This window comes from Magnolia sinica, chromosome 6 (genome assembly GCF_029962835.1).
Source record: "Magnolia sinica isolate HGM2019 chromosome 6, MsV1, whole genome shotgun sequence".
Taxonomy (NCBI): domain Eukaryota; kingdom Viridiplantae; phylum Streptophyta; class Magnoliopsida; order Magnoliales; family Magnoliaceae; genus Magnolia; species Magnolia sinica.
Genome location: NC_080578.1, coordinates 97701396 through 97838407, shown reverse-complemented (window position 1 = coordinate 97838407; position 137012 = coordinate 97701396). Strand labels below are relative to the sequence as shown.

At 40.2% G+C, this 137012-nt stretch overlaps 4 protein-coding genes and 1 long non-coding RNA gene across 11 annotated transcripts; 2 read left to right on the top strand and 3 right to left on the bottom strand.

The window, feature by feature from the left end:
• Nucleotides 1-30616: 30616 nt before the first annotated feature.
• LOC131250157 (inactive protein RESTRICTED TEV MOVEMENT 2-like) lies at nt 30617-33739 on the bottom strand. The gene is made up of 2 exons (XM_058250774.1): nt 33450-33739; nt 30617-31018 (listed from the first exon to the last, which is right to left on the bottom strand). The coding sequence occupies exons 1-2, from the start codon at nt 33547-33549 to the stop codon at nt 30648-30650; spliced, it is 471 nt and encodes a 156-aa protein (XP_058106757.1). The 5' UTR covers nt 33550-33739; the 3' UTR covers nt 30617-30647.
• A 1960-nt stretch (nt 33740-35699) lies between these two features.
• LOC131250156 (inactive protein RESTRICTED TEV MOVEMENT 2-like) lies at nt 35700-38022 on the bottom strand. Its single transcript, XM_058250773.1, has 2 exons — nt 37784-38022; nt 35700-36093 (listed from the first exon to the last, which is right to left on the bottom strand). The coding sequence occupies exons 1-2, from the start codon at nt 37881-37883 to the stop codon at nt 35723-35725; spliced, it is 471 nt and encodes a 156-aa protein (XP_058106756.1). The 5' UTR covers nt 37884-38022; the 3' UTR covers nt 35700-35722.
• A 7636-nt stretch (nt 38023-45658) lies between these two features.
• On the top strand, nt 45659-48171 carry LOC131250155 (uncharacterized). 3 transcript variants are annotated; one of them, XR_009173095.1, is made up of 5 exons: nt 45659-45870; nt 46756-46839; nt 47102-47175; nt 47560-47639; nt 48076-48171. It is a non-coding gene; the product is annotated as an uncharacterized LOC131250155 (long non-coding RNA). The 3 variants fall into 3 exon arrangements; XR_009173094.1 differs by lacking the exon at nt 48076-48171 and adding an exon at nt 46503-46590 and having other exon boundaries at nt 46695-46839; nt 47560-47830; XR_009173092.1 differs by lacking the exon at nt 48076-48171 and having other exon boundaries at nt 45661-45870; nt 47560-47830.
• A 3020-nt stretch (nt 48172-51191) lies between these two features.
• On the bottom strand, nt 51192-54092 carry LOC131250154 (inactive protein RESTRICTED TEV MOVEMENT 2-like). The gene is made up of 2 exons (XM_058250772.1): nt 53911-54092; nt 51192-51532 (listed from the first exon to the last, which is right to left on the bottom strand). The coding sequence occupies exons 1-2, from the start codon at nt 54008-54010 to the stop codon at nt 51192-51194; spliced, it is 441 nt and encodes a 146-aa protein (XP_058106755.1). The 5' UTR covers nt 54011-54092.
• A 14757-nt stretch (nt 54093-68849) lies between these two features.
• LOC131249199 (uncharacterized) lies at nt 68850-119709 on the top strand. 5 transcript variants are annotated; one of them, XR_009172711.1, is made up of 15 exons: nt 68876-69476; nt 73708-74466; nt 78662-78868; nt 78982-79347; nt 80346-80476; nt 80693-81868; nt 82073-82214; nt 82335-82494; nt 82621-82784; nt 96547-96617; nt 99931-100030; nt 103321-103382; nt 107015-107174; nt 118319-118641; nt 118808-119709. XR_009172711.1 is itself a non-coding variant. In XM_058249822.1 (14 exons), the coding sequence occupies exons 1-14, from the start codon at nt 69297-69299 to the stop codon at nt 118487-118489; spliced, it is 3849 nt and encodes a 1282-aa protein (XP_058105805.1). In that variant the 5' UTR covers nt 68876-69296; the 3' UTR covers nt 118490-119709. The 5 variants fall into 5 exon arrangements, 2 of the variants coding, with proteins under 2 accessions (XP_058105806.1, XP_058105805.1); XM_058249822.1 differs by having other exon boundaries at nt 118319-119709; XR_009172712.1 differs by lacking the exons at nt 96547-96617; nt 118319-118641; nt 118808-119709 and having other exon boundaries at nt 68850-69476; nt 107015-107093.
• Nucleotides 119710-137012: the final 17303 nt, after the last annotated feature.

The window sequence follows — 137012 nt, the reverse complement described above, 5'->3', positions numbered from 1 at the left end:
TAATTATCCTCCCAACCACTAGTTGCGCTCAGCATTTGGGCGATTTGTGAAAGAGTAGACGTTACCCCTTCCGATTAGATTTTTTTTGCCTTGTGACAATAGACTTACATTTACAAACTTAATGACTTGTTCTTTCACCGGTAGTTTAACTTAACATTTCTCAGAGGAATAAGGATGGACAGATAAATAAAAGAAGGATAAGCAATGTTGATTTTAGTAATATTTAAATGTAGGACCCATTACAATCAACAATGTATCAAACAACCACATAAATAAAATAAACGAGAGATAATTAGTTGATTCGTCTATCGGAACCGACGATCAAGGCGTATGGTCGGAAAGATGTGGGTATGATCAGCTAAATTGGAACGTGGAACTCAATTAATCATGATCCTACAACTTAAGATTGTGGTTGTTTAACTCTACTCCTAAGGCACTGTAGCAGAAGCCATTAAACAGTAGCGATCAATGCTTGAACTAGGATGGGCTATGCTAAGATAAATTGAAAAGTAGATAAATGTGTTTGGCGTAAGGCCTTGAGCTCTTCTTCATTTGCTCCTCTTATAGCATGTCAAGGCGGTAAAATCCTCACTAGGTTTCCTCGTTGATTATGGATCCTTTGTGTATACAAAATTCTTTTCGAATAAGTAAGTCTCCAAATAGATCCAAAATTGTTGGCTTCTCAGATTTTTTTTCTTAACTGGTCCGTTTGATGGGAGATGTTTGTGGCCCACTAATCAGAGTTGGGATTAATCCTGAGAACGTCATGATCCCTCTGATGAAGACAATCAGGCTAAGATTAAGGATCCATTGTAAGGCCTGTAACCCAGTCCATACTGTTCCGTAGAATCCCGGGATCCTTCCGGTCGAATTCCGGCAACCCGCAATGCGTAAATAGCATTTACACATGACTCTGAGTAGCATCTTGTCAACCCGAGACTTGTACCATTCCGACCGCACCATTGCCGCGTCTTGCGCACCGATGCGATACCCAGGATAAGAGATGTGGACCCGTGCATATCTCGAGGAAACACCGCACATTGCGAATTCTGAGAGAATCTCTACCCAAACATCACATCAATCAATCAAGTATACATCTCATCACAACCCATACCCAACCCATCCCTCTCTTACACAAGCCTTCCCAAAGTCAACTCTCTCTCTCTCTCTCTCTCTCTCTCTCTCTCTCTCTCTCTCTCTCTCTCTCTCTCCACCCATCCCTTTCTTATATCCATCATTTCATCCCATCCCACTTCCCTACCCATTCCAAGCAATCCAAGGAGAGCAACCGTCCAAGTATTTCCAAGAGATGAGCATAGTGTGGCCTACTTCCTACCCCATAAACTCTCATCTCCACCCTTCGATCTTCATCATCCTCCATCAAAGTTGAAGCCAATGAGCTTAGCATTCCAAGGAGCCTAGAAGAAGTGGAATCGGTGGGTGATCTTAGAATTTTCACCATTGATCTTAATGATTTGAGGGCCCACATGTGGTGGGACCCAATTGATGCATGTATTGAGGGGCCCATTATGTGTGTTCCACATTCATCACGTCTGTCCATTTTGGCTAGATCACGGGCCCACCTTGATGACGGTCATCCAGACCGTCCAGCCTTAGGACGTCCAGCAGCAGTTGCTGTTGAACTGTATGAAAGTGTTGCTGGACCGTATGAAGGGGAAACAAATATCAATTTTTTTCTAAAAGCTAGTGGGTCCCACACATGTGGACCCACCTTTAATGTATGTATTTCATCCCTGCCATCCACGTGGGACGGTGGATCCAATGCAGCAATGTTGCTGCTTTGACGCCTGCAAGTTCCGTGGTTTGATCACAAGGTATGTGTTATGTCCATGCCGCCCATCCATTTGGCAGTGGTGTGGGGGCCACCCCACACGTGCTACATGTGTGGGATGGACCCACCTTGATGTCAGTATTCTGTATCTGCACCATCCATCTCTGGACGGTGCTGTGTGGGATCGACCATGATGTATGGGTTTTATCAACACCGTCCATCTGTGTGGACCACATGATATGTGTGTTTTATATGTGTTGTCCGTCAAATGGGACCCACATGTGATGCATGTGTCTTATATCCATACCGTCCAGTGGTCCGAACAGTGGGACCCACCTTAATGCATGTGTTTTATACCACGCTGTCCATCTACCTAGCCGATGTGACCCACCGTGATGTATGTGTTTCATACAGGCCGTTCATACGCAGGGCCCACCTACAGCGTGCAAGGCCCATCTGTAACGTCCAGGGCCCACCTGCTGGTGTATGCAAGGCCCACCTGTTGTGAGGCCTATTGTGATGTATATATGGCCCATGTGATGAGGCCCATTATGATGTATTTGTGGCCCATTTGATGAGGCCCAATGTGATGTATATGTGGCCCATTTGGAATGTGCAGGGCCCACCTCAATGTAATGTATATGTGGCCCATGAGTGAGGCACATTATGATGTATATATGGCCCATGTGGTGAGGCCAAATATGATGTTTTTATGACCCATATGTGCGGCCCAATATGATGCTTGTATGGCCCATATGTGCAGCCCATTGTAATGTATGTGTAACACCCAAGATTTTTTTGAACCTGGAATTAGACGTCCTTGGGCAATGAGTCGATCATAACACCTTAATTGACTTCTCAGAACTCAATCCTAAAGCTTTAAATCCTCTTTCAACCTATTTCCTTCAAAAATCTCACCTTTCACTACCTTATTCTTCAAAATTTTTTAAGTACTTTCATATTAGATACTAATCTTAAAGTTTAAATGGTGAAGAACAATACTTAAACTAAAACTTACTATGCATGGTAAAATACATAAATAAAATGGGCTTTTGACCATTAACCTTTTTGGAATCTCATGATATAAATAGGTTATTTGGATAGATTATCTTCTCCTACCCCAAAATCATATATTGCATGCCGCGTAACCCATTCCAGATTGAAAGATGCACCTGTTTCAAATCTCAGATCGGCGAAACCACATCAAACGGAGTCGGGGCCCAAACAACGCAAATCGGGGGGACCCCAGGTGGGTCCCGCATATTCCCAGCACCCCCCGGGGGGGGGATGGCATCACCCTTGGGGTGAGCCATCGCCCCAGGGTCCAGCGAGTGGCGATGCCCTCGCCGGATCGGCGAGGCCTCGTAGGCCAGCGGGCCGCAGCGCATCAGGCGGCCCGTTTTCTGCCTTTTTTCTGCATTTTTTATCCAACTTCAAAAAGTCATATCTCCCTCTTTATAACTCCGATTTAGGTGATTCAAAAGCTAAATTGAAGATAAATGAGTATAGTTTCATATAAAAATAAGTGAAAAATATAATAAAATATTTAATATAATTAAAAGTAGGTCGTTGTGACAACTTTCTGAAAATCATTCGTTGGACAGCTACTGCTTCTAGAATTCTTAGAATTTTTTGACAACAAGAAATCTCATGAAATTTAGTGAAGACCAAGTAAACTTGATGATGAATTATTAAAAAAATAATTAAAATAACATACTAACTAAAAGTGCCAAAAAGGGGGCATAAAATTGCCCTAGGACCTTATTCTGTCATAATTAGGGCGGAGTTTGGTTAAGTACTGAACTAGACAATCGATGGATTTAGCTTGAACTACTTTTTATACGAACTGTAAGACCCAAAACTAGTAGAATCACTAACTCAATATTATCTAAAAATCTAGGATCAATCTCAAAACCCAGTTGCTCTCGAGAGCATCATGAAACTCCGTATCGGACCTGGACTACACGTCGAAAGTTCAATTACCCCAAAACTATACGATTATGACCGCCTTGCTAGACTTGACAACCACCTCGAAAATCAAGTCCTAATAGTACCCAGAAGTGCACAACTTGAGCTCGGAGTGAAGTGTGTGAGAAACTTGAATATCTTTATGAAATGAATTGAAACTTAAGTAAACTGAGTCGATCACTTGCAGGTCCAAATATAAAGATTCAGACCGTCAGAATCTGACCCAATTACACCCTTGGATCAGGAAAAAATTTCAATACATGTCAGTACACTCTATGGCCCTGATCGAGTACCGGTGACCGTTGAACTGAAACTGGTCCGCCACGATCGATCTGTAAATTCGATTCAATCGAAAACTCAGCTTAACCTAGATCCAATGTCAGGGAGCTTAAGTCTGAGCACACACAGAAGAAGGGCCACCAGAAGTGCTCCGTTAGGCTGAAACAGATGCCCTTTGGATATAACCTAAGTATACCTTGGCCCTGGGGCCATTTCCATCAGACCTGGGCCTATATAAGGGCCTTAAACCCTCTCTCTCTCATCTCATACGAATTTGGGAAACCCTAGGAGAGAGAAGAGAGAAAAGAGAAGGAAAGAGAGAGGAAGTGAGAGAGTGTGCTGGCGTTTGTTCTTGGAATTTAATCATACCACTCCACATGCTTATCTATCGCGTCTGTAGCGATATACGAGCGATTCCGATTTCCGTTCTTAGGTAAGAAAACCTAGCCCTAACCTATTTTAGGGTTTCAAATTGTGTAAGTGATGAAATAGCTAACATATTTCGTATTGTAAGTTGCCGTTGTGCCGTAGACAAACACTCAGTGTACAAACTGAGTTCGATACTTGTTTACCGGCATAAGGTGTCGATTATAAATATTTAGGTTATGGTTTTCAAGGCTTTCAATGTCAGTAATGATTTATGACTGCCTTGATTGCTATCACATGTGCTTAGATACGAGGGTTTTCGTATATTACACATATATGTGAACTATATTGATTTTAAATACATTTCATGTGTTTGTTGAAATGTCTGAATGAGTATGAAATTATGATTTATGCTTGCCATGATTTCTGATTGGGAATACTTGATTGTTGTACATATGGCAACTCATATATGGAAGGATTTGTTGTAATATGTGTTATAACTAATATATTATATGTATGTAATATATAGTCTAAGTGTTTGATAAAATGCCTAAATGAGAAAATGCTTGATGTAATGTATCTAATGAGGGTGTTGAGATAGGATTTTCGATCCCCTCATACGTAGTTACAGTTTTCTGTGTGAAGCTTATCTTACTACTATGTGATTATAGATGAAATGCTTATGTGTGATGACATGTGGATGATGTGGTTGTTCAAATGCTTAAGTAAGATTTATATTTACACTGGTTGTCACATGCTGTTTTGGATTATTATATGTGAGTGCGATTGTTTAGAATGTGAGTGGGGCTACGAGATAGTCCAGGCAATCAGTAACAAGTCCTGGGTTAGTGGCTAAGGTTGTTTCGCCACACCGGCCATGTTTGACGAATCCGATTCGTACGTCATTTGACGGCAGTGGTGAGGCCACGCGGAATGCTTACGCACTCCATGTCGATCAAGTCAAAGTGCGCTCGTACCAATCGAGCTCGTCAAGTAACCCGATTGACCGGATGTATGTTCACCATATATGGACGCTACTGCTTGAATCTAAGGTACCAAACTTACCAGTGGAAACTCCTTTAACCTTGGTACCTTGATCCGCTAAGACTCATAAGCTAGGTATGGTGGTATGGGACACCATGGTCGAGCTCTCGGCTTACGCTGAGGTGACGAGCCTCCCCGTAGTGACCAGTGAGCAACCCAAACTCGTGAGCCGAATATGGTGGTATGTGACACTATATTCGAGCTGTCGGCCTACGTATAGGTGACGAGCCATTCGTAGTGACCTCGAGTATACTCTAAGACTGCGCTGAAGTGACGAGTCTCGCTGTAGCAAACAGGAGTATAAACCAGGCATGCATCGAGGTGACGAGCCCTTTGTAGCGACCTGTAACTGTAACATCGTATGAGATTTACTAGGACTGATGACCCTAAAATGGATCATCATTTGCAAAATGATATAAGAGAGGTACCTTAGCTTCCCAATCCTGCTGTATGAATAAACTTAAGTAAGCAACCTAGCTAATCACGTGCATGCACCGCATTACGTATGCCTTTGGCGTAGCAGGTCAAGCACTGAAGAAGTGTTTCATGCCGCGATCGTGAGATGAAGTCGCTGAGGGAGCGGAGGCGAGGGCATGCATCATTATCCCATATCATTCTTGCATTAACAAGAGTACTTAGGACCTGATGGTTGTATTGTGTTATCATTACTGCTTGACTGAATTGATAACATGTTAACCTTTGCTTTATTGTTCCATTGAGTTGATCACTCACTCCCACGTTTCGGGACGATGTTTTAAACACCAACTAGACCCTGTTGTAGTTTCAGATGATGGTGCAGCTTACAAGGAGGAGCCGGACTTTGAGGATGATGAGGAGGCATTCTCATGCATGCAATATTCAGGCGGGTTTCTATAAACTGTTCTGATCGACGGGGCTTCAGGGCTTATACTTGTAGTGGACCATTACTTTTTGGACATTTTGTATTTTGAAATAATACTTGTAACTATTTGACCTGGCAATGCGTTCATACTTTGGGGACCTACAATGATTTATATATTTTATACACCGATCACAGTCTTCCGCTTGCGTAAGTTCAACTGTCCCTGGAGTATGATTTGCTTATTTAGCTTAATCTCATTCATATTTTATGCACTAACATGGACAACATCAAATCATCATTATCTATGTTGTATAAGTGATGCGTTGGAACTCGGGAGTTGGGTGCCTGCTCAACCCTCGATTTTCAACGCATTACAGTATGAGTGACCCATATGATGAGGCCTAATGTGATGTATATGTGGCTCATGAGTGAGGCCCATTATGATGTATATGTGGCCCATGAGGGAGGTCCAATGTGATGCATATGTGGCCCATGAGTGAGGCCCATCGTGATGTATATTAGGCCCTTTGTGTGAGGCCCATTATGTTGTATATGGGGCCCTTGTGTGAGGCCATGGGCCTACTATATGTTAGGCTCTATGTGGGACACTCCTTGGGAGCAGTGTTGGTTAAATGTCCACATTGATGGGCAATGATAGTTAAATATCCACATTGTGACCTTTCCCTTAGGCCTTTGTTAGGCTCATTCTCATCTAGAGCTGGGCATCGAACCGAGTCGGATCAGATTGGGTCCAACTCGACTCGGTCCGAATTCTGCATGGCCCAACCCGAACTCGGACCAATCCGGGACCGAGTCCGGGTCATCTGGCTCGGACCGACCCGAACCCCTACTGGCTTGAACCAATCTGAGTCTAACTCGGTCAGGAAAACCGAGTCAGATCGGATTGGGCAAGGTTCGGATCGGTCCTAGAAAACTTGAGATTCCCAGCCTCATTATCATGATCTTTACCCATCTTCTAAATACCATTTGGGTTACCTTGATTATCATCATCAACTATCCAAAACTCAAGTTTTAGGGGCGGCCATGATATTCGTCAGAAATCCATTCCATCCATCAGTTCTGCAAGCTTAAAATAGTGTAGAGTCTAAAAATGAGGCAGATCCAGAACTCATGTGGACCATATGATAAAATAGTGAAAATGGAAACTGCACCATTGAAGAATCCCTAGGGCCCACCATGATGTTTATATGCCATCCAAGTCGTTCATAGGGTTATTACTATTCAGATAAAGTGCAGCAACAAATATTATCCTGATACAATTTCTGCACCACCTCCCACAAAGTTTCCAATGGCGGGCATTCAATCCCTACTATTTGTGTGGTATGGCCCACGTGAAGTTTAGATCTGCCTGATTTTTAAATACATGTCTGGTCTTCCAAAACTGATGGACAGAATGGATTTGTAATAGGCATCTCTCTTTAGTAATTAGATTGGATTGGAGAAAATGCCATTGGTCTTTTATCATCAATGGCTATGATTGATCGACCAGCTTTATTTTGTGATGACAATCAATCTAAAGCAGGCCCCACAATTAAGACTATTTATTTTGATTTGAACACATGCAACGTGATTACTTACTCAATTCGATGTAGGCAGGCAACGATGGCCTGGGTTCGGGCGTCGGACGAGCGGAGGGACGGATGGATCGAGCGTTGAAGAAGAAGAAGAGGAGAGGAAGAAGAAGAGCAGGGCAACGCTCATTCGTTCGAGCGGGAAAGGGAGGGTAGGGTAAGAAAAGAGAGAGGGGTAAAAATGATTTGGGTGAGTTAGGGTTTAGGGTTTAAAAAAATAGTATTTATACTACCCGACTACTCGCTCCGGGTTAGTTCAGGTTGGATCGGTCTGGATCATTTAGGTTCGGGTTTTCGGATTGGATCTGTCCGGATAGACCACTATCCGAACCCGACCCGAAAAACGATCGGATCTAGATGGACAAACTCGATCAAGCCTGATCTAAGCCGTCGGTTCTGTTCGGAATGGGTCTGATCGGGTCGGATCCATCGGATCGGGTCAGACATGCCCACCTCTATTCTCATTCATCTCTAAGTGGGTTGACCCTAATCATTGGGCCCCATTGATAATTGCATGATCCATATATTCTTATTGGGCTAACCTAAAATGTTGGGCCCCTATTGGTTACTAGTAGGGTTGTTTTTAATCTTGGAGTCCATCTAGGACTTATTTGGGCCCCCTAGGGCATCTAACGAGCTATATGATAGTATGGTGAAGGAAGCCCATTCTGGATCCTTAAGATTATAAGTAGGCCACCTAGGCCCAACCTTGATATGAGGAGAGTTCGTCATCACCGTAAACAGAGGGATCCATGCTATCAGATTTGGTATATCCACAGTTGAGGATTGACCCTCATGTTATGGATCTCCTGTCCATCTATGGACCACGCCTTGTGTATAGGCCGATTATCGATGCCGACTATAAGTTCGTGATAATATAACATCATGATACAAGTCATTGAGATGGTATGAGGCCCATTGTGATTGTATTAGGCTCATTCTCATTTTCTCTTAGTGGGTTAACCTAAATTGATGGGCCCCTATTATTATTAGTATATGATCCATCTCACCTTATTAGGCTATCCCAATTCTTTGGGTCCTCATTGATGCTAGTAGAAGTACCCAAACCTGGAAGCCCACTCTTAGGCCCATGAGTATGCCATCTAGCCCCATCCTTGTTATGAGGGGGATACATCATCACCTCTAGCCATAGGTAGAAGAATCTGTGGTATTGGATTTGGTATATTCACTGTTGAGGACCGATCCTCATGTCATGGATTAGATTTGTTGTCCTTCTATGGACCCCGCCATATATAGGCTGATTATTGATTACGACTATGTTAGTATATGCACTGAGTATGTGTTAATATAGCATTATGATTGTATAAGGTCATTGTAAGACTAATTGTGATTGTATGAGGCCCATTGTGATTATATGAGGCCCGTTGTATGATTACATGAGGCCCATTGTGATTGTATGAGGCCCATTGTGATTATATAAGGCTCATTGTGTGATTGCATGAAACCCATTGTGATTCTATGAGACTCATTATGATTGTATAAGATCCATTGTGATGATACGAGGCCCGTTATGATTGTATGAGGCCCATCATGATTGTCACGCTCCAAACCTAGAAATCGGATTGACAGGAATCTCAATTGCCGAATCCGGTGCCGACAGCCTCCGTAGTGCCCCATTCTCGGCTCCCAGTGCCCGTATGCCAAGTTTCCATCCTGAGACCCTACAAGGAGAATTTTCCAACGTGCATTTATTTCGTAAGAGGCATAACCACAAGTTTACCCAAATCACAAAGGCAACATCATCATCACATATCCACTAATATAAATATTTGAATACAATGCTGAAAGGGAAATACATATGTTAAAGTCAAAACTCCAGAAGTCAGCTACATACTCCAAGCTCCACGCTACTGCAACCTATCATCTCCTGCACGCATCTATCGTGCATAAGCTTATAAAAAGCTTAGAGGGTAGTGAAAGTGTGTGCACAAGATAAGTGTCAAGCACACAAATACAACGTCATAATCATACAATGTTGGAAATACAGGTAAGATCATGAATCATACGATATCAGAGTAAGCGGAAATACTGACAAGTCCATGAGTCAAACAATATCAGAGTACGCAATACAGATTAGCTATGCAAATGAGGAGTCATAAATAACCAAATATCAAATGTTGCATCTAGACCATATAAATGCAGAAACACAGTAACCCAAAATACCATATGCCACGGATGTAATACAATATGCGATGCTTATGGATTGACCATGCTGGAGTGTGAAGTCGGGATGATGATATGTAGTATCGCAGGCTATGAGGTCCATCACAAGGGACTTCTATCCAAACCAGTCTCATACCTAAATTTAGATAGTCAGACTTAATGTGGTAAACTCCTGATCTCAGGTTAGTCGGGCGCCCCAACCGAAATCCTAGTCATTACGAAGATAAACATAACAAATAGTTGCGTACCACCAGCCCGAGTGAATAGTGAATGAATGAATATGCAACTCCTGCCCAATAAGTCCACATATCGGTACTGTTCATCTCTGGGATCATCACCGGGGTCTAGTACACTCTACACCAGTTTGCCGCCCCATCAAGCGCACAACTGGGTAAGTGGAAAAGACTTTACTATCCGCCTGGCTAGTAGTCGACCAATATCTACCTGGCATGTCGATAGCGGACCCATTCACGAGCTGGTCAAACTCAACCTAGCTATGCCTACTCCCTCAGGCGGGTAAGGCCACATCCTCTCCCAACCGACCACAACACAGTGGGAGACGCGGCCTACTGGTATATGGCCCTCATGCGCTCATATATATCCACTCGATTTTGACGCTGGGGCATCCTCTGGTACTAAGAGAGTTTAGAAATTTTCACTCAGGGCCATCTATGACAGCCCGATGCTAATAATATATTTCCGGTGTCCCATCTGGCCATCCATGATATGCCTGTGGAGGCTACGGCCCTGATGTCACTAGGGCGTACAGTAATCACAACACACAATGCATGAGTCATACAATCCAATCATGCATCAATCTTGCGCATATCGTGCGCTCATGTGAGACAATCTCCGTCTATCAGGGAGTCTCATAACAACCTGCCTAATGATATATGCAATGGTCAACCACATCTTATAACAAACATGCAGATGATACGTATGAGCATGTATCATGATGTTATGCTGTCACATACTCATAATTGGTATCAATAACCGACATTGACAATCGGCCTTGACAATGTGGACATTTAACCAACATTGCCTCCAAGGAATGGCCCGCATAGAGACTAACATATAGTGGACCCATGGCCTCACATAAGGGCCTAATATACAACACCATGGGCCTCACTCAAGAGTTTAATATACATCACGATGGGCCTCTCTCATGGGCCTAATATATGACACAACGGGCTCCATCGCCTAACCCTCAAATGCACCACAATGGGCCTCATCACATAGACCTCACATATATTACATAGGCCTCAAATGCATCAAGCCGAGGCCGAATGCTCATCAGAATGGGCCTCAAATACGGGTTGTATATACATCACAATGGGCCTCTACAATCGGCCTCGATATCCGGCTTCGACAATCGGAGTCGGCCTTGATAATCAGAATCGGAATCAGCCTCAACAATCGGCCTTGACAATCGAAATCGGTAATCGGCCTCTACGCAAGGCGAGATCCATGGATGGACAACCGATGATGGACCAAGCAATATCAATGGGGCCCAATTGCTTAGGGTAACCTACTAGAGAATGACGAGAAAGGGCCTAACCAGGCCTAAGGGAATGTCACAATGTGGACATTCAACCAACATTGCTTCCAAGCAGTGGCCCACATAGAGCCAAATATAAAGTGGGCCCATGGCATCACATAAAGGCCTAATATAAATCGCAATAGGCCTCATATAAAGGCTATATACACAACAGGTGGGCCCTGCTCATGGGCCTCAGATACATCGCATGGGCCACAACCCATGGGCCTAATGCACATCATAATGGGCCTCATTAAATGGGCTACAAAAACATTACAATGGGCAAGCCATATGGGCCGGAAATACATCTCATTGAGCCTTACCAAATGGGTCGAGAAATACATCACAATGGGCCAAGTCAATTGGGCCGAATTAATTGGGCTGAATCAATTGGACCGAATCAATGGGCCGAATCAAATGGGCCAAGTTGAATGGGTCGATCAAATGGGCTGATTCAAATGGGCTGGGTTGAATGGGCCGAGTCGAATGGGCCTATTCGATGGGCGGAATCAAACGGGCGAGTCAAATGGGCCGAATCAATGGGCCAAGTCAAACGGGCCGAGTTAAACAGGCCGATTCAAATGGGCCGAATTAAATAAGTCGAATCAATTGGTCCGATACAAATGGGCTGAGTCAAATAGGCCGAATCAATTGGGCCGATCAAATGGGCCGATACAAATGAACCGAGTCAAATAAATTGAATCAATTGAGCCGATACAAATGGGCCGAACAATTGGGCCAATTAAATGGGCCCAAACTTGGTAGTCCATGGGTTTAATGGTGGACGTTCAAACCCACTATTTTCTGCAATTTGGTCCACCTGATCCTAGATCTGTCTCATTTTTATTCCATCACAAACCTTAAAATAATCTCCCAAAATGGTTGGACGGTTTGGATGCAACACATATATCATGGTGGGTCCCTATAGGGATGGACAACATAGATAAAGCACCTACCTCATGGTGGGGCTCACACTGATGAAAGGTGTGGAATACAATACATACATCAGTGGGTCCCACATGGGGCCCTCCATAACGTTTATTTTCCACCCAATCTGTTAAGGTCACACAACCAAAATAAACAAATAAATATTATATTTATCCAAAACTTCTCAACTCCAAGGGAGTCAATGGCAGACGTTCAATCCCTCACTGTTTCTTGCAGTATGGACCACCTGAGTTCCACATCTGGCTGATTTTTGGGGCGGCCCACAGTTAGAAGGGGGGCCCACCAAATGCACGGTGTTGATGTTCAACTCAGATCATGGTGGGGCCTGAGATGGGGCCCACGGACCAGCGCCATCCAAAGCAGCGGACGCTGCTTGCTGCAACGTCCAGAGACGTTGACAGCAACAACGTCTGCTGTTGTTATTATTATTTTTTTATATTTTTTTGAAGTTCTTCATAGATGAGGCCCACATCAAGGGGATCCAGTCCGTCAGCTGGGTTCCTAGGCTCGGGACGAGCCTAACAAGCCCAATATTGGGTATGTTCTGACGTATAGAAACATCACAGTGGGCCTAATCAATTTCTCACTATCAAAAATGATATTTAGATGGTGTGGCCTATCAGAGTTTCTGATTAGCCTCATTTTTTTTAGCTCAACGCCTAAAATAAACTGAGACATAGGATAGACAGTGTGGATTATATACATACATTAAGGTGGGGCCTGCATGAGCGGTCCACACTTCACTATTAGCCACACACCCACATCAGCTCACACCTCACTCTATGTCCAGCGTCCCTATACGTTGGACAGTGTGGAAACAACACAGGCATCATGGTGGGTCCCACATAGATGTGGCCCACCCAAATACATCCTATAATGTATTATATTATATAATATTATATATTATTTATATAATATAATATTATATTGAGAATCTGGGAGCTCTGTTGAGGGTCAAATATTGCATATTAGACCCCATTTATTACATGGATTTATGAACATGATACATTTAACGCCCTATTTTAATCGTGTTTGTGCTGCAATGAGAAATTACGATCTTGGACTGAAATGGGGTGTTAAATGCATGGAATTGATGCTCTAGAGTCACCAAGGCAAGAGACGGACCCCAGGGGACCAACATCGAAGAAATTACATACCAGAGATCCGAAAAAATCGAGAAACTGAAGTTCAAGTGGCATGAAAAGCGTCCAGAATGTGAGATCACAGGGTTCTCACTATCTGTTCGGCTCGAGACTTCATATATGGCTTGAGGACCACAAATTAACCGTACACATAAAATTTCAGTCCTTGGATCCCTGTGAAAGTGGCCCAAAGGCTAGATCAGCCCATAAAATCTTTATTTAGGGCCCACCTGATATATGGATGTACTTCAAATTTGGTCTAAACCCCTTAAAAAGTATGAGAGAGAGGATGGACAGAGCAGATTTCTCACAAACATCACAGGGAACCCTACATGTACAGTGCGTGTATATTATAGACACGCACTGGACACGCACCGGATGGTCAGCCCGGTCAAAGATGGGCTGACCCGTCATTCTTCTTGCGCAGGAACAGCGGGTGGACGTGGGTCCGCCGGTTTCACTCAGTGGGGCCCACTCATCACTCCTTTGGAGGATCTGAACCATCCATCTTCTCCAGAGTGGGGGAAGGACCTTCTCCAAGCTTTCTCTCTAGACTCATGCAAATGTAAACGTGTAAGAGCACCTTCAAACGCTGAATGAACGGTTGAAGCAAATATTCAAGGGGCCACATCAAAGGACGTCCAAAAATAGTCTTTTCCAACATTTTTTTCGATTAGAACGTAATGGACGTGGTGGATTTCTCCTATGACATCAATAATGAGCCCCACCATCTCACCAGCGCGAATCGAGCTGCGTAAGCTCTGTTCTGCAGGTGGATCTGTCGACCCAGGTGGGCCACCACGGCTAGCTGATGAAAAGATCTGATCCGTTCATCGTGTAGGTCGTAAAAAACCGTCCCAAGATATGTTAATTCTTTATAAATCCTTTGGAAATAAAGCAGGGAAAAGGAGTCTTCTGCGCCGCCTTTCGCTGTAAAAGGTGTTGTGTGTGCGGTCTGTCTGCGTAAAAGCTTCGCACGACGTCCGATTTTCACCGACTCCAGCAACCCTTATGCACTCCCAGCCGACCTCACCACTATTATAAAGAAGAGAGAGAGAGAGAGAGAGCAGGGGATTCATTCAATTTCCAGGCATTCAATTTGCAGTCGGGACGTGGGGCAGGGAGAGAGAGTAGTATTTCAGATTTCTTTTATTGTTAGTGTTTGTTTTTACAATTTCTTTTAAGATGTTTAGCTTAGTCATGTCTATGCTAGGCTAAACCTCTTAGCTAGGGCTAAGAGGTGAAGCTTGTAGCGTGATGGGAGATTCTTTGCTTATGCCTTTTGTTTAGATTGAACTGATTTTGATGTTAGTGTAATTAAGGAAATGTTTTCAGTTTTTAATGGTATGTTGTGACTAAAATTACAATGGGTCTGCGATAGCTTTGAGCATGTTTCTTTTCTTATTTTGATTATGACGTCAGGAAGCCCCGTTGTTCACCATCGTCTCCTGGGCCCATCGTCTCCTGGGCATGGTCAGATGATGGTACCCTTCCTAACCTTCATACATCTTATGATTGGTTATTAATTAGTTTAATTCTGTTGTTTGCTTTGTCTCTTGGGCATGGTTTGGTGATGGAATCCATTCTAATTCATACACCTTTCATCTCTTGAAAACTATATCAAAGGAAGTTCAGTCTTGATTTCCATGGTTACATTATTCAACTGGATGAAGATGGGACTCTAAGTCCAGTTGAGTTCTTGAAGCAAGCATAAGATCTCCTTGATCTCTACAAGTGGATCCTCTAAATCCCTAGTTTTCTACATCTGAATTCTTTAAGTTTTAAATTAATATTTCACCATTATTCCTCAAATTACAATCAATTTAAATTACATCTTATTTTAGTGCTAGTTCTGGTTACTTTCAGATTACGTACAGGTTTCAGTCCCTGTGGATTCGACTTCGGTCTCTCCAAGTTTGTTACTACATCACAACCCTATACTTGGGGAGTGAACAAGCTCCCAGCGTCCAGAGAGTCTGGATGCTGGTAGGGTCTCCACGTTGGCAGGATGGGTCCACATGGTGTGGTCCACCAGAAATTCTGATGTGGTGTGTTGCCTGGATGGTACTCGTGCACGTATAAATGGTGGGGTCCGCACGAGTGGATCACTCCACTTATCAAACTGATATATGGGTTTTCCTTCAATCAAACCCGTCTAAATGGACCGCAGGTGGGTTCACACGTGGTGGACGGTGCAGATAAAGTACTTCCATCACCAAGGTGGGCCATCAATAAAAAGGTGGAGAAAGAGAGAGAGAGACGTGAAGAGGGACCCCACCACTATTGGGCCCTCCCTTATTCAATGCATACATCAAGTGGGTCCCACAACAAGTGGGCCCTTAAAACAAAAATCGACGGTAGATCACCCACCTGTCGGCCTTGTTCTTGGTCCCTTAGCCTCCTTAGCTCCTATGTCCAACTTTTGACGGTGGATGATGGAGTTTTGATGGTGGGGATGAGAGATGAAGTGAAAAAGTAGGCCACACTTGATGATTTGGGAGAGCTTGGGAAGGCTTGGACATGGGGTGTTGCTTAGGAGGTTTTTTTTGAGAAATGAGAGAGAGAGAGGTGATGGGATGATATGGATGGGTGTTGTAAGGAAGGCAATAGGGAGGTAAGGTCTTGTTTGAAACTTTTGTAAAAGAGGGATGGGTAGGGGAGAGAGAGTTGACTTTGTGGAGAAAGAGGAATGGGTGTTAGTACTTGAGGTATGAAGTGTACTTGACTTGGTTGATTGATTGATTGTTGGGACACATTATAGAAATTCCCTCGAGATTCCCAACGCGCAGGGTTTTTCTCGAAATGAACGCAGGCCCACATCTTCTAACCTGGGTATCGGATCAGTGCGCGAGTCACGGCGTTGGAACCGCGGCGACGGCGCGGTCGCTAGGGTACAAGTTTCGGGTCGAGCCGACTTTGGTATGCAAGACTTGGCTTAGGTTCACGCGCAAACGTCGGATACAGGTCCAGGGTTGCCGAAATTTGACCGAGAGGACCGTGAAAGCTTACTGAACGGTACGGACTAGGATACGGGTCTTACAATGATTGTATAAGGCTCATTATGATTGTATGAAACTCAATTGTAATGTAAGAGGCCCATCATATGTGTGAGGACCATTAAATGCGTGAGGCCTATTGTATGTGTGAGGCCCACCATGTGTAGGTGATTATTACACACCACCCATTCACCTATACGGGCCATGGGCCGTCTTATACCGGCCCACCATGATGTATGTGATTATAATCATGCTTGGTATACTTCATGATACATGCCCATACACATCATCTGGGTGCTTGTTATGAGGAGTGATTGAGCATAGCATGTGCCATTGGGCATATTGTTTATGGGACTCCCTGAGAGACGGAGTTACCCCACATGAGCGCATGGTACGCGTAGGTTTGAAGCATGATTGGATGGTGTTACTCATGCATATCGTATTTTGTGATATGACCATTGTAACATCCTGGATTTTCACTGTTTTGGATTTTCAAAATTTCGCTAATTTTTTTATTTATTTATTTTTATATAATTAACTTATAATATTACTTATTGACCATTAGGACTCAATGTTAGTGTATACAGGGGTAGTACCAGTAAAGAACCGCACCAGTCCGATTAATCAGCCGTAGGAAGCCAATGAATCCGCCCGATCACTTGAACATCAGGTGTAGTGTAACGACCCGCCGAACCAGAACAATGTCTTGGGGCGCCCACGAAGGATTTGCCACAGGACCATTCGTTTAAGCCACTCGTAGTGAGGTATCACAAATAAATTGGATCAATATTAGCCCAATTGAATAGACCAGACGAGTCCTGATAGACCAAGTGCGGGCCGCCAAGCCGGATGGCCATTTATATGGAGCTACAGCCCGTGCGGGCTGTACCGCGACGCCGGAGGGTCAGAAAAATCTAGAAATTTAGGAGATTTTAGGACTCACTGGGCTTGTGGACCATCGTGGACCGCAGGCCCGGCAGGCACTCAGAAGTGGGATCTGGCACTGACTTAGTGCATCCCACCCTCGCCAGGGCCAGAATCTGGCGCTTGCGAATGAAATCGAGATTTCAGGCTATCTAACCATTGGATCTCTTCCATATTTATGGTGGAGGTCTAGTGGATTTTCCTACGCACGTCCACCAACTCTGGGACCCGATCGTGGGTCGGTGACCGTCGATCACAAATCGGACCCGTACGACCAAACCCCAGGTCCGATCGTCCCTAAATTTTGCATGGCCCTTCATCGGGCCATGAAGCATCCAACCTAGAAATTTCATGGCCAAGGGACCACTAAAATCTCTCCAATCACCGGAATGGGCCCCACAGGGCCGTTTAAAGATCAGGACCTTTGACTCAGACCCCACTTTCGTCCGTCCATTTATTCCCAAATTTTACACGGGCCCTAATCGGGCCATAAAGCACATCCCCACCAAATTTGGTGACCAAAGGAGCATTAGGGCCACACCAACCCCAAAAATGCCTCCTAAGAGGCTAATTTGGAAAATTGAGGGAACTTGAGGCCAAGAGGGCCTAGTCCAGGGAATAAACCCCATCCCTCATAAAACCCTCTCCCATTTGCTACAACCACCAAGAGAAAAGGAGAGTAAAGAGGAGAAAGAGGGAAGAAAGAGATTTGTGGGACCCTAGATCAAGGTGGGGCCCCAAGAAAAGCCAACCCTTCCAACTCGTTGCCTCTCTTGCAAGGAGAAGCTCCTCTCCTTAGCTTCAACAACCGTCCGCGGGTGGCCTAGGTGAGATTTTCCCCCATCCTTCTTGAAATCCATGTAGCAAGGTGGGTTTGGTTTGGAATTCTAACATGCAATAACTTGATTTAGGAATTCCGACTGATTAACTCGAAAGCCCTCTTTCCTAGGGCGTTTCCGAATCTCCAACGAACCATAGGTGCGGACTATTACTCCTAGGTGGTCTAGCACCAATTTCAATATGAGATTAATGATTTTGTTTGCTTGGTTGATGTGATTAGAAGAATATAGAGGAAACTTAGGATTACATGCTTATTGGAGTGGTGTGGAATTATATGCCTTAATTGATTTCTTCGCATGATGTTTGTTCTTGCTTCTTACATGATTTGGTGTAAATTTGTTGATTACTTGTTGACGTTTTGTTGGATTGCTTTTATGATGTTGCCCTATAGCTTGCATGCCTTAATCGTTTTCTATGCAAATTTGTTTCCCATGAGTTATGGGAAGTGAGCAACTTCTTCACTAACACACACACCGCACATGCACCATCACTCATAAATCATGATGTTCTGCTTAGTAGATAAATTTGAATTGTATGTGGATGTATGAGATTGTGATGATGATTTTGCCAGTTGATAACCCTATCCGTTGACTTGTTGTGGACCACCATCCAAACCCTAGGGATTGGTCAAGAAAGCATGGAGAGTCGAGGTGGACTCGTTGGTAGGACCGCCTTGAGGTTAAACCCGCGGATTTGGGCGAGTGCGGGAGGGCGACAGTAGTTGGACTACATGGGTTGCTTGCACCCGATGTCGTACCGCCATGTATTCGCCTAGACTCGTGCGGTTTAGCCTACCGTTGACCAACCATGATTGTTAACCCTGTTTGCTCACATCTGTATGGAACCTGTGACACCCTACAACCGAGGTAGCCCATCAATAATCCACCTAGAAATGGTCCACAGCCTCGTGAGCCGGGCATGGTGGAATGGGACACTATGTTCGAGCTGTCGGCCTACATTGGGGTGACGCGCCTCCCCGTAGTGACCGCGAGTGACCCCATGTTCAGCACCCCCATGTGCTTGAAGTCGGGGATGGGGGAAACCCGACGGGGTCAAGGACCGCGGGGTCTCGGCCTCACGCATTGGGGGGCCTTGGCCCCGCAACTAGTTCAGGGCATATGATATGTGAGGTGTGACAGATTCTCAAACCTGCTGGATGAATGGACTTAACTAATAACTCGGCTAACACGATCGCATCGCATCGCACTAGGTAGGTTAGCGACTCGACAGTCGAGGTCGCACTGAGGGAGAGTTGGCATTGGCGATTGTTAGATGTTGTCGCACGAGGGAGCGTTGTTGTGAGGGCATGCATCATATCATGCTGCATACATGCGCATTAATAAGACTACTTAGATGTACGTGATCATATGCTTTTCATTAAAACTGTATTAAAATTGATGCTTATGATAACTTGAGATTAATAGCTCCCACTGAGTTGATCACTCACTCCCACTCTGGGACGGTGTTTTAAAACACCAACCAGACCCTCTTATAGTTGCAGGTGACCCGGGATCGGAGGAGCCTGGCGAGACAAGCTGGGACGAGGAGGACGAGCTATCGTACTTCCAGCTTGATCGGCAGGATTGGGTCACTGAGCAGGGGGCTCAGTCCTATTCTTTTGGTCTTGCTATTCTTTTGTGATTTTATTGGGTAGCATCTTATGCGACCCATGTATTCTTTTGGACATGTATATATATATATTTGTATTCAGTCTCTTTCATTTCAGTGGACTTGTGTGGACGTACTTCATGTTCCAGGAGATTCCAGGCTGCGCATTTAGATTGGATCGCATATTAATGAAAATTGGCTATAAGTGACCTCGGGAACTTGGGAGTCGAGTATATGCACGACTCCCGATTTTCAGGGCGTTACAAGACCATCGTACGCCCTAATGACATCAAGGTCGTGGCCTCTACGAGCAATTCTTGGATGGCTAGATAGGACACTGGAAATGTTTGGTTCTAGCGTACGGGCGCGATAAATATCCCTGGGTGAAAATCTCTAAACTCCCGAGGCCAGGGAATGCTCTAACATCTAGACTGAGTGGATATATATGAAAGCATGATGGTCGTATTCTAGTAAGCCGCGTCTCCCACTGTATCGTAGTCGGTTGGGAGGGGGTGTTGCCTTACCCGCCTGAGGGAGTAGGCAATGTTAGGTCGAGTCTGACCAGCTTGAGGAATGGGTCCGCTATCGACGAGCCGAGCCGATATTGGTAGGTGGATGGTAAGGTCTCTTTCACTTACCCAGTTGTGCACTTGATGGGGCGGTAAGCTGGCGTAGAGTATACTAGACCTCGGTGATGATCCCAAAGACGTATTGTACTAATATGGGGAGTTGCATATTTATCATTTGACTCATTCATTCATTCATGCACTATCCACTCGAGTTGGTGGTGCGCAACTGAATCATTATGTTTACCTTCGCAATGACCAGAATTTTGGTTAGGCACGCGACCAAGCTGAGATCAGGAGTCTACCACATTGAGTCTAGCTATCCAAATTTAGGTATAGGATTGGTTTGGATGGAAGTCCCTTGTGATGGACCCCACAGCTTGCGATACTACGTACTATCATCCTGACTTCACACTTCAGTTTGGTCATTTCTTTCACACCGTGTATTGCATTGCATCATCAGCACATAACATTTAGTTTACTATGCTTTTGTATTACATAGCCTGAAGAAGTTGATGATGTTATGGACTCGCTGGGATCTGCATATTACATTACATCCGTGGCATATGGCATTTGGGTTGCTATTTTTCTGCATTTATTTGGCCTAGATGAAGCTGATGGTATTCGTGGCTCTTTAGAATTGCATATTATATTGCATCCTCGATATCTGATTTTTGGCTCATTATGACTTCGCATTGCATAGCCGATCTGCATTGCATACTTTGATATTAAATGACTTATAGCCTTGCCAGTATTCCGCTTACGTTGATATTTGTGTGCTTAATACTTATCTTGCGCACACACGTACACCACCCTCTAAGCTTTCTATAAGCTTATGCACGATAGATGCGTACAGGTGACGATAAGATGTAGTCAAGCTGAGAAAGGAGCATGCGGCAGAGCTTCTGAAGCTTTTAACATTTATCTTGTATTTCCCCTTCATGTATTGTACTCAAGTTTTTTATATTAGTGGATATGTGATGATGATGTTGCCTTTGTGATTTGGGTACACTTGTGGTTATGCTCCTTTATTTACTTAAAAAAATTCACACTGAAAATCCTCCTTGTAGGATCCCAGGATCGTAACTTGGCGTATGGGCGCTGAAAGCCGAGAATGGGGTACTGCGGAGGCTGTCGGCACCAGATTCGGCGATTGAAAATTCTGTGAGCCCATTTTTCGAGTTTTGGGCATGACACCCATCAAAGAAATTAAGGCCGATCCCAGACTTGAAGTTGATCATGGCCGCTCATTTGGTGGTTCACCTCCTGCACTTCTAATCGAGGTGTTGGATAATCTAAATTGAACCACCTCCTACATTTAACCTTGATCCCCGATGATTTGAGGATGTTGGAGAGATTTGACACTTGATACTAGTTTGTTATCGAACCAGATAAGATCTAGTTCTCCCATTCTCTTATCCCAATAAAACCATGGCCACAGGATCAAGTCATCAGGTGTTCTCCCATTTTTTTTAAAAAATTCTGATCAATGTATGAAATTGGAACCTGATCTAGCTGATGTGTCCGTCTCTCCTTATTTGGGTTCAAACCAAAGTTAGATTAGGTTGGATATTGGTCCGATCTCCTGATATTCGTAACCTTTTCAAACGTTGCAGACTCTTCGAATGTCTCTGGGAAGATCTCTCATTTTGAAATGACTGTGAGAGATGGCCTCGCTGAGTGTATCATAGCCAAATATGTGATAAGATCCATTCTCTCAGCGGGTCTTTTACAGATGTGTTGGGCACGCTGCCTCATTGACTAGCACGATAAACATGGTCACGTGGTATCCTTCAATTCATTCTCCTAAAGGCAGGCATGAGGGTTCGTGCCTCTGCATTAATTACAGAATGTGTAACGCTGAAGGAAGATCAAACGAAGATACTCTCGAGCGTGAGTAGTGTCAACACGTGACAGTCTTTCATTGGTCAACGTTAGGGCACCAAAAATGGGTGCAAAAACTACAACCTTCTTCTTCAATGCACGGAAACAAGTACTGATAGAGACAAGAAAAGCCTATGACAGATTTAATACCCAATCATAAGAAGGAAGAGAACACTATACACACCCGTAGGATCTTTAGGTTTGGTGAATTGGAGTTTTAGAGGGAATGATCTCTTTAGGGATAGGGCTTGAGAAGAAAGAGAGAAATATCTCAAATAAAAACTTTACACATGTATTCATAAGCCTCCATCATAGAGAAATCACAATTAAGGCAAACTCTAGTATCTCTTATGTTATGGTGGCAATGAGATAGACCGAATTACTACACTTCCTCCTAATTTGAGAACCCAATCTACACCTTCTAAACAAGTAGATCGAGTAAAAAACCTCTAAGACAAAACTTTCCTTCATGGTGAATGACATTAGACCAAATATGTAAGTAGACTGAAAACAACTCATCCTAAGCTCCAACCATTTTGTCTTAGACTATTGACTTACTCAAACTCAATCCAGGACTATTGACTTGGTTAAACTCAATCAAATATGCTTGATTCCACATGTGCATACGAATAAATTTCAGAGCTCGATTATGACCCACACTTATCTACTTTTGAGATTGAATATGTTGATAAAAAAATTTTGTTAAAAACATTAATATGATAATATGTAAATAATTATTTCTAAAATCATTCGCAATAAAATCGTATCATCCATTCAATTTGGTGCCTTGGATAAGCTTCCTATGCATCATCACTACTATGTAGCTATCTACGATCTTCCTTTAACTCATCTATGTGGCCAAATCTTGAGTTTGTCGCTTTCCTAACATGCCTTTAACCCAGCCAAGTTTGTGTACATAGCTTTAAGAATGCATACTAAGGTAGCATCACCTCATCATGACCTTACTACATAACATAGAGTAATAAGGATAGTAGAGTCACCTACGGGACTAGTGTACTCACGAAACAACTGGATTGAAATTAATCCATCATATGTGGATAATTTATCTCGCTACACATGTGACTGAACTCACACATATGATTAAGCGTTCATTGTCTATGCAATCATCATGCGAGATTTATATTATCAAACAATGATTTGTCTCCACTGTAATATTTAGGCTTACACGATCTATCATGTACTAAGTTAATAATGTCGATCCGTGTGAGATATCATTCCGATCATCTTATAAATTAAAGAGGAGGTACATCTCATATTCACGTGCATCTCATTATGCATCACTCATATTGAACATACCTATGCATTGGTCTACATCATGCGAGAAGTGAACCAAACCTTTAATTAACAAATATTGGCTATATCTCATTTTGATAGTCAATCTAAATATTCGTTTAGACACATTGTCATGAAACTATTGTATTCACATACATAAACGCAAAATTGAAAATTTTCAATATAATCCTATGAATAAATATGTACGTGTGTCAGTAACAATCTGATAGGTCACACAAAGTTTAACGCTTCCTATTTATGGTATTCCACATCTTATTTTTAAAAATCCAAAGATACAGTTCATTAATAATATTTGGCTCTCAAATGTGTATTAAATATAGGCAATATGTGATTTTTCCTTCCAATTGCCCTTCCTTGTAGGAGTCTAGCCTATCTTAGGAGTTCATTGAGATTGAGAAAAACACGAAAGATTGGTCCTACTAAATTATTGGACTAGATCTCTTACACCTACACATTTAATGCCATTTACCCTCTTTCTACTTACATAAATCCTTATAGCATTCTTTGTCATGTAAAACCCCGCACATTATTTACCAATGTGACAAATATCATGCCAATTATGAAAATCTCACCATTTTATTGTCAAAAATTCTTTTAATGATATGATCATCATGTTATTATAAGACTTTCAAAATATTGAAAGATATAATTAAAATATCATATGTTTTTCGTGATATTATATAATAAAAAATAAGGAAATTATTTAAAAAATTGTTATATATATATATATATATATATATATATATGCTAAGTTTACTTATTAATTTATAATAAATAATTTTATTTTTAGTAAGATTTTTCATTAATATTACAAGAATTCCCTCAAATTTTTAAAATTTCTAAAGAAATTTTTAAATTGATTGATTGATAATTAAAGTTGTAATGATGAGCCCACTGACTCATGGTTTAAAATATCATTCGATGCAACTCGGTATTGTCCAAGTTATTTCTCATGAGATTTTCAAATTTTGATATTTTTCTTATAGTATTATAAAATCTCCCTATAAATAAAATCTTAAAAAATACTTTTTATAAATTAATAGATTATTTTAAAAATTAAAACCATCTAAATGGTGAGATTTATTTGATCTTTTCAATCAATTTTCTAATAAAATTGCAAATAAATCATGAAAAATTAAAAACCAGTTTGATTTTTATAATATCAAGGTATTATTGTGGTAATATTACTTAATTAAAATGTTTCGATAATATTGCAATATTTACAAAATCTCAATGATATTTCTTACACTTAGCAATTCTACTGTCTGTACTTCAATTTAAAGCAGGAAACCAAAAAAAAAAAAAAAACTCTCTCACAAACCGAAATTCTCATTTTGTGATGCAATTCTAAAAATCTAGTCATAGAGGGTTTGTTTGGTTCATATGGGTAGTTTAACCAATTATGTGTCAATTATAAATGTTGGGAGAAAGATTCCTTCTGGATCACATGCACAACAATATCAAAATCAAAAGAAAGTGAAAAAATGATACAAACTACGACATGAAGATTTAAGTGGTTCCCTTTCGCTACATCCATGAATTCACACCAATCCACTATGCTCAAAGGCAAAAAATAATAATAATAATAATAAAATCGAATAAGTAGCTCTCAACGCAATGACATTTCTCTCTCTCTCTCTCTCTCTCTCTCTCTCTCTCTCTCTCTCTCTCTCTCTCTCTCTCTGTCGGCAAAATATATATTACCCCGAATAACCTAAGGTTTACATGAAAACTCCATGTGAAATTATGAAATTACCTCTCTAAACTAGGAGCATGCCCTTTCACCCCTAAGCAAGGAGGCAACGCCCCCTACAACCCCCACAAAGCTTAACGCGGAGCTCTACCCATAAAAGTACTAGATGGATGAACAATACACCTCTTATTACCAGGCTCAATAGCTCCCAATCAGAAATATATATCATTTTTCTTTTAATTATCTATACTTTTTAAAGGTAGAAACACCATAAAACATTTAGATCTTGATCATGTATGGCAAACACTATAAGAAAATGAGGCTTTAGTGGCGCATTTGTCACCGGCGGCCATTATCTAATTGTTGGTAATAACAAGAATCACCGAGAGCCTTCAAAACACGCCATTGATTCTAAAATGCGGGTGCCTATGTATGTCTTTATACCCTTTTTTAAAAAAAAGTGTTCCCACATTTCATTTCTCTCCTTCGTCGTGCATCCGCTTCTCCCTCTATCTTCCTTGATCTCTCTACTGTCTCCCTTCCTTGTACTCTCTTAATCTCTCTCCCTCATATTCTCCCTTCCTCTCCCTCCCTCTCTCAATCTCCCTGATCTCCCTCCCTCTCTCTCTCTCATTGTCTCTCTCCCTTATTCTCTTCGTGTAAACAAAGAGAAAACAGTGAAGGCTTTTAGGAAAATGATTCTCCTTTACTTTTCTATGTGTTTGAGACAACCCTGAAGGGTTGAATATATAGAGCTTTATAACAACTATACAAGTTAAGATGATAAATACAAAATCTTCTACTTATACATCGTCTATCCATAGAATCAGTTATACATGACATGTGGCCTATGTAACATCCCCCCTCCAACTAATACGGGTCATCGACAAGTAATAGTTTGATAACTAGAAATGAGTGTCGTACAGAAGTGAGGGACTTCGTGAGAATGTCTACAATCTGATCATCGGATGCAACATGTGATAGCGAAATGAGCCGAGACTGAAACTTCTTGCGGATGAAGTGACAGTCAACTTCAATATGCTTTGTCCGTTCATTGAAAATCGAATTAGAGGCAATCTGAATGACACCCAGATTATCTACATGAAGTGGAGTAGGATCTTATAGATGAACGCCCAAGTCAGAAAGAAGTCCACGTAACCAGATAATCTCACTACAAGCAGCGGACATTGCTCTATACTTGGCTTCCGTGCTTGATTTCGAAATAGTGGTTTGCTTCTTACACTTTCAAGAGATGAGAGAAGTGTCGAGAAAAACACAGTAGCCAGTGGTAGATTTGCATATGAGAGTACAACCGGCTCAGTCAACATCGGAATAAGCACGAAGGTCCAGATGGGCCGTGGAGGAGAAGAACAGAGATCGATCCAAAGTTCCACGTATGTACCGTAAGATGCGTAATACTGCAGTCATATGAAGAGTATGAGGAGTATAAACAAATTGGTTGACAACTTGGACTGCGTAGGCAATATCAGGGTGAGTTATTGTTAAGTAAACCAGACTCCCAACCAAACGGCGGTTTAATGTGGGATCCACAAGGAGTTCACCATCGTCACGGCCATATTGAACGTTAAGTTCCAAGGGAGTCTGAACTGTCTTCTGATCTGTTAATGAGGCCAAGGCGAGAAGATCCTTGGTATATTTATGCTAGCTGAACAGGATTCCACGGATAGAACCCGAAAATTCAAGTCTAAGAAAGTATGTCAGATATCCCAGGTCCTTCATCTTGAAGGATGACTTCAGAACTTCTTTTAATGTCGAGATATCAGTATCATCACTACCAGTCAGAAGTAGGTCATCAACATATACGAGAACAATGACGATTCCATGCTCAGTGGTACGCAAGAATAATGATGGATCATGACCACTTTGAGTAAAGTCAACTCCTGTAACAACATCATGAAATCGTTGGAACCATGTCCGAGGGGCCTGTTTGAGACCGTATATAGCTTTCTTCAGGTGACAAACTTTATTGGCAGGGATTAAAGATCCAGGAGGAGGTTTCAAATATACTGTTTCTTAGAGGTCTCCATGAAGAAAAGTATTTTTCACGTCCATCGGAGTGAGTGGCAAAGAACGAACTGATGATACTGTCAGAAGAGTGCGAACAGTTTTCATCTTAGCCACAGGAGCGAATGTCTCATCATAATCAATTTCGTGTTCCTGTTTGTATCCCTGAGCAACAAGCCGACCCTTGTATTGATCCAATGATCCGTCAAACTTGAGCTTCACAGAATAAATCCATTTACTGCCAATTAATTGTTGGTCAGTAGGTCGAGTGACAATGTCTACATCTGGTTATCATCCAATGCCGCAAGTTCTTCTACCTTAGCCTTCTACCAACAATCATGACTGGCTGCCTAATGGTATGAAGTAGGAATAAAGACAGTATCCAGGGTAGTATTCATGGTAAATATAGAGTATATCTTTTACAACGACTATACAAGGTAAGATGATAAATACAAAATCTTCTACTTATACATAGTTTATCTATAGAATCGGCTATACAATGCATGTGGCATGTCTAACACTTCGACGCACGATCCTTTCATCAATCACTCTCCAAAAGTTGAAGGTACTCTCTCTGTCTCTCTCACTTCCCCTTTTGATGGCAGAATTTGGGCGGCAACCATGGCAGCAGTAGCCATATTCGTCGTTGTCCATGGCCGCCAACTTGTTTATGTTAAATGTTTAAAGAAATGCTTCAACCAAGATTATTCTTGGAAAAACTAGATTGATGTTGTGTTGTTAATTGTTTGAAGATATGCAACAATATTCTGATGTTGGTATGGATAAAGGGTTGTGAAAAAAATTGATGCATCTTTACAACCAACGATGAAAGAAAATAGAAGAGAGTGAAGTCATGCAGCAACAACAAGTCATGTGGGGCTGTCAATGCCCACATCGAAAATATAACATGTCTAGGCCCCAACTCTGCTCACAAGATGCAGTCACATTCTTCCCATCTGGTAGTGCATAAGGGAATGGAGGAAGATCCAGAAATGTCCACGTGATTTTATTGAATTCCTTGCTGCTTAATGCATGAGTTCCTGGCAAAGCAGGGCATTTCAATGCCCACATCACGTTCCTCTAACTGCTCACAAGATTCAGTCACATTCTTACCACAATGCTTTTTATTGCAAAAAAATAAAATAAAATGCAGGGTTGTCAATGGGCTAGAATGCCCTGAGGGCTTTTGAGCCTACCCTCTTCCAACAGGCTTGAGCAGGGACACTAGGTACATCGATATGTTCTGTTTAGGAGTCATCAGCCGGTCGGTCTAAGTCTGGCCTGGTTAGGATTTCGATGGCATTTTTATCATACATTATGCAATGATGGGGCATCCTTAACAAACAACCCAAATTTTACACATAAGTGGATAGCTGGCTTAAGCTCGGGCCATGCATAATTATCGCAAGCTGGGCTAAGCCCTGCTTGATATGCATTACAATTTCAGATAAGAGCAATACGAGCATATGTCATTTGATAGATAGGTAATGGCAGCCTCCTTCTACTTCTCTTTGAAAGTAGTAGAAGGGCAATCTGGTATGACCAAGTCCAATATAAAGGATTCACTTATCCATCATGCTCTAATCACTTGGGCCATGATTAATTAACCAGACTTTAAGGCCTATCTCCTTAGAATTCAAGGTTAGAAATACGAGTTTATTGACATGTTTAATTGAAGGGGTGAATCGTTGCAAACTTCTACTTGTCGATGTTAATTTGAAGGTTGCAATGGGTTCTGAACTCTTCCCCTAGATCGTCTCATTTATGTTTCTTAAAATCAAGTGTGAACATCTCTCTCCCAACTGCTTACCATGCTGTGGCCCAGCCAAATCACAGGTCAGCCTGCTTTTTGGCTTGGATCCCAAAATGGGTTACACATCAAATGGATTGGAATTTGACCATGTTGCTTATAATGAATGGGCCCCTCCTTTCATTGACTTGTATGGGAAGGAACGCATTCTTACTGGGGCATTGATTGTCATAGGATATACTATTCAAATCATATGAAATAGTTGAAATGTAATTAATTTATTTTTATTATTTTGTATTGCAGGTTGCAGGTCCGGACAGATGATGGCTGGATGAAGGGATTTCTGTTATATGTATTCTAAACATTATTATAAATATTATATGTTTTTCAATGTAAAGTAATACAATTTATTTAGTATTCATTTTTAATTGTGTTGTGCAACATTTTTTAGGTTCTAAATATTTAAAAATAATATAAGTTCCAATTAAATATAAATAATCAAATGTATTAAGAAAAAAATTAACTCGCGGTCAGCACTTTTACAAATGGTCAACAGTTTTTACTTGCGCATATTTAAAGGTTTTCCATGGCATATGTCGGCGTTTAATGACATTTGAATTATGTTTGGCTTGTCGGGAGCCTTTTACTGATGTCATCGTAGATTTGAACCGACGTATACTGGCGCTTTGATATGTCTAAATGACGCTTCGGCAAGCTTTTTTCGGCATTTTTGCATATCTTTCCCAGTGTTTTGGCAACCTTATTGCGGCGGTCAAAAATACTTTTACCGGCGCTTTGATATGTCTAAACGACATTTCATCAGGCATTTACCGGCATTTCTGCATATCTTTTCGTGGCGTTGTGGCAACCTTTTGCAGCGCTTTTTCCATCTTTTACTAGCGCTTTTTTCATCTTTTACTGACGCTTTTTCCATCTCTTACCGGCACTTTTTATAGCTTTTTACCAGCGTTTGTTACAGATTTTACCGGTGTTTCTTATAGTAGCGTTTTGTTACAACTTTTAGCGGCACTTCCTACAGTTTTTACCGGTGCTTTTACAGTTTTTACTGGCAGTCATCAGAAGCCCCAACAAAGGATAATAAGTGCTGGTAAAAGTCTCTATTTTAGCAGCGGCTATAAAAAATGATGGTAAAGAGGTGCGACCGCCGGTAAAAGATACAGCGACGCCCTCCTTTAGCGGCTTGAGTACGACCGCCGTTAATTCCTTTACCGGTGACTTTTTGAACTTTTAGGGGCATTTATGGCCGCCAGTAAAGCCCATTTTTTTAATTTTATTTTTTGTAGTGAAAGTACAATCCAATTATGAAACAACTTAATCAAACATAATGCCATTTTCAATTCCCAAATCTCCCTACACATCTAACATTGCATGCTACATAAATCCCAAGTGCCACCCCAACCAAACTAACCACCACCATGCCCAAAACCACTTTCCTCGACATGTTCAATCCAAAGAAAAAACCACCTCCACCGGGCTTACAACATTCCAATGTGGACCAGCAAACTTGTGTGGCCGTTCTCGGCATGGTCATGTTGAGAGTTCCATTCTCGAATTTCGCACTTATTTCACACTGGTTACAATTCTCAGGCACATGGAAATCCTTCTGGAAACGGCTCCATTTGTTGCCATCGATCTGTCGTTCCCCACTGATCTTCATCTTCCCACAGCTAAGAGCTTGGATTCTTAGTTGCTCTTTTTTAAATCCTGGAACCAAAATTTCATTGATTAGAGCTTACTAACATTGGTAGCATTGTGCTAAAAAAATAGAAGAGTTTTGATGGGCTGGCTCTCCGCTTGATTTGAGATTTGCTCATCATCTTATGGGCCTGACCCAAATCTAGCGTAGCCCGGCCCATCAATTTTTTTGGGCCTAAAACCATTCACTGGGCCTAACACTCTCCTCGAGCTGAAGATTTATTAATGGATTTTTACCACAAAATTCCTCCAAGATTTGAATTTTACCACATAATGCCCCCGTGGAACTTATAAATAACCTTAGATATAGTGCTTTTTCAAAAGAGAAGTTATATTTTACCCTTTTTTATTTTTTCTTTACAACAAAGTAGAGATTATGGGCTTACGTGGTATGTGTCTCATATACAAACCGTGCAATAGATACACACTAACATTATAATTAGATAAACTAAAAATATTATAAATCCAATCATAAGGTGAATTAATTTATAAAAAATAATTAATATTATTCAAAATATTCCAATTCAAGTGTAGCCTATTTGATTTGGTTGCGTGATTTCTGACACGTCCAAATTTGATGGTGGTGGTGGTGGTGGTGGTGGTGCGACCCCACTTGACAAGTTGAATGCCATACACCTCAATCGGCCCCACGCAAGCAACTCTAGTGGAATAAGCTTATTCTACAGCGACTTATAAAACCATGCTTGAGGTTAGCCTGTTTGGTACCCCCTCTTAAGTAACTTTTTTAGTGAAAATTTTACTCTTCTAAGTTAGTTTAGTTTGGAAGCACCTTCAGTAAAAGTAACTTTACATGTTGAAGTAGACTTTTTCGCTTTCTTTTCCTCTCTTTGGCATCTTTCTTTCTCCTTTCTTTACCATGGACAAAAAATATCAAATGTGGCCTTATATGATGGAGAACCAATATGAAGGTAAGAGCCCACACAATGGACAATCTGCATCAAAGGTGGATCCCTTTATGATGGTTGGGCTACATCAAAGTGGACCCATATAATGGACGGTCCACGTTAAAGTTCAGCCCCTAATGATGAAGGGTCCACATCCAAAGCAGGCCTTATATGATGGACGACCCACTTTAAAGGTGGGACCCACACGATGGACGGTCCTCATCAAAGATGGGTTGCACACAATGGCAGTGGACATTAAAGGTGGGCCCCACATCATCGATGACCCACATCAAGGTGGGCCCCACATAATGGATGGTCCACATCATAGGTCAGCACCTAATGATGAATGGCTCATGTCGGAGGTGGGCCCTACATGATGAAGAAACCACTTTGAAGGTGGGGCCCACACGATGGATGGTAAACATTAAAGGTGGGCTCCACATGATGGGTGGGCATTGAAGGTGGCCCCACATGATGGAAAATTAGCATTGATGGTGGACCCCACATGATAGATGTCCCACATCAAGATGAGCCCTGTAATGGACAATCCACATCAAAGGTCAGCCCCTTATGATGAATGGCCTACATCCGAGATGAGTTCTACATGATAGAGGCCTGCTTTGAAGTTGGGCCCTACAAATGGATGGTCTATATTAAAAATGGCCTTGCATGATGGACACTCCACATCTAATGTATGGCACGATGGTTAAACCACATCCAAGGTGGCCCTGCATGATAGATAACCCACATCTAATGTATGGCATGAAGGGTTCACATTGAAGACGACGAGGCTAAGGGGGCTCAACATAATGAATGGTCCACATCAAAGATTGGCCGCACAAGATGGATGGTGAATATATAAGATGGACCACACATAAATAAGTAAAAACTAGAACAGATTTTAACAAAAGATATTAAAAAATTTTGGGAAACAAAATAAGAAAGAGGGGAGAAAAACAGAAATTAATTGAATCAATTTAAAATTACTAATTTAATATAAAAAATTAAACAAACTTTTCTATTTTTTACTAATAAGCATGTGTTTATCAAACATATTTACCTATTAGATTAGAAATCAAGAATAGTTACTTGAAAGGAACAAATAGCTTTAAATATAAAACCAAGAATAATTACTTGAAAGGCATAAATAGCTAGAAATATAACCACTACTGTCCCACGCATGCCTTGTCAAGATCCTAATCTCTCATCTTGTGGGCCCACATGCATGTTCTGTGATTCAAAATTTCACCCCGACTCGGTCGTCATATGACATCTAAGAAAAAATGGAAAATTAAAAAAAATTTTAAAAAAGCAGAAAATTGACCAACAATGTACATGTGGCCCACATGATGACAGGGACCACCCTGAATTTTGGGCCATGGTACAACCAAGAGGGGCCCACCTGATCAATGGCCACAATCTCACTCTCTCACACACATGCCGCATTGGCACATGTTGGGTTAGTAGCTATCTATATGGCCAATTGAAAAAATAAATAAATTAATGGAAATCAATATTAGATGCCTGATTAATACCAGGAAGATTGATGGCGAGTGTATCAAATCCATCCTCCCGTTTCCAATCAAACAACGGCTGAAAATCCTCGTGAGAGCGGTCCGTCTTAGCTTTGGACATTGAATTCTCTCTCCAACTTAATTTTACTTCTTGTAATGTGGTATATATCCGCGTAATAAGAGAAGGCAAGAAATGTCTTTGAATGAGGAACTTGAATTTGCATGGATTTATATATGGAGTGAGACATTACCCGTCCATGTTTGGATGGCAAAATGCTTTTGGGTTTTCTTCCAAAGGGAACCATTCCTTTTCTATTTCTCTCTTTTGGGTCTCTTGGTATTGGTTGGACTATGCTTTGGTGTTGTGGTCACCGCTTTGGATGGGCTAAGTTCAAAATTCCTTGTTTAACTTATATTCTTTTGAAGTCCTATGATAGATGGTTCCCAAGCATTTTGAAAATAGTGGTGACTCTTCTGCTTCACGTGTAGCATTCACGTTGACTATCCAAACCATCCAAATTATGGTGACTCATCCCAGATGAGATTAGCAGACTCGATCCATAGATCTCGATCTCCTGATCCCCCAGTGGGAGCCATTAGGCAGCACTTACCAAAAATTTACTATCTTATCCTGGCAGCATTTCAATAATACTGCGTTTATCTGCTAAGGGGCGCCCAGGGTATTAGATGGGATTAGGTGGGATAGAATTGTATTTGGTCATGTGCAATTTCATCCAGCATTTGGAGGGGATGGGAAAGATTGAGATTAGGTGGGATGGAATTGCATTTGGTCCCATGTAGGAATTCTGTGGATTTGATATCCACCACACATGTGGGCCCAACATTGATGCATTCTTTTATCCATGCTGCCCATCCATATACACCGTTTACACGTGACATTCTAATTATATATGTGTACAAGTGAACGACATCCATTGTGAATATGATTCGTTGATTACAATTCCATGGTCCACCAAACATGAACGTTTCTCTCCCAATTGTTTACCTTGCTGTGGCCCAGCCAAATCACAGGTCAGCCTTCTTTTTGGCTTTGATCCCAAAATGGGTTACATATCAAATGGATTGGAATTTGACCCTGTTGCTTATAGTGAATGAGCCCCTCCTTTCATTGACTTGTATGGGAAGGAATGCATTCTTACTAGGGCATTGATTGTCATAGGATATGCTATCCAAATAACATGAAATGGTAGAAATGTAATTCATTTTTATTTTTTTTTTTGTCTTGCAGGTTGCAGGCCTAGACAGATGATGGTTGGATGGAGGGATTTCTTTTATATGTATTCTGAACATTTTCAACACATTATTGTAAATATTACATGTTTTTCATTGTAAAGTAATACAATTTATTTAGTATTCATTTTTATTTGTGCTGTGCAACATTTTTTATGTTTTAAATATTTAAAAACAATATAGGTTCCAATTAAATATAAACAATCAAATGGATTAAGAAAACAAATTAAACTCCTGGTCAGCACTTTTACAAGCGGTCAACAATTTTTACTTGTGCATGTTTAATGGTTTTCCATGGCATATGTCGGCGTTTACTGACATTAATTTGAATTATGCTTGGCTTGTCGGGAGCCTTTTATTGATGCTTTCGTAGATTTGTACCGACGTATATCGGTGCTTTAATATGTCTAAATGATGCTTCGGCATGCCTTTTTCGGCATTTCTGCATATCTTTCCACGTGTTTTAGCAACCTTATTGTGGCGGTCAAAAATATTTTTACCGGCGCTTTGATATGCCTAAACGACGTTTCGTCAAGCCTTTCTCGGCGTTTCTGCATATCTTTTCCTAGCATTGTGGCAACCTTTTGCGGCTCTTTTTCCATTTTTTACTAGCACTTTTTCCATCTTTTACCGACACTTTTTCCATCTCTTACCGGGATTTTTTACAGCTTTTTACTGCCGTTTGTTACAGTGTTTACCAGTGTTTTTTTATAACTTTTACCGGCTCTTCATACAGTTTTTACCAGCGCTTTTACAGTTTTTACTAGCAGTCACCAGAAGCCCCGGTAAAGGATAATAAGCACCAGTAAAAGTCTCTATTTTAGCGGCGGTCATCCAAAACGCTGGTAAAGAGGTGCGACCACCGTTAAAAGATATAGCGATGCCCCCCTTTAGCGGCTCGAGTACGACCGCCGATGATTCCTTTACCGGCGGTTTTTTGGACTTTCAAGGGCATTTTTGGCCGCCGATAAAGCCCATTTTTATGTAGTGAAAGAACAATCCAATTACAAAACAGCTTAATCAGTGAAAACATAATGCCATTTTCAGTTCCCAGATCTTCCTAAACATCTAACATTGTATGCTACATAAATCCCAAGTGCCACCCCAACCAAACTAACCACCACCACACCCAAAACCATTTTCCAGGACATGTTCAATCCAAAGAAAAAACCACCGCCACCGGACTTACAACATTCCAATGTGGACCCGCAAACTTGTGTGGCCCTTCTTGGCATCGTCATGTTGAGAGTTCCGTTCTTGAATTTCGCACTGATTTCACTTTGGTTACAGTTCTCGGGCACGTGGAAATCCTTTTGGAAACGGCTCCATTTGTTGCCATCGATCTGCCGTTCCCCACTGATCTTCATCTTCCCATGGCTAAGAAGTTGGATTCTTAGTTGTTCTTTTTTGAATCCTGGGACCAAAATTTCATTGATTAGAGCTTACTAACATTAGTAGCATTGTGCTACAAACAATAGAAGAGTTTTGATGGGCCGGATCTCCACCTGATTTGAGATTTGCCCATCATCTTATGGGCCTGACCCAAATCTAACCTAGCCCGGCCCATCAATTTTTTTGGGCCTAAAACCATTCACTGGGCCTAACACTCTCCTCGAGCTGAAGATTTATTAATGGATTTTTACCACCAAATTCCTCCAAGATTTGAATTTTGCCAATAAATAACCTTAGATAGTGCTTTTTCAAAAGAGAAGTTATATTTTACCCTTCTTTATTTTTTCTTTACAACAAAGTAGAGATTCTGGGCTTACGTGATATGTGTCTCACATACAAACCGTCCAATAGATGCACACTAACATTATCATAAGAGAAACTAAAAATATTGTAGATCCAATCCTAAGGTGATCCAATTCATAAAAATTAATTAATACCATTCCAAATATTCTAATTCAAGTGTAGCCCATCTGATTTGGTTGCCTGATTTCTGACATGTCCAAATTTGACAGTGGTGGTGGTGTGACCCCACTTGACAAGTTGAATGCCATACACCACGATCGACCCACGCGAGAAACTCTAGTAGAATAAGCTTATTCTACAAGGACTTATAAAACCAGGCTTGAGGTGAGCTGATTTGGTAGCACCCCTTAAGTAACTTTTTCAGTGAAAATTTTGCATTTCTAAATTAGTTTAGTTTGGGAAGCACCTTTTGTAAAAGTAACTTTACATGTTGAAGTAGACTTTTTCGCTTTTTTTTCCTCTCTTTGGTATCTTTTTTTCTCATCTCTCTACCACAGACCAAAAACATCAAATGTGGCCTTATATGATGGAGAACCATTATGAAGGTAAGAGCCCACATGATGGACAATCCACATCAAAGGTGGATCCCTTTATGATGGTTGGGCTACATCAAAGTGGACCCATATAATGACGGTCCACATTAAAGGTCAGCCCCTAATGATAAAGGGTCCAGACATAAATAAGTAAAAACTAGAACAGATTTTAACAAAAGATATTAAAAAATTTTGGGGAACAAAAAAAGAAAGAGGAGAGAAAAACAGAAATTAATTGAATCAATTTAAAAATTACTAATTTAATATAAAAAATTAAAAAAACTTTTCTATTTTTTACTAATAAGTATGTGTTTATCTAACATATTTATCTGTTATATTAGAAATCAAGAATGGTTACTTGAAAGGAACAAATAGCTTTAAATGTAAAACCAAGAATAATTACTTGAAAGGCATAAATAGCTAGAAATATAACCGCTACTGTCCCCACACATGCCTTGTCAAGATCCTAATCTCTCATCTCGTGGGCCCACATGCATGTTCTGTGATTCAAAATTCACCCCGACTCGGTAGTCATATGACGTCTATGAAAAAATGGAAAATTAAAATTTAAAAAAAAAAAACAAGAAAATAAAAATTGACCAACAATGTACATGTGGCCCACATGATGACAGGGACCACCCTGAATTTTGGGCCATGGTACAACCAAGAGGGGCCCACCTGATCAATGGCCACAATCTCACTCTCTCACACGCACATGCCTCATTGGCACCTGTTGGGTGAGTAGCTATCTATATGGCCAATTGAAAAAAATAAAAAAAAATTAATGGAAATCAACATTAGATGCCTGATTAATACCAGGAAGATTGACGGCGAGTGTATCAAATCCATCCTCCCGTTTCCAATCAAACAACGGCTGGAAATCCTCGTAAGAGCGGTCCGTCTTAGCTTTGGACATTGAAGTCTCTCTCCAACTTAATTTTACTTCTTGTAATGTGGTTTATATCCGTGTAATAAGAGAAGGTAAGAAATGTCTTTGAATGAGGAACTTGAATTTGCATGGATTTATATACAGAGAGACATTACCCGTCCATGTTTGGATGGCAAAATGCTTTTGGGTTTTCTTCCGAAGGGAGCCATTCCTTTTCTATTTCTCTCTTTTGGGTGTCTTGGTATTGGTTGGACTATGCTTTGGTGTTGTGGTCACCTCTTTGGATGGGCTAAGTTCAAAATTCCTTGTTTAACGTACACTCTTTTGAAGTCCTATGATAGATGGTTCCCAAAGCATTTTGAAAATAGTGGTGACTCTTCTCCTTCACGTGTAGCATTCACGTTGACTATCCAAACCATCCAAATTATGATGATTCATCCCAGACGGGATTAACGGACTGGATCCATAGATCTCCATCTCCTGATCCCACAATGGGAGCCCTTTGGCAGCACTTACCAAAAATATATTATCCTATCCTAGCAGCATTTCAACAAAACTGCGCTTATCGGCTAAAAGAACCTTTGAAAGCCTACCAAAAAGAAATTTTGGGACCAAACTCCCTTCCAAAGAGAATGAATGGTCAGGAAAAGAGACCATCCGCCCATTGCAAGCCGACGGACACACCTGGCACACCGTTTCTTACTAACCATTGATCTAGATAACTCCTGGCGGATCTTACATGGCAAATTTATGCTAAGTGTCCTCCAGTGTCCCGGTTTGATGGTAGTAGAAATGGTAGAAATCCCTTGTAGATCAATAATCATCCAAAGGGTGTTGCTGTATGGAGAGTCTATGATTCACCACACATATGCCTAGATCCTTCTCAACACAGGCCAACTATAAAATAAAATTTTTAAAAAAAAAAGTTAATTTTTCTGGAAAGTCAGTCCGTTCAAGAGTAGGGTCAGACATAAGGATGTTCGATTGTCCTTTTTAATAGAAATTTTCTTTTTCTTTCTCACATCTCAATCAAGCTTGGAACGTGGTCTATTTTGAACATTCCAACATATCGATTGTTATCTTATGAGTTTTAATTACATTTACTTCTACTTGGTTATTTTACTTATTCTGCTCGCTTGTTCGGTTCACTTGACTTTGCTTAGCAAAACTATGATACATTTTATTTTTTTGGTTGCCCAACCATCATACAAGGCTATGTGAGGCATGGCTAGACATGTATTATTATTACAAGTATGAAATTCTCTTGAAAGCCACATATTCCTTGAAGTAAAGACTGTACAAGTGCGGGTAGGAGAGGATGCCTAATCCTTCCATCTTTTGTAATTGACCCTTATCTAGACCTTTGTGATCTCAAACTGTGGGAGTCATTTAGGTTAAAAAATTTTAAGATTCCCCAATTGCAAAGCAAGCGCGTGGCCTCTAGCTCCCCGTGGACATATACTTAGCCTAATCGGCCAGTGACAACTCCAAATATTCAAACACACCATTTTACCCACCTTGAAAATGTATCGCACAACTAAAAAAGCAAAACCAAACCAAACTAGTCATATACACCTCGTGCCGAAATCAAATGGCGAGCACACAGATCTCCATCTTTTCTCTCCTCACAATGGACTCTATTAGAGGATGGAAGGGTCGAGCATGCGGGCAGCGTCCACATGATGATATTATCTTAAGACTTTCAAATTATTGGAAGATATTAAAATATTATATATATTTTTACGTTATTATATAATAATAATAATAAACGTTAAAGAAATTGTTGTATACATATGTGTGTTAATTTACTTATTAATTTATAATAAATAATTTTATCTTTGGCAAGATTTTTCAGTAATATAAAAAAATGCCTCAATTTTTGAAAATTTCTTGAAGAATTTATGGGCCAAGAAATTGCCAAAGAGTCAAATTTGTCACTATGCCATTAACATACTCATAGTTAGAAATCTCACTCTTAATAATATCTTATCTTAGGGTCGTTTCGATGGCTGTAATTTTATTTTTATTTTTTGTAAACACATTACACCTAAAAATAGTTCAAGGAATAATCAACTTACGTGCTATTTTATCTGACTTTTAATTAGTAAATTGTTTATAGGTAATTCATTGTGTGTTTACACTGCCTAGACTTTACTTTTCAATTCTAAACTCAAGACTTGAGAGTAAAACATTGTAATATTTATTTGCCATCTAATCGTAAGGTCACAGAAGACCCAGACGAAGGGAAAACACAAATATCAGCTTTATAAAAACTTGTGGCCCTAGTAAGTTTCTAATGGTGGATATTCAATCCTTATTGTGGGGTCCACTTAAGATTTGAATCTACTTATTTTTTAGCATAATACCCTAAAATGATAGGTAAATATTGATGGACCGGGTGGATATACAACATATACATCAAGGTGGGCCCCACGGTCAAGGCATCACCCGGAAGCGGATTGGCTAGCACACCAGCTATATAGCTGCTGTAGGTACGTGTCGTGCGAAGACGAGCGCTGACGCTCCTCGAGCTCGAGTTGTATGATCAGTTCAAATGAGATCAAAGTTGCATCGCCCCATGATGTATTTATTATATCCACACCGTTCATCCATTTTTCGAGATCATTTTAGATTACTATCAAAAAAATGAATCATATCCAAAGATCAACTCGACCACACCACAAATAGCAGCGGGGAGAATGATTTTCACCATTAAAAAATTCGTATGGCCCACCATAACACTTATTTTCCATCTGCTAATAAGATCAAAAATACCTACACGAAGAGTTAGAACAAATTTCATATTGATCCAAAACTTCTGTGACCCCCCAAAAGGGTTTCAATGGTATACGTTCAATCCCCCGCTGCTTTTTAAAGTGTGGCCCACTTGAACCTTAGATCTACAGTATTTTTTTCTCAAGCCTTACGACGAGCTCTCCAAATAGATAGACCGTTTGGATATAACACACACCTCATAATGGGACCCACATAACTTGGTGACATCAATACACCAGCTATATAGCTGGTGTGTGGTACACCAGCCAATCCGTTTCCCGGCATCGCCCACTGAGCTGTTCCACCGAGCAGTTCTCAGATCCAGAAAGAAAAACAAAAAACAAAAAGAGAAGGGAAATTGACCGTATTGGCCTCAACTATGGTCGAATTTCCTAAAAAGATTCAACCATTCAAATATTCCGAACGTGGTCTTGAGACGAGCTTCTGCAAATTACTTGGACAAAAATGCCCTTTGTCCTCGGTTCTTTGGTTGTATGGTTCTTCGGTGAATGAGAAGTTACGTTGTATTTAGTGCATTTAATGACACATACGGTTCACTTTATTGGGGGTGAGTAATGCCTAACTCGTGGGGCCCACACTCATATACGTGTATAATTCATTTCGCTCCTTCTTGCCATGTAATTTTATGGCTAGAACCCAAGTATCAGCCCGATCCAGTGTTCGTGTGGGCCACAAAATAGAAAATAATAGTGATTGTTAAAACTTTCCAAGCTCACTATGATATTTGTTAGAAGTGGACAGTGCCCTAGACAAGACTTTTCGGGCCCACGACAAGTTGGCCAATAAGGTGGATGGATCGAATCACCCCATCGTGGGCCTTAAGCTATGGTACTAATGGTTTGGTAGAAAAGTAAGTGAACACAGTTGAAAACCACGATCCATCCATGCAACATACCAACTACAACCCATGCAAACCACGACCCAAATGGACCCACATTGATGTATGTGTATAATCCATGTCGCCCATCCCTTTTGTCATGTTATTTTAGGCCCAAAATCAACTTGATCCAACACCCATGTAGGCCACAAAATAGAAAATAATAGTGACTGTTGAAACTTTTGAGGCTCACTGTGATGTTTGTTAGAAATGAAAACTGCCCAAGTTAGGACTTTTTGGGCCCATGGCAAGCTAGCCAACAAGGTGGATGGATCGGATCACCCTATTGTGGGCCTTAAACTATGATACTAATAGCTTGGTAGAAAAGTAACTGAATACGATACATGCAACATTGCAACCACTACCCGCATAACGTGGCAACTACTACTCATGTAAACCACTACCCAAATGTTTCCACATTGATGTATGTATATAATCAATGCCGCCCATCCTTTTTTTCGTGTCATTTTAGGGTTAGGGCCCAAATATCAGCTTGATCCACCGCTCGTGTGGCCCACATAATAGAAAATAATGGCAACTGTTGAAACTTTCCAGGCTCACTGTAATGTTTGTTAAAAGTGGACACTGCCCAAGCTAGGACTTTTTGGGCCCACGGCAAGCTGGCCGATGAGGTGGATGGATCGGATCAGCACATTGTGGGCCTTAAGATATGGTATGATTTGGTAGAAAATGAAGTGAACACATTGAAAACCGATCCATACAACATGACAACTACGACCCATATAATATGGCAACGCAAACCACGACCCAAATGGGCCCATATTGATGTCTGTGTATAATCCATGCCGCCCATCATTTTTGTCGTGTTATTTTAGGGGTAGGGGCCAAATATTAACCTAATCCAGCGCTCGTGTAGGCTACAAAATAGAAAATAATGGTAACTGTTGAAACTTTTCAGGCTCACGATGATGTTTATTAGAAGTGGACACTGCCCAAGTCAGGACTTTTTGAGCCCAAGGCAAGCTAGTCGACAAGGTGAATGGATTGGATCACCCCATCGTGGGCGTTAAGCTATAGTATTAATGGTTTAGTAGAAAAGGAAGTAAACATGTTGAAAACCACGGTCCATACAACATGGCCCATATAACAGGGCAACTATGACATATGCAAACCACGACCCAAATGGGCCTACATTGATGTGTGTGTATAATCCATGCCGCCCATCCTTTTTGCCGTGTCATTTTAGGGCTAGGGCCCAAATATCAACTCGATCCAGTGCTCGTGTGACCCATATAATATAAAATAATGGTGACTGTTGAAACTTTCTAGGCTTACTATGATGTTTGTTAGAAGTAGACACTGCCCAAGTTAGGACTTTTTGGGCCCACGGCGAGCTGGCCGACAAGGTGGATGAATCGGATCACCCCATTGTGGGCCTTAAGCTATGATACCAATGGTTTGATAGAAAAGGAAGTGAACACGTTGAAAACCACGATCCATACAACATGGTAACCACAACCCATATAACATGGCAACTACGACCAATGCAAACCATGATCCATATAACATGACAACCACGACCCATATAACATGGCAACTGCGACTCATACAAAACACGACCTATACACAACCAACGATAGGCCTTAGAAAGTTCCAACAGTGAAACTTTGTTTCCCTCAGTGCGATCCACTCATGACTCGGATCTGACTCATTTTTTGGCTTATATCTTGAAATAATATGGAGAAGGTGATGAACGGCATGGATTAAACATATACATCAAGGTGGGGTCTACATCACATGGCAACCTCGATCCTTATGAACTTCACATGTCACATTACAACCACAACCCATATAACATGATAATCACGACCAATATAACATGACAACCGTGACCCATGACAACCACAGCCCATATAACGGGATAGCTACGACCCATATATAACAAGACAACTGCGATCCATACAACTGCGACCCATATAACAAGACAACTGCGACACATATAACATGACAACCGTGATCCATACAACCGCGACCCATATAACAAGACAACTGCGACCCATATAATAGGACAATTGCAACCCATATAATAGGACAATTGTGATCCATACAATTGCGACTCATATAACAAGACAACTGCGACCCATACAACTGCGACTTGTATAACAAGACAATTGCAACCCATATAACATGACAATTGTGACCCATTTGGGTCGTGGTTTGCATGGGTCATAGTTGTCATGTTATATGGGTCGTGGTTGTCATGTTGTATAGATCGTGATTTTCAACGTGTTCACTTCCTTTTCTATCAAACCATTGGTACTATAGCTTAAGGCCCACGATGTGGTGATCTGATCTATCCACCTTATCGATCACCTCGCCGTGGGCCCAAAAGTCCTAACTTGGGCAGTATCCACTTCTAATAAAGATCATAGTGAGCCTGGAAAGTTTCAACAGCCACCATTATTTTTTATTTTGTGGGCCACACAAGCACTGGATCGGGCTGATATTTGGGCCCTGGCCCTAAAATGAAACGGCAAAAAGGATGGGCGGCATGGATTATACACATACATTAATGTCGGCCCATATGGGTTGTGGTTTGCATGGGTCATAGTTGCCATGCTATATGGGTCATGGTTTGCATGGGTCATAGTTGTCATGTTATGGGTCGTGGTTGTCATGTTGCATTAACTTCCTTTTTTACCAAACCATTGGTAAAAGTCTCTATTTTAGCGGCAGCCATAAAAAGCGCCGGTAAAAGATACAGCGACGCCCCCCTTTAGCGGCTCGAGTACGACCGGCAGTAATTCCTTTACCGGCGGTTTTTTGGACTTTTAGGGGCGTTCACTACAAGAAAGTAGGCCTTTAGCCTCAATTTTTTAGCCTCGGTTCAAAAAAAGGAGGCTAAATATGGTTTTTAGCCTCAGTTGTAAAGGAACTGAGGTTAAAAATTCACTTTTTGCCTCAGTTGATGAGAAACTGAGGCCAAAACTCTGCCCTATTGCCTCGGTTGGTGAGAAACTGAGGCTAAAAGTCTGCCATTTTGCCTCGGTTGGTGAGCAACTAAGGCCAAAAGTCTGCTCTTTTGCCTCGGTTGGTGAGCAACTGAGGCTAAAAGTCTGCCCTTTTGCCTTGGTTGTTGAGAACTGAGGCCAAAAGTCTGCTCTTTTGCCTCGGTTGATGAGAAATTGAGGCCAAAAGTCTGCTCTTTTGCCTCGGTTGGTGAGAAACCGAGGCCAAAAGTCTGCCATTTTGCCTCGGTTGGTGAGCAACTGAGGCTAAAAATCTGTCTTTTTGCCTCGGTTGTTGAGAAACTTAGGCTAAAAGTCTGCCCTTTTGCCTCGGTTGGTGAGAAACTGAGGCCAAAAGTCTGCCCTTTTGCCTCGGTTGGTGAGCAACTGAGGCCAAAAGTCTGCCCTTTTGCCTCGGTTATTGAAAACCGAGGCCAAAAGCCTGCCTTTTTGCCTCGGTTATTGAAAACTGAGGCCAAAAGTCTACCCTTTTGTCTCGGTTGGTGAGCAACTGAGGCCAAAAGTCTACCCTTTTGCCTCGGTTATTAAAAACTGAGGCCAAAAGTCTCCCATGTTGCCTCGGTTGGTGAGAAACTGAGGCCAAAAGTTTGCCCTTTTGCCTCAGTTGGTGAGCAACCGAGGCTAAAAGTCTGTCCTTTTGTCTCAAGTGGTGAACAACTAAGGCCAAATATCTACCCTTTTATCTTGGTTGGTGAGTAACTGAGGCCAAAAGTCTGTCATTTTGCCTCGGATGGTTGGTAACCGAGGCTAAAAGTCTGTCCATCATTTTTGGAAACTCATTTATGGAAGTGGGCCGAAAAATAATTTCTTGAAGACGTCTATCAGTGAAGCCTTCTTGAGGCTACCGGACTCATCACAGTGGGCCACGATAAGATTTCAAAGGTAAATAGTCTCATTATTACTGATCCATGCATTATGGATCATTGGAGTGTTGAATGAGCCTACTATTGTGGGTCCCATTCTAAAATAATCTGTCATGGGAGATGGATGGAGTGGATGCCGTGTCATGGTGGCCCTGCAGAGCTCTCTCGTTCAATGCCCTTTTTTCCTCGGTTATGGAAAATTGAGGCCAATATTGCCCCAGGCACGTGCTAATATACTGAGAAAGGAGCATGGGACGACGTTGCGTTTTCGTTATTTCCCGTAAAGCTCTGCTACAAAAGCAAGCCACCGTTCCTCTCACTCAGAGGCATTTCGGGCAAAAGGTGTCTCAGCGAATCCAAGCAAGTCTCCCAAAACCCTCATTTCTCTCGATTTTTGCTCGGAAATCGCCATTTCTTTCTTCAGTTCCAACCATTTCGTCGATTGATGGCGAAAGGAGCTTCGGAATTCTTGTTTCTCGGACGTGCAGGTCGGTATTGCTCTTATTCCCACATTTTCTCGTTAAATCTCGTCGAAGATCGGATGTTCTAGCTCTCAATTTCGTTTTTCTTGATTTGTTTGGAATTTCTTTGTTGTTTTTTTATTTTTTCTCGATCGAGAACCCTAGATCGTCTGGTTTAGAGAGGAATTTGGTTCCGTATCCTGTAAATCTGTAACCGGATAAGGATTTTAGGTGAAATAGGTTCAAATCTTAGTACTGGAACAAGATCTATTGTTTTTTTCCCCAAAATTTTGAGTCTCCCTGTTATCTAGATCTGTAGATAAACGGATTAGTGCTTTCCTAAAAAATCTCACATTGTAAAGAGCTCGAAGGATTGAAAAATCTGCTCCAGCGCCATCATATCTTTAACTTGGATTATTGTCAGTCTAAGCTTTTAGATCAGATCTGTAAAAATTAAAATAAAAAAATTTAAAATTTAAAATTTAAAATTTTAAAAAAAAAAATTTAAAAAGGAGAGAGAGAGAGAGAGAAGCAGAACGAAGAAGATTGACAGCCTGCAAATGCTTCGTATCATGTAAATTTAAACCTAAGAGAATTTGGGTGTTTGCAGAAATGTCAGATCAGAACTTTGTAACCTAAGAGAATTTGGGTGTTTGCAGAAATGTCAGATCAGAACTTTGTGAATGAAGACTGAAGCAGCGGAGCAGTTAAAAGAGAGGGAGGATTGCAATGGAGATTATAAGCAGTGTATGTATTTTCCTTCATTAGCCATCTCATATTTTAGATGAAAATCTCACTTCCTTGTTCCTCTTGAAGTCTCTTATGACATCTCTAATGAGGATCACAAGCAGTTAAAAGAAATGTTGCTGACTCAATTGTGTTTGGGAAGTTAAGAGGGAAAATCAGTAGAAGGAATCTGATATCGGTTGAAGTTCATGATAAGGAAATCAGTAGGAGGAATCTGATATTGGTTCATTTCAATCATCTTACTTTAAGGTATGGCTTATATTAGGTAGCCTCTCCCTCTTGTAAGCTTTTAATGATGCATACATGTAAGTGGTTCACTCCTCTGTGGCTCTACATGCCAACCTGGCACCAATCTAATTATAAGCACAATGTTTTAAGTTACTTGCTATGAATGGCTTTACTAATTATAAGCACAATGTTTTAGCTTTCGTTTTATTTGAAGTTATTATAATTTTTGTTGCAGGCCAATGATAATAATGTTGATGATGATTTATATTGCTATGAATGCCAGGTCAGCCAAGGTGGACTTGATAGACTAATCAAACTTTCATCTATAATTCTGAAGACCCATCTGTGCTACAAGAGGTACATTGAGAGATGAGTTGTGCCAGACTTAAGGTTGAATACATACGATAAGACAGATTGCTATGCACTTAATCAGAATGAAAGGAAGCATCTTAAAGGGACGAGAACAAGATGTCAGATTGTATTGGGGAAGGGCAAACATAAGGAACATTAAATATAGTTTAAAGTCACATAGCCCTAAATTACAATCTCTAAATGCAGTATGCAAATGATTCGCTTGTCAAGATCATCTAGGATAACAAATTCCTACTTATGATATCAGTGATCGTCATCTAATATAAATTTATCCAGATTCCAAATATTTGGTACCTTTGGTGAGAACATTTAATATATGATATCAGTGATCGTCATAGCATGCAAATTCATTTTTCTGTTTCTTTGTAGGCATGGCACAGTTTGTGAGCAATTTTGCTGAACCAGGAGATCCTGAGTATGCTCCTCCAGTCCAAAAGGGTGAAACTCCGGTAAGAAACTCTACTGCATGGGATATTCTCCTTCACATGCTTGGTTGTATAGATGCTACTTGTAGATATTTTTCTTGATGGAATCCCAAGTTGTATCCTGTGGATAGTGCAAGTTGTGCAGATTTGTTCCGCTTTTTAGACAAATAATTGTTTCCTTGAAATGGATAGGCAAAACATCATTTGATGTTTTTTACTTTTTAATTATATTGATGTATTATTTGTCTCCTTGAAATGGATAGGCAAAACATCATTTGATGTTTTTTACTTTTTAATTATATTGATGTACTTTATAATGTTTTTTTTGTCCTTCTCTTGTGTAATATATTTGTGCTCTGGGTTTTTATTTTGATGTTTTTTAGCTCATGGGTTTTCTTTTTTTTCTTTTTCTTTTTTGATGGAGCTTTTTTCCTGTTTGTTTTCATTTATTGAATATAAGGCCAAGCTGGTTTTTTGTCCCAAGGCGACCTGGCAAATTCAAGAATGGAGATTCTAGTGCAAAGGAGTTGGCCTCAGCTACCCAGGTCCAGGGTCCATACATGCCCATCAGGGAGACATTTATTGCTTTTGCTTACTGTTGGCCATTTTATTCCCACATTCAATGTCAAAATTTGTGATTTAATGTTAACAAGTCTAACAATGATTTGTTAGAATGTTAGACTGGGCAACTTAAGGCCAGGAATTTTTCTTCTTCGTAAAATTTTTTTATCTCTATGACCGTGGTTAATTTATATCCGTGTTTCATTTGGGGATTAGTTTTCTAGAATTGTATGTGAATGGCTGCCATGCATGTGGCACATCCAGTTTGTCTGTCTCCACATCCTTTCTTTTACGTATTGCCAGTCTTGCTGGTCAATCAGCAGGCGTGCTTGGTTCAGCCTGCTTGCTGTTGGCAATGGTTCTTTCATTTTTTAAAATTCTGCTTAAGGTCTGCTGGAGAGCCTCTGTTCCAAGCTGGAATGGTCATCTCACCATCTATAGAAAACGTGCCTTTCCTTGGCGTGTTTGCTTGTTTAATACAAGTGCTAACCTTTCAGTTTTATTCTGCCCCCTCATATGCAGTCTAGTTGTAATATTGGCATGTACAAGTTACTAACTATAATCAACAATGTTGAAATAACTTCCATGAATCTAATGACTGGTGCTTAAGGAAACTATGATAATGGGTAGAAAACAGTTGAGAGCTTTGTTGGGGACTATAATTTTATTTTGCATTTCTTTAACCTTAGCTGAGGTGCTTCTGGGACTTGACATTCTCTTATATTCCAATTTTTCTGCCCTTTCATTTTCCTGCAAATGCAAGCTTGCTTCTCACTGTTTTTTATTTTAGCCAATCATTTGGGACTGTTACATTATTTCTGACACCACTAGCTAAACATGTAATTTCTTCTATTTATCAAGATTGAAATTTCTGAATATTGAACATTAGATTCTGGGAACTCGCAGATATGCTAGAGCAATCTTCAGATGGTCATTCTGGCAACTGAGCCAGGCTCAGGAACTCAGGTCATGGGTCTTAAAAATTCATTCTCCCTAGAATTTCTGAAATCTATTTAGAAGCTTGCATTGCAAGATTGGGGTTGGTGATGTCAGAGGTCTTGAAGAGGAGTGGGTGATGTCATGTTATAATTTTGGTTATCCTCCAGCTCGGAACACAATGGCTTAATTGTATTTATTCTGTTGCAGAAATGCTGGTGAGGAGAGTCATGGGCTTTACTTCTCAGAAGCACTTCATCTTCTGATGACTGTGAGAAAAATGGGTATCCAGATGACAACCAGGAAAAAACCATAAATTCTTTTGCAGGATCAGATGTACCATTATCACTTTCTGTGGTTGATGATTTCCATTGTGAAGAACTAGGTCTTTTGGGCGTTAATAGCATGTTCCATTAATGGTCTTTTGGGAGGTCAAGTTTTACAAAATCATAGGGTCTGTGCTACATTTGAGTCCAAGTCTTCTGACTTTTATGCAACTGATGATAGTGGTTTATCTCACCACCTCTTGGGAATTAATAGCATGTCCCATCTATGGTCTTCTGAGAGGTCAAGTTTTACAACATCATGGGGTCTCTGCTACATTCAAGCCCAAGTTCTCTGAATTTTATGCAACTGATGCTAGCTGTTTACCTCATCACCTCTGAAAGGATCTTTTGCTCCTTTAGGTTCCAGAATTTCCCTGCCTTCAATTTTATTTTTTTTTGGGCTGTCGTACATCCAACTTGCATTTCCTCGACTAGTTTTCCCCATGAAGCGTTTGCATGCATTGCTGTTCCATCACCTTCCTATTTTATTCACTGCTCTATACAAAACTGCTGGACAAAATTGGCCTCCCCCCTCCCAATTTTTTTTGCTACTGCATAGGTTTGTGTCCAGCTCTGCATTAACAACAAATGTGATGCTTACTTAATAGATATCCAACATAGGATCTGGCTGCTTAAGATTTGCAGGTTGATCTTACATGGTGATAATCTACTTCCACATTTGGTTTTGGTACCCCGAGTAGCTTGGTAAGCTATCGAATTTTGGTGGCTTGATTGCTCAGTACATATCTGACACTATACGTACATATACATACGTGCGTGTTTGTACTCAACTACTAAGCGCTAAGTACAGGAATCACATGTTGAGAAAATTAAACAATAACCTCCAGTGAGTATTTTAAGACTGATCATGCTCTTCTTTCTAAGCTAATGATATTCATCATAATTTAGTTTTCTGTTTTCCTTTTTACAGGATTGATGGTAACTCATGGAAATGATGCTCCGATCCGAGAGAAAATAGTCACGTGGAAGGGGACCTTACTGAATGTGGAAGGCTATGTGGCAGTTTGTTTGTTTGTTTTGAAAACTTTAAATTGACCATTAATTATTTTGTTGATTGTTGTCTTGATGGATGTTAAATGGGTGAAACATGCACAGATTCAATCATTGGTTGGTTATAATATTGTTAGCTTTTGTTGACAGAAACTAGATTTAGCCTCGATTATTGATAAATGATGTTAAAAATTGATTTTAGCCTCGGTTGATGCCAACAAAGGCTAAATCTATCTTTAGTCTCAATTTTGCCTTAGTTGCCTAAACTGAGACTACAACTCCCGTGGCTAAAGGCTTTAGCCTTGGTTGTTGAGAACCGAAGTTAAAAATAGATTTAGCTTCGGTTGGAGGCAATTGAGGCTAAAATTTGGATTTAGTCTCAGTTGGAAACAATGGAGGCTAAAATTTTGATTTAGCCTCATTTCGAGAAAACTGAAGCTAAAAAGGTCTTTTTACCCTCACTTGAAGAACTGAGGCTATAAAAGTCATTTTAGCCTCTGTTGTTAAAACTGAGGCTAAAGCCTTTAGCCACGGGGGTTTCAACCTCGGTTTGGATAACCGAGGCAAAACTGAGGCTAAAGACTTTAGTCTCAGTTTTAAACCTTTTTAGCCTCAGTTTTGAACTGAGGCTAAAGCCCCTTTTTCTTGTAGTGGTTTTTGGCCACCAATAAAGCCCATTTTTTTCAATGAAAGTACAATCCAATTATATAATAGCTTAATCAGTGAAAACATAATGCCATTTTCAGTTCCCAAATCTCCCTACACATGTGCATGCTACATATATCCCAAGTGCCACTCCAACCAAAGTAACCACCACCACACCCAAACCAAAGAAAAAACCACCTCCACCGGGCTTACACCATTCCAATGTGGACGAGCAAACTTGTGTGGCCGTTCTCGGCATGGTCACGTTGAGAGTTCCGTTCTCGAATTTCGCTATGATTTTGCTCTGGTTACAGTTCTCAGGCAGGTGGAAATCCTTATGGAAACGGCTCCATTTGTTACCATCGATCTGCCGTTCCCCACTGATCTCTATCTTCCCATGGCTAAGAAATTGCACTATTAGTTGCTCTTTTTTGAATCCTGTAACCAAAATTTCATTGATTAGAGCTTACTAACATTAGTAGCATTGTGCTAAAAAAATAGAAGAGCTTTGATGGCCCGGCTCTCAACCTGATTTGAACTTTGCCCATCATCTTATGGGCCTGACCCAAATCTAGCCTAGCTGGGCCCATCAAATTTTTTGGGCCTAAAACACTCTTCTCTAGCTGAAGATTTTTTAAGGGATTTTTACCACAATTTTCCTCCAAGATTTGAATTTTACCAAATAGTGCCTTTTGAGGAACTGATAATCTTAGGTAGTGCTTTTCCAAAAGAGAAGTTACTTCTTTATTTTTTCTTTATGACAAAGTAGAGATTCTCGGCTTACGTGGTATGTGTCTCACATACAAACCGTTCAATAGATGCACACTAACATTATCTTTAGAGAAACTAAAAATATTGTAGATCCAATCCTAAGGTGATCCAATTCATAAAAAATAATTAATACCATTCAAAATATTCTAATTCAAGTGTAGCCCATTTGATTTGGTTGCTTGATTTCTGACATGTCCAAATTTGACGGTGGTGGTGGTGCGACCCCACTTGACAAGTTGAATGACATACACCACAATCGGCTCACGCGAGAAACTCTAGTAGAATAAGCTCATTCTGTAAGGACTTATAAAACCAACCTTGAGGTGAGCCTATTTGGTACCGCCTCTTAAGTAACTTTTTCCGTGAAAAATTTACTCTTCTAAATTAGTTTAGTTTGGGAAGCACCTTTTGTAAAAGTAATTTTACATGTTGATGTAGACTTTTTCACTTTCTTTTCCTTTCTCTTTGGTATCTATCTTTGTCATCTCTAGGCGGCGGATAATAAGTATCAAATGTGGCCTTACATGATGGACGACGAATATCGAAGGTAAGGACCCACATGATGGACAATCCACATCAAAGGTATACCTTTATGGTGGTTGGGCTACATCAAAGTGAACCCATATAATGGGCGGTCCACATCAAAGGTCTGGCCCTAAGGATGAATGGTCCACATCCAACGCAGGCCTTACATGATGGACGACCCACTTTAAAGGTGGGACCCACACGATGGATGGTCCTCATCAAAGATTGGTTGCACACGATGACAGTAGACATTAAAGGTGGGCCCCACATCATTGATGACCCACATCAAGGTGGCCCCCACAATGGATGGTCCACATCATAGGTCAGCCTCTAATGATGAATGGCTCATGTCGGAGGTGGGCCCTACATGATGAACAATCCACTTCGAAGGTGGGCCCACACGACGGACGGTCCACATTAAAGGTGGGCTCCACATGATGGGTGGTGGCCATTGAAAGTGGTCCCCACATGATGGACAATTAGTATTGATGGTGGGCCCCACACAAGAGATGTCCCACATCAAGATGGGCCCTATAATGGACAATCCACATCAAAGGTCAGCCCCTTATGATGAATGGCCTACATCCGAGACGGGTTACGCATTATGGAGGCCCGCTTTGAAGTTGGGCCCTACAAATGGATGGTCTGTATTAAAGGTGGCCCTACATGGTGGACAATCCACATCTAATGTATGGCATGATGGTTAAACCACATCCAAGGTGACCCTGCATGATGGATGGCCCACATCTAAGATGGGCCTTACAAGGTGGATGATCCATATTGAAGGTAAAACCCACACAGTGGAGGGTTCACATTGAAGACGACAAGATAATGAATGGTGCAAATCAAAGATTGGCCCCACAAGATAGATGGTGAATATTTAAGGTGGACCACACATAAATAAGTAAAAACTAAAATTGATTTTAACAGAAGATATTTAAAAATTTTGGGAAAAAAAGAAAAAAGAAAAAGAAAGAGAGTCTATAAAAATTATTTATTTAATATTAAAAATTAAATAATTTTTTTTATTTTTTTGTTAATAAATATGTGTTTATTAAACATATTTATCTACGTACTAGAAACCAAAACTAGTTACTTGAAATGAAGTAGTTACTTGAAGGGCATGAGTAGCTTGAAATATAACCGCTATTGTCCCCGCAAATGCCCGTCAGGATCCTAATCTCTCATCTAGTGGGCCACATGCATGTTCTGTGGTCCAAAATTTCACCCTGACTTGGTCATCATATGACGTCTATGAAAAATGGACAATTGAAAAAAAAAAAAAAAGCAAGAAAATAAAGATTGACCAACAATGTACATGTGGCCCACATGATGACAGGGACCACCCTGAATTTTGGGCCATGGTACAACCAAGGGGGGCCCACCTGATCAATGGCCACAATCTCACTCTCTCACACACACATGCCGCATTGGCACATGTTGGCTGAGTAGCTATCTACATGGCCAATTGAAAATGATTAATAATAAATAGAAATCAACATTAGATGCCTGATTAATACCAGGAAGATTGATGGCGAGTGTATCAAATCCATCCTCCTGTTTCCAATCAAACAACGGCTGGAAATCCTCGTAAGAGCGGTACTTCTTAGCTTCGCACATTGAATTCTCTCTCCAACTTAATTTTACTTCTTGTAATGTGGTATATATCCGCGTAATAAGAGAAGGCAAGAAATGTCTTTGAATGAGGAACTTGAATTTGCATGGATTTATACATATAGAGAGAGACATTACCGTCCGTGTTTGAATGGCAAAATGCTTTGGGTTTTCTTCCAAAGGGAGCCATTCCTTTTCTATTTCTCTCTTTTGGGTTTCTTGGTATTGGTTGGACTATGCTTTGGTGTTGTGGTCACCTCTTTAGATGGGCAAAGTTCAAAATTCCTTGTTTAACTTATACTCTTATGAAGTCCTATGATAGATAGTTCCCAAGCATTTTGAAAATAGTGGTGACTTTTCTCCTTCACGTGTAGCATTCATGCTGACTATCCAAACCATCCAAGTTATGGCGACTCATCCCAGGTGAGATTAACAGACTCGATCCATAGATCTCCATCTCGTGATCCCCCAATGGAAGCCATTAGGCAGCACTGACCAAAAATTTACTATCTTATCCTGGCAGCATTTCAATAAAACTGCGCTTATCCGCTAAGGAAGCGTTTGGCGCAGGGTATTAGATGGGATTAGGTGGGATAGAATTGCATTTGATCCTATGCAATTCCATCCAGCATTTGGAGAGGATGGAAAAAGTTAGGATTAGGTGGGATAGAATTGCATTTAGTCCCATGAAATTGCATTTGGTCACATGCAGGTATTCCATGGATTTTTGAAATCCACTTGTAACGTCACGGAAAAATCCGTACAAGGACCCGAGTACCACCTCAGGCAGAAATCACCCAGGACCAAAACCTTTAGAAATTAGGTTAATATTAACAAGTGCTAAGCTAAAGTACTTGTGAAATTAGCACTAATCGCTTTAAATATAATCTACAAGACCTAAAACGTGCAGAATCATTGACGCTACATTACCCTGAAATTTAAAATCCATCCCTAAACCCAGTTGCTCCCGGGAGCACACCGAAACTCCGTATCGGACCTGGACCGCACGTTGAGTGTCCGATGACCGCGAAACTATACAGTTACGACCGCATTATTGGACTTAACAACCCCTTCGAAAATCAAGTCTTAATTGTGTCTAAAAATGCACAACTTGAGCCCGGAACAAAGTGTGTGAGAAACGTGGATATCCTTAGAAATAAAATCTGAATTTAAGTAATCTGAGTCGAGTCACTTGCACGCCAAATATAAGGATTCAGACCGTCAAAATCTGACCCAAATACACCCTTGGATCAGGAGAAATGTCTCATACATGGCCATGTACTTGTGGCCCTAATCAAGTGATCGTGATCGTTGAAGTGAAACTGGTCCGCCACGGTCGATCTGCAAACCCGATCGGAACGAAAACTCAACCTAACCTAGATCCAATGTCAAAGAGTTTAAGTCCGACCGCACGTAGAAAAGGGGCCACCAGAAGTGCTTCGTTGGGCTGAAATAGACGCCCTTTTGATATAACCTAAGTATAGTTTGGCCCTGGGGCCATTTCCATCAATCCTGGGACTATATAAGGACCTTAAACACTCTCTCTCATATTTCATATGAATTCTAAAACCCTAAGAAAGAGAATAGAGAAAAGAGAAAAGGAAAAGGAAGAAAGTGAGAGAGTAAGTTGGAGATTCTTCCTGGGATTCGATCCCGCTATTCCTCCCACTCAACCGTCATTCCTGTATTGCTATACAAGCGATTCCGACTCCGTACTTGGGTAAGAAAACCCAACCCTAACTTGTCTTAGGGTTTTCGATTAGCGTAATAGATGAATTAGCTAACCTATTCCCTATTATAGGCTATTGTGGTGCCGTAGACAAGACTTAGCCTATAAAACTCACAGACCCAAGGAGGCCGAGTATTGGCTTGACCGCATCTCTAAGATGCTAAAGCCGCTGCACTACACAGAGCCCGAGCAGGTGGAGTTGATCACTTTCATGTTCGAGAAGGAGGCCAACTTATGATGGGATAGTGTCCTCCGTACTGTGGCGGTCGGACACATATGGACATGGGCAGATTTTGAGACCCGCTTCCACGAGAAATACTATCCCATCACCTATCACCACGAGAAGGAGAGCGAGTTTCTTCGCCTCCGACAGGAAGGGATGTCAGTGGCAGAGTACAAGAATAGGTTTACAGAGTTGGGCAGGTACGCCCCGTTGATTCTGGCAGAGGAGCTGATGCGTATGAGGCATTTTTCTGAGGGCCTGCGACCAGATATTCGCTCGAAGATGTGCTGCGCTAGCATACCTAGCTATGCTGAGCTAGTGAGCATGTCCATGAGAGCTGAGTAGGACAGGGACAGGCAATCCCGTACACGAGCATCGATGGCTCCTAGGCCGCGACCAGAGATTCAGATCAGACCATTCCTTAGGAAGAGGCCACGGACAGATTCACCGCCGAGGCTGACGGCTTCACCCGCCCCTGTAAGGCGACCTGATATGTGGTGTGCCTACTGTAAGAGGCCAAGCTACACGGAGGTGAATTGTTTCACTAGGATGAGAGATAGCGGCTTCTCACCACCCCAGAGGATCAACCGCCAGCTTTCCCAGGCTATATCAGCACCACCTCTACACTCGGCACCAGCTCATCCATCATTCCGGCCACCCGAACCTCGATGTAGGCCGCCTCAGCGACCTATGGCTCCTTAGCCCAACCGGTCTCAGCAGGCGCGCGTCCATGCACTTACAGCGGAGGCGTCTGATTCTACAGCTACCGTACCTTTGGCATTCGAGCTCACCGCCCACATTGAAGGTACCCCTATATTTCTGTTGGTGGATACGGGATCCACTATATCCGTGCTATCATGTTCTACAGTCCAGCGCTTAGGGCTAAAGACAACTCCGATGGTTGGGGTGCAAGTTATCGCAGCACCAGGGACTTTTACGGATGCCACAAAAATGTGTGAGGGTTGCTTGATAGATCTTGGGAGCAGGACGATATGCATTGACCTGATTGTCACCACGATATACCATTTCGACGTCATCCTTGGTATGGATTGGCTAACTGAAGTGAGGGCCGAGATTGACTGCAAGACCCGACTAGTGACAGCTCACGGGCCTGAGGGCACGCCCTTTACGTTTCTCATGCAGATCAGTTGCCCTTTTCGAGTTCTTTGTTATGCTTCCTTACTGAAGAATACTGACGGCCTGGTACTTGAAGACACACTAGTGGTTCGAGAGTTTGAGGACGTGTTCAGTAAGATACCTAGACTACCCCCTCGGCGCGAGATCGACTTCACGATCGACCTTGTGCCTGGTGCGACACATATTTCATTCCCGACTTATCGCATGGCTCCATGTGAGATGGAGGAACTGAGGAAACAGCGACAATCTGTTAGATGCTGGCTTCATACGGCCGAGTGTGTCTCCTTGGGGAGCACCCGTGTTATTTGTGAAGAAGAAGGACGGTTCACTGCGATTGTGTATTGATTATCGCAGGTTGAACCAGGTGACGGTGAAGAACAAGTATCCCTTGCCCAGGATAGATGATTTGTTCGATCAGTTGAAAGGGGTGCAGTATTTTTCAAAGATCGATCTACAGTAAGGGTATCATCAGTTACGCGTTAGGGATGAGGACGTGCAGAAGGCGGCTTTCAGGACCTTGTGATGTCGTTCGGCCTTACGAACGCTCCGGCTGTGTTCATGGACTTGATGAACAGGGTATTTCGGCCGTTCCTTTACCGATTTGTCATTGTGTTTATTGATGACATCCTGATATACTCCAAGAGTCGGGAAGAGCACGAGGAATACCTGCGAGCAGTCTTCGATACACTCAGGAAAAACTAATTGTTTGCACAATACAAGAAGCGCGACTTCTGGAAAAAATAAGTCAAGTTCCTGGGACATATGGTGTCCAAGGAAGGGATAGTTGTGGACCTTACTAAGATAGCCGCAGTTCAGGACTAGGAGCAGCCCCGTTCGGTTACCGAGGTGAGGAGTTTTCTTGGTCTGGCAGGTTACTATCGACGATTTATTCGAGATTTCTTGAAGATAGACAAACCTTTGTCTGAGTTGACACGGAAAGATCTGAAGTTCGCCTGGAATGAAAAAGGCACAAGCAGCTTTTCAGGAACTTAAGGACAAGTTGACATCTGCCCCTTTGCTAGTATTGCCAGAGCAAGGGGTCAAGTAGGTTATATACACAGACGCGTCTCGTGTCGGTTTGGGTTGTGTCCTTATGCAAAAGGACAGGGTGATTGCATATGCCTCGAGACAGTTGAGGAAACACAAGGAGAACTACCCTACACATGGCCTAGAGTTGGCAGCTGTCATCTTTGCATTGAAGCTATGGAGACATTACCTCTACGGAGAGGAGTTCGAGCTATTTTGCAATCACAAGAGTCTCAGATACATATTTACTCAGCGAGACCTGAATATGAGGTAGCGACGATGGATGGAGACCCTGAAGGACTTCAAGTTCGAAGTCTCTTACCATCCTGGCAAGGCCAACCTTGTGGCAGACACGCTAAGCCATAAGAAGGCATTGTCATTTGCGGCTCCATTGATGGTAGCAGAGTGGGACATGGTAGAGTTCGTGCGAGACTTTGAGCAGAAACTCACGGTGGAGGAGCCGTATGAGAGCATCGCACATATTCGAGTACAACCCCTCATTAATGACAGGATTATCGTAGCTCAGGCAGACGATGAACTATTGGCGAAGATGAGAGAGCAGGTTAGTGCAAATGAGGACTCAGAGTGGAGTGTTGGCACGGATGGGGGCTTACGTTACCGTGGCCGCCTATGCGTCCCGAACCTCCCTGACTTGAGAAAGGAAGTTCTTGAGGCTGCTCACGATTCAAGGATGACAATGTATCCTGGTAGTACGAAGATGTATCGCGACATGAAGAGGTCGTACTGGTGGGACAATATAAAGACCCATATAACAGATTATGTATCACGTTGCCTCACGTGCCAGCAGGTTAAGGCAGAACATCGCCGACCTCCTGGTTTACTTCAGCTCATGCCCATAGCTGAATGGAAGTGGGACTTCATCTCCATGAATTTCATCTCAGAGCTGCCGAAGACGAGGAAGGGTTATGACTCTATTTGGGTGATCGTGGACCGGTTGACGAAATCGGCTCATTTCCTCCCTATCAGAGTTTCGAACTCTGCAGACGAGTTGGTCAAGTTGTACATCAAGGAGATCATACGTTTGCATGGGGTTCCTTTGGAGATCGTGTCGGACTGAGGCACGTGATTTACATCCATTTTCTGGACTCGCATCCAATAAGCAATGGGTATAAAGTTGAAGTTCAGTACCGCGTTCCACCCACAGACTGACGGGCAGACGGAACGGGTGAATCAGATTCTAGAAGATATGTTGCGGGCCTATGTGCTGGATTTCAAGGACAGTTGGGATGACTGCCTTCCTTATGCAGAGTTCGCCTATAACAACAGCTTCCAGGCGAGTATTGGCATGACTCCCTACGAGGCACTGTATAGGCGTCCGTGTAGGGCACCGCATTGCTGGGCAGAGGTTGGCGAGAAGAACTTGATTGGCCCAGAGTTAGTTCAGGCGACTTCAGAGAAAGTCGACATTATCCGGTGCTAACTTCTGACAGCGCAGAGTAGACAGAAGAGCTACGCCGATACGAGGCGGCGACCGCTAGAGTTCGAGGTCGGAGACCATGTATTCCTCAGAGTTTTCCCTATGAAGGGAGTCATTCGGTTTGGAAAGAAGGGAAAACTTACGCCTCGATTCATTGGCCCATTCCAGATACTTGATCGAGTGAGGGTGGTGGCGTACCGCCTTGCGTTGCCCACGCCACTTGTGGGTGTGCATAACGTGTTTCATGTTTCTATGCTGAAAAAATAAGTTCTCGATCCTTCCCACATTATCAGATGAGAGTAGGTGCAGTTGAGCGAGGACGCTACATATATATTGCGACCGACGCGTATCCTAGATAGGAATGAGCAAGTATTGCGCAACAAGGTTATTCCACTTGTGAAAGTGCTGTGGACGCATCACACGGAAGAAGAGACTACTTGGGAAACAGAAGCCGAGATTTGAAAGAACTACTCTCAAATTCTCGAGGAGTACGAAAAGGTACTAATTTTGAGGATAGAATTTTTCTTTAATGGGGGTAGATTGTAACGTCTCGAAAAAATTCGTACAAGGACCTGAGTACCACCTCAGGCAGAAATCACCCAGGACCAAAACCTTTAGAAATTAATTTAATATTAACAAGTGTTAAACTAGAGTACTTGTGAAATTAGCACTAATCGCTTTAAATATGATCTGAAAGACCTAAAATGTATAAAATCATTGACGCTACATTACCCTGAAATCTAGAATCCATCCCTAAACCCGGTTGCTCCTGGGAGCACACCGAAACTCCTTATAGGACTTGGACCGCACGTTGAGTGTCCGATGACCGCGAAACTATACAGTTATGACCGCATTACTGGACTTGACAACCCCTTAGAAAATCAAGTCTTAATTGTGTCTAGAAATGCACAACTTGAGCCCAGAACAAAGTGTGTGAGAAACGTGGATATCCTTAAAAATAAAATCTAAATTTAAGTAATCTGAGTCGAGTCTGACCCAAATACACCCTTGGATCAGGGAAAATGTCTCATACATGGCCATGTACTTGTGGCCCTGATCGAGTGACCGTGACTGTTGAATTGAAACTGGTCCGCCACGGTCGATCTGCAAACCCGATCGGAACGAAAACTCAACCTAACCTAGATCCAATGTCAAGGAGCTTAAGTCCGACCGCACGTGGAAAATGGGCCACCAGAAGTGCTCGGTTGGGCTGAAATAGACGCCCTTTTGATATAACCTAAGTATACCTTGGCCCTGGGGCCATTTTCATCAATCTTGGGCTTATATAAGGACCTTAAATACTTTCTCTCATATTCCATACGAATTCTAAAACCCTAAGAAAGAGAATAGAGAAAAGAGAAAGGGAAAAGAAAGAAAGTGAGAGAGTGAGTTGGAGATTCTTCTTGGTATTCGATCCCGCTATTCCACGCACTCAACCGTCATTCATGTATCGCTATACAGGCGATTCCGACTCCGTACTTGGGTAAGAAAACCTAACCTTAACTTGTCTTAGGATTTTCGACTAGCGTAATAGATGAATTAGCTAACCTATTCACTGTTATAGGCTATTGTGGTGCTGTAGACAAGACTTAGTTTGTAAAATTGAGTTCGCTACGAGTCTACCGACGAAAGGTGCGGACTATAAACGTATAGGTTATGGTTTTTAAGGCTTTCAATGTCGGTTAATGATTTATGACTGACTTAAATTGCTATCAAATGCTTAGACACATTGTTTCCCGCACTTTACACATATTTATGAACTATGTTAAATATAGTGTATTCTTGTGTTTGTTGATATGATTGCATGAGTATGGAATTCAGATTCGCGTTTGCCATGATTAACTGTTGTAGACATATGGTAGAGGTATACGTGACAACTCCTTAGTGAAAGGATTTGCCCTAATACGTGCTATTACCAACATACGTTATGTATGTTGGAATAAGTAGTCTAAGTATTTGTAGAAATGTCTGAATGAACAGGTATGTAGTAAATTGTACTTTATATGGGTGTTGAGATGAGATTCTCAACTACCTTAATGATGTGTATGATTTCCTCCATGTAACTTATGTTCTTTGTTTATTTTACTTAGGGATTGCATATGTGTGAATTCATGTTTAAGTTGAAATTTATCAAATGCTCACATGCTTGTATGATTAGATTATGTAATTCATTACTGCTCTGATTATCTTATAAGATTATCTGTTATAATTAAATGTGCTTGGGACTACGGTATAGTCTAGGCAATCGGTAAAAGGAACTGAATAGGTGGTTGAGGTTGTTTCACCACAGAGGACGTGTTCGATGAATCCGAGCCATACTTGGGTTGTCGGCAATGGTTAGGCTACATAGAGTGCTTACGCACTTCATGTCGATCAATTCAATGTGCGCTCGTACTAGTCGAGCTCGTCAAGTAACCCGATTGACCCGATGTATGTTCACCATGAATGGACGCTACTGCTTGAATCTTAGGTACCAAACTCACAAGTGAAAACCCCTTTAACCTTAGTACCTCGATCCGCAAAGACTCATGAGCTGGGTATGGTGGTATGGGACACCGTGGTCGAGCTGTCGGTCTACGCTGGGGTGATGAGCCTCCCCGTAGTGTCCAATGAGCAACACAGCCTCGTGAGCCGAATACGGTGTTATGGGACACTGTATTCGAGCTGTCGGCCTACACTAATAAGGTGACGAGCCCTTTGTAGTGACCTCGAGGGTACGTTAAGACTATGTAGAGGCGATGAGCCTTTCCATAGCAACAAGAGTACAAATTAGGTCTGCACTGATAAGGTGACAAGTCCTTTACAGTAACCTAGAACCGCAACATCGTATGAGAACTGCTAGGACTGATGACCCTAGAATGGATCATCGTTTGTGAATTGATATAAGGGAGGTACCTTAGCTTCTCAATCCTGCTGTATGAAAAGGACTAATAAGAACTCGGTAATCACGCTCATGCACTGCATTGCATGTGCAATTTGACGATGTGTAGAGAGCATGAGGAAGTGACTGACATGCGCGACCGTTAGATGAAGATCGCTGAGGGAGTGCAGGCGAGGGCATGCATCATTTATACATATTATTCCTCCATTAATCAGAGTACTTAGGAATGGTCGATTGTATTGCTTTATTATTACTACTTGACTGAATTGATAACATGTTAACATTTGCTTTATTGTTCCACTGAGTTGATCACTCACTCCCACGTGACGGGACGGTGTTTTAAACACCAACCAGACTCTGTCTTAGTTGCAGATGGAGACCCGACTAGCGAGGCAGAGCCAAATTTCGAAGACGAGGAAGATGCTTTCTCGTATATACAGTATTCAGGCGGGTTCATATAGACCGTTCTGATCGACGGGGCTTCAGGGTTACACTTGTAGAGGACTCTCATATTTTTGACATTTTGTAACTTAAAACAGTATTTGTAATATTTCACCTGGGAGGTGTTTATACTCTGGAGATGTACCATAACTTAAATGTTTTTTATATCCATCTATGACAGTCTTCCGCTTGCGTAATTTAATTATCTTTGGAGTATGATATGCTATTTTGGTATGATCTCACTCATGTTTAATGCACTAATATGGACAACATTAATCATCATTAAACATGTTGCATAAATGATGCGTTGGAACTCGGGAGTTGGACTTCTACTCGGCTCCCGATTTTCAGGGCATAACACCACTACACATGTGGGCCCAACATTGATGCATGCATTTATCCATGCCGCCCATCCATATACACTATTTACACGTGACATTTTGATTATGTGTACAAGTGAATGACATCCATTGTGAATTTGATCCGTTGATTACAATTCCATGGTCCGCCAAACTTGATTTTGCTTGGTCCGGTGTTTTTCCATAGCAAAAATTTTATCCCAAACATGAGATTGGATGGCTACAATACCATAGTATTTCCAGACATACAATCATTGTGCAATAATGATGTTAATCCCATCTAATACAATTCAATACCATTCAATTCCACATACCAAACACACCCTAAACGAACGTTTGAAAGCCTACCAAAAAGAAATTTTGGGACCAAACTCCCTTCCAAAGAGAATGAATGGTTAGGAAAAGAGACCATTGGCCCATTGTGAGCCGACAGACACCTGGCACCGTTTCTTACCGACCATTGATCTGGATAGTACCCCCTAGCGGATCTTACATGGCAAATTTATGCTAAGTGTCCTCCGGTATCCGGTTTGATGGTAGTAGAAATGGTAGAAATCCTTCATAGATCAAGAGTCATCCAATCCGGTGCATAAAGAAAGGGTGTTGCTGTATAGAGAGTCTATGATTCACCACACATATGCCTAGATTCTTCTCAACACAAGTCAACTACAAAAAAAAAGAAAAAAAGAAAAAAAGAAAGAAAGTTAATTTTTCTAAAAAGTTAGCCCATTCAAGAGTAGGGTCACACATAAGGATATTTGGTTGTCCTTTTTATGACGGAAATTTTCTTTTTCTTTCTCACATATCAATCAAGCTTAGAATGTATTCTATTTTGAACATTCCAACATATCAACTGTTATCTTATGTGTTTTAACTGCATTCACTTTTATTTGGTTATTTTACTTTTTCTGCTCGCTTGTCCGAAGTCTCTTGACTTTGCTTAGCAAGACTATGAAACTTTTTTTTTTTCTTTGCTTGCCCAACCATCATATAAGACTATGCGAAGCATGGCTAGGCATGTATTATTATTGTAGGTATTCCTTGAAGTAAAGACTGTACAAATATGGGTAGGAGAGGATGCTTAATCCCTCCGTCTTTTGTAACCGACCCTTATCTAGACCTTTGTGATCGCAAGCTAACTATGGGAGTCATTTAGGTCGAAATTTTTTATGATTCCCCAATTGCAAAGCAAGCCCGTGGACTCTAGCCGCCGGTAGCCTAATCGACTAGTGACAACTCCAAGTATTCAAACACACTATTTTACCCACCTTGAAATTGTATTGCACAACTAAAAAAGTAAAACCAAACCAAACTAATCATATACACCTCACACCGCCTTGTACCAAAATCAAATGACCAGCACACGAATCTCCATCTTTTCTCACCTCACAATGGACTCTATTAGAGGATGGAAGGGTCGAGCACGCGGGGCAGCATCCACGTGATGATATTATCGTGATATTGTCATAAGACTTCAAAATATTGGAAGATATTAAAATATCATTTTTTTTTTGGTGTTATTATATAATAATAATAATAATAAAACCTTAAAGAAATTGTTATATACATATATGTGTGTGTTAATTTACTTATTAATTTATAATAAACAATTTTATCTTTGGCAAGATTTTTCAGTAATATACAAGAAATGCCTCAATTTGTTACAATTTCTTGGAAAATTTATGGGCCAAGAAATTGCCAAGAGTCAAATTTGTCACCTTGCCATTAAGATACTCTAGTTAGAAATCTCATTCTTAACAATATCTTAGCCTAGGGGTCGTTTAGATGGCTGTAATTTTTTTTTAGTTGTAAATACATTACACCTAAAAATAGTTTAAGGTATAATTAGTTTACATGCTATTCTATTTGCTTTTAATTAGTAATTTATTTACCGGTAAATAGACTGTGTGTTTACATTGCCAAAACTTTACTTTCCAATTCTAAACAAGAGAGTAAAACATTTTAATATTTATTTGCCATCCAACATATGGTCATACGGAACTGGATGGAGGGAAAATACAACTATTAGCTTGATCAAAGCTTGCGGCCCTTAGGAAGTTTCTAATGGTGGATATTCAATCCTTATCGTGTGGTCTACTTAAGATTTGAATCTGCTTAATTTTTAGGATCATAACCTAAAATGATCTGGAAAAATTGATGGACCGCGTGGATATATAACATATGCATCAAGGTGGGCCCCACAGTCAAGGTATCACCTAGAAGCAGATTGGCTGGTGTACCACACACCAGCTATATAGTTCGTGTAGGTACGTGTAGGGGTGTACATGAACCGAGTTAGCTCGTTTAGCTCGCTTGAATTGACCCGAAAAAGCTCGATTCGACTCGGTTCGAAGCTGAGTTCGAGGCGAGTCGAGCTGATTTTTTGAGCTCGAAAATGAGTTCGAGTTGGCCCCAGCTTGACTCGACTCCGATCGAACCCAGCTTGAATAAAATATGGATCGAATCAGTTTAGTGACTCAATTACTTTGATATTGATGTTGCTCACCAAGTGTTTGTTGAAATGACTCAAAGAAGTGTGGTCGGTGGCAAGGAAGGTATGTATATGAAACCAACACTCTTTTTTTCTTGATTTTTATGTTGCTTAGAAGATGTTTGATGAAATATCTGTAAAACTATTGTTGCTATCTCAACTATACTGAGATTTTGAAGGTGCAATCCAGGTGTCCGTGAAAATGCCCCAATGGCGAACTCGGCTCGATCTTGGCTTGAACTCAGCTAAGCCAGCCGAGCTGCTGTCCAGACTGAGCCAAGCTGGGCAGTCAAGCTTGAGGACCGAGCCAAGCCGAGTTCGAGCTAGGTCAGCCAGTGGCCGGGCCGAGTTGAGCCGAGGCCAACTCTACTTGGTTTGACTCAATGTACACCCGTAGGTACGTGCACTGACGCTTGTCGAGCTCCGAGGTGTACGAATAGAGCTGGACATCTGACCGAGTTGGATCGGATTCGGTCCAACTCGACTTGGTTCGAAATTTGCAAGGTGTGATCCGAACCCGATCAGATCCGGTGCCGGATTCGGGTCATCAGACTCGAACAGATCCGAACTCTACTGACTTAGAACTGATCTGAGTCTGACTCGGTCAGGAAACTCGAGTCGGATCGGATTGGGCAAAGTTGGGTTCATTCAATTTTTTCAATAGTATGAGAATCATTATTCTCATTGTTTCCTATGGTGCGATGTACTTGATTACTGAATATACTTAAAATTTAATATCAATCCCTAAAATGATATGAAAAAACTGATGGATGGTGTGGATAAACCAAAAAATTCAAGACAGGCCCCACACAAGCTCACACCAGCTTATAACTTCCTGAAGAAGCTTCAAATCGCATAGGTTCATGAAGAAGCTTCAAGTACAGTGCTAGGGATAGGGTGTACTAACAAGCTAACAAAAGAGGAAAAAAAATGTACAGTAGCCTGGTAGCAGAGGCAAAAACGAAATTATTTTTAAAGAAGAGATGTTCCGGTGCTTTCGGGTGCACTATTAACTTATAGCGCTCCTATTTGTATCAGTTTACTTGGACCATCTAATCAATTTATCTAAACTGTCCATTAAGTCTAGGACACAATTCATGGGCTATCATGTAAAAATGGAACTAATCATATGATCCAATCATCATTGGTTAGGATTGCATAAACAATAGTGATTCTTTAGAATCATAAGCAATCCATGATAGTCCTAACGAACAAATAGATTATATTTTCGATTAGACCTATTTTTGTGAAGTTAGTCTTGACCGTCCATTTAAAAGGCCATTGATTGAAACAATAGAACTTGTTATATTGGCATGATATTTGCATGAGAGCCATTGAAATTAACATCACACCTAATGAACAGTCTAGATTAACGGATTGGACTGTCTAAGTGTCCATATGCAATTAGGAGCATGATATCTTATATACCCGAGAGCATTGTAGCATTTCTCTCTGAGAATAATAGCTGACACCGGCTATAATAGCTCTAGGTACGTGTCATGCGAAGACGAGCACTGACGCTCCTCGAGCTCCGGGTTGTAAGAACGGGTGGGCCGCGGATTAGGCTACTGAAGTGACGTCACCTAGTTCTATAGGCCCCACTATGATGTATGTGTTGTATCCATACCGTCCATCCATTTTGAGATATCATTTTAGAATATGAACCAAAGAATGAAGCAAATAAAAATTTTTAGTAGACCCCACTGCAGAAAACAGTGGGGAGAGTGATTCCCACCATTGAAACTATCCTACGACCCACCATAATGTTTATTTGAAATCCAACCTGTTCAAAAGTTTAAAAGGACATGAAAGAAGGGAAAACACAAATATCAGGTTGATCTAAAACTCTTGTGGATTTTAGAAGTTTTTAATGGTGGGCGTCATTGCCCCACTGTTTTCTCTGCTGGGGTCCACTGGAGCTTTGGATTTAACTCATTCTTTGGATCTTGCCCTAAAATGATCTCTCCAAATGGATGGATGGCGTGGATACAAAACATACATCATGGTGGGGCCCATGAAACTAAGTGACGTCACTTTAGTAGCGACTTTAGCTACTAACCTGTCAGTAACTAACCCGCGCCCGATTAGAGAGGGAGAAAGAGTTGTAGTGAGAGACGGAGAGAGAGAAAGAGTTGCAGAGAGAGATAAAGAGAGAGAGAGAGGTATAGAAAGAGAGATTTACCTCGGCCGATGGAAATTGGGATCAGGAAGATTCGGGGATTCCGAATCCAGCGCGACGAGCATTCTTCAGGTGCGAGTAGGCTAAAAAGTAGGTTGCGAAGGAGGGTTCGAGATCTACAGGTGTGGGTAGGCGGCGAGCGTTCTTTGGGTGCAATTAGGGTAGGGTAAAAAGGGGTAGAGTAAAACTTAAAAGTAAAAAAAAAAAAAACAAATACACACACACACACACGCACACACGGTTCGGATTGGATCGGTCTGAATCGGATCCAATCGGATCGGATTATGGATCGGGTCGATTCGGAACGTGTGTTATCCGTACCCGACCCGAAAATGTTTCGGATCTAGATGGGGCTACTTGATCTTGACCGATCCAGACCATCAGTTCTGTTCGAATCGGGTCGGATCGGGTCTTATTGGGTCGGATACACCGGATTGAATATAAAATGCCCAGCTCTATGTACGAACGGTTCAAAGGAGATCAAAGTTACATGGCCCCCAACAGGATGCATTTATTATATCCACGCCGTTCATCAAATTTACGAGATCATTTTCGAGCACAAGACAAAAAATGAATCATATCCAAAACTCAACTGGACCACACCACAAATAGCAGCGGGGGGAATGATTTTCACCATTAAAAAATTTGTAGGGCCCACCATAACATTTAATTTCCATCCAATCTGTTCGTAAGGTCAAAAAGACCAGCATGAAGAGTAAAAACAAATGAAATTTGATCTAAAACTTCTGCGACCACCAAAAGTGTTTCAATGGTAGACGTTCAATCCCCTACTACTTTTTGTAGTGTGGTCCACTTGATCCTTAGATCTGTCTTATTTTTCGTCTCAAGCCTTAAGACAATCTCTCGAAATGGATGGAAGGTTTGGATATAAGACATACATCATGACGGGACCCACAGAACTTGCTGACGTCAATACACTAGCTATATAGCTGGTGTGTGTGGTGCACCAGCCAATCCGTTTCCCACGGCATCGCCCACTGAGCTGTTCCATCAAGCAGCTCTCTCTGGGCTACAGTTCAAATCCAGAAACAAAAACAAAAAACAAAAAGAGAAAAAGATACAAATAGCCTTCCCTCCTCACTCCTCCCCCTCTCTCATTCAACTCCAATTTTCATTTTGCAATGCAATTCCAAGAACCTAACCCTCGAGAGGAACCCTAAGGGCTTTGTTTGGTTCATATGGGTGGTTTAACAATCCGTGCGCCGATTACGGCTCGAGTGGCATTTTCCGGCATGGTCATGTAGACAGCTCCGTTCTCCAACCTCGCACCAATTTCATTCAGATTGCAGTTCTCAGGCACGTAGAAGTCCTTGTGGAAGCATCTCCTTTTTGTTGCTCTCGATCGCACGCTCCTCGCTCATCTTCAAATGGCCAACGATTCGAACTTGGATTCGATGCTTCGAAATCTGAGTCCTGAAGGAGAAGCTCCTTGGCTCCCGCCCAAACCCTGGGAATCGATTGCGTCTGAGAGCGGAAGTATTTCTCTCACCGAAGAGCATTCCAGCTCCAGATTCTCCGATCCCATCTACGACCCCTCAACTGTCTCGGTGAGTGTAATTAAATTGATCTTTTTGAATTTTTTTCTCGAATTTGTAGAAACATGATTCGAGCTATTTCTATTTTTCATTTCGTGAAGATCCGATGGAAGTTTGCAACGAATCTACTGATACTGCTAAAAACATAATGTAGCAACCCTGGGCAAATATTCTCATTTGGGAGAATTTCCTTCTCAGAATTCTCAGAGAAAAATATGATTTTCTACACTGCTTTTTCCTCATCTCCTTAAACCTCAACTAATTCCCTTCAAATGACTCCAACTATCTAACAACTCCAATCACCTAACAGCTTGACCCCGACAATTCCAACATCTAACAGCTTAACAACTCATTTGAATTTAATAAAAACAAATCAACAACTTTTAACAGCTTATTTGGATTGAAATAAAAACCACTTATTAGCAATAATTATTGCTAAAAATATCTAAATAAAACCATGAAAAAATTGCAGCAAAAATGCACTCATAGAGGGTAATGTATCAATCATCTACAGTCTCTTTTAGTGGTTTTGGTAGTGCCGGCCCACACATGTGCATCGTACATAGCACACGCTGTAGCTTTAAGCCACTTGATTTCACATATCATTTGGCGACTCAGAATTTGGGAATTACTTAAGAATTCAAGTTTGGGAATTGGATTCCGTTAGTTGTGTTTTGCTTTGATATTGGGAACTGAGCCGAGAATCCAAAAATTGTGTTTGGATGCTGGGAAGTGGGTCTAAAAAAACAGAAGAGACTTTTGGGCCGGAACTTTGGGGGGAGGGGGTGGGGGTTTACTAAAGAATTCAATAGAGGTGTGAACAGAAAATCAGGTGGATGTTACAATAAGCCAATAGAGCAATAGAGATGGCATGGCACCCATCCAAGCAAGGTACACACGTCTCAACTTTCCAAAGTTGGCGGCAAAGATCTGACTACTTGGGCTTATTGTGTTGAACGAATTTTCAAATTAAAAAAATGCCGGAGGAGCAGAAGGTTCTATCAGCGGCCTTTCACTCAGAAGGAGATGCGGTGCAATGGTATTTGTGGTGTGAGAAAACGGAAGTGATCTAACCATGGGCCATTTCATAAAGGGCTTGTGCATCCATTTTGGACCAACTGAATGTGAAGATTTTGATGGTGCACTCTCAAAATTAAACAAATGGGAACTGTTGCCACTATTTAATTAATTTCGAGCAGCTTGCAAAAAGTTGAAGGATGAATGAAAAAGGTGCTTGTGGGTTGCTTCATTGGAGGACTAAAGGAAGAGATTGGCTCAGTGGTTTTGAATATTCCAGCCCACTACTTTAGTGGCGACAGTTAGGCTGGCATGCATGCAAGAAGAAAAACTTCAATGGCATCATTGCATCAAAGAGACGAACCAACACTCAACACTGCTTCAAATACACTAAAAGTACAAGCTGCCCCATAAAATAAATGTCATGGGCAGCGATGCAGGCATGTTGGGAGAAGTGCCTATGTTACAAATGTCATCCCCCCCTATGTTACAATTCTTGCTAGTTACAGGAATTGTTCCTACTGGATGGTGATGCCGACGACGACATTGAGGGGGAAGAGAGACCGAATAGACACCTTAGCTTTTAAACTACCAGATTGCACTGCAAGTGCGATTCTGACAATAAACATATCATTTTTTTGTGTTTGGGTGCCATGTGGCTTATTAGTATCACACTAGTAATCTAATGGCTGTAGAGCCAGCTCTATTGTAGCTAGAATGCACATGAGTGCACTTTTGAAGCCCCTCTTCTTTTAGGTAAACTTTCAGACCAGAGTTGCAAAGTCTACCTACTTGAGTATGATTTCAATCCTACTTTTGGCCATCCTGGAATGTGATCCGGGACATTTCTAGGACTGGCCAACTGCGCAGCAACCTGCATTACTGTTGATGGCTGTTATGATATGGAATATGGGAAAATAGGAAATAATGGCCATTCTTCTACACAAAGATGGCACTACGAACCCTAATGATGCGATGCTGTGTGATATAAAATAGCTTCCACATGGCACATTATTGTTGTTATTCCACTGTACAAGGTCTGTTATTGAGAAAATGAAGTTCTTCCTTTAACAGTTGTTTTCCATCCATAGTGTGATGCAACCATTATAATGCTCATCATGACAGGTGTAATGATGCTTTATTATTATTATTATTATTATTATTATTATTTTAAAACCTTGCTGTGTATGTGCCCTGGTGTAGAAACCAGGCCAGTCAGGTGGGATCATTTGTATGCTGCATGTAGACCGTTGCTTGATTCCTTTAACCAATTATTGTTTCTGTTATAATGTGTCTACCTGATTAGAGGACCAGCCTGATTTTGGTTCAGGAACTTGCACACATCTTCCATGCTTGCGCTTGTTCCCAAAGTGCATTATTTTAGTCCTGCCTGCACGTTTATTTTTATTTTTTTATAATAATAATTTTAGCCGGGTTTATTTCAGATTTGCAAATCCAGCTACCCACTTCTGGTTTCTATACAATTTCTAGGTTCTTTTTCAGGATCTTTTAAAACCCGAGGATTGATTCTCTTATTGTAATTCCAATGATTGAGCTGTTTTATTTTGTTGGGAAATGACATTGACACCCTCCTCACACCCCAGGCAGACTCATTGTAATGGTTGGAATGCAATAAACCAAAGCTGGAAAGGAGGGGGACGAGGGGTAATCAGAGTAGACTTAGGACACTGACTTCTCTGTATCCATGATGTGGAAAATATTCTCTTTTTCGCAACCAATTTATTGACAAACTATCTACATTTAAATTAATCTAATCTATCTATTAATGTAAGTTGACAATTGCAAACTAACAAAGAAGGGCCAGCCTTCATTTCAGCTAGTGTACATTGAGAGCCAGTGCATGCATATCTCGGACCAACTAAGGATGACGGCCAGCAATCCAACACGTCATTTGAAAAGGAATTTGTAAATATCATTTTGAATAAGGGTTGGGACTCCTGTCCACCATCTTTGGATTGTGGGAGATAACATGCACTGATCTTGGTGCACACTGACCACAATCTTTTCCAATTAAAAATATACTTGTCATTAAAATACTGCTTGGTGGAGGAATCACAGAAATCACAGCTCTAAACAAGCTGAGAAATCATTACTTTCATCATCTTCTCCTAACATGAAAGTCCACTAGGTAAATAGTTATATTTATGCATATAACTGTGGGGAATATGTGTTATCATGGTTCTATAACATGCTTTAATGAATCCGCCAAATTGATTCTCTTGTTCTGCAGTTGATGCTAATTTTTTTAGGTGTGTAGTGAAGTCTCCCATGGTTTGTGCTTCTTTCAATTTATTCTGGGTATGTGGGGATAGTGTCATATCTTTCTTTAGGCATGTTGATTCTATTCACAATGCATTTGATGTCTACTCTATGGAAACCATAATTCTGAAGCTCGTCGTGCTGATTTGAAACTTGGCTAAGTTGAGTTGCTCAGGTTTTGTATCGCATATTTGATCTGAATCTTTTTTTGGCTTTAGATGGGAAAAGGTTATTATGATTTTTTGTTTAAGGTGTGGCATCTTTTGTGTTTATATAGTTCCTTCATGCACTAATTGATGATGGATTTTATGTTAAACTTCTTCAGTAATTAAATGCACAGATTTTTTTATTTTTTATTTTTGGGTTCAGTTGTAAAAAGACCTGACCGAGTCTTTGAGTTGTCCTGATTTGGATGGAGGTCAAGTCAACTCGGGTCGTATTTTCAACTACAATGGAAACACAAATAGTTTTGTAATACTAAAGATTGATGCAAAACATAATTCAGTTCGTAAGTGTTTCCTGTAGGTGCATCTCGTGCTTGCTTCAGATACTGCAAGTGAGATAGCCTAATGATAGAGTGCTGCATTGCAGAGGTCCCCTTTCTACTGTTTGGTATATCTATAGGCACATATTTCAGTAACATAGAAGATCAGGGAGCTCATATTAAAACCTGATAATTTTGCAGCATAGGGTGGTTCTTTGGTAGTGCCGTGGTTCCTGTTTCTCTTTCTTTTGGCTGTTTACTTTTTCTTTTATTTCTTGTTTATTTGCTTCATACATGATTAGCATGTCTGTTGACTTGTTCGGTCCACTCTTCCTATGCTGTCCAACTCCAGAATCCAGATATCAACTCTCATTCTATTATAGAATCTCTGAATACTCGAGAGTTTTTTGCAAGGTTACCATGAAGTTGTTTAGAAGTATGAGCTCAAGTGTCCTCTTGCAGGAGAGCACTTTGGTGAGGCTGGTCATAAATGCATTACAAGGTGTCAAATCAGCACTAGATGACATCGAAAAGCTCTGTGAAGCATTTTCCTCTAATCCAGCGGACAGAACCTTCCATCGAATTCCTAGTTTATGGCATCGATCATCAAGCACCAATGCTTTTGGGAAGATTCTGAAATCAATTGGCCACTCAGGTCTTGTATTTTTCCTGCTCTGCAAATTTGTGGATTATTTCGTTGGTGCAAATCTGAATGTAGGTGGAGAGAATAGAGACGATAACAAGAAGAGGGGAAAAGAAACGAGTCCTAAATTTGCTGAAAGTCAATCAGAAACACGGAATGGGGATAGTCACCATGGGAAGGAAATGGGGGCATGTCCTCGATACAGTCTTGTCAATCAGGCATTTTCTGTTGCAGTGGGAAAAATTTTAGAAGGATACGTTTGTGCACTGAATACTTTATTTTCATCAGTACATCTGAGGCATTCATCGAAGAATGCCAATCCGCATCAGCAAGTTTCTCCTGTAGTGGGCTGTCTTACCAGCATCGTACATTCTGAAATATCTGTCTTGGAGGTTTACCTGCATACAAAAGAATTGAGAACTCACATTCAAGCTCTTCAAAATATTTGCTTCTTCAAGAATGAAGATCTTGCCTCATTAGTTACTTCTAGAGAGGATGCGGTGGTTGAAATGACCTTAAAGCTTCGCGACTTCCCCAGAGGAACAGATCTACTTACATATTTGTATGTTCAACTACGGGTAAGTATAATGAAAATGTTTCTTTGTTCATTCATTACTGTTCAATATTCTCCATGTTTTGGAGTTGCTCTCTGGTGGCTGTTGGTTGATAATTCCTCCATTGTTATAGCAATTCATTTATTTCTCGACTAACTTTCCAACTTATAAAAACTCACTATTATGAAATTAGTTTAAATGAATCATATTTGTCAGGTTTGTAGTTTGGTTTGGTTCTGGTTCAGTTCCCAGCTCATAATTGGGCTTCCAATGAATTCAGTTAGCCCAGTTCAGTTTGCCATCAGTTCATTCAATCTAGGTATCGATTTGCTGACTTTTGATCAATTTGTTTAGACTTTAGAGTAACATAAGGTTGAACATTTCGAAGTTGAGCATATTGCCCAATCAACAAAAGCAATCTTCAATCCAAAGGTATTCTATCCAAGTCTTCCTAGGTTCAGATTTGTAGGGAAATGTAGGCAAGAATTTGGTTAAATTGAAAAGATAATGGAGGCCAGAATTTGAATGAATTTAGTGGTTGATAATTCCGAAAATGAATTTTCTGTATTAAAGGCAAATGGCAAGCCAATCTACAATCTTTTGATACGATTCGATTGGTAGGAGCACACAAACAAGTCTACTGTATTCGACAACTATGGTTAAACTATGTCTTGTCCCATTTCTGCTCCATTTCGTGGCTGTATCGGGCTGAGATCATAAATGTGCCATCCCCCCCCCCGCCCCCCTTTACGCATTTTTTATCATGTTATGGGCATTTTGTTATTTTTTCTTTATAAATTGATTCGATTATTCAATTATATATACATTTGTATGTATAAATTTTTTATGGTAACATATATCACTAAATTTTTTATGGTAACATATATCATCATCATCATCTAAGCCTTCTCCCAACCAATGTTTTCAATATCGTTATCACCTAAGGTATTGCACTTTTGGGATATGGATACATATCGGTTATCGGTTATCGCATAAGATATATCAGTTGTATCGCGTAATATATTGTTGTTGTTGGGTAACGTAGGGAAACATTGAAAAATTGGTCGAATTTTTTAATGAAACTTCAGGGATTGTTAAACAGACATGAGTACATGTAGAAATCAAAATATTACAAAAGACAAGTGCACACAATAGGTTTCCTTTGTATGGGGTCCTAATCTATGCGCTATCTGGCTGAACTAATGGAAGTATATTCAAAGTCTATTCATATAACCTTTAAATGTAAGAAGATATGTATGGGAATACAAGAAATACAGTCAAAAGAAAAAGAAGAATCACTAGATCAGGTTACATACATGCTTGATTTTGTGTTTGGACACAAAAATTGCAACGAATTTACAAAAAATTAGAAAATTTTGATTTTTATCAACTTTCCTTAACTCGGCCCATCTCCCCCAAATCTTGAAATCGAAAGCTCCATATCCATGATTTTTCATGCCAAATATGACAATCATAGATTTGTAAACGTTTGACATTGATTTAACATGATTTACAACAAAAGAAGAATGGATTGAAAATCGAAAATGCTCTTTGAATCGAATCGGTGGGACATATCACACTACCCGTGTGTTTCGTATCGCACAAGTGGGATACAAGATATATCGTGGGATATATCAGCCGATATCGTCAATTGCTCCCAACCACTTGGCGTTGGCTACACGAATCTTGTTCTTCCATTCCACATTATCAAGGACCGTATCCTCAGTTAAACCATATGTCATCGAGTCTTTTCTTACTACCTCCCCCCACATCCTTTTGGGCCTTCCCCTTGCCCTTTTACAACCTTCAATTTGATTCAACATGCCTTTTGACCGCCACAGTTCTTGGTCTTTATTGCACTTGCACATGGCCAACCCATCTAAGACTGCTTCCCCTCATCTTATTGCCTTTTGGTGCTACTCCCAATTTCCCTTGAATGTATTCATTTCCAATTCTATCCTTCCTCGTTTCATCTCAACACACACACACACACACACACACACACACACACACACACACACACACACACACACACACTCACAATCTACTTATTTTGAAACACAGTGTTAATGATTTCTATTCTTCTTTTTCGCTTTTCTACTTTACTTCTGTGGTTTCTTATTATTATTGATGATTGCATATTTTCGATCTGTTTATATCTTAAAGAATGTATTTATTGATTCTTCTCTCTCTCTGGGGGGGGGGTGGTTGGGGTGGTTTACTGCGTTTCCTTTCTTATTAAAGAACGATCCAATGCACCATCGAATACATGCCTAAAGCACAAATAAATAATGCATTCTTGTGTTTCTTCTTTTCCTTTGCTTTATTTTTATTTTTGGGTTAAAAAAATCACACTAATATGTTTTGGTAGGCCACATTTTTCAGCATGGTCGAGTATGTTTTCCAATAGCAATACTTGGAAACTGATCACTAGCTACCCATGAGTGCACTGATTCGAGGCACGGGCAAGCATCTTAGACTCAGAGTCATATGTAAACTAGCTATGGAAAAAGGCATACTGTATGGCCACGTTGACCAGAGATTCTTGGCATACTTGCTGGGGAGCTTCAGTGTGGGATGGAGAAGGTGGATGACAGAGTGTGTGGGGTCATCACATTAGTCAATTGTCGCAATGTGGCACCTCAGGGCTTTTTAAAGGTATCTAGAGGATTGCATCCAGGGATCCTTTATCCCCATTTCTCTGTGGTGGTGGTGGAAGTCTTGAGTAGCATGTTTGAGAGAACAAGGGTGGAAGGAAGGATTAACCTGTGGTTTCAGGGTGAAAAACTCAAGCATTTACATTTGTCATTTGTAATTTGCCGATGATAATATGATATATATATATATATATATATATATTTTTTTTTTTTTTTTTTGGGACGCAAACACAGACTGGGTGGAGCATTTGTTTTTATATGGGTAGTTCTATCCCTTTGGGTTCAATTGGATGATGCTTGCCTTGATAGGTGTTTTCTAGGATTGTGGAATGGGCGATGTTGGTGATGGAAAGAAAAAGACATGGGAACTTGTGTTATTAGTAGTTCTATCGGCAATTTGGAAGGAGCAAAGCTGCAGGACCTTCCAAAATCCTCCTAAGCTGGCCGAGGAAGTGTTTAGTAATGCTCATAGGAACATAACAGCAGGGATAAATGGTTGTTGGCTTTGGCCTGTTGCAACTTGCAATACAATAGATATCGAGCTCCAACGAGTGACTTCTAGGGCTGATAATTCCTTGTTATTGCTCTTAGATTCCTTTGGTTCCCTGGGTGTTTTTTTTTTTTCAAATTTCTTTCACAATAATGTTTTCATTATCACCTCTCAAAAAATAAAATAAAACAATGTTTTCATTATCGTTCAACGGAAAAAAGAAAAAGAAAAGAAAATGAAGAAGTGAATGCAGAACAAATGAAAGCAGAAATTTGAATCACCTCAAGCAAAGGGGACTGTTGATATAATTCTTCATCAATCTTCTAGAGGACTCACACCACTAGAACTAGAAACATCACTTTCATAAAATTCCAATTGCATGATAGAAGGTAAAAGAAAAGGTTTAATCCATAAATTCTTTCTTCTTTAGTCCATGCACACTGTGAGCATGCATTCATATGTGCGTGTGTGCATGAATGGATAGATGATTGATAGATCTTTCGCGATGAATCCTTCTAACATAATTAGAAATTTGTAAACTTAAGCAACAAGGTAAATCAGACTTCTAAATAAATAGGGAACTTCTAATAAAAATGGAAGACTTGATGGACCAACGATATGGACCAAATCAGTCCACAGAACAAATTGGTACACATATCAGGGCCATCTGTATGGACTTGCTGGGCTTGCCAGCTGGTCGGTGCGCATATCAGTCTCACTAATCTTATCAGTCATGGTATAACCCAAATTATTGATTGAACAAATTGTTTGGCCCAAGCGCGGCCCTAGATGATATGTTTTAGTGATAGATGGACTGATTGTGTAGCACATGATGGTTGTGTAGGTCAAACTGAAAATAATTTTTGGATGAACGAATTTTTATAAATGCATGTTTAGTTTGAAGCAAATGTTGATGATTTCCTGTTTTGGGTATCTATATGCCGTGCAATTTTTCATGCTTATAGTGATGTGGTGCACAATGGATTAACAAGTTTTCAAATTGAGAATGCTCATTTTCTGATCATTTCTTATGGCCATACTAATGGAGATTGCTACAAATGTTATTTTTTAGGATGCTGATCCAGTTCATCGTGCACTTCTCAAGTTTCTTTTTGTCCGCTCATGTGAACCATATTGTGGTTTCATCAAATCATGGATTTATCAGGCAAGCATTTGTGATCCTTACAAGGAGTTTATCATAGAACATGATGGTGAATCATCGCCTTCTTCGCATGGCAAAGCCGGCTACCGCAGTTACTTGTCGGAGGCATCTATAAAGGTGATGTTTATTTACTCGACCTTTAGGGCTGGAGAATTTGTATATGCATATTTACTGTTTCAGTTAAACATTTGTTCTAAGCATTTCTAACAATCTGGTGGTCTGCAACCCAGGAAGGAGATGGAGTAGCAGTTCCTTGTTTTCTGCAAGATATCCGTCTCCCCCTCCTTAGAGCTGGTCAGCAACTTCTAGTGCTTGTAAAACTGTTGGATATGTGTAATTTTGCGACCGTTGCAGAAGATCACAGTTACAGACCAGGAGCTCATTTCTCTTCTCCTTTGTCAAATCTAGAAGATGTCCTTCCTTACTGGAACGATCCTTCAAATAAGCCCATAGCTTGCTCGTCCCCATTAACTTTCAGCAAAAGAAATATAGAAGCCATGATACTTAAGAGGGAAACTGTGCACAGAATGGCACAAGAAAAGCTTAAAAGGCTTTTCCCAAGATTATGTATCAGATGTCGGCAAATAAGTTCCAGTGTAAGAGGATGTTTTTTTCTTCATCTATCGTCTTTCTTTCATGCTTTCCTTCTTTGATGTCATATATTTGATAATAAAAAACAGTAGCTTGAATCTGTTTTACATAATATCCATATGTACCTGCTTTGGCATTCTCCCAGATTGCTTTTATTATTTTGTTAAAGCCAGGAAGGTACCCAGGGGCATGAATTGGGATCTCTTCTTGATGTTAGGTTTCTTTAGCTCTGACCTCTCTCTCTCTCTCTCTCTCTCTCTCTCCTTTTTTACCTTTTTTTTTCCTGGAGAGCAGAGCCTGTGTAGTGGGTTGGTGGACTCGTGTGAGGTTAGCTATTGCTCCTTCCTTTTCTGTTGTTTATTATAGCAAGGTTCATCACACTTAAGAGGATTAAAAAGATTGTGTAGAAAAAGGAAAGAAATCATATCTAGGCCTCACATATTCTGATAATATTATTAATTTTCATTAGCAATAAAGAAATTTGATTGAAAAAAGAAAAGGGGAGAAGCAATTTTCCATTACTGCAATGGAAAACTGTCTCCAACGACAAATGATGACGTGTGGATCTTTAGCAAGAGAATCTGCTAAAGAATTGTATCCCTAGGAACAACAGACAATACAGTGGGTGCAACTTCAGCTTTCAAAATGATCTCATCGAATATAAATGCGTTTCCAAGGAGCACAACACTTTGATAATTTTCTTCTTGCCAATAATCCAGTTGATATGTCTGCAATGTCAGGGCTGTCTTGTTTGCAATTGGTTGTATAATAAGTTCTATTTTTTGCGTGCTTTAGTTCGAATTCACAGATCAAATTTGTGCAGGTTTTTATCCAGGCCATTTCTCACAAAGGCACTAAGTGCAAATGAACACTTGAACATTGACCAGAAACCTAATACTTCTTGCAAACTTTATTCTTCACATATGTTCTGGTTCCTTCTACTATGCCTTGCTAGTTTCTTCACTGTTTGCATTAAGATTTGACTCTTGCCATTTTCTTCCAGGTAATTCCATTTTGTACGTTTCCCTTTTTCCTCGATAGCAGAAGAGGTGGTGAAAACATTCCAACAGCCTTGATATCTGATGAAGGATTGATTTCTTCTCACTCAACTGCTGACGAAGAAGCCACAGATTTGCAAGTTCATTCCTCTCTATATCTCTCCTACTGTTTTGGTGTTTTACAGACATTGTTTTTTATTTTTCAATTCTCTGACAGAGGCAAATAAATTGTTTCTTTTCCTTTTTTTTTTTTTTTTTCCCATTAGGTCAGTTTTGTTTTATGATGTTGGATAGTTTCAAGTTTCAAGATATTTGTTTTGAGAAAAGGAAAAACCATTCTCTGGTGTTTCAGGGCTGCAGGTGCAGAGGATACTGATGCTTCTAGCACATCAGATTATTTTTCTTCTGATACAGAACAGTCTGATATCTCCGAAGAGAAATACAAGTTTCAGGAATCCACTGGACAGCCCGATATTTTTGTTGTATCAGAACCAGGAGATTTTTCAGCGTCAGGGTTGTTTTCATGTTTTGAAAATCGAAGCATATTGAGAAAGCCTCTGGGAAGTGAAACACCAAAGGGCATGGAGTGTGTTCATGAAGTGAGTTGTGATAGAATGGATACAGACCCACATCATAAGGATGTAGAGTTGACTCAATTCTCCCTGACACTTCAGTCAGAGGCATCAAAATGGTGTAGAAAGTTGGAAACCTCAAATGCAAATTATTTATTTGGTACATGTTGGCCACTTGGAGGTCTTCTGAAGAATCCTTTTTCTTCTGTTGGAGGATATGCAGGTGAGACGCATGCACATCTTGCTAATGGTAGCCAAAAGGTGACTGATAGGAATGTCGAAATCTCGACGAGAGAAGATTCAAATTTTGGTAAAGAGTTTGGCTCTGGCAATTCTAATATGGAGCCAGTCATGAAAAAGATAGAAGTCAATAATCCTAAGTATGAAAATTCATCAACTGAGTCATGGAATCTACGGCATGTGAACAAACTTCTAAGCATGAACCCCATGTTGACAAAAAATGCCTGGTTTCACATGATGCACGATTCAAGAGATAAAGATCATGTGGCTAGTAAAAATTCTTCCTTTCCACACTTTGATTTCTCATCAGTGGAAGATCCGTATAAGGCATGTGGGGAAAGGTTGGATGCCAACTTTGATCATGGATTTCAAGTTGAACATCCTGTGTCTATGGTCTCTGGTGTTTCTGCCCTGGAGGGAATTAATAAAGATCTTGCTGAACAATGCCATGACGATGACGGCACTCCATTTGATCAGATAGGTCAATCAGTTGTATCTTCTCCTGCATATTCATCAAGAAATTCAAAGGAAATCCTACAGGAAAAGGATCTTTCAACAAGAACTTCTGGTGGAGCTAAGTGGGAGAGTTTGTTGAGCTATTCCAGTAAATATGTTGTATTTGATGCTGGAGGTCATGGGGATAATTCAGTAGCTGGGTTTGAGATACCACTTGATGTCATTGTTGATAAATGCATTGTGCAGGAAATCTTCCTTCAGTATCCTGGTAATTGTCATCTTTATTTGCAAAGAAAGCACCCAACTCTCTTCTTTTTCCTCTCCTTCTGAATAAATTGATTTCACCTTGCCAAAATTAGGGCTCTTATCTGTAAACAGTGTTCCTTCTTGGAAAGCATAGAGTTTGTACATTCCATTTTATCATGTCTTCCATTTCTTCCTTTTTTCCCCCTGAACTATGTCAGATATAAGTATGTGAGTGACTTCACCATTAAGTTGCTTGAGGAAGGATTCGATCTTCAAGGACATCTTTCGGCTTTGCGACATTACCATTTTATGGAATTAGCAGACTGGGCGGATTCGTTCATTATGTCTCTTTGGCGTCATGTATGCTCTTCCCTGTCAATATCATTTCTATCATTAAGTTACTCATTATCTCTTCTGAAATATTGGACTTGACATATCTGGGCCATTTGTGATTCAATTGATTTCATTTCTTCCAACCAGAAATGGCATGTTTCTGAGGCCGACCAGAGAGTATCAGAAGTACAAATGTTCCTTGATTTGGCACTGCAAAGGTCCTCATGTGAGAGTGACCAATACAAGGAAAGGTTATTTGTATCCATGAAAGGACAAGGCATGATGCTCCCGCCAACTTCTGCCGGTGGTATATTTCTTTTACCTTTTTGACAGTTTTTTCAGCATAAGTTTAATGCGTTGTCTGGTTACTGACTGACTGTCCTTTGTGTTGTTCTCTCATTGTAATTGAGCTTTTATTATGTCATCATTGCAGGTGTCCATGCCTTTGATTTTATCACTTTGGGTTACAGAGTAGATTGGCCAGTCAGCATTGTCTTGACTGCAGATGCACTTAAACTATACGCTGACATTTTCAGTTTTCTGACTCAAGTTAAACTGGCTGTTTTTTCACTCACTGATATATGGCGCTTGCTGAAGGTATGCAGCTTTAGTTATTTGTCTACAGTCATCTTGTATTTCTTTGATTGCTAATTGCTATATCACTCTACTTCATTGTACTAGTCGGCTGCGTGTTTATATTTGTTTTCCCATTTTTCTTCTATCTCCCACTTGACACATCAATGTTTTCTTTTCTCTTCGAAACTAGTATTTTCTCTGGAATCTATGAAATTCTCTTTAACACTCATCATCTGAATCTTTTGTGCGTGTGTGTATGTGGGTGGGTGTGTGCATTGACATGACTCTCCATATGCATCTAATGAACTCTTGTTCTTTTCATTTTCTGTGTTTATGTGTCTACATGCACATGTAAATCCATTTTCCATTTCCAATAGACCTGGATAGCCTTAGATAAAAAGCTTTTTAGCTTTTATGATTCTTTTACTTGAACTCTATTAATCTCTCTTTTTTCCTTTTTGACAAGTATATGCACAAGTTTTATTATTTTAATGCTTCAAAGAAAAGTTTTATTATTTTAAAATATTTCTCAAACAAATGTTTCCAAGTTGACTTCATAGCCCAATTAAGTTCAACTTTAGATTCTAAATAACTAGTCGGGCTAGAGTATGAAACACAAGTGAAGTCTAGAGTTTTTCTTGGGGAATTGATGTAAACGGACTAATTCTGGGCTGATTCTAGTCACGATCTTCTGCAGATTTAGATCTGAAATTGCTGTGAAAGCAATCACAAGAAAGTGGAAAAGAAAATATCTAAGATTGTGGGAGTTATCCCAACAATCCACTTGCCCAAAACTAGTAATCACTCAGGCTCAGACACTCCCTTCTACCAAAGAACCAAAGGAAATCTTCATGTCTGATTTTTAATTCAAAATAGCACAAGTAGAGTCACATGCTCAACATGTTCTTTATATAGACCTTGAAAAAAATGCCCAAAACTAATGGGAAATGACTAGAAGAACCTTGGTCATGGATTAATCTACATCATCCCATAAGTAGGGATACTTAAGTCAATTCCATTAGTAAAAAAGGCATCAAAGACAGTTACTCAATAACCAACTGACAGAACACCAGTTTCCACATCCCTGATCAATCAGGGCCCTTTGATTCAATGGGTGGACTGCAAAAACCAATTGGATCATTGAATTAAGTCCAAACATCTCTTCTATTCATTGGTATGGTCCACATCACCATCAAAGGCTTTCAAGACACCATGATGGGGTCTAGATCTACAATTTGGATGGTCGGGTGGTCCATATCTGTGATCTGAATGGTTGGGTCTGACTTATTTTTGATTAGGAGCATTTAGTGGACCTGACTTGGGCCTGATATCCCATTGAATGCCCTGATCTTTGATCAGACAGCTTGTCTAGCCATTTGTGATCTAGCCCTAGAGCTTTGATCGCGTTGGTTTGAGTCACCACTAGCTCTTGCAAAGGGGTGTGTGTAGAGAGCTAGAACTGGACAACGGATGAAACATGACTCCAGTCTATCGGTCTAACCTGAAATTCAAAGATAAGGGATCCGGTTACAAGGGATAAGGGGTAAGACACCTTCCCTCATCTAATTTCTCGGTCTCTAAGGTGCTTTTGATTACTCAAAGTAGAATCTCACGCTACAAAATCTAGTTGTGCCGCACTCCTTTAATCTACTCTCTTCCGTGGTCTTCTTCTCCTTGAACTCTCCTTCGGAATTCAAGCAATTTCTTTCAATTTCTATCTTTTTTTCTCTCTAAACTGTAACATCATTTCATTATCTTAAAATTTGAAAAATTCAAGGCCATTTGCTTCGGAAATGCAAGGCTATTAATAGCCTCCTTCAATGGCATTCCTGCAAAATTAAAGAATCAAAAGGGAATTAAAAAGAAGTTTATTTATTTATTTAAGAATGTACCAAGAAGGGTATTGGCAAGAAATATTGTAAAAATCTCAGTCCTAGGATGGAAGGACAAGATTGTAATTGCTTACTCAAAGGATAAGATTTGTTAACAGGGTGTCCCGTATCCGTTACGATACAGCCGTATCGGCTGATACGTAACGGTAACGGCCGACACCGATACGGGGTCGAAATGGCTGTTACGGGCCCTAGAGAATAGGGAAAAAAAAAAAAAATCATACCTTTTCTTTTCTTCTTCTTCTTCTTCTTCTTCTTCTTCTTCTCGGCCTGCTGCAGCTGCGGCTGCCGCTGCGGGCCTCCTCCTCCTCCTCTCTCTCTCTCTCTCTCTCTCTCTCTCTCTCTCTCTCTCTTCTTTCCCTCTCTCTCCCTTCCTTTTCATTTCGCATCGGAAAAAGAAAATCGGAAGGGGATTTGGTTGGTGTACCACACACCAGCTATATAGCTGCTGTAGATACGTGTCATGCTAAGACGAGCGCTGACACTCCTCGAGCTCCGAGTTGTACGAACGGCTCAAATGAGATCAAAGTTACACGGGCTCCGCAGTGATGTATTTATTATATCTACACCGTTAATCTATTTTTAGATATCATTTTAGAGCATTATCCAAAAAATGAATCATATCCTAAGATTGTCTGGACCACACCAAAAATAGCAGCGGAGGTAATGATTTTCACTGTTAAACAATTCGTAGCCTCACCATAACGTTTATTTTCCATCTGATCTGTTAATAAGGTCAAAAAGACCTGAATGAAGAGGAAAAACAAATTTCATGTTGATCCAAAACTTCTGTGATCCCAAAAAAGGTTTCAATGGTAGACGTTCAATCCCCCACTACTTTTTGCAGTGTGGTCCACTTGATAATTAGATCTGTATTATTTTTCATGCCAAGCCTTAAGACGAGCTTGTCAAATGAATGAACGGTTTAGATATAACACATAACTCATGATCAGACCCACAGAACTTGCTGACGTCAAATAAATGGACTGTGTACGAGTTACGCAACACGTCCCAAAAGTTAATAAAATGTACATGTGCCACGTGGGTCCCACCATGATGTATGTATTTTATCCATGCCGTCCATCCATTTTGCCATATCATTTTAGGTTATGATTCAAAAAATTAGTAAGATCCAAATCTCAGGTGGACCACAACATAGGAAACAGTGGTTATAGAATGCTCACCATTAAAAAATTCTTAGTGTCCACGTAAATGTTTATTTTCCATCTAACCTATTAATAGGGTCACACTGATGTGGATGAAGGGAAAACACACATGTCAGCTTGATCTAAAACTTTTGTAGCCCCAATAAATTTTTAGTGGTGGTCGTTTAATTATTGTTGTTTCTTATTGTGCGGTCCACCTGAGCTTTGGATTTGCCTCATTTTTGGGCTCATGCCCTAAAATTATTTGGCAAAATGGATGGATGGTGTGGATATAACACATTCATCACGAGTGGGGTCCAAAAAACTTTGACACTCGTGTGCTACACTTCACAATCCGAGTCTACCTAATTCGGACCCTTAAAAAATTGTACATGAGACATGTATTAACTTAAAATTTACCAATTAAATTATGGACTGTAATTGCTAACTCAAAATGCCAAAATCAAATTGTTTGAATAGTTTTAATTGTTAATTTGTGGACGCTTATTTTTTTAAATAGGGCCTTTTGATTTTATTTTTTTCATGATTCACTATCTAATAAATGTCCACCAATTCAGAAGTGGGATAATGCAAATAAATTGCATGAATTTGAGGCTGATTTGGGGCATGGATTGGTCCTCCAAGTCAGCCCCAAATTGGCAATGCGATCTACGTGAATTTAATTTCATTTTTTAAAAGAACTATTGGGAGAAATGATATCAAATTGTTAAGTATATAAATTAGATATTTAGAAAATTAAATATATGAATTTTGTAGTCAAATTCAGGTTATCTGGTTCATAAATTCATCAGACATTCTGATACAAGTTCTCACCAAAGAGTGGACCGTTACACCACCATAAACATCTTCCAATTTATAAATGAATGCATATTTGGAATGATTAGAATATTCCAGATTTAATCCATATTTTTTCATTTTTTTTGGCAAAAAAAAAAATTGCGCCGTTACGGGCCGTACGCCCCCGTATTCGTATCGGTTTTGGAGGTCACCGTTACGCCAACCGATACCGATACGGGACACCTTGTTTGTTAAAGAGAGGAATCTTCTCGGAAAGTACTACATGGGGGTTCTTGGGATTTTTATTTTTTGGTTTTTCCTGGTTTTTTCTTTTTGAAGATTTAATATTATTAAAGGGGGCTAGAGGCAACCCCTTCCAGGCAACACACACACACACACACACACACACACACACACACACACAAAATACAACTCGAGGGGAGCCTTAGGAGAGGCCCAAAACTGGGAGACTAGAAGACCACTAACAAGCAACCTGCTAGTCCAACAAACGAGATGTTAGCAAGATATCAGAGATGTTGAGGACTAAAGCTTAGTCCTTAATGTCCCTAGCGACCAACCCGAAAACTCTTGAGGGCAAAAGATATTGTTGAAGGTTTGGAGATTCCTTTCTTTCCAATTTTCCCTAACAGAACGACCATAACCACCAGGCTCCAAAGAACTTTGAAGTCACTGCCAGCTCCACCCCCATGCCAAGCACACATGAAATCCGATACCGAACTAGGCATGACCCATGGCATATGGAATTTGCCTAGGATAATGGACCAAATGATAGAAACATAAGGGCAATGGAGAAAAAGTTGATTAATGGATTCCTTGACGCCACGATAGAGAATGTAAACATTAGTGAGAGAATGCAAACATTAGGGAGGATCAGTCCCCTGCACTGAAGATTGTCCACCATGAGGGTTCTGTTGAAGTGATAAAGTCCCTTGATATACATTGATACACCACACTCTGACAGCTTAAGCTTTGGGAGTAAATGGTGATTTGACATGGTATCAGAGAGGAAGGTCCTATGTTTGAATCTCGAGAGCAGCAAATATGCCTCGCAAATATATTACTCTCCCATGGGGGGTTAGGAAGAAAATTAGGTCCAGCCCCGGGACTGGGAAATCAAGCCCGGCCTGCCTATTTAGGGTGTGAGTGTCCCTCCACCCTCGTCAGTATGTTCCCGTGCGGAGTTCTCACCCCGCACGTGCGGAGGGGTGTTGAAGTGATAAAGTCCCTTGATATACATTGATACACCACACTCTGATAGCTTAAGCTTTTGGAGTAAATGGTGATTTGACAGGTTCTTCCCCTGGCGAGGACCGAACGAAAGTTGCAACTTTAAGAGGACTTCTGTAGAGCTAGAAAAACGAAGGAAAAACATTCAGAGAAGAAGAGCTCATGCGAATTGTTATGGGTAAAAATGGACTGACTAGATGCATGAGACAGATGAGCCAAGTAGCCAGACTCGATGACTATGGATTACTTCTACTTCGGCCTCAGTTGTGACTTTGGCCCTCGGTTACCGACCTCAGGTACTGACCTCGATCTTAAGGAATGATCTCGACCATAGACCTCGAACTTGGAGGTCGGCCTCCGATACCAACTTCGACCTCAGATGCTGATCTTAGCCTCGAATACTAACCCTAACTTTGGATAATAACCTCGACCTCGGATATCAACCACCAAGTCGGAATAAAAATATAATTACAATATATTAAGATAAGATCTCCCCAAATCCTCGCCAAAGATTTTGGGAAGATAAGGACAATGTACCAGCAAGGAGATCCTTTCTATAGTATGCAATCACCATCCAAGAGGCATTGCCATATACGTCTTTGATACCAAAGCCTATAAATAAAGGCCTCCTCTACAGTAAAAGGTACGACAAATATTCTGATTCTAGTACGCCTACTGTGAGTCCATATCATGACTTAGGCATCAGAGGGTTCCCGGCCTTAACCGGCGCCCCTAGTGTCTTCTCTTCTTCTTCAGTAAATTGCAGATACTTTGGCTAGCAGGAGGTGAGGCAGGATCGACCCGATTTAGCATCAACAGTTGGCGTCATCTGTGGGAACGACATCAAAGCTGTTCCCATATCATCAAGGTTCTACAATGCCGAAAGGAAGAAAGAGAGCTCTGACCGCCATTGCTGCAACTGCTCTTGCGCCAGCGGAATAGTCTGCATTCCAAGGAGATCCGTCTTCCTAACTCCAGGTTGATTCTGCCCCCACAGGCCCTGCACAGAGGTCATGTAACCGGGGATGTCGGCACATCTCTCTGGAACATAAAATCGATGCCTTGACTGGTAATATTAACCGGATAATGTAGATATTGGAGAGATTAAACCCACATCCTGACCAGGGGATAGATGCATAGGCAACCACCGTGGTCTTTGCACCACCTCTAGCACTGGTTGACTCGCAGAATACTAAGCAACATCCTGGGTAGCTGAGCCATGCACCCTCCCACACCTCGGGAACTGCCATGCCCATTGACTCCGACTTGCGTCATACGTTGGAGAAGAAGAGGTGTGGAAAAGCTCCCGAGGTGGTAGCCAATAACGAGGGTCCCTAGAAGGCAGAACTCAAGCAACTACGAGGTTATATCAGCGATATCCGCCATGCTTACCGCGCCCAAATACGACCTTCGTCGAGGCCATGTTGGAGGAGACAGAGCCACTATTCACCGACAACATCATGGGAGGTCATCTTCCACCCAAGTTCCGAATGCCCTAGATTGCCCCATACTCGGGGTCTGACGACATGGCTAAGCACTTGGAATCCTTTAGGGCGTGGATGGAGATCCATGGCGTGTCGAGCTCTATAATGTGCCAAGCATTCTCCTTGACTCTGTCGGGAACTACATGAAAATGGTACATGCAATTAAAGCCGAAGTCCACCAGCTCATTCACTCAACTTAGCAAGGTCTTCGTCACACAGTTCATCTGTGGGAAAGACAAAAGGAAGCCATCAACTTATCTTCTCACAATCACTCAGAGGGAGGACGAGCTACTAAAAGACTACGTCATCCGTTTCAACGCTGAAGCTGTCCAGGTCGACAATTATTCTAACCAGATAGCTCTGGCAGCAATGGTAACCGGCCTTAAACGAGGAAAGCTCCTTTTCTCTATTGGTATGAACCCCCAAATATCCTCGCCAACCTACTTAACCAAGCTAAAAAATATTCCAATGCCGAGGAGTTCTTTAATTCACGAAGAGTTACTCGAGAAGGAAACAACTCGGCTAAGAATATGAAGTGAAGGGAATAAGGGGAGCCCTCTGTCGTTAACACCAAAAGAAAGAAAGAGTACGACCAAGACCGAGGCCATCGTACCAACCGACATTTGGAAAGTCGCTTCCATCAGTACACTCCCTTGAACACCAAGCCGGATCAGGTACTTTGGGAGGCTGGGCTGAGCAAGGAAACCTGACGACCGAGATGAACCAATCAACTGAGCTCGGTAATAAGACTCGTCGGCCAACCCCAACCTACTTGACTAAGAGCAACCTCCCTTTTTAAAAGGGAAAAATGTGCTCATGATTCTACTATTGTATTTTCTACTGCTTTATGGGTTCTACAATAAAAGAACTTCCCCATGTTAGGGGAAGAAAATTTCTATTAAATAATTTCTTGACTATTCGAATTACATGACCGACTACGAGGGCTTCCCTTAGTGCAAGGGAAGAAAGTCCTCCACTGTGAATTCTACTATGAAAGAACCTCCCCAGGTCAGGGGAGGAGAATTTCTTTCAAAATCCTACTATCCGAGCTGTACGATCGACCAAAGAGACTTCCCTCAGTTGAAAGGAAGAAAAGTCCCTCCTATTAGTTCTACATCGCTCGACCTACTCGTTTTACTTCAATTAGCCGATGACTGGGACTTCCCTTAGTTAAAGGGAAGAAAAGTCCCTCCTATTAATTCTACCGTGTGCGATCTACCATTGAACAATCGACTTATCGATCTTACGATTGCTCGGCCCACTCGCTTTACTCCGTCGACCTCTCAACCTCCTGATCTCTTTCACGCGTGGCATCACAGTGTCAGTCCACACTAACTTACTTCCCAAGCTTCTGAAGAACGCTTGAAAGTAGGGGGGCTACTGTTATGGGTAAAACTGGATTGACTAGATGTATGAGACAGATGAGTCGAGCAGACTTGATGATTATGGATTGCTTCTTCCTCGGCTTCAGTTGTTACTTTGGCCCTTGGTTACTGACCTCGGTCTTAAAGGACGACGTCGGCCTCGGAGTTTGGCCTTGACCATAGACCTTAAACTTGAAGGTCGGCCTCGGGTACCAACTTCGACCTCGGATGCTGACCTCAACCTCGGATACCAACCCCGGCCTCGGGTACCAACCCCGACCTCGGATATCGACCTCAACCCCGACCTCAGATATCAACCGCCAGGTCGGAATAAAAATATACTTACAATTTATTGAGATAAGATCTCCCTAAATCCTCACCGAAGATTTCGGGAAGATAAGAGCGATGTTCCAGGAAGGAGATCCCTTCTATAATACACAATCACCATGCAAGAGGCATTGTCATATACGTCTCTGATACCAAAGCCTATAAATAAAGGCATCCTCTACGGTAAAATGTACGACAAATATTCTGATTCTAGTACGCCTACTGTGAGTCCATATCATGACTAAGGCATCAGAGGGTTCTCGGCATTAATCAGCGCCCCCAGTGTCCTCTTCTTCTTCTTCAGTAAATAGAAGATACTCTGGCTAGCAGGAGGTGAGGTAGGATCGACAAGATTTTAGCATCAACATGAATTAGATAAGGAAGGACTTGCAAGTGACGAGGCCGGAAGACGTTTTAGACCAAGATAGAGAGTCAACTCTTCTACTTCCTCATCCAACAAGGCCCTCTTAGAAGGAGGACACCACTCCTGAGCCTACATTCGAAAAAATAGAAGGGTGTTCCTCCATTAAGAGTAAACTTTGAAAACTAAGCGCCACAACCATTTACCTAGGAGAGTAGAATTCACATATGAGCTACCCGTACCTTAATGCTTGCTCCCCCTTCCAAGTAGGGTTTACTGATTTCCAACCAGCTAAGGACTAAGGAGATAGAATTTGTTACTATCAGAGTTGCCATTCCACAGAAAATCCCTCCTTAAATTGTCAATCTTGACAACAGTTCACTAATGACAACGAAATAAGGAAAGAAAGTAAGAGGGAAGGTTAGATAGAGCCAATTTGATGGGAGTTAGGTGTCCGTTGAGGGACAAGTAACGGATTTTACAAGGGGACGACTTCCGCTCTATTCTTTTGATGACCACGTGCCAAAGGCTCTTGGCAAGCTTACCGATGCAGAGAGAAAGACTTGGATAAGTGGATGGGAAGGATCTTGCTTTACAACCAAATAAATCAACCACATTAGAGAGGGAGGAAGATGGGATATTAACGCCCACCAATTCACTTTTAAAAAGATTGATTTTGAGACTAGAAATGGCCTCAAAGCAATGAAGAACCTTTCTAAAGTTGATAATTGTGATATTTGTAGCTTCATAGAAAAGGAGGGTATCATCAGCAAATTGAATGTGGGTTATAAATGGACTAGATGGACCCTATCAACTCCCCTCTCCTTAGCATTCAACTAAGCCTTTCAACAACCATGACAAAAAGAAAAGGACAAAGCAGGTCTCCATGCCTAAGTCCTCTGGTTGATTGGAAAAAACCTTTTTAGGGAACCATTGACAAGCACAACAAAATGAGCGAAGAAAATATATGATCGAATCCAGCCTCATCATTTCGTCCCGAAACCAAAATGATCGAGAATGTAGTCAAGGTAGCCCCATCAAGATGAGCAAAGGCCTTTTCGATGTCAAGTTTGCAAACCGGATCACTCATTCCTTGTCAACTCGAGAATCAATGCCTTCATGAGCAAGAAGGGCACAATTGATAATACGTCTGTTGGTTAGAAAAGCCCCTTGGGCTTTAGAGATGATGTTAGAGAGGGTCGGTCTAAAAGCCTAGTGGCCAGGATTTTTGTTAAATTTTGTATGGGGATCCCAAGTCCCAACAAACTAGTGGGACATAAGTCCTTAAGGTCCATCGAGCCTTCAAATTTCGGGATTAAAGCTATAAAGGAGGCTCCCATGGCTCGAAAAATAATACTCGAAGCATGAAATCAGAAGCAAAATCCATCACATCTTTGCAAATAACATCCCAAAATTGATGAAAGAAAGTGAGTGGAAATCCATCAAGACCAGGGGATTTATCCCTATTCGAGGAGAAGACAACTAACTTGATTTCCTCTTCGTAGAAGGGGGATTCAATGGCTGCTGCTACCTTGGCAGAGATCTGAGGAAAATCCAAGTTGTCAAGTCTAGGTCTTAACTAATTCTCAGCAGTCAGCAAGGGTGAATAGATAGAAGTAATGTGAGCACATACCTGTTGTTTATCTTCAATGATGGAACCATTAGCCAAAACACAACCCATCTTGTTTGAATGAGATCCAACACTTGTTATAGCATGGAAGTATTGGGTATTCTTTCTCCCGCTTTAAGCCATAAGGATTTGGACCTTTGCCTTCATTTAATTTCTTGATGCTTGATTGAGTTGGGAGTACATTGCCCTGTGAATCTGTGATGCTCTCCCAAAGCCAAATCCTCAGTCGACATGAGCCCTGATTCTTCTTGCATATCTAAAGACTGGATAGCCAAGAGGGAATTAGAAATGGCAACCTCATGGTCGTCTTGAGTCTCCTTACACCAATTGATTTTTAAGAAGATGAAGCTCGCGACTTAAGATGAAGCTTGGGTTGCCAGAAACCAAAAAAGAGGACCACCAATTAGAAACCAATGAGGAAAAACCTTCTACCTCAAACCATGATAGCTCAAATATGAATGGTTTAGGGCCCCAACTATCCTCCATGGACTCCAAGAGAATAGGACAGTGGTCGGAAACAAGCCTAGGAAGACCATGCTGGGACTCCATCGGAAAGGCAATCAACCACTCAGGGGAGGTAAGAAATCCATCGGGCTAGACAGAATAGGTGGATATTGGCCATTGGACCAAGTGAATTTAGTTCCTAAGAGAGGAAGGTCAATGAGATCATTAAGACATTAACACCAACCCAATCAAAAAATTACTTCATACTTCTAGAAATGCGCCCACTATTCAATTTCTCAAACGAGAATTGAATAGTGTTGAAATCTCCTCCTAGACACTAGGGAAGGGATCATTTGAGTTTGATCACATTTAAATCATCCCAAAGGAGGTGCTTGAGAGAAGCCCTACTCGGACCATAACCCAAAAAGAGGATCCATTTAAATCCCGAAGAAGGATTCCTAAGAACCACAATTTTTATTTTTATTTTATTATTAACGGGGAATCTTTCTTAATCCAAGAGTTAAAAGAGTCCTAGGCGACAAGGATTCCCCTGGCAAAGTCTACTGCCCTCGAGGAAACTCAATCCTTGTGCCAAATACCCCAGATAGCATTAATGTTAGAAGAACTTACCAATTGAAGCTTGGTTTCTTAAATTGCGATGATCTGAGCTTTGATACTTATCCAAAATGTTTTTGACTTGAGATTTCTTCCTCCCGCACCCGAGACCGCAAACAGTCCATGAAATGATCGCAATTTTCTTCCAAATTTGGGTTCAAGTGCATGCTAAAGACGTAATCCCTTGCAAATCATGTTTATAAGATGCTAATCACAGCACTTCTCCCAGAATTTGGAGGGTAATTCAATTTAACCTTAGGCCTTTCTAGAAATTGCAAAATTGTAAAAACAAGCATTACATTTTCAGGCAGGACCCTTTATCAATGTGGACCACGGATCTCTTTGCATGGATGTCCAAATCCTGAGATCTATCTAGTATTAGGAAGGTATTTTGATGGAGCACATGATGATACCAGAAATGGATCCAATCAGTATATGATTTAGCTAGAAATTGGGTAGAATCCATCTGGTGATGATTTGGAAATTTGCAGTTTGACAATCTTAGAATTGGGGTCACTATTTGAAATGCTGACCTTTGATTGGGATGGAATCACCTCTGTTGCATAAATCTTTTGAAGCACTGCACGATAAAATCCATAATCACCCAAATCTATGGGAAGATGAAGACGAGCCCGGGTGGGTCAATATCATTGGTCCATTGGCTAGGTATTATAAATCTCAAGTTGTGGTCCACTTTCAAAGGGCTGGGGTTCATGTTTGATGAATGGTCTCCCAAGCCTTTTATAGACCTTGCATCCAAGTCCTTGTCCGACGGTTTATTCCTCTCACTCGAGGTCTGATCAGAGTGGGTTGTGTACACCAGCTTGGTGCATCAGGAAGGGGGATCTCTTACCTAATCCTTGTCTTTTAGTACCTGACTTTGGCTTTCATTTTTTTTTTGAAAGCTGTGTATCACAACTCTTAATTTTGTGGTATATGCAATTAGCAATGGTAAACAGGTTGGGTTGGGCATTTACAGAGTCTTGTAGAGGCCATGCCTGCGAGCTAAGCAACCAGGCCCAAGCCTCACTGCTATCATTGCTAAAAATCTGGGCTTTTGATTGCTGAAGGCCAATGTACGATTGTGCGTGTTAAGTTGGTTTGTGTGGTTAAGTTGTCAAGCCTTGCAAACCTAAGTTCAACCCAACCCATTTACTACAATCCTAAAAATCCAGGCTATGCACGACAGCCTTTTGCGCTCCTACCTCAAACCCAACCTGATGTGGATTGTGCCTGAACTCCTTTTAGGCCCTCACCTTTTCACCTTTATGGCATTAGAGTAATGCTTACAATATGTTGAGAGACTCTTTATGTTTATTGTTGTCCTGGATATAATGTTCATCACCACCATCATAAAAACATTCCAGATTAGTCATAGATCATTTAGTGTCTCAACTAGTTAAGACATGAATCATAAGAAAAGCTCCACACTAAGGTTGAAGATAAGATCCATCGTTTAGTCTCTTATAAAGAAGAAATTAAAACAATCGACATTTTAAAAAATGATTCTTAAAGCACCCACCAATTTAAAAACACAAAATCAAAGCCAAATTTATATATATATATATATATATATATATATATATATATATATATATATATATATATATATATATATATATATATATATATATATATATATAAGGAGAGAAGTCATATAATTTGAATCATGAATCTACATTTGAATTGTAAATGGTAGGATCTGAATCTTGGAGTCGTAGGGTTCATCTTAAAAGGGTTTCAAAGTGGATCCAAATCTTTTTGCCTAAGATTCTACCTAAATCATATATAGTAAATGATAGGAATTTGAAAACTATTTTCTACCTTCATTATACAATGCTCAGGCAAAAAGGTTATATAGTTTGGTTCATGTCTTCAATTCGTACAGGTGGGGCCAAGAAGGGCCCATGGTTCAATTTATCCAAACAGTTGATATTATGGCCCCACTTTGGATGGCCTATGCACAGAAAATCCTGCAGAGTGGAAGAATCTAAGCCCTTCAATTGGGGACAAGGTATTCCGTAACGGTAATGATGGCTGTAATGGCCACCCGCTGTTACCGTTATGATATGGGCCATAACGGCCGTTACACGCTCCCTGCTCCGTAATGGACTGTTACGGACCTTTTTCTGTAACGGTCATTACGAACCTGTAATGTGTAGCGGTGGCCACCGTTACATAACTATTTTTGCATGCCTTTGTTGGTGGTTAACAACTAGATGATTAAGAGAGAATGCATTAAGGGTTCAAATTCAACCGAGAAAAGGCTACCAACAGCTAGGACGGTTCAATTTAATGGACTTTTGATGCATGGCTGATTCAAAGTGAGGCCACTCATCTCAACAATTTGGATGAGTGAAGCATTGGCATGACTTGAACAAGCTGAAAACTGTAACTCTATATACGACCTTTAGATGAGCATTGCTGATATGTAGTTTTGAAATGGTAGTCATATTTCTCTATGTTGGTTGACAGGAGCTGTTGAGTCGAGATTCTGGACTGGATGAACGGGAAATGAAGTACTTTAATGTCTTAATAAAGATGAGGTACTTAGAATAATAGCTCTCACTCTCCCAACCCTTTGTTGCTTTTCAATGTAGTAAAGTCTTGAATATTCTTCATGGGTCGCACAGTTTAAATTTCCAATAAATCAGTCTTTCTATGAAAGGATGTATTATACAATGCTTGGGGTGAAAGTTTGTGTGGTACTGTTTGGCTTTTCAGTTTCTACAAATGGGGCCCATCGTTAGTGATCCAAACTTTTGATATTTGCCCCACTGTGGATGGCCCATGCATACATATCTCTCACACGGGAAAATACTTGGTTACTAACCCTTCAATGGGTGGCCAACATAGATGGTTAAGAAGAAAGTTCAGCAGTGGTTCACATTCAACCAAGAAAAGGCCAAATGTTGTACACGTGGGAACTTCCAATTTGCAGGATTTATGGTGCATGTGCCATACACAGTGAGGCCTGCCATATTAACAGTTTGGATCTTTGAACCATAGCCCCACTCGTACAAATTGAAAACCTGAATGGACCACTCAAACTCTAAGCCTGACTATTGTATAATACCTCCAGTAAAAATGCTACAGCTGTGGTCTCAAATTTTATTTAACATTTACAAATTAGTTGAGGTGTTTCCTGGTTAATCAATTTTTTTCAGCATGGGACAGAAAGCCCATACCAGGAAATTCAGTGTAAATGACTGTCGAGGTTTTACTTTGAAAAAATCTTGGCTGTCCTTTAGTGTTCTAGCATATTACATGTTCTTTCGAAAGGCAGCCGGAGGAAACATTTTTGGGAGGAAACAAGATAGGAGCAGAAATTCCAGCATTTGTTTTTGTTGGTAGTGCATTTTTACTCTGAGAACAAAGATCGCTGATGTAGCAAATAGCAATTGCCCTTTTTCTTCATACTCTTGTTTTGAATTATTCGCAGCAGCTTCTAAAAGCTTAGAACTCTGTCAGGTCCTTGGCTCTGATAACAGAGTTGGAAGTCGGAACCTTTATTTTATAAAACATTGGCTGACTCAGCAATTGAGTTGCCTTCTTTTATCTTACAAAATTAATTTCTCCATTGGTTTGGACTGCTTCACTGAGCTGAGCTAAGAAAATAGAGGACCAGACAGAGAAGAGGAGTTTTAGTGGGTTTCAAGGTGCTAGAGAAAGGGAGTTCTTAAGCTATCTTCAGTATGCAGACAACACGTTGCTGTTTTGCAACGCGAAGGAAGATTCTGTGGACAACCTGCGGAAAATATTAGCGTGTTTTGAAGCGGCATCAGGTTTGGAGACTAATTTGGCTAGATCGGAGATGTTGGGAGTGCATGTTGAAAGGGAGGAATTTAACCATTTTGCAGGTATTTTTGGCTGTAATTCAGGATCTTTTCTGTCACCATATCTCGGCCTTCCGCTTTGTATTGGGAAGCCGCCCAAACACGTTTGGGACAAAGTTATCGAGAGGAATGAATGGAAACTCATCTCCTGGAAATGCCGATGCTTATCTTTGGGAGGGTGCCTCACTCTCATAAAGACCGCTTTTTCCAACATGCAATGTATTTAATGTCTTTATGCAAGTGCCTGGCGGTGGTGTGGAAAAGACTTGAAAAGCTTAGAAGGGACTTTCTTTGGAAAGGCAACAACGAGGGAAGGAAATTTCATCTTCTAAAGTGGGAGTAGGTGTGTAGGCCGATCATAGATGGTGGTGCTGGTCTGAAACCCCGAGCAGTCATGAACTTGGCCTTATTTTAGGTAATTGGACCTGGAGATTCGGGACTGAACAGGGCAGGAGGTGGAGAGATTTAGTAGCTCACAAATATGGCACTCAGGGAGGAGGTTGGTTTGTCAAGACTTATCTTTATAGAGCTTCGGGATCTTGGAAAGCGATTGCGGCCACCGAGCATATTGTGCATAGAGGCATTTTGCTCATTTTGGGAAGTGAAAATCGTATCTGTTTTTTGGTCGTAAGTAGTGAGGAGACAAGATGCTTCAGGATTTGTTCCCTAGGGTAGCTCACCAAGTGCCCGACTCTTTTCTTGTTGTTGCTGATTGCTATTCTGTTGATGGGATGACGGTTTCTTGCCCCCTTGGTAGGGATTTGACGGACGAGGACATAGATGATGTTGTTGGTTTGCTGGACTTCTTAAAGAACTTCAAGCCCGATTTGCTTTCTGAGGATCGGTTCATTTGGGGTAAACATCGTTCGGGGAAATTTTTCATCAAATCATTGTGCAGCCTGTTCAAATATCCTATTCACGACCTCTCCACATCTCACCCCTTCCACCACAGTTCTACAGTGCCCCTCCCAGGGTGCCAATGTTCATGTGGCTTGTGGGCAGGAAAAGAATTCTAACTGTCAATAATCTCCAGAGAAGAGCTCTAATTCTTCCCAATGTCTGCTTGATGTGTATGGTGAATGAGGAGATGATCGACCACCTTTTTATTCACTACCTGTTTGTAGCCAGAGTGTGGGATCATTTATTGTCTTCTTTCAACATTGATTGGGTGATGCCGGCATCGGTAGAAGAGTCACTTTGGGCTTGTCACGGTGGAGGAGCGAGCAAAGTGATGTGGAGGCTGACTATCATGGCTACCTTTTGGGTCATTTGGGGGTCTAGAATGGACTCTTTTTTTTTTTTCTTCTTTTTGAAATGAGCTAGAGGGGCATGTAGAAGTCATAGCTAGAGTCAAGGGTCTTGTGTCAGATTGGGTGTTGTCTGTTAAATAGCATCATTGGCCTGTCTTTGTTTTTGTAGCTTTCTCTCTTGTCTGCTTTCTCCTCACTTTCCGTGAGTTTTTAATAAATTATTGTTATCTTTCAAACTAATAATAATAATAATATGTTTTGCTCAAGAAAATATGTATCCTATCTTGCGGATTGTAACAAGCAAAGGCCCTTATGTCTAATAAAACATTGTAAGGTGTATGAAACAAAGTGAATTTTGATTGGTATAGATTGGGTGTATCTAGCTCCAAGAAGGTTACGAGGGATTCATTATGATTATTGTTTGTTACTCTCTTCTTTGTTATAAATTATAATTGTGTGTCATTTAGCTTGAAATTACATCAGTCATATGCTTAACGGTATTTAATATAGTTAATAGCGGTTTATTTTAAATTTTTATATTTGAAATATCAGCAGCTATCTAATGATGTTTACTTTATATGCTTTTCCATCAAAAAGTTTCAACTTATCTTCAACAAAAAAATCAATTACTTTTGCCTCTATCAAAAATAGTCCAAGGGAACTGAAACACACACATGCCAGAAGTAGAAAACTTTTTGTGTGTGTGTGTGTCACATGAAAGTAATTGGGGTTGTGTATAGAATGTTTTTCATGTCACTGCTCTTATGTTCCAGGCAACAAGTCAACCACTTTGTGTTGACATTACAGCAATACGTACAGTCACAGCTGTCGCATGTATCATGGTGCAGGTTTTTGTACTCACTTAAGCATCAGGTAAGAGGCACCTCTTTCAGCTCCCTTTTTTCTATTTTTCTCTGAAGTAATTTGTTCTAGCTTTATTTGGAATGATGATAACTAAAAGTTTTGCTTGTTTCCAAGAAAATCCATCAGCATTTTTCTTTCTAAGGGCTTGTTTTGATGTGCCCTAAATCATTCTCAACTATTTTGGCAGAATGGATAACCCACTGCTCTGCCAAGCATTTAGGGCGGTGTATAACGGAACTGGATTATGTGGAACTGGTGTTTTGATTTCTTCCACTCCAAGTTATTATATAATTAAAAAAAACCGATTCAACTTGCATCACTGACAAGGGACACATCTAAACACGCCCTGAACTGATGATATACACTTTTTTTTTTTCCAACAATTGAGAATGGATATACTTTATGCTGTAGGACACAAGACGAGACAAGGAAATATTCATGGTTTTTCTTGAACTGATCTTCCTCCCTCCCTCCCTCCCTCGAGGGTGACTTTACATTGACGAGACATGTACTTAAAAAAAAGTTTGAAGCTACTTTGTTACTTACGGCCTGTTTTTGAGACAACTACTCCAATCAAATAAAATTTGTTGATTGACCTAATCCATATTGATTCTAGCAGGAGAGGAAGTGAAATGTAGTGAATATGGCTCCCTTTTAACAAGTTTCTGCTTTTAGCTGGGGACACTTTTGATGGACCAATTCAACCTTTTCATATTCAGATCATTTCGGATTACTGAACCCCTACGTCCAAACAGGCCCTTATGCAGGCATTTTGTCTGGTTTTAGACAGGTCACTAGCTGTAACAGTTGTCTCTAGAATCGACATTATTCATTTTATATTTGTAACTATTAGTGGCATGCTGCTTCACTTGTGCTGTTGTCAAATGTTTGTATTTGACATTGTTTAGTTATCAATATGAATTTTGAGCAAGCCTTTCATGTGTAAAATCTCAGAGTTTCCCATAAACTGAGGTGTTGCTTTTCCAGTTTGATGCATTCAGATTGTCAATGAGTTGTCACTTGGTTTGTCAATACTGATGAATCATATGGTTTGTTTTCAGTTATACTTTGTCAGCCATCGGACGATGATTGGCCATAAAAGTTCTGCATAGTTGTTTTATGATCTGTGAAATATATCTTGTAGAGGAATTATAACGTACTGCTTATTAGAATATGTAAAGTTTCCTGGAACATAGGATTCTGTACATGTGGGGCCACCGGCAAGGTATTCCGTATTGGTAACGGTGTCCGTAATGGTCACCACTGTTACCGATATGGGTATCGGTCATAACAGTTGATACGGGGGCATAACGACTATTACGACCCTTGTAACAGTTCAAAAAAATGTCTGAAGAATTTGAAAAAAAATATCTAGAAAATCTAAAATAATGTAAATATTCCATATCTTTAGTGAAATTGGTAAGGTTTTGGATTTGGACAGATTCAAGAAGTACAGAAAAACTGATCCCAAATAAATCCTGAATAAACCCAGCTAGAAGATTCAAGTTCCCAAGATAAATAACTTGCTCTGGTACCAAGGATGATGTGTATGGAAGCCCTGATACCGAATCAATGGGTATGGACCTGATTTGAGTCCAAAATAAGAGGAAGACTGATGAAGATTGACTGTACCAGATCACATATGCTAAATTCTTCTGAAAACTCCACACAATATGCGCAAAAAGAAGAAAAGAAAAGGAAAGAAAAAGAAACAAGGACTGCTATAAAGACTTTCAACGGTCTCTTAGGCCATCAAACCACTGAAAAGAAAGTTGAAGAATCACTTTCTCACATATTGCAGTACCTGGAAGCAGAAATGTCTGAAGTTCTGTTGAAAAATGTCCCTAGTCCATCTACATGGCCTGTATGTAGGCCTTTCTGCATCTACTTACTAATTTAACCTTAACATTGATGTCTTTAGCTTGCAGACAAATTTCTTAGTTGAAAAGTAAACTAACTTGCTAACTCTGCTAGACCACGTGTTAGGATCAAGAGTGCATCAATGCATGTATAAACAGTGCACACATGTGGGGTCCTCAATCTGATCGGACCACCTGTGGGTTTCACCAGTCTAATCAGCCCCCAATGGGGCTACTTGTCTGATTAGACCACCCATGGGGCCCATTGGTCAGGACCAATGTTTAGAATATCTGTATTGATACACGTAACAATGACCAGGGATACGGAAACGTTTATCGGTATCGGTGACATTATTGTCGATACTCAGAAAAATATTGTTGTCAGAGGGTAACATTGGGGAAATATTGGGAAACAGGGGGAACTTTTCAGTGAAACTTTAGGAGATGTTAAAAGCATGTGTTTATACATGTAGGAATAAAAATATTGCAAAAACAACCATAAATAATAAGTTTCCATTTTATTAGGGCCTAAGCATGTGTTGTAGAAAAAATTACTATAAAGTAAATATATAAAATTGCTAGTGAATCAATAGATCGGCCAACACATCAATAAATAAATTTCCACATTAATTAATAGTGAAAAACACACATTTTCCAATATAAAAAATGAAAACTTTAGGATTTCTCCATCTTTCACTAAAATTAATTGTTAATGTTTTTGCCACAAATCCATGTCAATGCATGGGAATCATGCATAGATATAAATTTCCTGGCAATCCATGCTAACATTTGAAGGGAAAAGAAGAGAAGAAGTTTCTTTGGATTTTTCGTCACCTTTGAGTTTTGGCTTGTTTTAGTTTTGAGTCGAGATTTCTCCCCAAATCCAAACTTTGATTTAATAGAAACCAAGAGTGATCAAAGTTGCATAAGAAACAAAATTTGAAAAAAAAAAAAAAACCAAAATGGAGATGTTCTAGGTTTTTGAAAATTTTCCCAATTTTTGCCCATTTTCGGATGTTTCCCTGGTATCAAGGATATTATCCATGGTATCACCAACACCAGGAAACATTTATAAGTTCTTCTCAAAATATCACCGATATTATCGAAAACATCAGCTATATTTGGAAATTTTATGATATTACCAGTAATATTGCCAATACATGGTTCACTGGTCTGGACCATTAGTCAGGTCCATCAAACTTGTGATTATCAACCAGATAGGCTGAGATCAACCTCAGTCCTGGATGTAGTTTTCTTTGCTGGTGGGCGTCTCTTGCATCCCAAATGTGCCAAATCCTATGCATTTGGCAAATTTAATGTTTACTGATGACTATGACATAATTTCTAGCATCTTATCTGCAACCATTCTTGTGTACTTCTTACCAATAAATAAAAACCATTCTTGTGAACTTCTTTATAAATTGGCTTTGTTTTGCATAGGTCAAAGATATGCTGGACTTGGAATCAGTGCATATGACGTACCTGGCTAATTCACTGCACATGTAAGTTTATTGTCTTGGAATTTTTCTCAAGTTGTTTTTTGGGTGACTCCAAAGGATCTTGATGCTAATTGGAATGACCCAATATCCATTGAAATTAACTCTATTATTATTATTATTATTATCTTTGTAATTTTATTATCATTGATAAATTATCTCAATTAATTGCTTGCAAATATGGGGAGAGGGAAGGAGGGTGTTCTACTTTGTTGTCAATGGACCTCTCTCAGGGTTTAGGAAGATATTTGGTGTGGTAATAATCTACTAAGCCATGATTTCGCTAGCTTGTCTTTTCTCATCCTGTCAATGGGCAACAATTCTCTAATGCTTCACTGTGATGGGGAAGGTGTGGTTTGGAGCCCTTGTTTCGAAAGAGATATTAGAGACCATGATATACTAGTTTGTCAGACCGTTTCCAACATGCGGTTCCATCCTTATTCAAAGCTGGGGCTGTCAATGGGTAGTCGGAAGTCGGAACTGGCCTGGTTTTAACAGTTCTCGGTCCAATTTTTGGATCCATTTAGAAATCAGTTCGGGTCCAGTTTATTCTAATAGTAATAAATATTAACTATATAGTACATACCCTAACAACACATGTAAGAGTGCCTGTTTACAGACCAAGCATGTAAATCAAAGTGGGCATAGGTGTGTGCGATCTAATCCATCCATTGGGTGGGCCGGACCATGTAAATGCCTTTATGTGAACCACAACTGATCCGAAACCAAGGTCGAAAGGCTGAATTTGTGTTTGGGTCCTCAAAAAATGAGACCTAGACCCTGGAATATCGGAACTTGATGAACTCAAGTATGGTACTGTAGTACCCAACCCAAGCCCAACCTATTTGCAGTCCTATTAATAGGGATAGGTGTAGTTGGAGGCTTGATCCTCTGGGAAACTTGCAGTTGGATAATTTTACAATTTTCTTAGGTTAGCAAAGGTGGTGGGTAGCTCTCAAGGTAACAATAATTTTATTATAAGGAACCGAGAAACTGACTAAAAGAATAACTTACGACCAGCCAAGGACTCAATACAAGAAGCCCACCCCATCACCTCTAGGCTAGGTTTCCTAAACAATTTCGAGGTCCAAATACCTGCAAGGAGGGCGAGCCTCCAAAGCAACTTCCCTCTTTTCCTACACCTCCCCCCTGCCATGCTAAGAGGAAGCCATCAATGGATCTCAGCATTATCCATTCCATCCTAAAGGTTCCCAAGTTTCTCCTACAACATTTATCTCGAACTGTTCTAACATGCTGAGAATGGTGGTATTCAGGTGGTGGTTACATATCTGAAGGATACAGAATCAGCGGACCATCCCTTGTTGGCTATGAAGTGGCTTTGTTTGTTTGGAGTTACTTGGTCCTTGTTGAGGTAGCATTGGCGATGCTAGGATTGATTGCGGATCTCTTCCAAACCTCTAGAATTGGTGCACTCGGGATAAAAGTTTATGGTTCTTCTATGCACAATTATTTGTTTAATTTGGAAAGAGCGTACTACATGATTGTCAATATTAGTTTCGAATCATTAGTTTTGGTATTCCTAAGGGCTAGGGATAAGGTGATTTGTTGGTTTGGGTCTTGCTCCCTTTGTTGAAAGTTTGTGACTTGTTATATAGAGTATCTACTGTGGTATTGTGGTGTTGATTCTCGACAGTCAGGGGGAGCATGATCTATCACTACCTTTTCTCCTTGATTTGACCAAAGCTTACCTCTTTTTGTTTGGTATTACCTCTTTTGTAGTTCAACTCAAGCAATAAATTGGAAAATCCCATTTCTGAAAGTTTCCTAGTTAAACTGATTTTTTACTTGGCTGAGTTCCCAGTAAGTCACTGACTTTTTGGACATTGGAATAGAAGTACCATTTCTAGAAGTTTACGATAATGCGGCATTTTGTGATGATGATCTCACTAACTTTTTGTTACTTCATTTACAATGCTTGGTTAATTTGGCCAGTGGATTGGAATTATGAAATAGGTAGTTTGCAAAAGGTAGTTCAAATTTGAATTGCCAGGATTGTGAATTGAAAGTTTTAACATTTTCTCTCTAGTTACGATATAAGGAAAAAAAATTCGTTTGTTCTTGTGAGTTGTGGGTACAAGGATAAGGCTTAGTTGATGATGTTCCTGTGAGTACATGTCATGTCAGGCGAAGCAAAAACTGTTGCAACTTGCAATGATGATCTCACTAACATTTTCTCTCTAGTTACGATAATGCGGCATTTTGTGATGATGATCTCACTAACTTTTTGTTACTTCATTTACAATGCTTGGTTAATTTGGCCAGTGGATTGGAATTATGAAATAGGTAGTTTGCAATAGGTAGTTCAAATTTGAATTGCCAGGATTGTGAATTGAAAGTTTTAACATTTTCTCTCTAGTTACGATATAAGAAAAAAAAAATTCGTTTGTTCTTGTGAGTTGTGAGTACAAGGATAAGGCTTAGTTGATGATGTTCCTGTGAGTACATGTTATGTCAGGCGAAGCAAAAACTGTTGCAACTTGCAATGAATATCTATGCGACTCAAATGCATGTCCTTCCCTGCAACTAAGTGTGACCAATCAAAATTGACTGCAAGCTTATCAAAGCTGACTACCTAAGGATGCACATACTATACTTTTGGCCTTTTAGTTTGTACGAGTGGGGCCGACAGTGCAGTGATCCAGATAATTTGTTTGTGTTCATTAAGCAAAGAAGAAAGGGGTAGCAAGAGAAGAATGGAAGAAAGTGAGAAAGAGAGCTTGTGTATTCACATCCCTCTCTCTTCTCCTTATACTATAATAGGGCAGTGCTTAATAAAGATAAATTTACAAAAATACCCTTATGGTCTTAAGTTCTCTCATAACCTCTCTCACACTCATATAGCCCACAATAATCATAAGAAACACATGTGGCCTATTAAATGAACCACTCCAAACAATCTCATCATCTTCATCCACTAACAAGGTGGGCCACACATAACCACAACCATACATCACGGCCTTCAATAGCTTTCCAGACCCACCATGGATGGCCCATGCCCCAAAAGTCTCCAAACTATGAGATCATGGCTTCCAATGTTAGGCCTTTCCAAGTTGAATGTGGATGGCCGGTGTAAGTATCTCTTTGTAGGACAGACTGAAAGGTCAGGACTTTCCTATCAAAAAATATTTTGGACGCTTAGTCCATCCATGAGGGGGCCTATTGAAAAGACTTTGGATGCATAGTCCATCCACAAGGGCCCCAACAGAGCAATTGTTTGGATCACTGAACCATGGACTCCACTTGTACAAAGTGAAAACCTAAGCATACTATGCATATCCTTGGGTCACAGATCATATTACCTCCTTCCTGATTTTGGTTCACTTCCTGTGCACCATGTGTGCATTTCTATTTGCTGTTATATCCACTTTTCTAATCAAACTACATGGTTTGGAGGCATGGTCCATCCATGAAGGGTTCCGACGGAGGTTTGAATCACTGAACCATGGACCCCACTTGTACAAAGTGAAAACCTGAGTACACTGTGCATATCCTTGTGTCAGGGATCACATAACCTCTTTCCTGATTTTGGTGCACTTCTTGTGCACTGATTGTGTGTACCCATTTTTCTTTGCTGTGATTTCCACTTTTCTAATTGAACTACATGGTTTGTCTTCTAGATGTTTCCTGTCAGTTGACACAAAGCCTGTGGCTAGTATCATCCAGAGCATTTTGCAATGTGCATTGGATTTCCGATCGTGTTTTGCTGGTGGCGGTTGGAACGTTGGATCAGGTGGAGAAGACACATCAGGGCTGCTTGCTCAGATAAACTTTTCACAGGCAATCTATCACCTCTTTTCCTTCTTGTTAGTCATCTATTGGTGCATTTCCAGCTTCAGTTACTTGGTTTTGTTAATATGTGCTAATTTTATAATTTGGTTAGAATGACATGCAAAACTGTTGGGTGGCATCATGGATGGGTTCTTTACTCATTTAATAGCTCAGGGCTTTCTATAAGATACTTAGTAAATATAGAGTTTTTAGGTCTGACTTTCTGAGAGGTGGGACCATAAAATCCCATATGAGCAAAAAGGGCAAAATCACTTCTTTTTTGAAGTAATGAAAATTTTATTAAGTGTCGAGATGGCGCAAAAGCTACAACCGAAGAAAATAAAAAAGAAAAATTACAATTTGCAATGATTTGATACAAGAAGCCCATTCTAATGGGCTTTGGAGAGGACTTCCACCGCCTTGGAAGACTCACTGCAAAAACATATCCCATTTCTTTCCCTCCAAATGGCCCATAAAGAGGCCAGCAGAACCAAGTCTCCAAATAGCTTTTTCATTTCTCCCTAGTCCCACTCCGTGCCAAAGCAAGAATAACTCTCCAATGGATTCTTGTATTACCCAGTGCATGTCGAAGAGTCTAAAGAAACAGTTCCACACCTGTCTAGCGAACGGACAATGGAAACATTGTGGCAACACTATTGATCATCTTTGGAGGTTGTCTATAGTGAGGACTCTACCTCTACCGGCCAGCTAATTGAATGTCGCAACTTTCAGAGAAAACCCCATAATGCCACACATTTTCCATAAACAATCAAGGGCTGCCCCTATCCGGGGATCGAATGAGCTCATGAAAGGACTGAATGGAAAAGCATTTGGTCTTATCCTTTAACCAAACCATTTTATCCATGTCTTCTCTCATAGTCATACGAAGATGGAGGCAGTCAAGACTCATGAACTCCTCCACTTCCTTTTCCAGCATTTTCCTTCGACATGGTGGGGCTTTCAAACCGTGACGTTTGTTCCAGCATAAGAATAGCATTTGGACACTGTTATATTCCTTTCCGTAGAGAGGCGGGCAACTCTGGTAAATGCTTGTTAAAGAGAGGATCCTCCTATCCACACATCTTCCTAAAAATTGACTCTCCCATTGCCAATAGAGAAGCTGGCCCCTGCACTAAACACTGCCTTTAACCTAGAAATTCCCTTCCATACCCATGAAGCTCTATATAGAGAAGGGTCCATGACTCCCCATCTTCCTTGGCACCCATACTTTTCTACTATAACCCTATGCCACGAAGAGTCTTCCTCTATCCCAAATCGATAAAGCCATTTTTCCAGGAGGGCCATATCATCTTTTCCAAATCTCTTAGACCAGCCCTTACCTCACGTGGTCTACACAACTCATCCCTACGAGGTATCAATAAGAGCACAACCTGTCATATGCATATGGCTTGCAGGTGCCACGTGCATCCATGCACGCACAGGACAGGGACCCACCTGGAAAGTGTGTGGGACACTTGGAGGTGTATAAGGTGACCCCAAGGATGAAGATGACCTTATGCGAAAAATCAGGCAGGCCACTCGTCAGGTCGGCCTGATTGGCTGCTTCTGTATGGAAAGAATGGATGGTTTTAAAATACTTGCCAAAGGTCCACAATTAACGTATCCCTCCTGATGAGCCTTTTCTTCCTTGCATTTGGTCATTGTCAAATTGGGTGCCATTTATGCACAACTTTGATGCTCCACAGTTGTTAGATCATCATGTTCGCTGCATGTAACAGTGCATGTGGAGCTTGTTGGAATCCAAAACCCCAAACTCAATGTTGGAATCTAAAGAAACAACACAAACTCTCAATAGATCAAGTAATAAAAGGCTTGTACTTAAGCACTTGGACAAGGTAACACCTCAAAGTTAAAAAAGTTATATTTTGTGCATTAAAAACACAAGAAGTTCTCATTTACAATGCATAGGGATTCTTCATAAGGTTTGTTACACTTACGCCCACACAACTTAATAAACCAGTGTAGAATAGCTAATTGCTAAAGATTAAATCCAACTCATATTGAGAAACATAATTTGACTTTGCTATTTCTATCAGCCCCCGTTAAACCGAGTTCACAAATGCTTTCAGTTTACAAAATTGTGTCACTATCTCATCATCTTTCACAAGACCTTGAATGAGGTGAAATTTGATGTTGATAAGCTCGCCTCGCCAATGAAACACTGGATTTTTCATTAATGTGATCACCATTTTTTTATCACATAAGATCTTTGTTGGAGTGTTTTGACTGTGACTCAGCTCAGGTAAGTGGCCACCACCTATTTCGTTTCTGCTATCAACAGAGAAAACATATGGTTCTTCGATGACTGGGAAAACATTCATGATTCAAGATAAAAGTGTAGCCTGAAGTACTCTTCTGCTTCTTGGTATCACCTGCCGAATCGCTATTTGTATAGCAAACGAGTTCAACCTTATGAATGGATGCATAAAAATTCCATGATCTTGGTTACCTTTGATGTACCTCAAAATCCATTTCATGGCTTGCATGTGAGATTGATGAGGAGACTCAATAAACCTACTTATCATTCAAACTCTAACCTTGTAAAATATGTAGGATTTACAAGCTCTCCACTAACGTCTTTAACCGATTTCAGCCTTTCCTCCACAGAAGTTTGAATTGGCTTGCATGATTACATCTTGAACCATTTCAATACATCATTGTCATACTTCTTTTGCAAGATAAATATGCCATCACCTCTATACAACTTCAATACCCAGAAAGTATATGACATAAGTCCCATATCAGTCATCTCAAATTGGTTGATCATAATTCATCAGCTCTTTGAACTAATTGAACATCTTCGGGCTAATCCTAGTAAAAATAAAGTAGTCCATGTAAAAGCATGCTACAAGCATATCCCTATTCTCTCTAGATTTGACATGTAACGTATTGTCATAAGACATTAATACTATGCTCATGAAAATAAGCATCAATTTGAGTCTATTACATTTGAAGCACCTGCTTCAAGCCATGTAAGGCCTTTTCAATTTGTAGACCTTATTTTGAAGTCCCTTTTCACATAATTCTTGGGTTCTTCTACATACACTTCTTCAGGCACACTATATAAGAATGCAGATTTTACATCCATTTGAAAAAGCAAAAAAATCAACAATTTTGAGAGCCTAAAGAAATTAGCACATGAACTGCGTCAAGTCTATTTACCAGTGCAAAGGCTTCATAGTAACTGATACCTTGCTTCTATTTGTACCCCCTAGCAATCGATCTTGCCTTTAGGTGATCCATATCTCCATTGTACTTTTATTTCATTTTTACACCCACTTGACACCAATCGATTTCTTCCCACTTGGAAGACGGTAAGCTCCCAAATAGAAGAATGTCAATGGCATGTATTTCTTCATCCATAGCTTTGAGCCAGTTGTCATCACAATAGGCTTCTTCTCAGTTCATGGGATTGGGATCTGCAAACAAAGAAAATTTCATTAATTTTTAATTAGAAGCATCATTATCAATAGTGAGAATATAATCCTGATAATGTGCCAGCATTAAATGAGGATGCTCAAGCAATGAAGCGCCCCCTCCTGTATAAGGGATAGAATGGATGAAGGTGCATTGGCAGGTTGCATACTTTGCCCTTCGACTTGATCACATACATAGGTTTCATCTTCCATGTGTAGATTCATCTGCTTCTTTTCCTCACTAGTCCATGTCCACTTATCTTCTTCATCAAAGGTAACATCATGACCGATAGGGTTGTCAATGGGCTGAGCCTGGGCCTAGAAATGCAAAATTTTGAATAGGCCTAGCCTGATGGCCTGGCCCAAAAAGTTCAAAATCCGGGACTGAGACAACCTTAGGCACATCCCATTGACAGCCCTGGTGACTAACAATTACCTTGCCATTTTTAGGGCCATATAATTTATACCCTTTTGTGTCACTATTGTATCCCAATTCCCATGAAGGTGCAATTCTCGCCTTCTTATTGAGTTTCTTTTTATTCTCATCATGTACATGTGCCACACACTTGAACACTCAAAAGTGGCCCACATTTGCCTTCTGACGGCTATATGCCCCTTCTTGGTGTCTTATATTGAACATTTCTGTCGGATGCCTGTTTAGAAAGTGCATGGAACATGCAACGGCTTCTGCCTAAGTTGCTTAGGCAAGGACTTGAATGAAGCATGCCTCGAACCATTTCATTCATGATTCTATTCTTACCTTAGCGCTTGTTGAGGAGTGTACCTATTCATCCGCTATGATTTTATACCTTTTAGCGCTTGTTTTGATTCTTGGAAAGAAAGGTCCTTTACCATGTAACTACTTTCCTATGCTTGTGAAATATGTCTTTGTAAGAAAGGCATTTCCAACAACAAGAATTTTCCTAAAAATGGACCATTTATTTTCTCACCCCCAAAAGGAACGGTATTTCCCACACTCATAGGAAAGAGGTTTTCCAATGTGTCAATATGTCACATGCGATATGTACCGCCTCCCTCCAAGTGCCCAACATGCACCACATGTGCTAGTGTCCCACTTGTGCCATTGTCCGTCATTCCGTCTTCAAGTGCCTCACATGCACCATGTGCCAAATGTGCCACCATCCATCTCCGAGTGCCCGTCCATCTCCACTTGCCACATGTGACGATGTGCCGCTGTCCATCTCCGAGTGCCCAATGTCTGCCAATGGGCATCATGTGCCTCACATGCCATTGTCTAGCTTTAAGTCCCCACGTGCCACAATGCCACAGTCTATCTTCAAGTGTCCCACATGTCCCACGTGCTAGTGTTCCACATTTCCCACCTTTTGTCTTCAATTTCAAGTGTCCCATATATGTCACATGCCAACAACAACCATGTAAATTTCCTATGGAATTTTTTATTTTTTATTTCCCAAAAAATAGATTTGAAAATAGCCCCAATTTTGATTAAAAAATTACTAAAACAAACAAACAATAGGAACTTCCTTTCATTTCCACCTGTTTCTTTTCTTTCCCTTTGCCTGCAAATCAAAAGTTCCATTCATTTCCTTGCATCCAAACACCCTACATGATTCAACAAAGCCATTTGAAGTATATTCATATCCCTTGTCACTTTTTAACACCTTTATATAAAACCACTCAAATTTTATATGGTAAGCCTTAAAACTCTTTAGAAATTTTAGTGCTTCAAAATTTTTCTTTAGAAAGTAAATCCAAGTTTTTCCGTTAAAGTCATCAATGGAAGTCAGGAAGTACGTATGCTTCCCATTGGAATCAACTCTAGGGGCCCACATTTACTTGGGTGGACCAGTTTCAAAGGCTTCAATTCCCTCCCTGATTTTCCTACGGGAAAGGCTTTCTCGTGTTGCCTTGAAAGGGCATGGTGCTTACACAATTTATTAGGAACATCAATGATCGGCAAACCAGAAACCATTCTTTCTTCTCTAGCATTTATAAAGCACCAAATTCAAATGTACAAATCTCAAGTGCCATAACCACAAAGCACTTTTAAGCAAAGAACTTAAGCAAGGCACACTTGCTGCTGAATGTTCAAATAAAAAATGGTTTCAAACATTTGTACCTTTGCAACTAGCCTCTTTTGAAGATCATTTATCTTGCAGATTCTATTCTGATGTAGGACGGCCTAATCCAACCTTAAATGAGAATGGTATTTGAAAGGGGTAGATTTATGCAATCTTAAAAAACAAATAAAATATCAGCCTTATACATCATAAACACAAGAAAGAAATAAGCTTAATATAGCATTGATTATGGCCATCCATCACAAACACGAAGTATTGAATATTAAAATCTGATTTTAGTTGGATCCGGTGAAAGATAGAACTTTCGTCTTGCAATAGGTCGGTCTAACGATCCAAGTGGATTTTCTAATACAGAAAAATAGGAATTTCCTGGATTGGAAAATCTGAAAAATTCAGAAAAGAATTGGTGGTTCTTCAAATTTAGATTTGGGTGATGGGTTTTATGTGGGGATGAAAATCTTTTGATATCTAATGATTTAGATAAAAAGAAACAAGTTCGGCTTCTAGATCTAAAGATTTTAGGAGAAAAGGAAGATAATAAGGTTAAAGAAAAAGAGTACCTTGAGAAAAGAAAGAAGGAGAAGAAATAGGGGATGAGAAATCACTTCCCTGGGCCTCACGCCCTCTTCCAATCACTGGAAGTCGAAGACGAAATTGTCAGAAGCAAAAAGCTCTTTTTTTTTCTTTCATAAACATAATATAACATGCTTTAGGCTTAGGACAACCTTTATAAATTTGTAATTACATAAAATTACCAAAATACCTCTACTAAAAAAAGTTTTTTAAAAAAGAAATTCGCACAAAAATTGTGCACAAACTGTCTCAAAACTTTCATAAACTAAATTCAAATTTAAGTTGCCCTATGGGCCCCGATGATAGCGCCGTGAAGGTGGTGTAATGAAGGTGAGCTGTGATGATCTAACGGTCCGATCACACCATCCTCGCGATCTAACGGTCCAAATGTCTCATTTAAGCAACTTACACATGTCACGAACATATGTGTAAGGTCTTCAACCTGTAGAGACCCGACTCATATCCGTCATCTAACCACATTGACACAGGTAACGCACGTCTCCTGCGTTGATATACTTTGAATGACCTGATGTCCGCATCACATTCGTATCCTCTTTCTGAAAGCTAACCCACACTTAAAAGGTTTTGATAAAGCCCAGACACAGTGCATATCTGATATGTACTCACGAAGTCCATCCTTCAAACAAATGGATATCTTTCCCTTTCAAACAATAGGAACTTTGTGTTATCTGAACTTTACTTCCAAGTGAATTGATTCATCCAATTCACAAAACATTTCATTTCTGCTACACATGGTTATTACACCCTGTATCAAGAAACCACTTGTCATCTGTTAACATATTCTTGTTCAATAATGTTACGTGCTAATAACATAGTCGTTTCTTTGTTATCGTGTTTCACTACTTAAGCATGCAAGTCATTATCTCTAGATGTAACAAAATTCACATTCAGATTTATAGCGGCAGTACCTTTTGCAATTGTGGAACTGAACACGTGATTTTCTGTACCTCTGATTTGTGTTGGTGCATCTTCCTCTTCGAAGTTAGCTAGGACTCAATCTTCCTTGTCCTCTCACTGAAGCCTCTACCTCTTTGGCCTCTATTGCCTGCACCATGTAACAAAACTTCTATTACTAAAGACCGCCTGAGAAAAACCTCAAGCAGGGACAGCAACTACAGCCCAAACTCAGAAATTAAATTACAAGCATCAACAGCCTTTAAAAAAGAGCCCCATTCCACTGCAAGATTCTTCCTTCTCACTCTTCAAGAATAACTGGCTTTGAGTGCTTCTTCCAACACATTCAAATGTCTCATTTATCCGCTGCTCATAGGCTTGCAACAAAAACATTAATTTATTAATCGTCATGGTGGTGAGATCTTTCAACTCTTCGATGGCTGTTACTAGAACTGCAATTTTGAAGTTCAAAGGATTTTTTTATCATAACATTTTCCTTTTTTTTCACTTTTGGCCTTCATCTGGTTCACAAGGGCAATGTTCACGTGATGTTGAATATGGATTCTAATTTTCTTGTCTCAACAAACTCGAACTATCACCATAAGGTTTGCTGCCTTACCGTTTTTAACTTTTTCCACTCCTTTGTTAGGAATTTAATAAATATCCCATGCTTTATTGGCCATTCCTGCATTTGCAGTCTTCTCAAAAACCATTGAACCCATCATCTGGCAAATAGAATGGAGGGCCTTCTATTCTTTCTTGCAATTTTCTCTCAACACCTCCTTTTGTACCTGATTGAGAGATGCTTGATCCGTCGGTTCTACAACTCTACAATTGACGACATTCCAAATATCCTGATACCCACACAACTAGATTCCAAATAGACGCATGAGAATGGGACTTGCATCTAGATCATCAAGTGCTCGAAACTCTCCTGTCAAACTTTGGAATATTCAGTTGATTCGAACTGTTTGCCGATGCCATTGATCAATTGAAGCTTGAATAAGGCTTTGAAACCCAATGGTGCAGTCTAAAAACCCCAACTAAATGGTGGAATCTAAAAACCGAACTCAACTCATAGTAGATCAAGCAATAAAAGGCATGCATGCAGATAAGCAATTGGCCAAAGCAAAGATTAAAAGATAACAAAGCCATATTTTGTGCACAAAGCACAAGAGTTCTTGTTTACAATACGTATGTGATTCTTCAAAACTCAATAGAAGCATACATACACACACACACACACACATATGTACATATACACAGTGTTCGAAATATCGGTATCGCGTTACGTATTGCATCCTTGGGATACAGATGCGTATCAGTTATCGCACGGGATATATCATTTGTATCGGGTAATTTATCACACTTTTTGGGAAACATTGGGAAAATTGTCGACTTTTTAAAATGAAACTTCAGGGATTGCTTTTTAAAAAAGACCTTAATAGACACATTTAAATCATAACATTCCAAAAAAAAAAAAGGTGCACATAATAGGTTTCCTTTGTATAGTGTCCTAAGCTATGCGAATTCCAATTGAACTAATACAACTATATTCAAATTGAATGCATAACATTTAGAGTGTATGTGATGATCATTTCATCAAACACTCCTAAGTGCTTTGAAATTAGTCTCAATTGATGGCTAGTTGAAAGGAAAATTCAAAATAATAATAATATTTAATTCAAAAAGATTTTTATTTTCTAAAAATTGACAAGGACTTAACAAATCAGGAGATCAGCCCTCGTACATGCTTGATTTCATTTTTGGAGTGCAACATTGTAAGCAATTTAGGAGAAATTGGGAAAAAAATCAAATTTTTACCATTTTTTCCCAAATCGGACCACCTACACTACACTCAAATTTCGAAATTATAGTGTATATGATGATATTTTAATCAAATACTCCTAAATACTTCGAAATTAGTCTCAATTGACAACTGATTGAAGGAAATTTTTGAAAAAATAAAAAAACATGGAGAACTTGAAGAACCAATGGATATTGAAATCAAAGCTCTAGCTCCATGATTTTTCATGCAAAACATGAAGAACCAATTGATTTGTAACCATTTGACACACTGATTTAACATGATTTCAACAAAAAAAAAAAAAGATCGGAAATTGAAAATGCTCACCGGATTGAACATGTGAGATATATCAGTACTATCTGTGCATTTCGTATCGCACAGGTGGGATGCAAGATATATCGTGGGATATATCCACCAATATCGTCGATATTTAAAACATTGCATGTGTGTGTGTGCGCGTGTATCGAGAGAGAGAGAGAGAGAGAGAGAGAGAGAGAGAGAGAGAGAGAGGTCTCAAGTCCAACAGGTTAGACCACAACTTAACTTACGGTCCCCAAGTCCAACAGGTTAGACCACAACTTACGGTCCCCCCAGAGGATAACAGAGAGAGAGAACTTGCGGTCCCCCCAGAGGATAGACCACAACTTACGGTCCCCCCAGAGGATGAGAGAGAGAGAGAGAGAGAGAGAGAGAGAGAGAGAGAGAGAGAGAGGTCTCAAGTCCAACAGGTTACACCACAACTTACGGTCCCCCAAGAGGATAACATCTAATCTAATCCATCCTATAAGTCAGGCCTCCTATGAGGATAACTTCCAACCTTTCATGTAGGTGCAACATCTAATCCATCCTATAAGTCAGGCCTCCTATGAGGATGTCCTTATGCAAAAATCAGCCCCATCCACTCATTGAGTAGACCACACTTGCATTTAGCTATTTATCAATGGATATTGCTTATTTCTTATATCGCCCATCTGATGAATAGATGTGACTGATTTTTGTACCACATGACCCTAATGGTGGTCCCAACCAATTCGAAGGGTTGGATGTCGTACTCATTCAATAGTTTGGAAGTTATCCTCTGGGTGGACCATAACTTGTGGTCCAACTGGTTGGACTTGAGACCTTCACACATGCACGGGCACACGCATGCACCCACACACACAGAGAGAGTCAATCCTACTGATATTGATAAATGTGGTTTAATACTGCTATTACTATCAGATCTACCGACCTCTACATGAATACACATCCATGTGTACACATTCCTGTGAAGTACTTGGGACGTCAACAGCCTGATAAATGCTGGCACAGCTATTGGGATTTGGGAAGATGTTAATCAATCTTTGTTCTTGTTTTTTTAGAATATTTTTAATGCATAATTTATATAGTTTTTGCTTATAAAAAGTTCTTAGTCTTTCTTATTCAATGAGAGATGATAAAGTGCTCTCACAGAACTATAAATTATACTTCTCCTAGTTGCATCAGGACACTTGGACACATTTCATGGGCTACCATGTAAAAATCACACTGGCACAACACTTGACTATCTGAGCTATGGATGGTAAAGATCATTAATAAAAGTAGGACTGACCAGCAATTTGAGCCATCTATTTGTCGGCCACCATCATGAATGGCTATAGTAAAGGACAACTTGTGGATGAATTGGATCATCTCATCAGTGTGTTTTTTCACTTTGTAGCCAAACGACATGTATGCTGAACCTATACACCCCGGATTGTCCAAGTGTCCCAGTGCAATTAGGAGTGCTACAACTTGTAGTGTGCTCGAAGAGCATGGGAACATCTCTTCTTTAATTTATACTACTTCTATAGTCTGACGTGCATCTATTTACTGAGGTGCATTTTTCTAGACATCTATGTAAGACAATATTATTAAAGGCATGTTTGGAACGCGGAATCTGTGGAAATGGAAATCGTTTTCCACTGAAAAGACAGTTGAACTGTTTGGATTCAAGGATTCTACAAAGTAATCATTACACTAATCCACAATCAGATTCTCTGGCACAAGAAGCTAGGTGACTTACATCTGTTGAATTTGAGGATTCAATTCTACTTGCTATCCAAACAGGCCCCATAAATATGGAATCCCTTTTTCAGAGTGTCCATGGAAATAATCATTGTTTTTTCCATATTTTTCTCTCGAATTTCATTATATCTAAACATGCCCTAATCTGATAATCTCTTTCTTTTTATTTTCAAAAGTAAATCTTTCAATTTATCGCATAACCGCATGGATGTGTCAGCATGTTGAGTTTGGGTTTTCCAGGACGCTTGGTTTCTTGTCTTTTGTCTTGTTTACAGCTAAAATGCTACTTTGTGTGTAACTATGATGTCGCAGGTACTTGCCATCAAAGAAACCTTTGAGAAAAACCTGAAGGAACTGTACATCTTCTATCTCAAATCTCCCAAGCACAGCGAATTTGGCCACTGCCGTTTCTGGGAGTTTCTGAACTACAACAACTACTTCTCGAACGTCATCGGTAAGGGAACAGGCTGGGGACCTCGGTAATTGGAAATTCTTTGGTGGAAGTTCTGAGGTTTAAGAGCACATTGAAGATTTCTTGATGTCTTTGTAGTGGAAGCAAGTTGTAGAGCACCAGAACCATTGGAAAATGCCCAAGCAGTGAGCTGATTAAGAGTGATTACCACTTGAAATCATATGTGAGTAAAACCAGGAGTGCTAGTTAGTGAGAAAGGAAGAGGAATGCTACACGTTTGTGATATCTGAGCCATTCATCAGGCAATCCCATTAGATGGCCATTCTTGTACGCTTTTAGTTTGATGGACGACTCAAGGAATGCCGATTGACGTCACTTTTTCTGGGCAGGAATTCCAATGGCGGCGTGGTATCAATGTACAAAGATCTGGACCACTTACCCAGCAGGCCACGCGATGTATGGACCATGGGCCAATGGCCAAGCTACTTTTAGACAATCTTCCCAACAAGAGCAGTGGCCTTTCCCTCAATTTAAGGGTTTAGGATTGTCCAGTTCGTCTTGGAGCAAGGCTCTTACACGGTGCAGCATGTGGTATGGATCTCGTCGATGTCTACCACTGGCCCAGAATCTTGTGTGAGGTAGATGTGTGTATTGCTCTGTAAATGTGTCCCGAGCCCTTTGGCCCTCTCTTCTGCCTCATCCTGTCTTCCTGAGGTGTCACTCTAAAGATGGTAGATGTGTGTTGCTCTGTAGCTGCTCATTTGTGCTGCAATATTCTGTAATTTAGTTAGTTTTTTGTTGTTTCGCTGTGATACTGAATAGGTGAGGCCCAGCTGTTTGTGGTGCCTGCTCAAATGATTGTACAGTTTTTGCGAATCGACAAAGTTACAGGTTTATGTGGAAAAAAAAAAAAAAACACTCGTGTGCAATTGCTATTTCTTAAAACTTCAGATAAATGGGTGGGGCTGAAAAAACATTCGGAGATGGCTGTTGATGGAGTTGGAAGTGACACACTGAAGTTCGTGGTGTTATTTATATATTTCTACAGTCAGGTTCTTCGAAGGATCCAGATTCCTTTCGAGAGTGGGGTTGCTTTTTTTCTTTCTTTCTTTCTTTTCTTTTTTAAAATAAAAAATAAAATTTTAATATGTAAATGTATGCTCGAACTCAGAGTTGCTTTGTAATGGTTGTGGTTAGCTAGAATCTTGTATCCGGCTTTTGTTTGTGAGTTTGGTCTAACCTCGATCCGGAAGGTGAGATTTGAGTTTATGTTTGACAGTTATGATTTGCTTTTTGTGTTATAGCTGTCTTTTTTGGATTCATATATGAGCCACAGGTTTGGTGTAGGACATTTGAGCCATGCATATGATGTGCCATTCCATGCAGACTACGCCACTCATGTAGTGAAAACCTGGATGAAAACTAGGGATCAACTCCTATGATAGTGGATTGGACTCTTCAACTATACTTTCTTTGTTTTGGATTGCTTGGTAGGTGCGATTTGTTGTGTTACACCCGATGAGTCACCACCATTTCCAAAATGGTGTTGAACCATCATGGGAATCTAGACCTGAAAAGCAGTCCACAACTTAAGAACTGAACAGAGCTACATTAGCTCACACTAGGTTACCTTTTCTAACTGAAAGCCACTTGGCTGGCAGTTTCATAAGATCCACCAGGTTACTTTTGCTCACACTAGGAACTTTCACAAGGCCCGACTGAAAGGATTCTCAATTTTTCTGATTTTCTAGTCATGTACTAGTCAAAGGCTTTTCAGGAAAAATCAGAAAATTTAAGGATCTTTTGTAGAACTCCCTCCAATAAAAACCTTTTGGGGATGGGAATTGTTTTGATATGCTAAGCTAGAGTATTCAAATTAAAAATTCCAGTTGAGTGGGATAGGAATTAGATTTGATAGGATGATATTTTCTATTTATTGCTATCTTTGGAATATCCAAAATTTTGATAAATCTTTACTTTGGGGCATCTTATTTTTAGATAGATCAAGGAGTTTTCCTAATATTTAATTGTTATTAAATAATAATGTAGAAATTTATTGATGTAAACCATTAAGTATCTTGCATTAGAATGTAGACTCCCCTCGAAGAGATCAAGCACTTGTTCTTAGCTTTTGGAGCAATGCCCGTATTATTTTGTATCAAAGCATCAATCTTTGGGATGCCCGAACTCACCAACCGCAGGAGCTCAATAGATGGAGTCGGCGGATTTCAGGTTATTGCATGAGATCAAAGACACCCTATCCACCATAAGACTCTAATTTGAACAATTGGTATTTTCAATGATCAAGGATGCGAGCAGCGTTCGAAGTATCAGTATCGCTACAAGTTTTGCTGGCTAGGGATAAGGAAACAATATCGATATTGTTGATGAGATTGATGATAATTAAAAATGTGGGGAAACATGGGGAAAATGGTGGAATTTTCAGCAAAACTTTAGGAGATGTTAATATATATATATATATATATATATATATATATATATATATATATATATATATATATATATTGTAAAAAAAAATGAAGAAAGAAAGAAAATTCCTTACTTGGTGAATATCCATATTCTCCGTAATCATCCATCAATATTGTAAATTATCAACAACACATGATATTTCTCCAAAAAATCATCAACAGTTGTAAAAGAAACAAAAGATTGTGGTCTCAATATCGTGCATGTTACGATATTGATAATGTCAAAATATTATTAATATTATGAATGACAAATTGAACACTACAAACAACCGTGTGCCTTAAAAAAAAAATAAATAAATTGAAATAAATTTTTTCTGATAAATAAAATTTTGATGATATCAATACATTGGTGATATTATTGAAATATGATCGATACACTTATGATACACGTATTACCTAGAATTTACTTAATCAAAAATATTGGTGATACATTGGCGATATTAATACATTGGCAATACAAGCGACACCTAAAATTTACATAATTAAAAATATTAGTGATTACATTAGCAATATTAGTATGTTGGTGATACTTAGCAATACATTGCTAATACCTGGAATTTCTGATGCTACCAACATTATTGGCATCGTTGAGCTGGAGATAAAGATAATATCAAATATATTGCGATAATATCAGAGATAATTTGAACACTTGATCCAAGAGATAGAACCCATGATTAAGATGTGATTGAACTAGGTGGATCCAACGGTGGGCCAATAACGACAGCATGGTACCGATCCAAGCAAGGTACTCACGTCTCAACTTTCCAAAGGTTGGTGGCGATCGCACCCAACATTCAACTTTCAAAACAAGTTAGAAGATCAAAAGGTTACATCACTGTCATTTCATTTGCAAGATGTGAAGTAACAGCATCATTGGTACAAGAAAATGCAAGCAACTTTACCATGGGTCGATTTCATAAAAGGCCTTGTGTGTCCCTTTCAAACCAATTCTATATGAATATTTTGATCCCACACCTCAAAATTACAACAAATGGAAACCGTTTGACTAATACACTAATTTCAAGCCGCTTACAAATCTAGTCGAATAACGAATGAAAAGGGCTACAGTAAGAGATTGAGGTTCAAATATTCTAGCCTGCTACTTTGGTGGTCATAATCACGCCAATGTAGAGGAAGAAAAATTCTAATGGCTTCATCACATCGAGGATACGCAACCGACATCCAATGCTACTTCAATGATACCTAAAGTAAGAGACACTCCCATAAAAAATAAAAGATAAGAACAAACATTAAGGACAAGGTTCTTTGAAGGCAGGTAGAATGGTATGACGTGAGACTAGAGTAAAAAAATAAATTTATGAAATAAAATCCCAATTGAAAAGGGACTAGTAGAATTGCGATGAGATTTAATTTGGTGATATTTATATTTATTATTATCTTAGATAGACCTTAAGTTTTTTTGTTTTTTTTTTTTCTATATATTTTATTTTTATCAAATAATTAATCAGACATTAATCACCATAAACCATTTAGTTTCTCATATGTAGGAGTTTTTTTTTTTCTATATATTTTATTTTTATCAAATAATTAATCAGACATTAATCACCATAAACCATTTAGTTTCTCATATATAGGAGTTTCATGCTCCCGAAGCAAAGACCATATCAAGGGCACTCAAATTTAAATTAATTGGACCATCATACCCTTTATTTATTAGATCTGGACATTAATTCTTTGATTTTAACTATTACTTTAATGAGTATGAATATGATGGTTAGGGTTTGGACAACACATCTCAACATATTACATTTTTCTTTTAGGTGTTGGTTGTTAGATTGTTTACTTGAGACTAATCATTAATAATAGCTAACTTAAACAATTTCTTTGGTCAATTCACACTACTATTGAGATTTTGACATTGGACAATTCTTCTTTTGCATCTAGCTTTTAACAAAGTCCAAAGTTTTCTCCTTTTTTAAGACTTTAAGCCTATGTGGTCCAAATAAATTTGAACATTGGATGATACAAATACTAGAAAAATAGGAATATGCGCTTTCAACCGATGAGGGTATATGTGCCGCAATTTCCCTTGCAAAACTCTATCATTTTTATAATAAATTAATGACATGAATGATATTTAAACCCTTTTTCAAAAGCTAACTCATGGATTAAGAGCACCCAAGTTAATATTAACTTCTAGATTTCAAAGGGAAGATAGTACTTTCAACGATTTATGTGGTTATCTCTACTATATATAATATTAGCAGCTTTTGACAAATTTACCCTCACAAGTAGTTTTTACAGCATTGGTTAAAAGGGTAAAGTCATCATAATTTAATTGCTTGGCATTGAACATATATTTTATTAAATTCATCTTAATTTAACTGTTTGGGATTGAATATACTTTATTCACTTTTTTCAATGCATGTAACCCACCGTACCATAAAGTGGAGTTCGGGTGGAGCTCTCTAGCAAATCTATTATACTGTGTATATAAAATCCACTCTGTCCATGAAGAGGAGAATCACTATTTAAACTATGGATAAGATAATCGGAACTAAAACTGACATGGCCACACCAATACGAACAATGTAAAATTGCTCCCAAAGCTACTAAATTCCCATATTGTGGCATGCCTAAGATTTTTATAGGCTTAAATTAAAATTCAACCAGGCCATTTATCATTGGGTGGGGCCCATTGCTACCCTAAAGTTGAAGTGTTTTGAGAGCAATGGCTCATCTATAAGAAAATGATTGGTCATCTTAGTTAGGCGATTGATTTGATGAATGTACAAGTGTGGTGTAGATTTCAATGACTTTCTTATTTAAATGTGAATCGTTAAAAACTAATTGTAGCTGGCAGCCCACCTAGAAATGAAAGATTCCTGAGAAATCAAGGGACATTATTTTTGGAAGGTAGATTCTGTGGCTGTAAAAGAGTTGAATCTTGATCAGATGTGACTTTTAATCTTTCCAGGCTGCAAACATTGTTGGATTTGGTGGGCCACGGAAAATCTGGATTTAATCTAATCCGATGGACTGGATTAGATCCCATCTGCGAATGTGGGTCCAGATCTGGGTTCCAGTTAGATCAGGTCTGACGGACCAGATCTGGTGGAGCTGATCTGGAAAGCACTCCTCTAATCTAGACCATTGGTCTGCTGCATCCGTTGCAGATGCATCATGCTTAAAAGATTTCCCTATTGGAAAACCCCAAGGATCAATCTTAAGACTTTTTGTAGTTGAATGTGGACCGTTATTTTATTTTCTTTGTAACCGTTCATCTGTGAGGCACAAATCGAAGGACTAGATCTCCTATTGAGGAGATTTTTGGAGTGTAATCCATCTACGGTGTGGATGCAACAGAATAGCGGTGTGGATTACCGAACCATGGCCCAAACCTGTCTTTTAAAGGCTACGGCAACGTATTTAAAGCACAAAAGGTAGGTATGACGGTTGAGGGTCTCTATCGGAAACGGATTGGCTACTCCCCCTGCCACTAGGTAGGTATGCTGGTGGTCGGTGCTCTGTGGGCCCCACCATGATGTATGTGTTTCATCCATTTTTACGGATCATTTTAGGGCTTCATCCCAAAAAATGAGAGGAATATAAATCTCAGGTGGACCACACCACAGGAAAACAATAGCGATTGGATATCCACCGTTTAAATCCTCCTAAGGCCTGTGATTGGATAACCACCGTTTAAATCCTCCTAAGGCCTACTGTACTGTTTATTTGACATCCAATCTGTTGATTAGGTCATACAGACCCAGATAAAGGGAAAAAGCAAATATCAACTTGATTCAAAACATGTATGGTCCCCAAAAAGTTTTTAATGGTCGACGTTCATTCAACACTGTTTCCTGTAATGTGGTCCACTTGAAATTGGGATATATCTCATTTTTGGTCTCGTAATATAAAATGATCTAGAAAAATAGATAGACGGCTTGGATGAAAACATACATCATGGTAGAGCACACATTGAACCGACCATCAGCCATTGGCTGGAGGCAGGGGGAGCAGCCAATCCGTTTCCGTCTCTATCGGACGCGGATTGCTTGCGACGTCCAACAGCAGGAAGTTCCTGCGTTCGGAAGCTAGGTGGGGCCCACCGTGATCTTTGTGAGAAATCCACCCCGTCCATCCGTTTTTCCACCTCATGTTAGTACATAAACCCAAAATAAGGTCGATCCAAAATTCAGGTAGACAACAGGAAAAACTGGGGAGGGAAATGCCTACCGTTCAAACCTTCTTGGGGTCCACCTTGATGTTTATGTGCCATCCAAACCGTTCACAACGCCATTCCCACTGGGTTGAATTGAATATATATATATATATATATATATATATATATATATATATATATATATATATATATATATAAGGCTCAATCCCCATAGTTTCCTGTCTTGTGGCCCACTTGAGCTTTGGATCTCTTCATTTTTTTTGCCTGATGTACTGAATTGAGCTGGAAAAAATGGATGGACGGAGTGGATTTCTCACAAAGATCACGGTGGGCCCCACCTCTCTTCTGATCCGTTGCTATCGAGACGCTCGCCACTTCTGCCCCATCATGTTGTGATCCAAACCATTCTTTTAGACGTTCCCACCGTAGATGAAATTCATCGCTGAAAAAAAAGAACTTTCTTCCATACAATATGGTTAAAAAAACAACCTTCCATGAAAATAATTTTTAACTCACTTCTGAATGGACGGTGATGATTATTTTTCAGTGAGATTCTTTCTAGGATGACTGTATACTATAGGATCTTCTAAATGAACGGTCTAGATCATCACATGGTAGTGCAAATTGGAGGAGTCTCTCGAAGGAAAGACTTCCTCACAAACCACGCAAAGGTTTAGACAGTCGTATATCTTTTTTTAGTACTGTACCAAATGTACCCTCTATGTTCTCAAAAATAACAATTGTATCCTAGAACTTTCGTAGTCTCACGTGATGTATTTTGTCTTGGCAGAAAAAGGGCAGGGATATATCTGTCATTGTAAGAAAATCATTCAAAAATGACAATTATACCCTATTGGTAGAACTTTCGCAGCCTCACGTATCTAGATGTATTTTGTCTTGGCAGAAGAAGGACAGGGATATATCTGTCATTATGAGAAAATAGGGACGTACTGGGGACGCGGATTTCCTGCTAAAGCCTTTCGCAGGAAGTTCCTGCGCAAGAATGCTGTGTGGGGCCCACCATCATGTTTTTAGGAAATGTACTCCGTTCATCCGTTTGATGACCTCATTTTAGGAAAATTGACCAAAAACGAAGTGGATCCAAAACTAAAGTGGGCCACACGAGAGGGAAAGAAATACCTACCGTTGAAAGCTTCCTGGGCTCCACCTTGATGTTTATATGCCATCCAAATCGTTTATAAGGTTATTAACACAAGGATGAAGTGAAAATACAAAAAATTTAGCCTGAAACAAAGCTTTTATGGTCATAAGAATGTTTCAACGGCTCTAACTGAATCCCTACTGTTTCCTCTCGTGTGGCCCACTTGAGTCTTGGATCCAACTTGTTTTTTGTAGCTTGTCCTAAAATGAGGTCACCAAACGGATGAACGGAGTACATTTCCCAAAAACATGATGGTGGGCCCCACACATCATTCTTGCGCAGGAACTTCCTGCGAAAGTCTTTCGCAGGAAATCCGCGTCCACGTACTGGTATTGAATAGTGAGGAGAACAGTCTGCCACGTGTTTGTAGCGTAGATCATTGCCATTTATTTATGCGATAGAGCCGTGTCCATCGTAATATGTTACCACACTCCTTTCACCGGCGCCACGTGTCAAGTTAAACTATTGATCTGTACCGTAAATCTAGTGGAACCCTCTAAGAGTGGCCTACAATCAAAGTTTAGGATTGGATGGTCCCAGTATTCTATTTGTAATCATCAAATCTAGGGTAAAAAGTAAATTTTCAACAATTGACTGTTAGATATTCTGTTAGCATGGTTTTCAAATCAGTAGCCATTTTTTGGGCACCCAATAAGGTGAACGGTCTAGATCTACCGACTGCTTTACGTGTTATGAAGGACACGGCTCTATCATATGATTCCTTCATTCCGTTGAAGGAAATGCCACTCGATTGCGTGAGATGTGACAGCTATGACACCTGCAATACACGTGCAATTAGAAAAAGGTGCAGCAGGAGGGTGGATTAGGGCGGCCCGGCCTCGCCCAAGATGGTAAGGCCCTACCGTGGGGCCCACCTTAATGTATGTATTCTATATCCACACCGTCCATCCGTTTTTTCAGATGATTTTAGGGTATGATCCCAAAAATGAAGTAAATTAAAATATAAACTGGACTATAGCATGGGAAACAGTGGTGAATGACCGTTGATAACTTAAAGTGGGCCACAAAATTTTTGGATCAAGCTGAAATTTGTCTTTTCACTTTATCTAGCTTTTACTAACGTAATGGAAAATAAACATTATGGAAACATTACATAGCACTAAGAAATTTTTATTGGTATAGCATTCAATGAGCACTGTTTCTGTTTCGTATACTATGGTCCACCTTAGATTTTGATCTTTCTTCATTTGGGATAATGCAAGAAAATGATCCAGAAAAACGGATGGACGGCATGGATATAGAATACATAGAGCAAGGTGGGCCCTATGGTAAGGGCCGCACGGTTTTGAGTAAGCCTGAGAGCTCACCCAATCGGTAACCTTGCGGCCACGTGCAGGCCAGCTGGGGGTGTTTGGCGCAAGGCCAGCCGGGGGTGTTTGGCGCATGGTACTCGAAAGGTGTCTGGCGCATGGTATTAGAAAGGTTTCGGTGGGATGGGGTTAAAAAACATCATTCTAACACATGGCAGGGATTTTCCCTGTTACCATCGATAAGATTAATTCCATGCTATGTTTGTAACAGGGGGGAACATTGAATGGAATAATATACATGTGTTATATCTAAACCGTTCATCTGTTTTGTAACCTCATTCCATGGCATGTGCCTAAAAATGAGGCATATCCAAAACTTATGTGGCCCAAAGAAGTTTTCTATGGTAGTTATTCAATCCCTGCTGCTTTCTATGGTGGGGTCCATTTGATCTTTATATCTACCTGATTTTTTGGCTCATGCTCTAAAATGATCTCAAAAAATGGGTGGATGGTGGGATATAGCCCACACATCATGGTGGGACACCTACATAACTTGCTAACATTGAGTGGAATTGGCATGGACCCAATGCAATTCCATCTCATCTAATTCTAAGCTTTTACATTCTTCCCAAACAATAAGCGGACCAAATACAATTCCATCCCACCTAATCTCATTTAATACCATGCGCGAAACGCCCCTTAAAGAGCAAGAAAGAGAAGAGGGTTGCACCCCCACTTTGAGCGGATGCAAATTACGTGTAACTTGGTGTTGTGCCTACGTTGCAAAGTTACGTGTGCCTCACATGATATATGTTTTATATCCATACTGTCTATCTATTTTGTTAGACCTTAAATTTTAAGATGTTAGCTAAAAATTATGAGATCGAGCCAAGTTAGATTGGTTAGCTCTATCGACTCAACTCAAAAAAGCTTGGTTCAACTCAATTTGAAATTAAGTTTGAGCTGACTTGAGCTGATTTTTTGAGTTCGAGCTTGCTCGAGCTCGACTCGACTTGGATTGAACCCCAAATTGAATCGAACTCGGACCGAGCTAGTCCAATGACTCAATTATTTTGATATTGATGTTGATCGGCAAATGTTTAATGAAATGACTCAACAAAGTGTCTACTCATGATGAGGAAGGTATGGATATGAAACAAATACCCTTAAATCTTGATTTTTATGTTGACCATTGAGTGTTCGATGAAATACATGTAAATCGATGATATTGTTTTACATTCTCTGGGAAATTGAAGGTGCACTCCATGTGTTTGATAAAATATTGAAGATGCTCGATCTTGGCTCGAACTTGGCTCAAACTGGCCCGAGCTGAGCCGAGTTTGAGCTGGAGTCAACTAGTGGTTGAGTTGAGTCGAGCTTCGACTCGTGTACAGCTCTACCTGCCGTTGAAACCTTCTTAGGGCCCACCGCATTTATTTGATATTCAACCTGTTTATAAGGTCACACAAACATCGATGATGGGAAAACACAAATATTAGCTTGATCCAAAACTTCTATCACCTCCAAGAAGTTATTAATGGTAGGCTTTCAATCCTCACTACTTCTAGAGGCGTGGTCCACTTAATATTTTTGTATCTACTTCTTTTTTTTTTTATCATACACTAACATGACCTCACAAAAGGGATGAATTGATATTGTGGATATAACACATACATCATGGTGGGGCTATAGAACTTTGCCCCATCACTTTTGACACCCTCATAATTATGGATTTCAAATCTAACTTAAATAAAATAAATAAATAAATAAACTTGAAAGAGCTCCTTTTAAAATCCAGGAGAAAATAGTTGAGTGCAAAATCCCTTCTAACTTACTCTCTTTCTCTCTTTAAAAACCTCTCGAGTCAAAATTTAAGTTGGCGAACATAAATTTTGGATTCCATATCATTGAAAATTCATGCCACCAAATGTAACTAAAACAACCTAAAATCCAAGTCTGAAAATTCATGATTGACATTCTCAAGGATCATTCAATAAAGTGTAGTTTTATTCATGATTGACATTCTTAAGGTTCATTCAATAAAGTATAGTTTTATATTATAGCCTATATAGAGTGGCTCTTATCAAGGCAGTGATGCTAACCGGATTAGCAGGACAATAACACACGTGTGGAGAACGATGACTACCAAATGGAACACACCAAGGGCTTGGAAATGCCCCTAATGGACCCACAAGAAGATCAACGGCTTCAACCCCCTCCCGCTCGCACAAGAGTTTTGCAGGAGCCTATTTATTAACAAGCAATAAGACTTCTTTCTAACATAACCTTCTCTATTTAATTGGAAGTATAGGGTACCAAAAAATCAAATTAATGCACTTCTAACTCTAAAAACCAATTAAAAAGAGAGAGAACTAAAAGCAATTGAGTGAAGGGATAAATCATGAAAGGAAGAAAAATAATTTTGGGGCCATCCATAACTCAATGCTGATTTGGAGAGAGGAATTTTCGAGCCGCATATGCGTTGCAAGCATATTTCATGGGCTTAGATAAACTAGCTAGTTTCCATGTTCTAGAAATGGGCATGAAAAAAGCATTTTCACGTCCAAGCGAGTTCCACCTCCCAATATGAAGACTTCTAGGCCTCTAGAGCTGTGACTGTTAGGCGCAGAAAAATCATTTCCGTGTTCAAGCATGGTTTCTAGAGGGTGTGGAGATATGACTGTTAGGGCCATTTTATGTCTTATGATCATGTGATAAAGGACTTTTCAACCTTCCAAGTCCAATGATTTGGCAGAGGAAGGTGGGCCATAGGCTAACCTTATCCGTTGGTTGGCTCTTCTCTGTAGATTGGCTACACTCACAAGCCTCTCTTGAATCTTTTGTTGTTGTGGACAACCTTGATGCTGGCATCATACAACCAATCTAACCACACTATCAACAAAGAGGATTAGTAGGGTACATAGTAGAATGCTTTCGCACAAAGTACATGCATTTTCAATTTTGACAAGTGGGCCATGGTGGCTGTGAATTTCCTATATAACACTTGTTATGAGTTTCTGCGACCTAGAGACATATGGGGCTCATCGCTATGTCTATTTGTCCACTCAATCTATCAATTTCTCCGGCTCGTGTTAGGATGCAGCTCCAAAAATAAGGTGGATACACAACTAAGTCACACCACAAGAAACAATGGAAAAACACCACCACTAAAACCTTCTCAACGCTCACCATGATGTTTATATGGCATTCAACTTGTTTATAAGGTAATTCCCACAAGGATGAAGGGAAAAAGCATACTTCAGTCCAATCCAAAACTTATATGGGCCTCAAGAACGTTTTAATGGTGAGCATTTGATCTCCATTTTTTCTTATGGTATGGCCCACTTAAATACGTGTTACAAGTGCACCCCCTATAATTAGGTAGTATAGACCATTGGTCCATTGCATCCCACTATGGATGGACCATGTCCCAAATCTCCCATCAATATTAGGGCTCATTTGTGAGTTTGTATTTGGAAATCATAGGAATTCAAATCATAATTATATTAAAATTAAGGTAATTCTAAATTCAAATTTAATTGCTTGTAATTAGATTGCACTTGAATCCAAAATTATCATTTGGGAACTTATTTTGGAATGCATTGGAATTCTTTAACATATTCATAGGGTATGAATTTAATTAACTAAATCAACTTTAATACTCCAAATTAATATACATATATGATATTTGACAAAATGATTATAATAAGCCAATGGAAATATATTCTTTGGCAAAAATAGGAATAAGCCAATGGAAATATATTCTTTGGCAAAAATAGGAATTTCTAAGCTCCAGTGGGCCACTAACATAAGAATCATAGACAAGCATATCACCGACATTACTTAATGGTCCATTTAGATGGCCAATGTCTTGATAGTTCAGATCATTAAATTATTTTAGTATTGCAACTAATAATTAAATTATTTTTTAGAATCATTAATGGGCATAATATATTAGTAAACCAACAATACCTTTGTTAGGCATGCAACTCTACTACATTTACACTTACAACGTAAGCAAAAAGGCATTTTACTCTCATTATGACCTAATGACAACATAAACTTGAAATTTCAAAATACACAAAAGGTATGTATTTTAAATATCTATAATTCCCCTTTCCTCCAAATACACATAGGGGTGTACACCAAGTCAAGCCGAGCCAAGCTGGCCTCAACTCGACTCAGCTCGGCCACTAGCTAACCCCAGCTCAAACTCAGCTCAGCTCAGCATGGTCCTCAAGCCTAACTGGCGAGCTCGGCTTAGTTCGGTCAGCAACTCGGGCTAATTCGAGCCAAAATTAAGCCCCTGCGGCATTTTCACAACCACATGTTGTGCACTTTCAATTTCTCACTGTATTTAAAACAATAGGAGCTGTTTACAAGTATTTCATCAAACACCTCACAGGCAACATCAAAATCAAGAAAAAAATGGTATTTGTTTCATATACATATCTTTCTTTCACTAGCCGACACTTGGTTGAGTCATTTCATCAAACACTTGGTGAGCAACATCAATATCAGAGTAATCGAGTCACCGAACTAGTTTGATCCGAGTTTGATTCGAGTTGGGGTTCGATCCGAGTCGCCTCGGGCTCGGGCAAGCTCAAACTCGGTTCGAAATTTTCTCGAGCTCAAAAAATCAGTTCGACTCGGCTCGAACTCAGCTTCAAACCGAGTCGAATCGAGCGATCTAACCGAGCTAACTCGGTTGGTGTACACCCCTAACTACACAAAACCAAATGAAGATTTCTAGCAAAAATGCTTCTAAACTCTGACGAATCCCCTCGAATACAAGATGCCAAACAGCACATAATTTAAGCTATTTAAGCCAAATAGAGGGCTGACAAGAAAACCAAAATAGTCCTCAGGTTGACAGCTATAATCATTCAATCAGGGAGATTTTTCCTAACAATGGTCTATCCATTACGGACACGACAGCAAACAATGGTCTAGATTACTCAGCCCATTTCTCTGCTTGGCAGGATCTCAAATTCGCTTATGCCATGCAAGGCTATTTCATATTCCTCGACCAGAACGGCTCTGTTGGTCTCGAGAGAATGGTAGTACAGTAGTCTAAAAACTTAGGTGGTCCACCAGTTATAGTCAATATAAATTGTGGAACCCGGTGGGCCCGGGTATCTATTGACGGAAGGTGGGACTCACATGCGTATCCCATCATTTCCACTGGTACTAGCTGAGAAACTAATTAATCCGTGGTACTGCGGACCACTAAAACGTAACTGAATCGAATATCGCTATAAATAAAGATAGTCCAACTTCCAACAGCTCGAATATCACGTGCCTCTTTATTCTGGACACGGATTGCGTCCAACCCGCGCCCATCTCCAGCTGCGAACGGGCAGGAGCTTTGAGTGGCCACCGTGATGTACGGGTCTTATCCACACCGTCCATCCATTTTTTCTTATCATTTTATGATATAATGCCAAAAATGAGGCAGATCCAAAGCAGACGTGGACTACACAATGGGGATTAAACTCTTACCGTTGGAAACTTCTTGGGGGCTACAGAAGTTTTGGATGGAGCTGATATTTGTGTTCTATCTTCATCAAGGTGCATGTAACTTTTTTAATAGGTTGGATGGCAAGTAAACATCACGATGGTACCTAGAAAAGTTTCAACGGTGAGAATCATTATCACCGCTGCTTCCTGTGGTGTCGTCCACTTGAGTCTTGTATCTTCCTCAGTTTGGTTCCAGTCATATAATGATACAAAAAAATGGATGGACGGTGTGGATAAGACCCATACATCACGGTGGCCGCTCAAAGCTCCTGCCCGTTCCCAGCTGGAGATGGGCGCGGGTTGGACGCAATCCGCGACCCTTTATCTCGATAGCTCAAATCCCAAACTGCCCTTCCAAATCGCCCGTGTAGTTTGAAATGGCGAAGGCAGAGAGGGAAATAGGATTAGATAGGGCATTTTAGTGCGAGTTTGGCACCACTTATTGAACAGTGGTCGTAGAGCTGCACGCGAGTGAGTTAGGTCGATCAGCTCACTCGATTCGAATTTAAAAAAAGCTCGACTCTCCTCGGCTCGAAATTGAATTTGGACCGAGTCGAGTTGGTTTTTGAAGTTTGAAATTTTTTAAAGCTGAGTTCGAGCTTGCCCAAGTTCAACTCGACTTGGACCGAATCTGCTTGGTGATTAGATTATTTTGATATGAATGTTGCTCGCCAGATGTTTGATGAAATGACTCAACAAAGTGTTGGCAAGGAAGGAATGGATATGTCGGCAGTTTGATTTTGATGTTGCTCTATACGTGTTTGATGAAATGCCTGTAAAATATTGTTATTATGTGAGAAATTAAAGATGCATTCTATCTATTTGAGAAAATGTCGAATAGGCTCAAACTGGCCTGAGTTACCGACAGAACTGAGCAGAGCTAACAAGACAGTCTCAACGGCCGAGCCGAATCGAGTTCGAACTGGGGTTAGCTATTGGCCGAGCCAAGTGGAGTTGCACCAAGCTTTACTCGATTCAACTCATGTACAGATTTAAGTGCCCGCCCATCCGCCGTTCAAATCATGGGCCACAAGGGCAAGAACGCAGAGGCCAAGAGAGTAGACTCAGTTAAGACACCGAGTTCCAACAGGTCGTGGGGGGAGCGGGGCACCTTGATGTCTCTGTTATATATCCATACGGTCTATTTGTTTAATGACCCTTCCAAAAATGGAGCAATCCAAATCACAGGAGGACTGCACCACAGGTAAACAATGGTGATTGAACGCTCACCATTAAAAGCTTCCCAATAGCCATCATAATGTTCACATGCCATCTAACCTGTTTACTAGGTCAAGGTTGCATAGAAAAGCATAAATATCAGCTTGATTCAAAACTTCCTTAGCTCACAATAAGCTTTTATGGTCAATCACTGTTGTTTCTAGCATTGTGGTCCACCTTTGAATTGGATTTGCTTCATTTTTTAGCCCATACTTAAAAATAAGCTGAAAAATGAATCCTGCTTTAGGATGTGATCTCAAAAATTAAGTATATTCAAATCTTAAGTGGACCACACTAAAGGAAGTGGTGGTGATTGGGTGTCTGGCTATTAAAAGTTCTAAAGGCCCCTTGTAGGAAGCGAGAGTTGCGTCTGAACTTGGTCAGACAATAAGTCGTTCGACCAAAGCTCTCGTGCGGCTCACCATGATGTATCTTGTTATCCATGTCATATATCCATTTTCTCAAATCACTTTAAAGTTTATCTATTTTCTCAAATCATTTTATGGTATGAGCCCAAAAATGAAGCAGATCCCACGCTCAAGTGGAACACACCAAAGATGGCTCTTACAGTTAATGCATCTTAAATTCAATGCTTTGTGCATTTAATAAAACCGAAGCTTACCATTTGGTGTGGTCCGCTTGAGCACTGGATCTGCTTCATTATTAGGCTTATGCCTTAAAATTAAATGGGAAAATGGATCAACGGTGTGGATAAACAGAAACATCACGGTGAGCCCCACAAGAGCTACGTTTGAATAGTTTATTGTCTGGCCGGGACGCAATCCACTTCCCTTCTTTTTCTTATTATTCTTTTTTATATATTTTTAAAAAGAAGAAGAAATAAATTTTAAAAAATATTGGCAATTACTTTTATTATTTTGTTGTTCTTCTTCTGTATAAAATATTTTTTAAAAAAAGAATAAAAATAAAAATATTAAATAAATAAAACAAATTACTTTCTTCTTTTCTTCTCTCATTTTCTTTTTGAAAAAAGACAAATAAATCAGAAAAAAAAAATACATTCAATATCTTCTTTGTCTTCTTTTAATAATAATAATAAAAAGAATGGAAATATGAATATAAAAATAAATAAAACAACTCACTTTCTTCTTTTCCTTCTTCCTTTTCTTCTTTGACTTTTTTTTTTCTTCTAAAAAAACAGATAAATAAATTAGAAAAAAATATACCCTCAATATCTTCTTCATCTTTATTTTTTAAATAAAAGAACATGAAAATAAAAATATCAAATAAATAAATAACTTACCTTACTCTTTTCGTTCTTTTTCTTCTTCTTTTTTTCCCTTTCTTTTTCTTTAAAAAAAAATGACAAATAAAAAAATAAGTAATAAAATTTTTTTTTCTAAGTATTCTTAATCTTCTTAAATAAAGATGAGAATGAAAATAAAAATATCAAATCCTTAGTCTTATTTTTTTTCTTCATCTTTTGTTTATCTTATCTTCTTCTTCTTTTTTTTCTTCTGAAAACTAGGACCATAATAGTTAATAGGGAATTGAGACATTGACGATTAGCAGAGGATTGCAACCTCAACATTCAATGGAGAATTAAGACCCTAACCGTTAATAGAGAATTGAGACTTTAACAATCAACAAAAAACTGAGACTCTAATGGTCAATAAAATCTTAAGAGCCCAATAATTACCAGAGAACTGAGACCTTATCCTTACATGGGCAATTATGAACTACAACCCTATCAATTAATAATGAATTGAAATCTTGTACTACAAGGGCAACTACGAACTGCAACCTTAATAGTCAACAAAGAGCTGAAACATTGTCCTTACAGAGGCAATTGCGACCCTAATGTCGATAGAGAACTGAGACTTTGTCCTTAGGAATTGTGACCCTAATAAGAGGTAAGTACAAATTGCAACCCTACCCATTGGGACAACATAAAATCAAAATCTTAACGCGCAATAGACAACTGAGACCTTATCCTTGAGACAACAGCCACATTCAAAGTGAGAACTGATACTCTACTCGTTAAGACAACAAAGAACCGAGACCTTACTAGAAAGGATCTTGGTTCTCACTTTTGAAGTGTAGGTGTTATCCCAAGGACAAGGTCTTAGTTCTCTGTTGACTGTAAAGTTGTAGTTTGCAATTACCCTTGTAAGGACAAGGTCTCAGTTATCTATTGATTGTTATGGTCACAGTTCATAGTTGCCCTTGTAAGGATGGGGTTTCAATTCTCCGTTGACTGTTAGGGTCACACTTCACAATTGCCTTTGCAATGATAGGGTCTTAATTCTATGTTGATTGTTAAGGTCACAATTCACAGTTGGCCTTGTAAGGACAATTCTCAGTTCTTTGTTGGCTGCTAGGGCTGCAAATCATAGTTGCTCTTGTTGTAACATATTTCTGGCCATTATTGGAATAGTCAATCAGGGAATGACATGTGTTATTGCATAATGAGGATATAACACTCGGAAAGATCTTCGAAGATATTTGGAATGCTTTTTACGGAAGTATAGCTGGCATTGAGCTGAATAGTATACGTCATCTGATGACAGGGCACGACCGAGAAATCCAAGAGGTGAAAAAGCGGTCGAGAGAAGAATAACAGTTAGAAGAATACTAAGAGGCAGAAGGATCTGGAAGATTGACGTAACATCAATTTAACTGCTATAGCAGTTAAAGTAAAGAATATAAATGAATGTAGAATATCTACGTAACAAAGAAGCTTATAAATAGAAGAGGAAATCAACATAACAAATGGTCTCATACCAACTAAACAAACCAATCATATTATCTTTCTTTATCATAGCT

Coding starts and splice junctions, on each gene's coding strand:
- LOC131249199 (XM_058249822.1), top strand. CDS start 69,297: ATGGCCAACGATTCGAACTTGGATTCGATGCTTCGAAATCTGAGTCCT. Junction 100,031..103,320: donor TGTACTCACTTAAGCATCAG/GTAAGAGGCACC, acceptor TGTTTTGCATAG/GTCAAAGATATGCTGGACTT. Junction 103,383..107,014: donor CTGGCTAATTCACTGCACAT/GTAAGTTTATTG, acceptor TTTGTCTTCTAG/ATGTTTCCTGTCAGTTGACA.
- LOC131250156 (XM_058250773.1), bottom strand. CDS start 37,883: ATGTCCAAAGCTAAGACGGACCGCTCTTACGAGGATTTCCAGCCGTTG. Junction 36,094..37,783: donor ACTCGCCGTCAATCTTCCTG/GTATTAATCAGG, acceptor TTTTGGTCCCAG/GATTCAAAAAAGAACAACTA.
- LOC131250154 (XM_058250772.1), bottom strand. CDS start 54,010: ATGTGCGAAGCTAAGAAGTACCGCTCTTACGAGGATTTCCAGCCGTTG. Junction 51,533..53,910: donor ACTCGCCATCAATCTTCCTG/GTATTAATCAGG, acceptor TTTTGGTTACAG/GATTCAAAAAAGAGCAACTA.
- LOC131250157 (XM_058250774.1), bottom strand. CDS start 33,549: ATGTCCAAAGCTAAGACGGACCGCTCTCACGAGGATTTTCAGCCGTTG. Junction 31,019..33,449: donor ACTCGCCATCAATCTTCCTG/GTATTAATCAGG, acceptor TTTTGGTTCCAG/GATTTAAAAAAGAGCAACTA.